Genomic DNA, 142,155 nt, shown 5'->3' on the forward strand with positions numbered 1-142,155 from the left:
TGTAACACGTTTTATATCATAACATGTAAACCGTTGCTTCGTCTTATTAGAGACATGTGCTGGAGCATTGTCAGCCTTAATTTGCATGGGTTTTCCCATAATGGCCATAACTTCTAACAAATGCATAGTTACAGAATCAGCCTTTTCAGAAGCAGTCGCCCACTGAAATCCTGAATGTCTATAGTATGATGTATGCCTTGTAGTTTACCAAACTCCATGAAATGAAACACATCCACTTGCCAAATTGCATGTCTTTGAGTACCCTTAGGGTTAATTCCTGTAGGTAATGGAGTTTGGTTGTATAAAGAACAAGTAGGAAATTTCCTCACAATTTCCTTGGCTTGTTGTCAAGTGATAGAGAATTCTTTCTTTAAACCTTCGCTGTTAACATGGTGTTTTTTTTATAAAATTCTGAACTCTGAACTCTAGTATGAATTCTGAATTCTGAACTCTAGTATGGTTCCTATCAATAGCTGGTCAATTTCACTATTACCTTGTGGCAGAGGGTCTGGCAGACCGGTATGGGATCCGATGTGTGTTATATACAATGGACGATTCTTAACTTCTGATCACTTGTTGTAGCTGAATAAACAGCTCCAACAATTCAGAATCATTCTAGGTTTGGCAGCCTCTATATGCAAAACAACCTCTTTGTTGTGTAGAACGGGCTGGTCTAGAATTCACAGAGATCTGCTCATCTCTGTCTCCTGTGTCTGATGTTATTTATGTTTAGCTCAGATGTTGTACATTGCCTGGCCACACCCGCACCCTTTGTTTACAGGGATCGGTGTTTTGGCCTTCTGTCCTATTCAGGCTGCAGCAGCCAACTTAAGGCTGCATTTCCACGTGTCAGGAGCACTGAGCATTAATTCCCGTAGGACAAGACTGGGCCGACCTACTGTGCCAAGCTTGGGAGAACCTGACGTGACTTATCCTGCAGTTGTGGCTTCCAGGAATTCTCCATGGGTTTTGCCATCTGTGGCTGTATCAGCTGCATTCAGCCTGTATGCTAGATGTTGCTCTTGGGAGAAGCCTCAACTTCTATATCTTGTTTTAAAATTTAGTAGGGGCCTCTTTAAAAAGCCTCTTTCCATACAACCTCTCTGCAGCTTCCTGCTTCTTGGCTAAGAAATCTCCTTCTCTGCCATTTGTCTTGTGCTGTTCTGGGGAGCTTTGGCTTTGGTCTGTTTCTGTTCTTTATTATTTTTTTTTTAAGAGATCAGACCTCTTGTCAAGCTAGTCTGACTACTCCTGCTTTTTACCAGGGCATTTTTAGGCTGTCAGTTTGGGTTCTAATTGCCCCGTGTTGGGTGCCATTTTGTTGAAGTTAGGACCCTTTCTACCTCCCATTCTTATGTTCTCAGAAATAAGACTCAGACTCAAAATACCTTGGCCATTTAGCTAGGCTCTTCTCTGACTATATATAACTTAAAATATCCCTTTATTCTAGCCTACATTCTGCCACATGGCTGGTTAACTGTGTTCAGGTATCGTATGTTCATCATGACACATCTTCTCAGAGAATCTTCTGCCTGGTTCTATCTTAGAATCCCTTCTCTCTTCCAGATGTCCCACCTCTACTTCCTGCCTAAGCCATAAGCCTTTTAATTGACAGGCAATGCATCCATACAATACCCAAGATAGTTTCTCTACAGGATAGCGAGATGGCTCGGGGATTAGGAGCACTGGCTGCTCATAGAGAGGAACTGTATTCAATCCCCAGCATCCACGTGGTGGCTCACAGCTGTAATTGGAGTAATTCCAGGGGATCTGACACTCTTCTGAGGCCTCCATGGGCACCAGACAAGCATGTGTTGCACAAAATTCCTGCAGGTGAAACACCCATGCAGGGACTAGAGAGATGGTTCAGTGCTTATGAGAACTTGGCAGTTTTCCAGAAGCCCCAGGTTTAATTCCTGAAGGTGCACAATTGTCTGTAGCTCCAGTTCCAGAGGATCTGGTGCCCTCTTTTGGTCTCCATAAGCACAAAGCACTCATGTGGTACATAATGCAGGCAAAATGCCTGTACACAAACAAATAAATAGATTTTTAAAATTTAGACGCATTTATTATTGTTGCCATTATTAATACCAATAAAATAATAAGTTAATTTTTTATTATTCACGACAGAATTTCTCTGTGTAGTCCTGGATGTCCCAGAACTCACTCTGTAGACCAGGCTGGCTTCAAACTCAGAGTTCTGCCTGCTTCTGCCTTCTGAGTGCTGGGATTAAAGCCACCACCACCATCTGAGTGCTGGGATTAAAGCCACATAGCACCATGCTCAGCTTAATAATTAGTTTGTTTTTTAAAGATTGATTTTATTTTTAATTATGTATGTGGGTGTGGTGGTTTGAATGAGAATGGCCCCCTGTAGGCTCATATGTTTGAATGATTGGTCTCCAGTTTGTGGAGCTGCCCTACACGGGTGCTGGGAATAGAACTTAGATGACTTGCAAGAGCAATTCACACACCTAACTGAGGACCCAGTCATCTTTGAAACTTTTTAAGGCTCGTTCCTTCTGCATCATTGTCTCTTCCTCCTCCTCCTCCTCCTTTTACCAACCTTCAGTAAACGTTTTAGGGGGAAAAAAAGAGACTTTGAGCCACACTGGGTGTAGCTAGAGCATAGGAGACCTCAAAGTCCACCCCCATAGTGGCACATTTCTTCCAACAAGATCACACCTACTAATAGTGCCATTTCCTATGGGCCAAGCATTGGCATGCATGAGTCCCCAAAACATTTTAGGGGAAAAAATTGTCAAGACCATGATTTTAATTGTAATTTCATGTAATTTATTTACCAGTTTGCACAATTGACATCTTTTTAAATGAAGATTTATTTCCTCTTAGCAACTTAAAAATGATGTTTTCATTATTACTCCCTGTGTGGGGTTAGAGGATAACTTTGTGGAGTCAGTTCTCTCCCCTTCCACCTTTGCCTCTTCCCATTTTAGATTCACTTAAGCTTCCAATGATTGAAACATAATAAAAATCTGCTATTGGGTAACTAGAGACATGGCTTAGTGGTTAAGAGCACTGTTTGCTCTTCCAGAGGACCCAGGTTCAACCCAGCACCCACGTGACAGCTCATAATTATCTGTAACCCTAACCCCCACCAACACCCTCTTCTGACCTCTGAGGGTACCAGGTCATATATCACACAGGGTACTCACGCATTTGCAGACAAAGCACCCATATACATAAATAAGTTAAAACATTTTTAATTAACTGGGAAACATTGTGTGCAAGTTATTGGCCTTACAAAGAGCCAATCTATGCAAAGTTTCTGCTGCTGGGGCAGAAGGAAGCCTCCCCACAGAAAAAGGCAGATGGCACTGAGAGCAGTCGTAGCCCAAGAACTGGGGATGGTGTGGTGGTTTGAATAGGTATGGCCCCCATAGACTCATGTGTCCATAGGAGGGGGCACTATTAGGAGGGGTGGCCTGGCAGGCATAGGTGTGATCTTGTTGGAAGAAATGCATCACAGTGGGATGGGCTTTGAGGTCTCCTATGCGCAAGCTACACCCAGTGTGGCACACAGTCTCCTGCTGTCCGTGGACCAACATGTAGAACTCTCAGTTCTTTCTCCAGCACCATGTCTGACTGCACACTGCCATGCTTCCTACCATGATGATAATGGACTGAACCTCCGAAACTGTAAGCCAGCCCCAACTAAATGTTGTCCTTTATAAGAGTTGCTGTGGTCATGGTGTCTCTTCACAGCAATAAAACCCTAACTAAGACACATGGCCTTTCAACATATGTGAAGATGCCCATCTTCGTTCAAAATAAAACAAACAGGTTGAAATTAGAGTTGTCTGCACTGTAGCACATTCTGCCTGTGACTTTGTGATGAGACACGTGTGTCCTTGCTGGAGAGATCGTCAATCCTCTCTGAGCTGCAATTTGACAATTTCTGTAAAAGTTTCAAATCATTTCATCGTTTAGTAAAACACCCTACTTCTAGAGTGATCCTAGATTCTTTTTTTGACAGGGTTTCACTGTGTGGTTCTGACTGGGTCTGGAACTCATTGCTGTGTAGACTAGGCTGGCCTTCGAACTCACAGAGATGTACTGGCCTCTGCCTTTTGTGCCTGGCTCTTGAGAGGCAGGAAATGACATAAGCAGAAGGCTAATTTCTTCTAGCCTTTTAGAAGGAAAAAACAGTAATGCTCACAAAGTGGGGTGGGTTAACTAGTCAAGCATATGAATGGTAAAAAGCCTAGAACAGTGGTCTTTATACTTCCATATACAGGAAAGGAGAGTCTCCAGCACATACTAAGAAAAGGGAACATAGAAATAAATGTTTGTGTTACCAATGTTTATAAAAGGGGCCTGGAAAGTTCCAGAAGGAAGCAAGAGAACTGTGTTTATTAGACTAGAGAAGCATGGATCAGAGCCATGGAGAAGGCTTGTGGAGACAAGTTGCCAGCTGTCCGTTTACTGCTGTGACCCAGTGGGTGGGAGTGGGTCCTTCGTGCATGTTTACGTTCCCAGAGGTGTTCTGTGGCACAAGGCCGGCCAGGACTCTAAAAGCTGAGACCTCTGAATGTTGCTCTGTAGGGATGTTGTGAGCTCCAGGGTCTCATGTCAATGTGGCCTTGACATCAGAAGGGAGCAAAGGAGACATAGCACCCCGCCAACTGGCCGCGCCCCAGTTCTATGATCTCTCACATCAGATCTCAGCCACCTTGCCTGCTCAGTGGAGATGTGCACCTGTCTTTTCAGGCCGCCCAGAGGTCCCAGCTCTGTGGTGACATGATGCACAGCACACACACGTTAGCATGGATTTTCAGGGTGGTTATCATATCAGCATCTCCATGCTTCTCCTTTGGTTTATTAAGCAGTCGATGCAAAAACTTCTAAGTCATGGATTTGTGGCTGATGCCCTTGTTTTGATTGGCATTCTGAGAAATTTTTGAAAACCTAACTTAGTTGCCAAGATTTAAAACTGTGGATCTTTCATAAAAACCTGGGGTTGCTGCTTTACTGGAAACGTCTGTATGACTGCAGTCACCTTTGATGCTACCTGCTGCCTTTTTGCCCAGTCTCCCGGACCCCTTCTAGTGCAGGTCTCTAGTTTGAAAGCTGCCTTTCCCAGTTCATCTCATCTCACCCTTTTCCCTGAGGTAGTTGCTGACATCCTTTGGGATGATCATGTGACTTAGTCTGGGTGGGGATAATAGCAACAGCAGTCACATGCACCAGGCATGTTCCAGGGACTTTGTAGGGTTTAATTAATTTAACCTCAACAATAATTTTACTAGAAAATGTCATTATTTCTATTTCACAGTTAAGAAAATTGAGGAACGGAGGAAGACAGTTTGTACAGCCAGAAACCTCAAGATAAGGAGCTGGAGTGTAACTTGGTGGGATGTGTGTTTAGCATGCACAAGATCATGGGTTCAGTCCTTAGCAAAAATAGAGAGGGTGTGGGGAATCAAATAGGTGCAAGCCCCATGACCCTAATCCACAGGTTCTGTGGTTCTATGGTTTTCAGTAGAGTGTTAGCTCTCTTGTTTCTTTTTCTTCAAATGTTGGGTTTGTTTTGTTTTGGTTTTGGTTGTTTGTTTTTTGTTTTTTGTTTTTTGTTTTTTGTTTTTGTTTTTGAGATAGGATTTCTCTGTGTAACCCTAGCTGTCCTAGAACTCAGTTTATAGACCAGGCTGGCCTTGAACTTATCAATCTGCTGTCTTTGCCACCTGCCAGAGTGTCTCGTTTTTAATGGAACAAGATAAACCAATTGAGAATGGGCAACTCAAGCCACTGTAGAGAAGAACCACTGTGGGTCACGTGTCAGATGTCCGGCATAGCAGATATTTACATCACAAATAATGTCAACATTACAATTATGAAGTAGCAGCAAAGTAATTTTATGGTTGAGGCTCACCTGTGTGGGATATGGCCTCTATTCTACTTCTTAATGGCTCTGTGCCTTGGTGGTGCTTCAAAATTGTGACACTTATGAAGGGATGGTGGCCACTCTGATATCTGTTAAGCTTCCACACAATGCCTGCTACTGCTGTTACCCATCAGGGACAAGTGCAAGGCTCTCTAGGATGATGAAGGTGACGCCTGCTCTGTGCTTCATGACATCCTGGCTTGAGAGATGCAGTAAATTCAAGAGAAGAACAAGGACCCATTTGAAATCCGCTTACTGATTGAAGGGAACTTAGCCTGTATCCTGTCCCTAGTGAGCTTCCAGGGTTGCAAAAGAAGGGATCATTCTCAGCAGGGAAGCGGGTTTTCAAAGAACCTAGTGATTATAGAGCAAGGATGAGGTTAAGGTGTGTGTGCGCGTGTGTGTGCGTGCGCGCCAAAGCTTCTTTCTGTTTTGGTCCCTGTGGCACTCCCTGCTCTGAGGGCAGTGCCTGGCAGGTAGCGTAAGTGTAAGGGATATTGAGATAATCTACACCAGAGGCTGCTGCAATCTGTCAGTAGCCGCAGTGTCTGTTAATATAAGTCATAAAGTGGGGACGTATGTATTATGGGGTCTAGGGTGGTCCTAGTTCAATTCGAGCAGGTAAGGAAAGCTGGAGGCTAGAGCGATGACTCAGCAGTTCATAGAACTTGCTATTGTAGATGACCCGGGTCGGGTTCCCAACACCCACATGGTGACTCACAACTGCCACTCACTCCAGTTCTAAAGGCTCCAGTGACCTCTTCTGGCCTCCGTGGACACTGCATGCGCATGGTGCACAGATACACAAATAGACAAGAATACCGATACACATAAAAATAAGTAAAAACCTTTTTAAGAATCCAAAGGCTGGGGTGTAGCTCAGTTAGTGGAGGGCTCACCTAGTCATGCATAAAGCCCTGCATTTGATCCCTGGCACCACGTAGACGGAGTTTAGCAGAACACTCCTGCACTCCCAGCACTTGAGCGGTACAAACAGGAAGTCAGGGTTCAAGGGCATCCTGGCTGTAGCTCAACTTGGAGGCCATCCTGGGCTACTTGTCGCTCTGTCTCAAAAATCAAAACAAACAAAAAAAAAAAAGCCAACAAACAAACAACAAGGACAGAGTCTTCTGATGCAGAACTTGTAAGTCTGACTCAATCACAAGGAAGCACTTTTTCCCTTGGAAATAACCAGTGGTCTTCTGTCATCTGTATGATACTCATAGAGAAGGACACTGAAAACCAAATGAAGCCAGCTCAGAATACTTACTATCTCATTGCCAGTTCCTGTTTCAGTCTTGAGACAGAGCCATCGTGCACACTGGAGACTCCGGAAGATTTTATAGTAAGAACCCGAGACCCGAGACAGATTGTAATTTGCAAGGATCCCCTGTATAAACAGCCCTGCTTTTCTGGAACAGGCTCCTTGGGATCCAGCAAAGAGATTGAAGTTTAATGTGCTTGAGCAAAATGATTTCCCCCAGCTGACACAGCACAGTGTGTGTGTCTGTGGTCCCAGTACTAGGGAGACAGAGCAGAGAGGCTCACTGTGGCCAGGATGTTTGAGGCCAGCCTGATTAACAAAGTTGGAGCTCAAAAAATAAAAGAAAATAAATTTAAGCAATAAAAGTTTTCACTCAGCATTTTCTTCTCCATGCTTCTGGAGGTTAGGCAAAAATTGCTATCTATCTTCCAGAGACAGCTGGAAATAACTAGCCACAAAATGTTCTTTTAATTCTCATTAATTTTTATTTTATGTATATGAGTGTTAGCCTGCGTGTATGTCTCTGTACCATGTGTGTGCTTGGTGCCCGTGGGGGCCAGAAGAGGGTGCCGAGTTATCCAGAACTGGAATGACAGATGTTTGTAAACTATCGTGTGGGTGCTGGGAGTTGAACCCAGGTCCTCTGCAAGAACAGCCAGGGCTCTTAAACGATGAGAAATCTCTCTAGTCCCAGCAATAAAGAATTGTAAAAAGTTAAACCTCTGACTTATCAGAAGACAGAAATGCTACAAAATATTGTTCTATTTTTCTTACATATAGTTCGTTAATTTCTTTTCAGGTTTTGGGTTTTGGGTTTGGTGCTGGGAACTGAACTGAGTAGCTTTTTCATGCTAAGCAACTGCTCTACCCCTTGTTGTTGTAAAAATATAAAAAATAAAAAGCTGTCTTTTATCCTGCTCTAGATCCGGCACCCCAGTGCCCCATGATATCTGATAGATATCTTAAAACTCAGTCAGCAAAGCTCTGCTCCATTCTATATCACACTGCCAAAGGCCTCTCTCTGAGCCTAGCAGCAATCTCTCTACCTATCTAGTTCCCAAGGCAGGTTCCCATGCCAGAAACACACATCCCAACTCTGTGGCGGCCCAGACCAGCCACTGCACACTTTCCTACACTTAAATCGCTACGTGAAAGAACATACAACACAATAACCTCTGATCCAATTGATAAGATATAATTGCCCATCTAAACACACAAAGCCCAATACACATCCATCCCTTAAAAACATTCGTAACAACCTGCAAAGGTACAGCGTGGAATCTTAACATCATCTGCCATATTGTCCTGCCACGGCTTTTCTCCCTGTCCCTCCTGTCTCTTCCTCCTTTCCATTCCAGTCTCCTCCTCTTCCTTCAAACTTTTCTCCCACCCATCCTTCCTCCTTGTCCAATGACAGGCCTCCTTCTATCTTGTACCTGCCTCACCTGTGACATCATCCCATAACCCCTGACCTATTTCCCCAGCTCATTGTTTTAAATTAGCAAATAAAAGCATATATATATTTATTCAAGGATGCTCGATCTTGTTCTCAATTACTACTCACTGACATTGTTGACCACCCCCACTGCTGTTTTCCATAACTGAGATGTAATATTTCGTTTCAGGGAGGACCTCGTGCTAGCTAGTCTTATGCCAACTTAACATAGGCTATAGGCATCTCAGAGGAGGGAACCTCAAGAAGCAAACACCTCCACAGGACCCAGCTATATGCAGGCAAGTCTGTAGGGCATCTAAAATTAGTGATTTCTTATAAGAAAGCAGGCTGAGCAAGCCATGGGTAGTAAGTCACTAAGCAGCACCCCTCCATGGCCTGTGCATCAGCTCCTGCCTTTAGGTCCTGCCTGATTTGGGTCCATGTCTTGGCTTCCCTCAATGGACTGTGATTCAGACATATAAGCCAAAGAAGTCCTTTTCTTCTCAAATTGATTATGTTTCATCATATCAAAAGAAACCCTAATTAAGACACAGCCTTTTCATATTTCCGAGTTAAAGTGGTTATACACATATATACACAGAGAGTATACGGTTCAACAAACAGCACAGGGTCACAGCGGACCACATATTTGACAGTAATTTGAAATTGTTGTCACTTTATGAAGGTATGTATAGCCATTAAGTCCCAGTGCAACCCGTGACTCTCGAGTTTGTGGTGGTGCTACCCTTTGCTGATTGTGTAAAACTGCACACAGCTCTGAGCACAGGGACTGATACCTGGTACAGGAAACGGGTAGCACTGCACTGTTGTTAGTTGACTTCTGCCCACAGTACTCTACCTTCTGCTATTATTTCAGAGTGAGCTCACTCTACATTTAAGACAACTGGTTGACCCAACAGCAGGTCTCCATGTGAGAGGAGTTCTTCCCAAGTCTTGGATGGCTGCTGCATAAATACCAATCTTTCCAGGCCAGAGAGCTCAGGGACATCCAGATGCTCTTGCCGCAGGAAGCTGAGAGCAATCGTTGGGCCCTAGCATTTCACCTGACTCCCAGGAAACCAGGCCGGTCACTAGCCACAGCCCTCCACAGATTTGTGGCCATCGGTCACGTAAGGGCAATGCCCCATGACCCTCTACAGGTAGAGGACGTGACCACAGGTCACATAGGCTGAAGACAGATTCCCATTATAATGAGGTACCCAAAGGCCTAGAGGCTTAACCAATGAACTTTCCTTCCCAGACATTCCTCCCTGCCTGGATGCCCAAGAGTCTGAGAACCTGATGGCCCAGCCTCCTTGCAGGCCTAGGACCCCACAGACTGCGCTTCCCCATCCCCAAGGGGGTCCCGCAGCTGCCCTATGGCCTGACACCTGACTGGCACCGTGGTGTAAGCTCAGTCAACTTCCCCTGTCCAGCCTCTCCAAAGCAGCCGGACCCCCGTGGCAGAGTAGACATGAGACCCTACAATAACCCTACAACGGACACCAGTTATAAACCTACAAGGCTGAAATTCTTTTCTGAGGCAAAGTCAAGGACTTGGCCTTACAGTTCTGAAAAAACTCTTCAGGATGTTTTAGATGTCAGAGACCCAGTTGGAGCTGTGTCTCTGGCTGGTGCCCTGCCATTGCTGACACAGGACAGTAGACTCTGGTTGCCGGTCTGCTGCCCTAAGCCTGGGAGCCACAGCTCTGCTGTAGTAACCTGCCAAGAACAGCCAGGACTTGGGCAGTGGCTGTCAGCATTCTACCAGCCCTGACCACCAACTGCCAAATACGTTCCCACGCAATCACATAAAGATAAAATTTCTAGTCTGTCTCTGTCTCTGTCTCTGTCTCTGTCTCTGTCTCTCTCTGTCTCTGTCTCTCTCCCTCTCTCTCTCTCTCTCACACACACACACACACACACACACACCTTCCTGATGAAGTCCAAGGCTACATACATCATGGAGTCTTTCTTTATACTATAAAGTTTTTCTGCTTCTGACTTACCTTTGAATTTTTTGCCAAATACAAGCGATGGTGGTTGACTTGCTCTAGCAAGTTCTGAGTTGCTGACCCACGTGCCCCACCCCCCAGTGGTCTTCATGTCCTCTGAGAGCCTCTCCTCACTGTCCCGAGTGCTCTGAGGCTCCTACCTCTCACCTGTACCTATTGTCTCTGAGGTTGAACCATAATAACCAGGGTGGCGCCCTCCACGTAATGGATGCTACACAGAAATTCCCTTCTAGTTTAAGGGGAAGTGTCCTGCTACGGATCTGAGTTCTCAGTGTGTGCTCACAGAGATAAGCCTAGGATTACCTTGTCAATCTTTGAGGTATCCAGTTAACTCCTAGTTATTCTGAATTCCTTAGAAAATGGAGTCTTCAGAACTGAGGAGATAGTTCAGTTGGTGACATGCTTGCTGTGAAGGCTTGACCATGTGAGCTCCTTATCCAACACCTATGTTTAAAAAAAAAGTCAGGCTGTTTGCACCTATAATCACAGTGCTGAAGAGGAGACAGAAGGGTCCTGGGGCTTGCTGGCCACAGGTCTAGCCAATCTGTATGCTCTAGTGAGAGACCCTGCTTCAAAAGGTAAGGTGGAGGAGCTAGACAGATGGCTTCACTATTAAGAACACTGGCTGTCCTTTCCGAGGACCCAGATTTGATTCCTAGCACCCACATCTGTAATTCCAGCCCCAGGGAACCCAACACTCTCCTCTGGCCTCCTCAGGCATTGCAGACACCTGATAGACAGACTACATGCTGTCAAAACAGCATACATATAAAACTTGTTCATGAAAAAATGGTGGGAAAAGGTTGAGATATACCCCCAACATCAATATCCATCCTCTACACTCTGTCCTACATGTGCACACATGCATGCACAGAATGGAGTTTTCTTGTGAAGTAGATTTTCTGACGACATGTGTTTAATTTCACAAACATTGTAGTAAAAAGGTCAGAAGCAATAGTCAAATGTAATGGTCTACCCTGTACTCACAGCACATAGAGTATCAGGAGCTGGAGGCCAGCATGGGCTACACGTGAACAAGATCTCACATGTAGAGTTGTGAGTGCTTGGAAACAGTGTGAGCCAAGCCAGGCGAGCTATGCTGAAGTTGGTGGCTGTGTCTAGGGTGGAGTGGCTACCCCTGGCCTCGGGCTACTATAGGGCTAAGCATCACAGAAGCTTGTTTTCTTACTATTTATTGCTCATAAAATCGATTGCCACCCACCTTCATCCTCCCCCATGACCCTGGATCTCCTCGTTGTTTAGATTATGGGTAAACAGCTGTGGGTGGATCCAGAGAGATGCAGAAGGCAGCAGAGACAGAGGAAGGGGCTCCCTTGGGGGTCCTTGAGAAGCTGTTCTGTCCCACTGTGCTGAGACCCCCCCCCATTTTTCATCTCTTCATCTCTTTGAAGCACATGTAATGCCTCCCAAAGCAGGGAGAATCCTGTTTCCTGAGCATTGTAGAAAGTTCTGTGTCTGCCTTTAAAAAAAAAAAAAAAAGAAAGGAAAAAGAAATTTCAAACATCCTTTTCAAGTTCTGTTTAGCTCTTTTTATAGCTGTGTTTGAACAAGCTGAACCAATGAAATGTAACATCCAACTTGGGGACTTCAGTTGATCACTTAGTGTTCTGAGTAAAATCTGAAAGTGCACATCATGGAAAATTCTAAAAGCCCTAGAGTGCCCTGCGCCCCCCACCCCGTCTTCTCACCATTGCCTCTTCTTGTTCCATCTACAGCCCCCTGTGCCCTTTCCAGAGCCTTCTCCATGCCTGTTGTTTGGTGTGGCCTCTCCTCTCAATCCAGCTGATAAAACCAGTAGTCCCCTAAGATTCATCATGCTTTTAAACCCAGTATCCAGAAAGTCTAGTCTGGGTTGCTGTGATGAAACACCATGACCGAAAGCAACTTGGGGAGGAAAGGGTTTCTTTCAGCTTTAAATTCTCAGGTCACACTCCACCACTGAGGGAAGTCAGGGCAGGAACATGGTGTGAAGACTGAAGCAGAGACCACAGAGGGGTGCTGCTTACTGGCTGGCTCCTTATGACTTACTCAGCCTGCTTCCTTACACAGCCCAGGACCACCAGCCCATAGTGAGTGGCTGCCCCCTACCCCATATCAATCATTAACCGTATCAATGAGGAATCAAGAAAATGTCCCACAAGCTTGTCTAAAGGTCAATATGGTGGGGACATTTTCTCAATAGAGGTTCTCTCTTCCGAAATGACTATAGGCTGTATCATGTTGACATAAAAAAAGTAGCCAGCATATGGAGGCAGGGGACCAGCTGTTCAAGGTCATCTTTGTCAGCATAGTGAGTTCAAGGCCAGTCTGGAATGCATGAGGTCCTGTCTCATCTCCCACTCCCTCGAAAAACAACACCAACATTGCCACTTTCATGGGGCCTTCACACACACCTTGGAGGAAGAACCGTTTATCATCTCTGTGGACCCACAATGCCTTTCATTCTGCACCCACGGATCACAGTGGACACCTGCTCTCCACAGCAGGGCTGCATCCCCTCAGGGAGGTGGCCATGTTTTGCTTTCACCTCTGGTAGGCCACCGTCTGCTGGGATGTTTACAAATTTGGAAGCAGAGACTTAATTTCTTCTTCTAGATATAAGAGAAAGGTTGGTGCCTTGGTCCAGTGGGTTAAGAGCTTGTTGAACAAGCTGGAGGACCTGAGTTTGGATCCCTAGAACCCATGTAAAATCCCAACACAGTAGTTTACGTCTCTAACCCAGCATGCCCTACAGAGAGGTTGGAGGAGGGGTGGGAGGTGGACACAGGAGACTCTGCGAACCTGGAAGGTCAACTATTGGGGCATACTCAGCCATGAGCAAGGGGCCTTTTCTCAAGGTGGAAGGCGGGGATCAACCCCAAGGTTGTTCTCTGGCCTTCGTAGGTGCACTCACACACATGAACACTCTCACACGCATGCATCATACACACATAAACATCCAAAATAAGTTAAATGTGCTGGAAATTCTGCAGTGGGGATATGGAGGGACTTGGGGAGCTGTGCAGTGCTGGATGCCAACAAGCTTTCAGTTGGCATGAACTCGTACAGAAAAGTTTAGCTACTTTAGAAATATATTACAATGGTGCAGTCTGCATTCCTAACGATTGAAGTGGGTGCAGTAAGGAAACCAAAATAGGGCAGCCTCGTCTGGATGCACCCAGCCCTACAGAGACTTCATGTGCCAAGGTGGGGGGATATCCAGGTGGGCCTTCACCCTCTCAGAGGAGAAGAGGAGGGGGTGGGAGAGAGGGACTGTGTGCGGAGGGTCAGGAGGAGCAGAGGCAGTGAATGAATAAATATATTAATGGGAAAAAAATTCATGCTTTTGGTAAAACTGCTTAATAAAATTCTACAGACTGCTTTAAAAAAAAAAAAAAAAAACCGGGGTTGGGGATTTGGCTCAGTGGTAGAGCGCTTGCCTACCAAGCGCAAGGCCCTGGGTTTGGTTCGGTCCTCAGCTCTGGGGGAAAAAAAAAGGCACACTCTGTAGGTAAAAGGGGAAAAGTTTATTCTAAACTGCCAAGGGTGTCTCTAGGGAAAACAGAAAGAACAACGGGGCGGTGCGAGAAGGAGATGGGGGGTTGTATTTCCACGGTTTAAAGGGGAATGGCTACCTGGGAGGAGGGGAACCTGTAAACTGGGGTGGAAGACAGGGGTATAACAGGCATCTGTTGAGATTGAAGGAGCCTTAGAAGCAACCACAGATCTTGCTATGCTAATAGGCACCTCAGGCATATGTTAATGGAAGAAAAGGAGAACCCTTCCTTTAAACGGGTAGAAACTGTTTTCCTAAGTCTCTGATGGGGTGCGGGCTTTGTCTAAATGCCAGACTTTGGAAAAAGGGATATCTTGGGACTAGACACCTAGCACACTCAGGAGATTGAGACAGGAGGATTACATTCAAGGCCAGCCAGAGTTACATGGTTAGACCTTGTGTAAAAACCAGAAGAGAAGGGGAAGGAAGAGAGTGAGAGAAAGGGGAAGGAGAGGGGACCAGGAAATGAAGGAAGAAGAGGAGCTGGAGAAGAGGAGGGAGCTCTCCTCTCCTGTGTGAAAACATCAAGGCCTAAGTACACACCGCAGATGCTTCAGAGATTTGAGGTCGAGAGCAGTGCCCACTCCTCCTCACACCCAGCTCTGAGGGAGAGAAGAGAAGGGCAGGTTTGGAGAGGGAGAGTTCTCTCCCTCTATCCCAGATGGCTCCAGGGTCCCCTTTCACATCCTCTCTTGTCCTTCTCCACCCTGTTCCTCCATCCCAGAAGCCAACCTCTGAAGACACGCTGGGGCTGCTGTCTTCAGCTTCAGTGGGACACATGCAGACCATGAGGGTAGGATTAGGATGAAGAAGACAGAGGAAAGTGGGGTCACCACATTTCCCACTGCTTCCTTCTTGTGGGCCACCTAAGGCTGGGTGTATTCTGAGCAAGGTCCCATGGTCTATCCGTGCAAATAATCACGCAGAGGTGGCAAGCATTGGTGATGGTGATGATGCCCATGTTACTAGACAACGCAGGGACTCCCTAGTTTTGAGTTCTTTACATCTTTGTAAGCCTGACCTTTGTTCAAATATCCCCAAATACCCAATTTGAACACACCAGCTGCTCCCTGCCACTCCACCCTCAACCGAGGAGACACACATTAATGTCCTCCTTAAACCTGGTGGGTGAGATTCGGGGAGGGAAGTCCAGAGAACTGATCCCACTTCTTTACACGTGTGACTGACTACAGGGCTGGGAGGAGAACACATTGGGTGGAAGACTTGCACTGGGCGATGGTCCCCTGAATTCCCCTGAGGTAACTGTGTGTGTGTGTTCATTCGTGTATGTGGAGAGACAGACAGACACAGCACATCTCCTGCAGATGGACTGTTTACGTCAGGGCACAGCAGAATGGATCTTTACATGCTCTGATGGCTAATTTTTATGTCAGCTTGGCTGGACCACAGTGCTTAAATACTTGATTAAATATTATTCTGAATGCTTCTTCCAAGGTATTTGGGGTCAGATTGACATTTAAATAGGTGACCGCTGGGAAAAGAAATTTGCCCTCTATAAATTGACTTGTCTGCCTGGCCGATTTTGGGGCTTTACTGCCACATATGTGTAAGCCAATTGCTTGAGAACCTCAGCCTCTCTCCACCATACTCTGCTGGTTCTGTTTCTCAGGGGAATCCTGACTTACATGATACTTTCCCCGTCAATGAGTCAATGGGGGATCCATCAATGGCAGCCTGCCTGGGGCTTCATTTGACTGGATGTTTGTCACCTCTTGAGAGCCGTGGAACCGTCCCAAAGCAGGGAATCTGCTCAGCATTGAGTAGACTGTCACCCTTGACTGCCCCCACCAACCCCTCCCTACCTAACCGCCTAATGACTGACCCTTTTCCCTGATTTTTCCCTTATTTTCCCCCACCTTTGTCTGAAGCATAAAGCCTGCAGTGGTAAACGTAAGCTAACTTTTAGCTTCCACCTTCCGGTTCCCAGATTTCGCCCTCCTTCTGGGTATGCGGAACACTTCTTACCAGTCACGCAGTACACGGCGCATGCTCTCTAGGCATAGTGCCCTGCGTTTGGACCAATCACATGGTCCCGGGCTTCAGGATACTCAGAGCCTAGGAAAACCCAGGTTGGGAACAGATGAATGTGTCCATGATTAGCAATGCCCCAAGACCACACTGGCTGGGGAGAGGAGAGGCCCTTGCAGAGAAAGGATCATTATAATGTTCCCTCCCCTACACATCCAGGAAAGCCCAAATGTTCTTCCTGTATTTCTATCAAGATTGGCCAAAAACCAAGATCACTGATTCTTTGGATCAAGCAGTCAGCACATGGGCCGACACAAGAAGACACTGGGGAACTCTGTGACAGGTGCACTCCAGCTGGGGATTGGCAAACTCTGGATAAGGATACTGAAGAAAAGATGGCTGACGTTAACAAGCATGCCCTCTGTCCCAAGCCTCTGTAGGAAGTGTCCAGGTAGCATTCACTCAGCCCAATTCCAATTGTATGCTGCAACCCCATTTTGCAGAAAATGAGATGCAGAGAGCTCATGACTTGACAAGACCACTGCTTAGCAGTGATGGGGGTCAGGATTTAAAACCAAAGTCTCACTCCACGGCCCTTGAGCCTCCTTGCTGGACAAGTAGCTAACCCAGAGCCCTGAGCAAGCAGACAATCTCTGACAAATAGGACAGGGTATTTCCGATGGATGTGTATTCTGGAGCGCATCCTTCTGCAAGCCCTTAGCATGCTCTCTGCTTTCTGCATTAGGAAGCTTGAAGCATTCAACTTCCCTGTAGTGGTGACTGATGGTGCAGCTGCACTTGTGAGAACACACAGTAGTCTCAGGGCTTCTGGAGAGTCTGGGTGACATCAGTATAAGATACTTAAAGAGAATTTAAATGCACAAGAACTAAATAAACTCCCACAATCACTCACGGAGATTCTGATGTGTATAAACAACAGCTTGAGGAAGTACGCCTGGCAGCCCATTGCCGGGGATTTCTGTTTACCAGCTAAAGTGGCGCCCCCGTGTGGCCCGACTGCAAAACACGGTTTGCAATGGACTTAAATAGCCCCTTTGAAATTGCATCGTAATTAGCTTTTATTTAAATTGGGAAGGGTTATATATTTTTACGCTAGACACAAGATCAAAATTCATTAGTATTTTATACAGCATGGTTTTATATATATTCCAACAACTTAAATTTGAGCCCGTTACCAGTGCCTGTGAGGACTATGGTTTTGGTGGGAACCTTGCATTTGAGCTTAATGACGACGCTTTAGGGAGGAGGAGCTAGAAGGCTACCAAGAATAAGTGTCATGCAATCTGGGTTTGGGATGAGTTTTCTAAAAGAACACACAGAAGTGGACAGCAGAAGCTGATGTGGTGACACATGCTTGCAGTTCCAGCACTCAGGAGCTGGAAGTTCAAGGTCATCCTCCAATACATAACACACTTGAGGCCAGCATGGGCTACACCAGACTCTGTCTTGAGAAAGGAAGGAAAGAAGGGAGGGAGAGAGAGAGAGAGAGAGAGAGAGAGAGAGAGAGAGAGAGAGAGAGAGAGAGAGAGAGAGAGAGAGAACAGGGCATTCCAGGCTATGACACACAGAGGAACCAGAAAGGACTTCAGGAAAATTGGCTGTGGGGGATGCCAGGCCCTGAGAGAGAAGGAGATAGAGCTGCAGCTGGGGAGAAGGATCAGGTAGGGCAGGACAAGGAGGGCCATGTGTGCTGTAGGAAGGTCTGCTTCTCTCGTGGAATGGAGGCTGCTGAGTGATAGAATAATTAGGAATCACAGAGCCAGACCCAAGGAGAGAAGAAAACACGAGGTACGGAGACACAAGTGGCCAAACTCTCGCTGAAGCGGCTCACTTGTTCTTCAGTTATTGACTGAGCCCCTGACTCCGTTCCAGCCACCACTCACTGGGCATTACAGCCGAGACAATAAAGGAAAAGACAGGCTCTGGGAGGCTCTGTTTGAGGGCCATGAGCAGCAATGAAGCAGAGGACAGAGATGTGGTCGTGAATGGTTCTCAACTTCCATAAGGTGATGGGGAGCGCTCTGGTGAGAGACTGAGTAAAAGACCACTCAATGGGAGCAAGGGAGTCCAGGATCCCAGGTCCTGGCAGGAGGCATGCTGTGCAGAAAGACCAGCAAGGGCAGAATCCAGCAGCAAGGCGGCCAGGAGGCTGGAGTGACGGGAGGCCTGAGTGACTGAAGCAGAATCAAGTCTGGTGAGGAGTGTGTGTATGTGTGTGTGTGTGTGTGTGTGTGTGTGTGTGTGAGAGAGAGAGAGAGAGAGAGAGAGAGAGAGAGAGAGAGAGAACAGATGCTTAACATTTAGATTTTTTGTTCTCTTAGAACTGACTATGCGACTTGGCCACAGTAGCATGGAAGCAGCTTCAGATTGTGTGAAAGAATGGGGTGGGTGACAGCTGCAGAGATGGCTCAGTGGTTTGCAGAGCTTGCTGCCCTTCTAGAGGACCTGGACCTCATTTCCAGTACCCACGTTGGATGGATTGTAATCACCAGTAACTCCAGTTCCAGAGGGGCCCATGCCTTATTCTGGCCTCCGTGAACACCCATGCATGCTCACACACACACACACACACACACTCACACTCACTCACACACACACACTCACATACACACCAATATTCACACTCACACACACACACTCACATACACACCAATATTCACACTCACACACACACTCACTCACATTCACACACACTCACACACACCCATACTCACACACACTCACATTCATACACACACCCATACGCACTCACACACACTCACATACACACCCATATTCACACTCACGCTCACACACACTCACACTCACACTCACACACACCCATACTCACACTCACACACATACTCACACACACTCACACACACACACTCACACACACACTCACACACATATATATACACATCATGAAAATTAAATAATTCTTTTCTTCTTTTTAAAGAGTGGGCAGGACTGCATCCCTATAAGACTTCCTAGACAAACATGGCAACCATGCAGAATGGTCTGACAGTCATGGTTAGTCTCCAGTGCGGACACTGGGCAATTATAAGGCTTTAGTTTCACTGTGAGTGAGCTGGGCCTGCTCTGGCATTTCATTCATGCCTTTGGGTACTGTGTATGAACAGATGGTCGTCAGAGGGCCAGAGGGGAAACTGGGAGTCTAACTCCTCTATTTCCTGTCTGCAGGGAAGTGGGAAAGTCGATCAGCTTCTCAGGGCTTCAGGCTCCTCCTTGTAAACTGGGGAAATAATAACACCCAGGCCACAGGGCTGAAGTGAAGAGGAACTGGATTACTGCACGTGAGGCACATGGAAAGTGCCTGGCATAGAATGAGATTACATAGTGTCCCTACCTTTACTGATGCACTAACTTAGAGGAGCCATTGTGCTGGTTTGAACTGGTTAAAGAGATGAAAGGTAACTGGAGTGGCTGGAGGCATGGTCCAGCACCGGTTGCTCCTCCAGAGTGCCGCAGACCACCCAGGGGAGTGTGTCAGCAGAGGGACCAAGGCTTGGATTTCAGGTAGAGAATGGATTCGGTGCGACAGACAGACACAAACTCGAGGTGTGTGCTGCTGCAGAAAGCTTTACTTCTTGGCATAGATTTAAGCAGTTAGAACAGGTGCCTCATAATTGGCAGCCATCCAGCTCTTATTCATCACCCCACCAAATGTCCCTTGCAAAGAGGAAAGCTGATCATACAGTCTAGGAAACAATTCTCGACTGCAAACAATAGTGTAGAAAACTGCAGTTATACTGCCAGACTTGTGGGCACCAGGTATGCATTCATCATTTATCTTTGTCATAATAAAGTTTAAACTCTATATTTATGGCCCCTCAGAATAGTAAGGAAACTTTTGTAACCATTCTATAATTTCTTTCATTTTTTGCTCAAAGTTAGCTTCTCTTTTCCTTCTAGTTAACTCTTGATAAGTTTGTTCAACTTGTTGGAACTTGTCTATGATCTTTCTAGAAGAATCATTACTATTTTGAATCATGCTAAACAAAACTTTCCCGAAAGCGGGGAAAGGCTTTTCTGGAACAGTCATGTTGTTAGTAACTGCAATTAATTTCTCTCCTATTTACTGGGAGCTAATGGGTACAGCAGTTGAATTCATCACAGCCATTCAGTTTATCAGGATCATGATGGTGTGAGATGTTTCCGTCTCTGAACTTTCAGTCCTGAGACATCTAAAGGTACATGGCCATCTTCCCACGCTGCTATATTCTTAAAATCAGATATTGTTGACAGGCTTAAAGTTGCCAAGATCACCAAGGCTAGAACACAGAAGGCACCTCCACTGCAAGCATAGACCCCAGTCATCATCCTTTTGTAGGGAGACGGCCAGGACCTCCAGGAAGCCAAGCCATTTCAGGCACAGGGCTCTGTTCTGGATAGAAACGAAGCACAGGAGCTTCCTGTCACACAGACTCCACTGGAGTGGGTGTGGCACCAGAGGACCTGAGCTTGATTTCCAGCACCCATGTGGCAGCTCACAACTGCCTGTAACTCCAGTCCTAAGGGATCCAATGCCCCCTCTGGCCTCTGTGAGTACTGCATGTACATGTGCATAGACACGTGTAGGCAAACCTGGAAGATATGTAAAAATACATAGAGTTGGTGAGAAGCCTTTTTTTTTTTTTTTTAAAGAGACTTGTCTCTGGAGATGCTCCCATGGAAATGCTAACAGGACTTCTTGAAGTGTCTGTCTTTGAGTGAAACAGAAATTCAAGACTTTTGTACTTTTCTGCAAGTCACTGGGAAAATGGAGTAACATTTGGTTCGTTTCGGTTTGGTTTTCTTAAGCTATGGGAAATCAAGGCAGTAGGGTCTGTCAGTCTGGCTCAATGGTGCTCACACTGGGGGTTCAACGAAGTGAGGCTGAACTGTTAGGGATGATTGGAGTGGCCAGGCCAGGGAGGGAAGGATAAAAGGTAACCTGAGGGACTGGAGAGAGGTGTCTGAGAGGGATGGTGGGGGGAGAGATGGTGGGGGAGAGGGAGAGGTGGTGGGAGAGGGATGGTGGGGGAGAGATGGTGGGGAGAGGAGAGGTGGTGGAAGAGGGATGGTGGGGAGAGAGATGGTGGGGAGAGGGAGAGGTGGTGGGAGAGGGATGGTGGGGAGAGAGATGGGGGGAGAGGGGAGAGGTGGGGGAGAGGGATGGTGGGGAGAGAGATGGTGGGGGAGGGAGAGGTGGTGGGAGAGGGATGGTGGGGAGAGAGATGGTGGGGAGAGGGAGAGGTGGTGGGGAGAGGGATGGTGGGGGAGAGATGATGGGAGAGAGGGAGAGGTGGTGGGAGAGGGATGGTGGGGGAGAGATGGTGGGGGAGAGGGAGAGGTGGTGGGAGAGGGATGGCCAGAGAGAGAGATGGCAGGGAGAGAGGCTGAAAACCAGGAGGAGTATCATATAAAATAAATCACTGAAAGGAGGCAGAGAGGGAGGTGTAGTCAGCGGAACTGAACTTTGATAGAAGTAAGTATTCATTGTTGGTATCTGGGCCTCACAGGCTTGTAACCCCAGCTACTTAGGAGGCTGAGGCAGGAGGATCACAGGTTCCAGGCCTGCCTGTGCTACAGACTGAATTCCAGGCTGGCTTAGAAAACTTAGTTACAACCTGTCACAGAACTGAAAATTAAGAAGCCATTTGCCTACCACTGTAGGCTGTAGTTCAATTCCCAGTACTGAAAGCAAAAGGAGGGTGGGGGAGTTCGGGTGTGAATGTTTACTGGGGTCAGGCATAGAGAACGGAAGGGCTGGGGATGTAGAGAATTCACCTAACATGTCGTGAGACCCTGGGTTTAATCCTCAGCCCTGGGTGGGGGATGGGGGCTGAAGGGTGTCTTGTTTAGGAATTCCATTGCTGCAAAGAGACACCATGACCAAGGCAGCACTTATAAAGGACACCATTTAATTGGGGCTGGCTCACAGGTCCTGAGGTTCAGTTCATTATCATCAGGGTGGGAAGCATGGCAGTGTCCAGGCAGGCTTGGCGCTGGAGGAGCTGAGATTTCTACATCTTGTTCCAAAGGTAAACAGGAGAAGACTGGCTTCCAGGCAACTAAGAGGAGGGTCTCAAAGCCCAATGCCAGAGTGGCACACTTCCTCTAACAAGGCCACACCCACTCCAATGAGGCCACACCTCCTAAGAGTGCCGTCCCTGTCACTATCTCCACGGGGTGGAGCGGAGGTGGTGGAAATAGTACAGTGCACTGGAGTACAGACAGTTATTTGGGGATGAATGCCTGGAAGGAAAAGATTAAAAACGAAGCCGTAACTGGGACAAGGTGTGAGATCCAGACAGAGCTGCGAGTGATAATGAAGCAAATGGGTGCCAAGGGTCTGGCTAAGGCCTGGGACCCAGGGAGATCAGGGGAGTCCAGACCTGCTGCTGGTTGCTAAGGTCTGAGGGCCAGCTGCCTCTGAGTTCCGAGAATCACTGAAGGATGTTGGGGAGCAGCGTCCCTTTTCCGTGGCACCCGAGGCACGCTGCTACTGCTGGGCAATTGCTTTTAAGCCCACCCTGGCATCTGCAGACCCTGCCACCTTCCACATATAATTGTGTACAATTGGCACCGAGTGAGGGCTTGGGACGACGCCTGAAGGACTGAATGAAGATGAGCTGTAGGAAGGCAGCAGTTCCAGTCAGCTTGACAGGACAGCGATCTTCTTTTTCTGGGCCCCATCACACACATCACAGAGCATGCTCCCCCACCCCGACCCCCGACCCCGCCCTCTCCCTTCTCCTCCCCAACTCCTTTCTTCTTAGACACGTGGGTGGATTTTTTTTTTAAAGATTTTTCATTTATTATATATAAGTACACTGTAGCTGTCTTCAGATACACCAGAAGAGGGCATCGGATCTCTTTACAGATGGTTGTGAGCCACCATGTGGTTGCTGGGAATTGAACTCAGGACCTCTGGAAGAGTAGTCGGGTGCTCTTAACTGCTGAGCCATCTCTCCAGCCCCCACGTGGGTGGATTCTTAACGAAGACCAACCATGTTCAACACAGAAGCACAGTTGGCAGTCCATACAGATCTGGATGTCACTCTAACAATTCACAAGGGCCACTGGTTGTTTCAGGGTTGCGATGCCTGCAGTCTTTTGGTGGAGGTTGCCCAGAGTGGTCATACAGCCATGTCTTCCTATGACTGGCCCTGGGATTTTTAAGGAGTCTATTCAGTAGGTGGCAAAGGATCAGTCCCACTGCCTCCCAGTCAGTCCACGCCGGGACCACTCCATTTCCTGCTTTTTAATACAAGACCAGCCGCTGAAGAGTTAGAAAAACAAAATTTACATGGATAAAAGGACTTGTCCCAGTTAGAGTTTAACTGCTGTGAGCAGACACCATGACCAAGGCAAGCCTTATAAAGGACAGCATTTAATTGGGGTGGCCCTCAGGTTCAGAGGTTCAGTCCATTATCATCATGGTGGGAGCATGGCAGCATCTAGACAGGCATGGTGCAGGAGGAGCTGAGAGTTCTACATCTTCATCTGAAGGCTGCTAGTGGAAGACTGGCTCCTAGGCATCGAGGACTAGGATAGTAAAGCCCACTCCCACAGTGACACACCTACTCCAACAGGGCCACACCTCCTAAGAGTGCCACTCCGCAGGCCAAGCATATGCAAACCATCACAAGACTTAATTCTGTTTGGCACTGAAGAAAGAGTATTTTTCCATTTGGAGAGTTTTACAAACAAATGGGACGATTAGGAGTCTCAGAAATCTGGGTCCATGTGAAGTATATCCCCAGCCATATACTCCACTTGAGGATCCTCCTGTCTCTGGTTAGGGAAGCATCCTGGGAGAGTTACTGCCATGAGTATTAAATTAAATACGCACAGCACTGGGCTTCTGAGTCCGCTGTTTGTGACTGGGTCTTACTCCGTAGCCTTGGCTAGCCCGGAATGCACTTTTAAACCAGACTGGCCTTGACCTTGCTTCTTCAGCCTCTGCCTCCCAAGTGCTAAGATTGCATGTGTGCAGCCCCCTGACCCCACCCTGAAGGTCTGGCGTCCACATGCGTGCGCATGTATGTGCACATACAAACAGAAAGGAAAGAGTAGGAAGTAACTGGAATTACAGCTTAGAGCACAGAATAAAGGCAGCCCAATGCTGTCCATTGGAATAATCTTGTGTTCCCTCAGAGAGGAGAAAGTGGGTGAAAATGATAATAGATCATGAAGGGTGCTAAGCTCAGAGCCTGAGCCTCATTCTCCACGCTCAGATTTTACAAAAACTAAATGTTGGTGGGGTGTGGTAGTACATGCTTTTAAATTCAGCATTTGAAGGCCAGCCTGGTCTACATAGCAAATACCAGGATATTCAGGACTATATAGAGACCCTGTCTCAAAAAAAAAATTAAATGCAGACCAGTAACAAGCACAGCAAATGCTAGCTAGCTCTCACCACAGCCATCACTTCATCACTAGTGTTACTCCTGGCAGGTTTTTGTTCTTGGACTATTATACAAACGGGATACAGAATGAGCTAGAAAAAACCTATCCCTCTCCTTCCCCCCTCCCTGTGTGTGTGTGTGTGTGTGTGTGTGTGTGTGTGTGTGTGTGTCCATACCATATGTGTTCAGGTACCCCAGGAGGCCAGAAGAAGATGTCATCCAATTTCCTGAAACTGGAGTTACTGGTGACTGTGGGCCTCCTGATGTAATTGCTGGGGACTGAACTCAGGTCCTCTGGAAGAGCATCAAGAAGTTCTCTTAGCCTTCAAGCCATCTCTCCACCTCCTAGGATATGATTTCAAAGGAAAGACAAGAGAGATACAAGGGGAAGGGGGATATAGTAAGAGTGTTATGGGACATGAGAAATATATACCTAAGTTATGGAAGGAAATGAGTTTGGAGTATTTCAGAGACAGCCCAACTGGAGGAAAAGAGTCTTGAAGGACAGGGATACGAGGTGTCTAGGAGGGACTCTAAGGCTTTTTTCTGAGGGCTGTCCTGAGATCATCATCCACCTCAGGTCAGGGGCTGTGTATACATCATTCCCTGTGCAGAACTGACCTGGTTTCATGGCATCCCCTAAGAAAAGCTGGTTGTGTGGTATCATCTTCAACTCAGCCTGTTTCCACATGCCTCTTACCGTCCTCACCAAGCTGAGCCTTGAAAGGGGCATTCTCCTACCACTGGCGTTGCAGGATCTAACAGGTTTGAACATGACAACATGGGGCTGAGAGGCTTTGCCTTTTAACCTTCTCCCCCTTGCTAAAAACTGTTTGCTTTCTCAATTAATCCCCAAGGTCTGTTCCTTTATTTGGCCTTTGACTCATTTTGAGACAAAACACCAAGGTCCAAAAATCAAAATTCATTGTTTGCCTAACGTGCAATCAAAATTAATTTACCAACTCACCCTAGCATAGACTCCACCCCCTTTTTCTCCTTAAAAACCCACTCCTGCTCCTGCACAAAACCAAACAAAAAAACAAACAAAAACCCACCTGCTTTTTGCTTGCTCCTTTTTGGTGTACACACACACACACACACACACACACACACACACACACACACACTACCCCTCCTGGGTAATAATCTCCTTTGTGCTGAGAATTTGATGTCTGGGTATGCCCTGTACAGGCTCCAAGGAGGCCACCCTCCTTCTAGGTGTCAGTGGCTTTAGAACCCCATATTTAGTAGAGGATGACATTTAACTTTAATGCTTCCTGCCTTTCCAGCAGAAATATCTAGAAATTGACCAAAGCATGTTGCAGAATGTTCCAGAAAGGTCCTTCCTATCTTAAACAGCAAGGCCACCATAACTAGGTCCTGTCTGACTTGGCCAGAGACATGAGAGAGGGTGTGGTTGACACAGGAAACAGTCGAGCTCAGAGCTGGCTGGAAGGAATCCTTCTATCCCAAGGACTCTTTCCCAGGAGGAAAGAACAAGAAAACTCACTCAGGCTGCAGGGGTACCTGGAGGGCAGATGTCTCCATCCCTTTCAATATGTACACAAACCCAAAACTATCCCTTGTTCGCTCTGCATTTACCTTACACTTACTGCCAATTACCTGCTACGTGTCGTCTCCGAGTGTTGATATCCTCTCTTTAAGAATTTGTTGGATCAGGTTCTCTTAATGTAGTGGGCCAGCAGTTCAAGAGCCTGGGAAATATTTTGTACTTGATAGAGTGTAAGACGGTGGCATGAAAACGATCACAGGCAAGTAGAGACACATCTCTAACAAATGCCACCTCTTCAGTCAGGGTGAGGAGGCTTCATCTCTGTCCTCCTCTTCCATGGCTTACCCATCCTGGCGTTGTGGAGTCCTGAGGAAAAACATGTCAGCAAGAGGGCAGGTGACTGCCATCGTGACGTTAGGAGATCTCTCCATTGTACCAATGTAGAGGGGTATTCCTGGGTAGGAAGGCCCAATGCTTATAGGCAGGGCTTAATCCTGATCATCAAAAGCAAGGAGGTTTAGGTGAGACAAGGCCTCTTGCCAGGGCTAAGTGAGGGTCACGTTTAGACTCCGGGGAGGTAAACTCCTTTAGAGTCCTAGTGGACCTTTCTATTATCACTTGGTCTCGAGGGTTAGGGAACCCCAAAAGTATGGTTAATCTCACTGAATTGTTGAGAGGCATAGGCAGGGTCATTACCCGTCTTCGAAGCCCATGGAACACCCATAACCAACATAACAGATTTCACAGCCTTGATGTGGAGGGAGGCTTTTTTCTCCCATCGAGGCCACAACATATACAAGGGAGGAGCAAGTACCTACAATAACATGTACATATCTAAAATTACCAAAAGACGGATAGTGAGTCCCATCCATCCACCAAATAACATTGGGGAGTAACCTTCTTGGGTTGACACCTCCCCTATTGAGAGGCACTCATGGTGCAAATGGGGTGCAAGTGAGGCAAGATCTTGCACGATGTTTGTTTGCATCATGTCATGGATAATTCTGAAAAGCGCTTTTCTAAGTTTCTCGAGGAAAGGAGAAATTGTTGATGCAATGGTCTAGCCTATTCCAAGAACCCCTGGTCAACAGTCATTAAGTCAGTCATCTCATTGCCCTTATCCAAGATTGCTGGCAGCCTGGAGTGGGATCTGATGTGAGAAATGAACCGTGGTATGCCCTATGCTCAAGTGCTCCTTGAAGGGAGTCATAAGGACATGTATGGGACTATTCTGAACTTTTATGTAGGACAATGGTAGGGTTCAAAGAGTCTATACTGCATATTGATTGTCTGAAAATATGACAGGCTCAGCCCGACAGAGTTCAGAGATCCTCGGGAGTTCCAACAACTCCCCTAATTGGACTGATCCAGGGTTCAGAAGGATGGAGTAACATCCTTCAAGCCTGGCCTCTAGTAAAATCCCATATCTTTGTTGGCAGTGGCCTTAGGGATCGGGCTAGAACTGGGTAGGCTGTAGGGCTTAATTTCAATAGGTAAGTGGGAAGGGGCCACCAGGTGGTTATCTGAGGAGTGTCTGCAAAGTCTGTCATCATTTCTTGAAAAGTAAGGGAATCTGACATTAAGGGTTGAGAGTGCTTAAGAGAAAACGGCAATATTACCTTATCAGGTTCCTTATTACAAATTCTCTTGCCAAACCTTAAGAGCAAGTTTAAAGGTGATTTCATATTTGGAAGTTACCTTATGTATTTCTGAGTGAGCTTGGTGCAGTCACATGAGGGGGCCATTTTGCCACAGGGCCCCTAGGACCCAAATACTTGTTGCCAGCAAAGGCCTCAAAGGGTCATGTCTATTAAGGCTCACGTCAGACAAGCAGGCCATTATCTTCTGCAGGAGTCTCTTACCGTCCTGCATAAGGGTGATTTTAGTCAGGGGCTATCGGGGCCTTCCGATGGGGAGAAGAGATTTCTCATCTCTTGATCAGGGATCAGAAGAAATTGGTTTTAACCAATTAACAGTCCCACACAGTTATTGAAGCCCCATGAGGGAGTAGATCTCTTTCCAAGAAATAGAGACGGCCAGGGGTCTAATCTGCTTAGAAAGAGAATCCCAGAGAGGCATACAGGGACACTGACTGAAGTTTTTCAGGGGGCAGCCCACAGATTAAGCTCTTCTAAGTCTTTTAGGAGCTGTGAGGTACTTGTAAAAGAGATGAATCAGGATGTGCCAGCATAGTGTTGTTCATATAGCAGATGATCAAAATATCTTCAGGGACTGCTTGAGGCACATCTCAGCCACTGAAAGCTGGCAGATGGTGGGTCTATTTTTCATTCCCTGTGGGAGGACTGTCCATTGGTGTCTCTTAGCTGGTTTTTTCCATATTAGGTTCCCACACTGTAAAGGCATATCTGCATCTGTCCTGTAGTGCCAGGAGGATTTGGAAAAAATCAGTCCTTTATATCCATCACCAGTCTGTGACAGGAGGCTGGGAGGGCACCGGGATGAGGTGGTCCCACCTGAGTAGTCCCCATTTCTCCCATTTGTTCATTTATAGCTCTCAGATCTTGTAAGGGTCTATATTTTCTTGACTTCCTTTTTATAACAAAGATGGGGGTGTTATGTCTATTGGTCGAGGGCTCTAAGTGGCCCAATTTAAGTTGTTCCTCAACCAGTTCTTTGAGTGTGGACAATTTTGGTTCAGTGATTGGCCACTGGTTCACCCAGATATCGGTATCTGACGTCCAGGCCAGCAGTATAGATACCGAGAGTCAGATACCAAGATGGAAGGAGGCCCTGGGTGGGTGGTGTCCCTTAGAATTGGGGGCGATCCCCTTTTAGCAGGCCTTGAGTTGTTCACGTTCCATGATGTCATCAAAGAAGACCTGATTATCCATTGTAAGGATGGCACCCATGTCCTCTGATGTGTCCCTGCCCCAAAGAGTGTGAGGGATGTCAGCAACAACAAATCCCATCTAGATGTCCAGTCATGGGTGAATGTGAAAACTTAAGGAGAGCCTGTCAGCCATTGCTCCTGCTGTGACTGCAGAAAGACAGGACGTCTCCGTAGAGACTGCCTGAACAATAGGCCAAGGACAAAGTGTCCTTGCAATAATAAAGGATTTCACTGGGTACGAGACTGCAGGTCTTAGAACTCTGATAAACTCGAGAATGATTTAACGCTCCGAAAGGCGTGTCCCTCAGCCCTGTCAATAAGAGGAGACTGCTCCAAGACGACTAAATGGTGGGCTCTCCTTAAGTTTTCACATTCACCCATGACTGGACGCCTAGTGGGATTTGTTGTTGCTGACATCCCTTGCACTCTTTGGGGCAGGGACACATTAGAGGACATGGGCACCATCCTTACGATGGATGATCAGGTCTTCTTTGATGATATCAGGCAGGCCTCTCTGCAAGTCTGTCGTCGGATCTTTGCCTGATGCCAACAGGGCACCGGGAAAGGTAGTCAGAGTTGCTATAGGGTCTGGCCTGGGTCAAGGTCTCTGGTGGACACTACCCATGTATGAAGGCTATCATTACTGCGGACTGCCACCTCCACGTCTCGGGTGGAAACATTAAGACCCTCCCAAGCCAATTGTTTAAAAAGCATGTCTTGAGTGGGTCCTGAATCGACCCTTCCCTCCACTGCCTCAGTAGTCCTTGTGAGAAAGTCCATAAAGGACTTGCCAGATTGTTGTAGGGAAGTAGGCCGAGGGATCTCTGGGAGTGCAGGCCTTCAGGGCCTTGAAAGGCAGATTGGCCACCTGGCTGAAGTAGGCCTGTTGGCTGATAGTAGCTTTTGTAACTGGGTTATTGTTTGCCCCGTGGGCCGGTCAGCAGGTCTAGGGTGATGTTAAGGTTATATTTAAGATTTAAGTGTGCCTGACTCTCAGCCAGGTCCTGATGTGCTGACTACCAGTTTAAAAACGTGGTGGGCTCCAGTACTGCTTTAAGAAGATTGATCAGGGGCTGGAGAGATGGCTCAGCGGTTAAGAGCACCCGACTACTCTTCCAGAGGTCCTGAGTTCAATTCCCAGCAACCACATGGTGGCTCACAACCATCTGTAAAGAGATCCGATGCCCTCTTCTGGTGTATCTGAAGACAGCTACAGTGTACTCACATATAATAAATGAATAAATCTTTAAAAAAAAAAAAAGAAGATTGTATCAGTCATAATACGTTTGTGAGTTCATGACCTTTGTGTTCATTGCCGCCTTTCTAATTAGAGCAAAGTAAGCCAGGTTTGTATGTACCTCCCTGTTCCCTGCGCTCTGGACAGCTCGCTGCCTGACCTTACCTGCCCTTGGGGCTTGGGGTTGAGTTGGCACAGAGTCATGCAAGACACAGACTCGGGAGCAGGTGAGAATGCTGTAGCAAGCTCATCTGAGCTCAGCTGCAAGCTCCTTTGATACGCTCCGCTCACGCCCCATTGGTCCTGAGAAAGTACTTCCCGACTTGCTAGCATTGTTTACACCAGAAATCTTTGTTCTCTCAGGCAGTCCTCAATTAGGTCCTCCTACAGGAGATGCTTTTGTAGCTGCACGGCCCCCAGCATTTACATAAAGACGGCTCTGCTGTTCCTGCTACACCTACCTCCCTTTCTGGACAAAGGACACAATGGAATAAGACAAAAGCCTCACGATTACCTCACATGGGGGCAAAGCACATAGACCATGAAGGGGTCAGTTTACCAGTGCATGTCGAGGGGGCGGGGGGAGCCAGAGAAGGGCACTTGACCATAAGGCAAAAAGGATGATAACTGCAATAAAAAAACAAAACAAACAAACAAACAAACCTGCACTCAAGCAAGCTCGATGCCCATACCACAGGGGTAGAGAGCACGGTACTAGGCCCCAGATGTTGCTTGTGACCCCGACCAAGATCCTTGGGGGAGGGGGTAAGTAAGCACAGAGTCAATAACCCAGACTCCCAGAGGCAGGCAAATGGCAGAAGAGGACTCATTTATTACGGGAACTGGGCAAACCTCTATACCCCCTTCTAGCATCTCATTGTTTCTCAAGTAGCCAGATATAATGCTGTCTTTTTCTCAGTGGCTCACCCCAATGCCTGATCCAGCATTAGCAGTCTCTAGCCGTGCTGGAAGATCTAGGTTGGCTCAGGGAGGAAGTATCAGCGACTCATATGCCAGCATTGCCGCTGGGCCTGCCTGGCTAAGTTCCTCCTGTAGTCAGGGACTCCTGTATCAACCACACCATCACTGCAGTGTTCACTCTAGGTAAAGCCTGCTGGAACCTGGGGACTTAGGCCTCAAGCCCAGACGATTCTAGGTTCCACTTCCTCTCATTTCTTTGACTGCTTGACAGTTCGATTATGCTGTGTTTGGTCTCCCTTTCCCAGCTGGATCTTTTTGTTGAAATGTGAACTCTTTCTTCCCTTATCTAGTTAAAGTCTCTTGTGTCTAAGAACATTTATTTGGAAATTGAATATTACTTTTAACCTGGCTACTGTGTTGTATCCCTTCATAGTTAATTCAAACTCTGGGGATTACTTCAATACAGTTGCTTCAGTCTCCGGGATTTTTCTCTAAGTAGATGAACTTCCTTGATCCTTACACAGTCTTCCTAGACTCCCAGCTCATGATATCTTAATGTGGTACAGGTTCATACCTAAATATAAGATGCACAGTACTTGCCCACAGAAGGGCCAAGGCTAGACCAGGGTACATAAATGCAAACAAGGACTCTGCCCTTGAGGACCTCAAAATTTACTGTGAGAGGTAGATAATTAAATAACTCACAATTACAGCTAAGCTTTTTGTAGGATTGTGGGAAAAGCACTGTGGAATCACAGAGGGGAGGATTCACTCTTGCAAGATGAAGGATGAGGATGGAGAGGAACTCCTGAGACACTGGAGCTCAGGAACCTTACAGCTCTGAGGTGGGGCAGTGTCCCAATGGAACAGCATCCTGAGACATGGGAGCTCAGGAACCATAAGCTCTGAGTGAAAGCCTCCTCAGCAGAGGTGATGCAGCTCTCAGGGGAGCTAAGGAGCTCAGGAGCGCTCCTTCATGCCCCCCCCCCTTCTCTTTACCTCTTCTCTTCATTGCTTCTTTTCTTCTTGGCTTCTTCCGAAGACTTCAGGCTTACGGAACGCTACATGGACCTAGTATAAGCAAAGTATTCTGCCTAACAAATTGTATTGGTAAAATAAGTATGTCTATTGTTCAGTAAATCTAGAACTGTGGGGGAGTTTGATCTTGTTCTCTACAAAGGTTTGAAATGTTCTTGGTCTCTAGGGACCAAACTTTGACAAGTTTAGGTCTGCCCAAATGCCAAGTTTCAGCGTTTCTTTTTTCTCTATCTCTGATTCCTATTCAGTCTGTGAAAGGAAAAGAGGGCAGCTTCCGAGATATATGCCTGCCGCCTTGGGACAAGAAGTTGGACTTACTGTTCAGAGACCGAGCCCTGCCCGGGTGGGCGTGGCCCGTTCATGGGCGTGGCCCGTTCGTGGGCGTGGCCGCGGTGTGGGCGGGTTCTGCGAGAGGATGAGTGCGGGCGGGGCCGCCGCCGGTCCGCGCCCGGAAGTGCCCTGTGGGCGGAGTTGAACTGGACGTTAAGTCCCTGCGCGGAGTCCGGCGTCCGAGGGCAGCGGCCTGCTTGCTCAGGAACTCCCTCAGCCGCCGCGTTCTCAAGCCGCCGTTGCTGCCCCGGACGATGATGCCGCGCCTGCTGTTTCGTGCCTGGCCCCGCTGCCCCTCGCTTGTCCTGGGAGCCCCTAGTAGGCCCTTAAGTGCTGTCTCGGGGCCGGACGATTATCTGCAGCACAGCATCGTGCCCACCATGCACTACCAGGACAGCCTGCCCAGGTGAGCCCAGCCTCCTGGCCCCGGCCACAGACCCGACTCCTGGCACTCAGGATTTGCCCTGAACCTCCGGCCCTGGAGGCAGCCAAATTGCCCAGCTTGGAAAACCTGAGACTGTGAGAATTCCCTGGCTCAGAAGATTCAGAAACTTTAAAAGACCCCTCCGAAACCCTCCCGTCTACAAGTTGTGATTCCCACAAACTCCCTCTCCATTAATCTTTCAGACAGCTACCCTGAGCCCTTCACACGTAATACCTGAAAACCACCCGAATCCTTACTACTAGGGTAGTCTATTTGTTTTGTTTTGAGACAGGGTTTCTTCGTGTGCCCAAGAACTAGCTCTGTAGATCGCTGGCCTACAGTGAACCTCTTGTTTCTGCCCACAGAGTGCTGGGATTAATAGCATTGGCACCTCTGTTCAGGGAGGAGAGCCAATTGCTAACATGGGTCTCCCTCGGGTCAATTTCCACTATCCACCTTCTTTACTTGTTGCTGAGAACAACCCACTCCTCTTCCAGTACCTGCTCTGTTAGTGTCCCATCAGATGCTGCAAGCACACCTTCATCCTCAGTTTACCACTCTCCATCTTCTAAGGTCAGGCTTAACCTAGAAATTCTCATCCCCACCAAACCTTCCTCATTACTCTTTCCGGTGGTCCCCAACACTTCACCCACACTACCTGACCTATCCAAACAACCCTAATGAGTGTTTCCCCATGTCAGTCACCCCCTCTCCCCAATACCCAGTACTTCTTTAAATCTGGAGTCTAGTTTTCTCTCTGACCTCTCAGCTTTGATCTAGCTTGCCAGATCTACTCCAAGGATAGAAAACACCCTCTTCTCTAAGCCACACCTAAATCGTCTTCTCTGCATTCACTGTTTATTTCCCAAACCAAGCTCCCTTCTCGGTGTCCTTCTGACCCAGCCATCCTCCTGTCCAGGAGCTTCCTGCTCCATCCAGGAAAAAACAAACATTGTACCAAGGTATTGTCCCTGCTGTGGGGTTTGCTTTCCTCCATGTCCAGCAGTTATTTAACTCAGTGTCATCTGCCCACCCTGCCTTATCAGCAAGAATACCCTGTGTGCAAACGTGTAAAACCAGGCTACAGTGAGGTTCTCTGAATTCAGCGGGAGGGAGGGGGAAAGAGAAAGGGTCTTTACTATGGTAGGATGAGGGTATACCGTGGCCTCTCCTGACAGCCTGTGTGAGCTGCACTAATATGTAGGGGAAAGGTGAGGGCTTGGGAAAGAGTGTTTTGATTTGCTGAGTCAGAAGGGCACTGACCTTCAGTGCCTCACCCAGGTTTAAGATCAGATGGACTGTTGGCAGTTGAGAATTGGGAAACTGTAAGAACATTCAACATGATTTAGTCTGTACAAACGTCTGTAAGATCCTGGAAGTAGAAATAGTATTGCTTGTGTCAGGTAGTGGCAGGATCCTGAGGTATAAATAGTATCATTAGTCAAGTATAATGGTACATATCTTTAGTCCTGGCACTCCTGGACAATGGCTGTGAGTTCAAGGCCTGCCTGATCTATTTCGTGAGTTCCAGGATAGCCAGAGCTATATTTTAGAGCCTGTCTTGGGGAAAACAAACAAACAACTAGCCCTCTCCTCTAAAAACCCAACCAACCCACCAAACAAACAAACAAACAAACCCATACTAGTACTGTGTGCTCTTCATGGTGACTTTCCTGGTGCTTCATCTAGAAGTGGGAGTCAGGTGAGATACTTTCTGTGTCAGCAATTCTGGGCTCGTAAAATATATTCTCTCTGACACTCATCGATGTCACACTTAGCCGGGAGCTCTGACCTTGAGGTCGACTTGGTTTCAGATTCTGCTTATGTCGTGAGTGCTGCAGCTTAGCACAGTTAGAGCCACAGTCCTCGTGGGGCGAATGGCAACACACAGTTCTTTGGACTACTAGGAGACCCTCAGGATAAGATACCAGGGATGAGGAGACCATTGTCACACCCATTGTTCCTCTTTATCACTGCTTCGTTTTAGCCACAGTGGCCTTGGACTCCATCTAGTAGGAGCCCTGGGATTATCATTTGCTTGATTTTTTAAAGTGTTGTGGCTTTTGTTCTTGTATATGCTAAGATGTACATAATGGGGATAGAGAAATGGCTCAGTGGTTAAGAGAGATGCTGCTCTTGCAGAGGACTTGAGTTCTGCTCCCAGGACCACATCCAGCAGCTCCCAGCTGCCTGTAACTCCAGCTCCAGAGGGAGTAATTAGAATTAAAAATGCACCGTACAAAAGCCCCTGTGCAGGTTTGGCATAGCGCGCTCAGTAGGCATTCACAAGCATGGTACCTGGTACGTACAAGATGACACTGACAGCAGTGACTTAATGTCTGGGTAGGTGAAGGAAGCCCGGTGGAAGGGTGACACTGACCTGGAATTTGATATTTACCAAGTGAGAGGAAGAACAGAGCTGCACATGAGGAAAAGGTGCCTGAAACAGTGTTGTACATAGAGAGGTCGAGAGGTAGGCACAGAGCTGCACCATTTAGGCCTTGCTGGTTTGGGGCTGGAGTGTTTCATGGGGAGGGACCCTCTGGGGAGTCGTGTTAGATCTACAGTGATAGCTGGTATTCAGAACATAATGGGCAGATTCTGCAGAAAACCCGTGTGGGAGACAAAAGTGGCAGGGTTCACCTGGCACTAGGGTAACTGGTAGAGACTGATTTGTGAGCTCCAAAGCCAGACTTCTTGTTTTCCAGAATAACTTTATTCTAAATGACTCTTGGGAACACTACCCTAATTATAACTAGATCCTGTAGACAGAGAAGGTTTATCTGTGTTCCTGCAGGCAGAATGCTGAAGTCCCTGCTTTGGGGAAGCAGACTGGGTAGGAGAGCACGGGACTCAGTAGCTTACACAGGAGATAAACTGCTTAGCATTTCCCCTCCATCTTTATTCGGGCAAATGTCTGTTAGATAGGGATGGGTGGCATAGGAAAACATGAGTGGTGAAGACGAAGTTGCTGTGAGCATCTCTCCGTACCTGGCTCTAACCTCTTTTGAGGCCTGATGAGTCACCCAGAGCCAAAGGAACTAAACATCCTCTCCTGTCTTGAGCTTGCTACTGGGAGAATGGTTGGGGAACACTCTATAAAAAGATCGTTATAATAAGAGTCTTTGTGCATGTTGCAGAAAGTCCGGTTAAACTGGCTTCATTAGCTGGAGATCTATGAGCTCACACCGGCTGCTTAGCCTCCTGCTGAGCTCTTCGTTTATGTGATTTCCTTCTCAAGCCGGCCTTCTCTTCAGTTGCAGAGAGGCAGCCCACACACCAACCTAGCTTACGCCCATCTCTTGGTGACCAAAGCTAATGAACATTGCTGTTTTCTAGAAATTCTAAGTCCCATCTCATTGGTTTTTCACTGGGTTGCCAAGGATCTGACCAGGAGGCTAGAAGGCCACACTCAGGGTACGTCGTCCACCTTACTTAGCCTAAGAAAATTCCTCATAGGCATCGCTACAGGCTGGCCCCACTCAGGCAGTTCCTCACTGAAATTGTTCCCAGGTGATTCTAGACTGTGTGGAGTTGACAGTTAAGGACAGTTCTTACACAGATGGTAGCCTGGGTGGGCTGGTCTGCCAGCCCCAAGCATCCCTATCTCCAACTATATCTAGTGCCAGCATTACACCAATGTACTGCCATACCTGCTTTTTAAAAGTGGATTCTAGGGTCTCAAACTCAGGCCCTCCTGCTTTTTAAGCAAGCACTTTACTGATTCAGCCATCTTGCCAACCTAGAATTCACTGTTTTCCAATATATCAGTTTTAGCATATTCACAGAACTGTGCAGCCATCACTACTGTCAAATCCATCTTATCATCCTGTCCCCTCAAAGCCCATCCTCGTTAGTCAGACACACCCACTCTGTCGGCCTCCCCTTTGTAGCCCTTGATCTTCCTTCTGGAAGGTGACCTGATGTCTGAACTCAGGATTGTTGGATGCCAACAGTCAGACATTTTCAAATCAGTGTGCCATCTATTAAAAGAATAAACTTGCAGTTGGCAAAATCCCACTGCTTCTGGTTTCACTCTTACTCCCTGCTTCGAAGAACCCATAAAGGTTGAAATGGCCAAATTAGAGCAATAAACTGTCGCAATATATGGTCCTGAAAAGACTGTATGTTCAGGGTGAGGAGGATAAGGGAAGAAACACAGATGATAATGTCAAAACCCATAGGATAATTCGAGAGTTTCTAGCTTATCTTGTATATGCTAACAATTTCAAACGTCCATTAATGATCTCACAGTTTGGTGAGCAGAGAAATAAGAATTGCTACAAAATTGAAAAACAAAAACCCCACTTATTTGTGTGTATGTGTATGTGTGCGTGTGTATGCAAGTGCATGTGTGTACTGTGTGGGCATTCATCTGCTGTGTGGAAGAGGAGGTCAGAGGACAGATTGCAGGTTCTTTTGCCTCATGTGGTCTCTGAGGATCAAACTGAGGTCATTAGGCTTGGAGGTAAAGGCCTTTATTCACTAGACCCTCTTCCTGGCCCTGCCACTAAATTTGGTATGGAAAAACCTGGAGAGTGGGTTCTTCTTGGGAGTGGGGTATTATTGAAAGAGTAAGTGTGTTATAATAGCAAATTTGAACTGGCATAGTGGCTCACCTCTGTAATCTCAGCACTTTGGAGGCTGAGGCAGGAGGATTGCCATGAGTTTCAGGCTAGCCTGGGTTTATAGCATGACCTTGTCCCCAAAATAACAACGTTGGCCTTTTGTGGCCCATGTGCTGCTGTCTTCTGTCATGTTATGATGTAGCAAGATGGCTTTCAAGAGTCTAGTCTTCTGCCAGGTGAGGTGGTCCATACCTTTAATCTCAGTACTGGGGAGGCAGAAGCAGGTGGATCTCTGTAAGTTCTTGGCCACCCAGAGCTTCATAGTTAGACCAGAGAGAGAGGTGGGGGGAGAAGAGGAAGAGGAGGAGGAGGAGGAGGAAAGGAAAGGAAGAACGAAAGAATGAATTTGGACTGGAGAGATGGCTCAGCAGTTAAGAGTACCAGCTGTTGCTCTGCCAGTGGACCTGGGTTCAACTCCCAGCATCCACATGGCAGCTCACAGCTGTCCATAACTCAAGTTCCAGAGGATCTGACATCCTCATGCAGACATGTATGTGTATAAAATAAATTAAGAAAGAAAGAGAAGAGGGGAGGTACATCCCAAGCCATGCTCAAAAATAAAAAGAGAGAAAGACAAAGAAAAAAGAAAGATCAATCAAGCCTTCTCAGACTCCCCAGTCTCCAGAGCATATGTTTTTCTTTGTAAATGATGTTGTCTTGTATTGTGACCACTTAAAACAGCCTAACGCTGGGTGGAAGAAGAAGTAATTAGTTAATTCATCAGATATAAGTTTATTAAAACCCTTCCCTATGTTGGCCCATATACCAATGGTCACCAGAGAAGAAGCTCTATGGGAAGAATTAGTAGTGGAAGGGCCTTCTCTATAAGACACCATAAGCGCAAGAGGCAGTTCTGTGCCCCTCCTCCTGGCTTCATACACACACCAGTGGCTGGAAACTTCCAGAAGCCTGCAGATGTTACAATTCAGGGTCCATCCCAGGGGCTTTCCTGGGATGAGTGAGCTCAAACAACTCTCTCCTCCTCTAAGTTATTTTGCTCAGGACTTTACAGCAACAAAAAAACTCTTTCATTGTGTAATTAGTAATTGAATGGTTGGTTACCTGAGGGTATCTAAGTTCACAGTGGCTAGAAATAATTTTCATTTATTCTCATTATCAAATTATAGATAAGTAGGCATTTAAAATAAATAGATGTAGTACAGCATATCATAAGCCGAGCTATGTGGCCAGGCGGAAGTGGCCCACACCTTTATTCCAGCACTTCGGAGGGAGAGGCAGGCAGATCTCTGAGATCAGGGCTAACCTGGTCTACAAAGAAAGTTCCAAGACAGCCAGAGCTCTGTTACACAAGAAACCCTGTCTCTAAAATCCAATAAATCAATAAACAAATTAACTGAGCTGTGCTTTGTGGATAGTTGTTTGGTTTTCATGAGGGACAGTTAAAGTTCAGTATTTTGCACATAACTTAATTTCATCTTGGTAGAAGTAAGGTAAGCAGCTACTATTGTGTTAATACTAGGTTGTGTATCTTTAAATGAAATTATTGATAGGCAGAGAAGATGCCATGCCGTCTGTATTTCATTTCACCATTGGACCAGTATCCTCACTATCATAGCCAGTAAGTCGGCCTTGGGCGCTCTTGCTGTTGTTGGAGCACATGGGGTGCCTAGCGATTACTGATAGGATGCTGGTGCTAGGCAGTGTAGTAGTTAGTTTCTACCTTTCAATGGATGCAGCCTCCATTTGAGCTGTTTTGGGAAGATCTTTGCTTCCCTTCTTTTTTTCTTTCTGTTTTTTCTGAGGCGGTTTCTCTGTGTAGTCCTGGCTGTCCTGGAACTTTCTATGCATGCTGGCCTCAAACTCATCAGAATCTGTCTGCCTCTGCCTCCCAGGTGGGAGTGGTTCTGATGCCTTGATTGGGAATCTGCGTGTGAACACTGAAGGTCCTGTTTCCCAAATGGTTCTTGATTGATTAATAAAGACGCTAGCAGCTGTGAGCTGGGGGAAATAGGTGGGACTTCCAGTCCCTCCACCCCACCTCCCATTGGCCATTGGCTACTTCCCCACTGCACCTGGGGTAGTAGGCGGGATGTTAGAAACATAACTAAGCTGAGGGCAGATTTAGTGTTGAGCTGAGACTAAAGGCAACTGAGTAGTTGAAGCTGAGGGCAGATTTAGGGTGCGGAGTTGGGAGTGAAAAAAAGGGCGTGATGGCCAAGGAAGGCTTGGAAGAGCCAGGCCACTGAACTAAAGCACGTCAAAAATAAGCTAATGTGTGTGTGTCTTTCATCAGTGAATCCGAGGGAACCTAGGTGGGGCTGGCAGTGCGCTCCACCTGGAGCTTAAAGTGGGGCAGCAAAAACTACACGCAACACTGGAGTTAAAGCTACACGCAACACTGGAGTTACAGCATGAGCCTCCACTCTGGCTTTGTTTCACTCTTATGTGATTCTCTTTTGTAAAGTGCTCAACAGTATTTTACAAACAAAGCTTTTTTCCTTTCATCATGGGTTGTTGGGAATGTATGTTCAGTCAAAAGGTAGAATTTAGTACTGAACAGTGTTAGTTAGCAGTTAGTATAGCTGGCCAGGAAACAGGAATGCTTGGGAGAGCCTCTACTTTCTCATTTCAAATCTATTATTATTTATTAATTAATTAAAATGCTTTTATAGGACTTTTACTATAATAGAATGGGATCGACCTAACTGTTAGTGCAGTAGTAAAGTCATTAGCTCTGATTGTTGCTACTCACTTATTTACTGTAGTGCTAGAATCAAACCAGGGCCTCAGGCATGCTATGCTAGGGAAGTGTTCTAGCTGACCTACATCCCAGCCCCGTCACTTCTGACTTCTTACTGGCTTTTCCTTTTTTTTAAAAAGGGGAATTAATTGTCCAGTGCTTGGTTTACTAGTTTCACTTGCAAAGCTTCTTGGCGTCTTCCAATGCTGTCAGCCTCACACTGACTTTGTGTTCTCCCTAGGCTGCCTATCCCTAAACTTGAAGACACCATGAAGAGATACCTCAGTGCACAGAAGCCTCTCTTGGATGACAGCCAGTTCAGGTAAACACTGAATCCAGTGAACCATTGCTAGCAGGTAGAATTGGAGGGAGGCTAGCAAAAGTGGTCACAGACCAAACTCCAAGCGATAGCAGTTGTCTGACAAAGCCTCCCGAACCTAGCACCTGCTTTATATTTGCACATTCAGGAGGTAGGCTTGCATTCCAAAGGACTAATCCAAAGTTCCTCTAACTCAACAGGAGATGGGTTATAAGCCAGAATGGCGTGTTTGTGCTTTATCTTGGGAGGTTGGCTAGTATTGGTCATATTCAAGAGACCAGTGTTCTGGGGGGGGGGGGGAGGGGGGCCCATAAAAGATTATAGGCAGACCAGAGCGTGCTTGCTGAAGACATTTACCAGATTGGATACTGTGCCCCAAGCACATGCTCTTTTCAAACATCAGAATGAGACCGTATATGGAAACCAGGTTGTTGCAGATGTAATTAATTTAGATGAAGTTCTGCTGGGATCAGACGAATCCCCAATCCAGCACGGCTGATGCTCTTCAGAGTCGTTGACAGCCAAAAAGAACTCAGGTAGAGATCGGACTGTTGTGTCTACAAGCTCAGAACACCAAAGACTGTTGCCAATACCAGAAGCCAAGAGAAAGGCATGGAACAGATTCTGTCTTGCATGGTCTGCACAAAGAACGCCAGCTTGTTGACACCTTGGTTTTGTGCTTGTAGCTTCTAGGCCTCCCAGAGAGTAAAACCCTAGGGTTTTGTGTTTGTTTGTTTGTTTGTTGTTGTTGTTTTGAGTTGGGTACATAGTACTGGTTGTCCTGGAACTTACTATGTAGATTAGGCTGGACTTGAACTCACAGAGTTCTGCCTCTCTCTGCTCCAGAGTGCTTGTATCAAAGGTGTGCACCACCACACTAGGTTTTCATCTATATTGGTTTTGTGGCACCAGTAAGAGCAACCTTAGGAAACCAACACAGCACAGACTGAAGAGAACATCGCATCTGGTATTGTTAGGACAGGTGTATCAGGGCCTTGTAGTGTAGTCTAGCTGGTGCTGTTGCCCACACTGCGAGTCTTCTGTACAGGTTACTAGTATTGTCATTAGTCCACAGTAAAAGGAACGGGTGAACTGTTCATAGGTGTCTGCTTTGAAATAGTCTACAGTTCCTTTAAGCAATGCAATGGCTTCCAGTTACTGTGCCATGTTTTCCTCGCTCCCAGACTTTATGTGTTTTAATTCCTTGAGATGGCATTATTATCTCTCCTTTATGCAAATAGAAACTGAGACCTGGAGAGATGAGCAACTTGTCTGCAGTCAGCTGGTTTGAATGTGGCAGAGCTAGGATTCAAACTTGGCCCCTTTTGATCCCAAAGCTTTCCTCCGTGCCAAACGGCCTCCTCGTGGACAAGTGATTTTGTGAGGTGCCTTTGGCCTTCCCAGTTCCCTAGGTGCATCCATTGTAGGCTCATGTGTGCTCTTCTGATCTCATTCCAGGGTCTGGGAGATGCTGCTGGGCACCCAGAGTGTGAATTCCTGCCCAGGAACCTGTAAATCATGTATTCCCCACTGTGGCTTGATCTGTCTTTTCTTGAAAATTACAGGAGAACAGAAGCATTGTGTAAGAATTTTGAGACTGGCGTTGGGAAGGAGCTGCATGCCCACTTGCTTGCTCAGGATAAGCAGAATAAGCACACCAGCTACATCTCAGGTAGGTGGGCAGGGCGGGGCGGGGTGGGGCAGAATGGGCGGGGTTCATTGGTCCCCTGAGACACCTCAGCTCCTTCCCTTCCTGAAGTGTGTGGAAGGAGGCTCTGTGAATCCCAGCGCTTAAGCAGGTGTGGGCTGGCATCCACACACTAGACCAGTGGCTTGCCTTCGCAGTACATGGGGTTGAGACAGAATTTAATCGATTCTGTCTGAAAAAGGTGCAAGAGTCCCGTGCCATGAGTGTTGTTCAGTCCTGCACCTTCTGGCCTAATGTCCTCTGCAGTCTTATCTCATGTGCCTCTCTGATGTGAGTCATGCTTCAGCCACCTGCTGCATCTGGCTTCCGGAACTGTCCCCATGTCCTCATTTATCATTTACATTTTGTTCCTGGTAGAGCGATCCTTCCTCTGTGATCCAGGTAGAGGCAGTTGGTCTGAGAAAACCCAGTTTTCTTTGTCTTCGGTCTAGAGTCAGTGGTGTTCACCCCTGTTCTTACACTTAAAAAAAAAAAAAGGTTTTTTTTTTTTAAGAAATATTATTTTTGATATTGGGGGGTGTCTCCCTTTGTAACCCAGGCTGGTTTCAATTTCATGAAGCTTCAAGTAGCTGGGATTATAGATGTACCATTACACTTAGCATAGTATATATTTTAACTGTACATTTATCTATTTTTGGCCGGGGTTCATGAAGTCAGAGGACAGACTGCAGAACTGAGTTCTTTCCTCCCACCATTTGGGCTACTGGTGCCAAATTTCAATGGTCTGACTTGACAACAGCACTTTTACCCACCCAGCCATTTTCCCATTTTCTTGGCCCATTGTTTATAGTTTTATCCATTATACATACATACATACATACATACATACATACAGTTTAAAGAACCATGTAGGCTGAAGAGATGGCTTAGCAGTTAAGAGCACTTACTGCTCTTATAGACCTGGGTCTGGCCACTAGCAGCCATGTGAGGTAGCTCACAACTGCTTTTAACTCCAGTTCAGGGGGTTCAACCCCTCCTTCTGGCCTCTGTAGTTCCTGCACCCAGACTGCTCACATACACCAATGCAGACTCATATACGCATACATTGTTTATTGGATATTTCTTTATTTACATTTCAAATGTTATTCCCTTTCCCAGTTTCTTGTCCATAAGTCCCTTATCCCCCTCCCCTTCTTCTATAAGGGTGTTCCCCTCCCCATCCACCCCCGCTTATCACCCACCCCCTGCATGCTTTTTTAAAAATCAAATTATCTTGTAAGACTTGTTGGGATAAGCAGAAGTTGGCCTACTCCCCCTAATTTCTTACTTTTCACTTGACTATTTCTCTGTTTTACTGACCAGGATGGTTCTATGTAGCCCAAGCTGGCCCTGGATTTGTGATCCCCCTGCCTCTGCTTTTTTTTTTTTTTTTTTTTTTGAGACAAGGTTTCATTGTGTGACCCTAGCTGCCCTGGAACTTGCCCTGTAGTCCAGGCTGGCCTTAAACTCAGGGATCCACCTACCTCTGCCTCTGCTGGGATTAAAGGTGTGAGCCACCTTCACCTGGCTATCTTTAATCTTTTTGGCGGTGTCTGTTCCAGGACTTCTAGATTGTTCAGTCAGGGCTGTGACCTCTTGGCCTGTGGAGAAACTGCTCTCTTGGCATCTTTTCCCTCATCGCTTGCCTTATTTTCACTCTTGGCACCTTTACCGCCGGCCATGGCCTCTCTTCAGCCTTTCCTCACGTTGGGTTGGTTTCTTAGACTTCATATTTCCCTCTCTCTTGGCTCCTCCTTCATTGTTTTCAGAGATCTTTGCCTTTTGGGAGCAGAACGCAGGAAGCAGTCTCGAGCTCTGTGCATCCTTGAGTGGTAGACACTGGGTTTGGCTGGGTTGCAGATGACGGAGCCACGGGATTTTGAAAGCCATTCCCATTGTCTGTCAGCTCCCGTTGTTGCTGTTGTCAAGTCTGCCATTATTCCGAGCGTCACCTTTGTCTGTTTTCTCCCTGACTCTGGACGTTCCTGGCTTTATTTACTTTTTGTCCCCAGTGATCTGAAACTTCACATAATGTATTGATATGTATCTGTCCCTACTTATTTTTGCTGTGTCACTGATTGAACCCTCTTGCTCATGTCGTCCATCTGTCCTGAGATGTGTGCTGTTTTACTTATTTCATTTCTTCTCGTCTGGTGAAGATGTTTTCTCTTTCTGGGCTGATGGCTGTGCATGCCCTAGTCCTCCCGTGTCTTAGCTCCGTCATATTTTCTGGAACTTTATTTTCTCTCTCAGCTCTTCTGTGGAATTTCTAATTCCTGGTCTTTGCTCTCCACTTCTCCCCTCTGCTCCACCAGCTCATTTTTGGTCAGGATTACTTTTTTTTTCAATGTTTACACACACATGCAGTTGTCATAGGACAACTTGTAAGACTTGGGTCTCTGTTATTATGTGAGTCTTGAGGATCTAACTCAGGTCATCATGCTTAGTGGCCTTACCAAGCTTGGGAAGATTTTTTTTTAAGTTTATTTTTAGAATGTTTTTAAGTTTCTTACTCTTACTCACCGTGACCTCTGCCCTCCCAGTTCCTTTCCCTTTCATCTTGCCTCCCCGCCTCCCCCGGGAGCTGAGGACGGAACCCAGGGCCTTGTGCTGGCTAGGTAAGCTAGGCAAGCGCTCTACCACTGAGCTAAATCCCCAACCCCTCATCTTGCCTTTTGTCTGATGCTGCGTCATCCCTGGCCACTGTCTACTGATGAGTGGCATGTTTTCTGTGGGTAGGCATACCTTTTGTGGTTGGGTTCATTGTTGCCTTGGGTGTCTCTGACGGTGGTGTCTCATTAGAGTCTTTAGGAAGGTACTTCTCGTCACCCCCCACTGAGTGTGGTGTAGAGAAGTGGGGTCAGGGCTTCTGTGAGCTCAGTTGGGATGTCTTCCAGCTTCTCTCGATGGAGAGAACAAGAGTGGGGAAGGAGTTATAGAGTTGCAGGCAAGCATGCCATGGTACCATTTTGCCCTGGTTCTCTGGGAGGTCTGCCGTGTGAAGCAGGTTGTGTATTGCCTCCTTGCTAGGTTGAGATTGGCCTTCTTCCATCTGTCTTGGACATCACCGGTTGCCTACATACTTTCAGACTTTCAGTCTTTCCTTTCTCATTCTCTTGACCTTAACAATGACTGGCTTGGCATTTTTGTAATCCTGGATATTCTGACTACCCAAAAGACTGAAACAGAAGAATTACAAATTTCAGACTAGCCGTAGCAACAGTGAGACCATGTCTAGGGTCATAAAAAAGATACACACATAGTAACAGTTGCTTTAGAGGGTGTGGGAACTGGAGCTCTCATATAGGGCTTATGGGTATTCCTCAAGAGGCTTAACAGAAGCCAAGTGTGGTGGGCAAACCTTTAATACCAGCACTCAGAAAGCAGAGGCATTCAGATCTCTAAATTCAAGGCCAACCTGTCTACAGAGTGAATTTCAGGACTGCTAGGGCTATGTAGAGAAACCCTGTCTCAAACAAACTAAAAAAAAAATAAAAATTAGAAAGGCTTAGGAGAGACTTACCTAGTTTATGTATGTTCTTAAAAGAAGTGAGAACATGTGTCCACATAGAAACTTGAATATAAAGGTTCATAGGATTATCATAATTGGCTAAGGGGGAAAAACCCCAGATATCCATTAATTGGTGAATGGATAAACAGAGTCTAGATCCATGTTACATGCATGGTACAACCTGGGTAAGCCTCAGAACCATTATTAAAAGTAACAGAGTCCAGATGCCACAGACCATGCATTGTGTGGCACTGATAATGCGGCATAAATCATTGTGCAGCCAAATACGGTTGGTCACCTTCTTGAAGCTGGTATCATTTCTTTTACCTGAGCTGGAATTCTTTCCTTTCTTAAATTTTGTTTTTAGATATTGCATTAGCTTTTTTATGTTTTCTCTTTCTTAGGCCCCTGGTTCGATATGTATTTAACTGCTCGAGACTCTGTCGTTTTAAACTTTAATCCATTTATGGCATTCAATCCGGACCCGAAGTCTGAGTATAATGACCAGCTTACCAGGGCGACCAACTTGACTGTTTCTGCAGTCCGGTTTCTGAAGACACTTCGGGCTGGCCTTTTAGAACCAGAAGTGTTCCACTTGAACCCTTCCAAAAGTGACACGGACGCCTTCAAAAGACTCATTCGCTTTGTTCCTCCCTCTCTGTCCTGGTATGGAGCCTACCTGGTCAACGCATATCCCCTGGATATGTCCCAGTATTTCCGGCTTTTCAATTCAACTCGTATACCCAGACCCAATCGTGATGAACTCTTTACTGACAGCAAGGCTAGACACCTCCTGGTCCTAAGAAAAGGACATTTCTATGTCTTTGATGTCCTCGATCAAGATGGGAACATTGTGAATCCCTCAGAGATTCAGGCACATCTAAAGTACATTCTCTCAGACAGCAGCCCTGTGCCTGAGTTTCCCGTGGCATATCTGACCAGTGAGAACCGAGATGTCTGGGCAGAGCTCAGACAGAAGTTGATCTTTGATGGCAATAAGGAAACCCTGAAGAAAGTGGACTCTGCTGTCTTCTGCCTCTGCCTAGATGACTTCCCGATGAAGGATCTTATTCACTTGTCACACACCATGCTGCACGGCGATGGCACAAACCGCTGGTTCGATAAGTCCTTTAACCTCATTGTAGCCGAGGACGGCACTGCTGCAGTCCACTTCGAGCATGCGTGGGGGGATGGGGTGGCGGTGCTTAGGTTTTTCAATGAAGTGTTCCGAGACAGCACTCAGACCCCTGCCATCACGCCCCAGAGCCAGCCTGCCGCCACCAACTCCTCTGCATCTGTGGAGACGCTCAGCTTCCACCTCAGCGGTACTGTCAAGGCTGGCATCATTGCTGCCAAGGAGAAGTTCGACACCACAGTGAAAACCCTCAGCATTGACTCCATTCAGTTCCAGAGAGGTGGCAAGGAGTTCCTGAAGAAGAAACAGCTGAGCCCCGATGCGGTGGCCCAGCTGGCCTTCCAGATGGCCTTCCTGAGACAGTATGGCCAGACGGTGGCTACCTATGAGTCCTGCAGCACTGCAGCCTTCAAGCACGGCCGCACAGAGACTATCCGCCCAGCCTCCATCTTTACTAAGAGATGCTCCGAGGCGTTTGTCAGGGACCCCTCCAAGCACAGTGTGGGCGAGCTTCAGCACATGATGGCTGAGTGTTCCAAATACCATGGCCAGCTGACCAAAGAAGCAGCGATGGGTAAGGCACGGGTGAGGACACTGTGGGTCTTGCCCTCCCTGAGTATCAGTCCTATGTCACTCACATCAGATCCCTACCCATCACTAGGGTTAATCTACTTGCCAACTCCCAAATGATCTTTTCCTATGCCAGCCGTGTCTGAACAGCCAGAGCAGCCACTAGGGATCAGAAGCTAAGGTGACATGGGGACTTTCCCTCATTTAAAGTCCATCTCAGCTGCAGTAAATGGTTTGTTGTGTTGTTGCTGTTTCCCCTGCCCCTTAGTGGTTCAGACACGTTTTTGGATTTAGTGTTTCTGAGCCTGCCCCATTATCTCACCTCAGCTACAGTGTAAATAGTTCATCTCAGAAGCCCATGGCAGTTATTGGTTGGTTTTTGAGACAGGGTTTTCCTGTGTAGTTCTGGCTGTCCTGGGACTCTCTATGTAAACCAGGTGAACTCAGAGATGCGCCTGCTTCTGCTTCTGCCAGGGAACATATGTTTGTGATAAAATTCAAGACCTGGAAAGGACATTGAGGATCTCATAGTCTAGTCCTGTTGTGTAGCATTTAATAGCGCCCTGGAATGAAGTGGTGCTCAAAACAGCTAATTAATTCTTTATCCATTCTTTTACCTTAGGAAGCTAAGCCACTGGCCCCGGGTTACACATGGCTGAGATAAGAACCCTGGGTAGATGATGTCCTTACAGCTTTTTCCACCCAGTCAGTCTGTTATGCAGAGTTTTACCCATTTTACCCAGCAGTGCTGGGTGAGGCAGGTGGTGCATGCGTGTGTTGCTGAGGGATGAACCCAGGGCCCTACTCATCGAGCCTCGATTCAGTTGTGAAGTGTGTGGTTCCTTTCATGCCATCTGGCTCTGAAATGATTCAGTCTTTTTGTTTGTTTAATTGTTTTAGATGTATTATTTTATTGTGTGAGTGTTTTGCCTGCCTGTATGTATGTGCACCATGTGTGTTCCTAATGCCTGTGGAGGTCAGAAAAGGGCATCATATTTCCTGACACTGGAGTAGCAGGCAGTTGTGAGCCGCTATGTGGGTTCTGAGAACTGAACTGGGTCATCTGCAACAAAAGCTCCCCTGGGCCAACTCTCCAGCCCTTTGTTTGTTTGTTTGTTTGTTTGTTTGTTTGTTTCTCTCTATGGTAGTAGCTGACCTGAAACTCAATGTATATACCAGACTGGCCTTGAACTCAGGAGATCCTCCTGCCTCAGCCTCCCTAGTGCTGGTAGTAGTTATGCACCACGTTCAGTGTCTTTAGCATCATGCTTTCATGTTAGGTTCATGTTCTGTCCATCCGTTAGCAGCTGAGAATAGAGTTTTTACGTGTTCTGGAGTGGCCTGCTGTATGGTAAGCTGAGGTGCCTGTGCTGGGGTAGAGAAGACCGTTCTCCCACTTTTTGTGTGGTGGTTCCTATTGTGGCTGGGGGTCACCTACAGTCTTCACTGTGATGTCCTGAGACTCTGGATTTTCGTTTTGTCTGACAGGCCAGGGCTTTGACCGACACTTGTATGCTCTGCGCTATCTGGCAACGGCCAGAGGACTCAACCTACCTGAGCTCTATCTGGACCCTGCATACCAGCAGATGAACCACAACATCCTGTCCACCAGCACTCTGAGCAGCCCAGCAGTGAGCCTTGGGGGCTTTGCCCCCGTGGTCCCTGATGGCTTTGGCATTGCATATGCTGTTCACGATGACTGGATAGGCTGCAATGTCTCCTCCTACTCAGGACGCAATGCCCGAGAGTTTCTCCACTGTGTCCAGAAGTGCTTGGAAGACATTTTCGATGCTCTAGAAGGCAAAGCCATCAAAACTTAGCTTCCTAGTCGCTGAAAAGCCTCCATTCTTCCTCATGAACATGGATGTTCATGCTGGAAGGTGCCATCTGTGCCCAACAAAACTAATCCCAAGGTGCTTCCACAGCCAGTGCTGCAGGCTGAGCCGGAAGAGCCCAACTGAAGGTAGTGAGAGGTCGCAGCTGTAAAGCCCTTTGTTCAGGAGATAGGGTTTGGAAAACTAACTCAGCTGTATTTATTGTTTAAATAGAAATAAAACCTGGTGTTGCTTAGAAATATGGTTCCTTTTTCTTTTAAATCTTCCACCTTGTTTTCTAATCCTCCAAAGAACTTCCCACCAGCATGAACAGGTTACGCAGTGACCTTGGGGTCCCAGTGTTGGAGTGGCACAAGTCCTGTGTGCCTGTAAGCTCGCCCGGGTCTCTGGGATACAGTCTATTTAAAAGCGTCCCTTCCTGAGAAGCCCTCGGTTCTGTCAAGGTTGGACCCCCAGTGTAGGGGATTGTGTGTGGCAGGGGTGGGGGAGCATAGGTGGGGAGGGGAACACCCTTATAGAAGGGAAGGGAGAGGGGTTAGGGGGCTGATGGACAGGAAACTGGGAAAGGGAATAACATTTGAAATGTAAATAAGAAATATCCAATTTTTAAAATAAATAATTTTTTAAAAAAGCATTCCTTCCTAAGGTGTGAACTTATAGACCAGCTGGAGCAGAAGCTCTTCCCAGGGATTGGAAGACTACTTCATTTCCTTCTTTCCTAGCCGGATAAGAAATCCTCATTTGTTCTTTTGTTCTTGCTTGCTTGCTTGCCTGCTTGCTTCCTAGAATTTGTTTTTATTTTTAATTTTTTAAATTATTACTATTTCTTTCTTTTTAAGACATGGTTTCTCTGTGTCCTGGAACTTGTACTATAGTCCAAGCTGGTCTCGAACTCAGAAATCTACCTGTTTCTGCCTCCCCAGTGCTGGGATTAAAGGTATGCGCCACCACCACCTGGTGATTTTTTTTTTAATTGTGTGTGTGTGTGTGTGTGTGTGTGTGTGTGTGTGTGTGTGTGTGTGTATTTCTGTCTGTCTATCTGTGTCTGTCTGTCTATTCGCCTGTATCTGTATGGAGATATGTACAAGTGAGTGCAGGTGCCTGCAGAGGCATCAGATCCCTTGGAACTGGGGTCACAGGAGGTCGTGAGGTGCCTAATATAGTGCTATGAACTGACTGAACTTGGGGTTCTTCTTGGGGAAGAACAGCATATGTCCTTAACCTCAGAACCATCTCTCCAGCCCAGGAATTACAATTCTAATGGCCATGTGTTTACTGACTGAAGCCTGTGTGCTAATTGTGACTTCAGGTAAAACACATGTCTGTATTGTGTAGTAGCGAACATCTCTTCTGAGGGAAATGAACTATTTGTTAGGGTGCCACTGTGGTATGAAAGGGGAAATTTGTCGAGTGTGTGTGCGTGTGTCTAACGATGGCTTTTGTATATAATCTTACCATCTGTAGTGGCTTCCTACTGAGCTCTTGAACAGCAAAATTCTGGTTTAGGTTCCTCACAAATCACTTCAATTCATTTTCTTGTTTAATCCTCTTGCTAGTTTCTATAATAAGGGATTCCTGTAGCATGGGTAAGATGTTGCTGGCCCATGGGTACTCTTATTGTCTGTCTGTTCTCTAGGGAGCTTCCATTTGAATACCAAGTTCCTGGTAGCATTGGTGATAATGCCCCACTGAATTGTGTAAGGTTGAAAAGTTATACTGTGTGTGTGTGTGTGTGTGTGTGTGTGTGTAGCTTTGGCTGTCCTGGAACTCACTCTGTAGACCAGGCTGGCCTTGAACTTACAGAGATCAAACTCCCTCTGCCTCCTGAGTACTAGGCCATCACCAGCTGCTTATTTTTAAATTAATTTAATTTTATGGGCATTGGTGTGAGGGTGTCAGATCCCCCGGAACTGGAGTTACAAATGGTTGTTAGCTGCTATGTGGGTGCTGGGAATTGAACCCTGATCCTCTGGAAGAACAGTGTGCTCTTAACCACTGAGCCACCTCCCAAGCATTAAGGCAGTATACCTTAGGTGCATACTGATTATCATAGTCCCCAGTGTTCTTGTCACTCTCCCTAACTTTTCTTCCTGTCTTAGGCTCATGATAAAATGGAGGCTTGGATGGTGTGTTAGTGGTTTTTCTTGTCACTGTGATAAAAGGCAAAGATTTATTCTGGCTCCCAGTTGGAGAGGTTATTTATGGTCCATCGCAGCGACTGGGGTGCCATCGGTGGCAACGGGACAGCTGCTGGTTGTGTGGCAGATGGACCAGCAGCCGAGGCAGGGAAGCTTGGGGGTAGGGAGGGCGGTGCTCCGTCTGTGCGGCTCCAGGGTCACTTTCTAGGCGTGGCCAGCTGGAAGGGCCCACACCACTGTACGTGACCCTCCCTCACCCATGTGCTGTGAGGAAGCCTCATGAGTTCCTCACAGTGAAGTCAGTGGGACTGTGCTTCAGTTTGTTGTTGGGACCTTAGGAGAAGGGGTAGGTAGGCGTGGCTTACAGTTCCCCCGGGAATACATGTTAACAACATTTGGCATAGTTGGTAGGATATGGCAAACAGGATGAGTCTATGAAGAGCAGTGGTATCCCCGACACCAGGAACGAGACAAGCAGATGAAGCCAAGTTGTGTGAGTTAGGGTGGGGGTAGTGGTGTCTGGAGGAAACTTTGGCATGGTGAGATTCCCTGTAGGGCTTTGTAGGATCATGGCCCAGACATGGACAGTGCAGGAAGTAGTGAGATGTGTACCTAAGGTGTGGCCAGCAGGGTCGGAGCTGGCGGGAGGGGGAGCCCATGATAGCAGGCTTCTTCCAGGCGGTGGAGTGGCATTACTGCTTGATGGCTAGGACTTCTTGATAGAAGTTAGGAGATGCTTTGAGAACTGCCAGTGGTCTAGAGCAGGCGTTGCAAGTCCTGGGAGTAGCACACTGCTGTGGGTAATAAAAGATCCATCTGAGGCCAGGGGTGGGGACAGTCCAGAGGCAGACTGGGGATATTGGGTAGAGGGTGAGACAGAATGATAGAAAGAAAGGGACACAAAGTGGTGGCTTTGGCATTGGAATTCCTGACTAAGCAGGTAAATTGGGTGAGACAGATGGAAAAATGGAAGTGTTTTCTATGGCTAAGGGGCCAAAAGGAAAGGCCAGTTATATACAGCCCCTACTTGAATCCCTAATTCTGGTACCCCTGGGAGGAACTTGGTCACAAAAAAATCTGGTTTGTGAGACCATGGGACACAGGAACAGAGATCAGTCCCCATGTTGCAGAAGCAGAAAAACTGAGCAGTGTGACCACACATCAGTCCTTGAGATGAGCTGCATAGCCTGAGGCAGTACAAGGGGATACTGAATCATTAGAGCCATTAGAGATGTTTGGCCATCACAGGAGAAGTCCCCATGGCTATCAGGGGCCAGAGGACAGCAAAGGAGAGACCAGCTCTATTGAGGGAACTAGGTGTGAGGAAAGCAGTGTGTGATGTCCAGTTTGACTGGTGCTGATAGGAGAGACCTTAGGAAGAACTGGCCTTACCAAGGACCTGAGACTGACAGAGCTCCAGAGCTTTGCAGAGCCTGTGGTAGGCAGGCAGGGTCTTTATGAGGTAGGCGAGCAGTAGGCTAGAAGTAAGAGGTAAAGCAGAGAAAGGGAGAGGGGGAGGGAGAGGGAAGTGTCCGTCTACCCAGACTGTTACTCAAAGGCAAATATAGCAACATTTTGTGTCAGGCTTTCCTCCAAAACAGTCAAAGCGTGTGTTAGTGAACTTCTGTGATAAATGCCGCAAGTGCAGAAGGCCACGTCCATCCAGAGAGCTACAGCCACAGTGCCAGCCTAGAGCCTTTCTGACTCAGGGAACCAGCCTGATCAAGTTCAGCACGGGAGAGCAGTACCTCACCACTAACTCTGAATAGGCCTAAGAATTGTGAGACAGCCTTACAAAGCTGTTGTGGATGGGGAAATGAAGGGAAGTTTCATGGACAAGCACCAGGACATGTGTCCTAGCTAGGGTTTCTACTGCTTTGATGAAACACCATGATCAAAGAGTGAGCTAGGGGGAGGAAAGGGTTTATTTGACTTCTGCTTCCACATCACTGTTCTTCATTGAAGGAAGTCAGGATAGAAGTTCAAACAGGGTAGGAACCTGGAGGCAGGAGCTGATGCAGAGGCCATAGGGGAATGTTGCTTACTGGCTAGCTCTCTGTGGTTTGCTCAGCCTGCTTTCTTGTAGAACCCAGGCCAACCAGCCCAGGGATGGCCCCATACACAATGGGCAGGACCCTCCCCCTCAGTCACTAAGAAAATACCTACAGGCTTACCTGTAGCCCCATCTATGAAAACATTTTTTAATTGAGGTTCCCTCCTCTTAGATGGCTTCAGTTTGTATCAAGTTGACATAAAACTATCCAGCACAGTATGGAAGTGGAATGGTTCAGAGATGACTGAGGGTTGTGAAAAGCTAAGTTGGTGTCTCCTGTCTATGCTACTGTACCCAACACGGGTGTGCTGATTCTGATGGAGCTCGGCTGTCTCCTTTCTCTAAAAGCTAACATGCCTGCCCCTTCCCCTCACCTCCCTAGTGTTTCTCCCTTGGTTAAATCCCTCCTTTTTACACAACTGTATTTCACAGACTGATGTCCAGTCCCCAGTGAGTGTTTTGTGACACATCATTAGACCACTCGGCCCTCGTCTTCCGCACCGCTCCTGTTGCCCATTCTGGAGGGGAAGAGCACCTGGTGCTGCTCTGTGGTTTGAATGAGAAATGTCTAGTTAGTCTCTGGTATTTGAATATTTGTTTCTAATTGGGAGCACTCTTGGAGACATTTAGGAGGTATGGTCATGCCGGGAACTGCCTTTGAGAGGGCAGAGGAGGTCTTACCTACTCTAGTTGGGTGGCTTTGCTTCCGGCTCACAGTTCTCCGTATCCAACCCTGCATCCCTGCCCTGATGGAACCGGAAGCAACATAAATTATTCTGTAAGTTCTGGTGTTTGGTCAAAGGAACAGAAAAGTTGACTAGCGAGCTCCCTGATCTTGCCATTGTTATCTTTGATGGTGGCCTGAGATCACTTCTGATTCCCAGGCACTTTGTTGCTGGTTGAGGTGATGGTTATTACATTCACCAGAGGCCACAAATCTTTCCTAAGTGAACTATTGTGAGGCGGTTCTAACTGGCTGTAAGTGTAACCTACACCTATGGCTTTCTCCTTGTGTTAGATTTTCTTTCTGTTCAGAACCATTTATCTCTGACTGGAAGGTGTGGGCACAGAATCTGCTCACAGCCCCTCTCTAAGAAACACAGGCAGCTACTTTTCTGCTTTTTCCCACCCTGGGGAGCAGCAAGAGGCAGCTGTTAGGCAAAGGTTTTATCTTTGCATCTGACAAGAAGACAGTCATGTTCTTCTAGCTTGTCAGAAGCAGCAGGGTGGCACGGAGGGCTGGCAGTCTGAGTCAGGCTGGCCCCATCTGAGGCTGTAGGGCACTGACGACTGAGCTCTGGGCTGGTTCCAAGTGGGTACTGGGTCCCTAGAGAGCAGTACCGCCTGGCCGCCCTTCTGATCAGACCATTGTGTCTGGTTGCTTCAGTGCAGGACCCCTGGCATGCTAAGCGTGCAGTCTGCATCACCTCTCTCCCTGCTGCAGCCCCGCAGCACCTCCTACTGTGAAGTGCAGCCCATTCTGCTGGGAACGCTCCTGCCAGATAGTCGCAGGCTTCCCCCGGGAGAGGCACATCTGACAGGCATTCAGTGGCGCCAGGAAATTTGTTTTCAACTGTTTTCCCAGTGAGAAGAATGGCTGGGGAGGTATTGCAGCTAATGGCTTATGCCCCACTTCCTGCTGGCTCCTAAACACACGAGCTCCAGTGTAGCCCTTTTAAAGCATTTGGTTTAGAGAAGCCCTTGGGAAACAATGCTAGAGAATGTGCAGATGCACAGAACAATGCTACCCAGTGCTGAGACCACTGCAGCTTTCTAGAGGCCTGGCTTGAAAGCTCCCCTCCCCCATCCCCACTGGCACATGGCTTAGGACAGTGTTGTGTAGTGATTGCCACAGTCAGCTAAGCAGAGACCCTGGACGTTTCTGCTCTGAGAAACAGCAGAAAAGGCTGTCGTATACCACAAAAGCCCAGTGTACCACAACCACAACATCGTTATTAACAAAAGCCAAGCTTACACAGTCTAGCTAAGAAAACACCCATTTTGGATGAAGATGGTACTTTTGAAAATAAGCTGCTTAGGGACAATTCAAGGGCGGACTGAGCACCTTTGTTTAAATTCCAGACAGAAGCCAGTGTTTGGGAGCAGTGAGATGGCTCTGTGGGTAAAAGTGCTTGTCACCAGCCTGATTCACTTCCCAGCAGGAGAACAGACTGACAGGTTATCCTTTGACCTGTGTGTATGCAGCACAGCACACGTCTCTCCCTTACACATATTTTATAACGTGGACTAGTGAGATGGTGGCTTGCTCGGTGGGTGATGGCACTTGTTGGGAGACCCTAACTAGATCCTTGGAATCCATAGTAGAAGGGAGAACCAGCTCCTGTAGTCTCCTCTGACCTCCAGATATTCTGCCCATCTTGTCATCTCCCCAGACTCCAGAAACTACCTTTATTTACAGCTTGTGCAGTGTATAAGCCTGGTAAGAAGGGGCAGGTTCTTAGGCTTGCCAACAAGTGCCATTACTCACTGAGCTAGCCACCATCTTACTAGTCCACTTTTTAACATTTGTGTACGGAGGCGCATGTGTGCAATGATGTCCTCAGTCACACCATCGGGGCTGATCTTACTGAGTGACACACTACAGAGCTGAAACCGTCCTCACATTTACATGAACCAAATAAGGCCCAAGATGGGAGACGCGTGCCCAGGGTTTGCAGTGAGGCAGTAGTCCACTCCTCCTGTAACGTCAGCACCGAACACCCAAGCTGACAAGCCTTGGCTGGAACACGTGTTCAGTGCACAGGCAGTGCTCCAACCTTGCCTTGTTGCAATTTAACACTTGTCTCTACACAGGAAGAGTTAATAATTAACATGTTCACTTGTAACACCATCTGTCACAAGGCTAATACCATACTAGCTGAACTGCCACTTCTCTGTACATACACTGTGGCATCTGTGAGTCACAGGGACTTCAGAACTGACTCAAGTTCTATTTGAACAGAAGTTGCAATTTCAATTAAATTTATAAAGTTTTTGAAAATGGGTGTCTGGTTGAACATTGTCTATCTGTAATAACATAGGTCTTTCATGACTTTTAGTGAAACTTACTAGTATTCTCCAGTTATAGATTTCTTTGAGATTAAACCCTTGTTAGTTTGGGGAAGCGGGTACGTTTTCTCGCTGTTATATTTCTTTGTGATCCTGGAGTCTCCCATGCTCTGTAAGTGCTCTGTCCCTGAGAGACACCCCACCCTAGGCTGCTACTATAAAAGGCATCTTTTCTTGAGTTTCTGCTTGTCAATTAATTGAAATGCCCTTGATTCCTCACAGATCTTAAATCTAACAGCACCTCTGAACTCTGCTGAACTTTCTTCGTTCTTTCCTCTTTTCATCCTTTTTTCTCTTATCACACTGGTGGGACCCAGCAAAACAACAGAAGCAGTGATGGGGAGTCCTCACCACCCCCTTTCCTCACTCATAAACACAGCACTGCTCTTGGCTTTCTCCTAAGTCTTGGTCTGTCAAGGGCTTCTTTGTTGCTGTTTTGGTTAAATAGGTATTGAGTGTTTCCTGTCTGGATAATCTATTTGATTTCTTGATGACTACTTCTTCAACCAAGAGTGATTTCATGAACTTAATACACACTGGCTGAAGAGTCTAGAAACAAGAAAAGCTACTTCCCAAGTCCAGAGCACCGGCTTGCTTCTGGGGTGGACTGGCTGGGCCTAGTGGGTGAGAGACAGCCTTGAGGAAGGCTCAGTTACAGAAGCACCCAGGAAGCAAGAAACAGGGCTGTTGCAGTAAATATTAGGGGTTTCTACTTCACCTTGGATCATTTAGTTCCCAAATAAAAGACACAAGGCCTTTACACTCTAATAAGCTTTAAATCATTAGAGCTGGGCAGATGCCAACCCCTCTATGCTGGTCAGCCACCCCGAGGTCTCACTTGCATGTTCTGCCTGGGTCACTCCTACTCCAACAGGTGGGCCTCCTGGCTGTGCACTCACGAACCACCTTCCCGTGGCACATCCCTCCTCCTTCCTCTCCCTCTCCCCAGGTCTCTCTTTAGACACCCCCATGGGACTGGAAGACCCAGACCAAACTTCTCCAGGGGGCTTAGTATACACAACATGGTTGACAGACTAGAAGGGAGGAAAAGCAGGCAGGTACCTTCCTACCTTTCTTAGATGTGGCCAGTTTGCCAACTCCCTGTTAGACCCTCTCAACCAGCCTGGGGACGGCAGGCCCTTTTCTACTATCAGAAGTGGGAAACCATGGGCTACAGAGGAGATGGCTCAGCAGTTAAGAGCACACAATGCTCTTGCAGAAGACCCGAGTTGGTTCCTAGGATCCACAATGGGTGGGTCACAATAGCCTGTAACTCCAGCTCTAAGGGACATGACATCCTCTTTTGGTCCCCAAGGGTACCAGTATTCACGCCCACATACCTACACATAAATACACACAAGTATGCACAATTAAAAATACAATCTTTCTTTTCTCCAGTAGAGTACTGGAGAAATGTGGAAACAGTTTTTCCAAATGGTGGTTCCCCAAGTATGAAGGCACAGCATACTCATTGCCTAGCACTGCACTCACAGCTCTGTCTGCTGTGTGGGGATCTTCAGTTCCACGAGACTCAATGGGCCATGATTGCAGTCTTCTCTCCGAGAGCTGGCTGGAAGCAGAACAGGAGATAAGTTGGGACCAGGAAGAGGTGCTTCAGGGGACGCAGAGGCTGATCACACACGAAAGACTTTGATGTTGACTCTGACAGGAAGTACTCTATCACAGCAAGTGAACAGAGCCATCAGCCAGGGATTTTGTGACGTGGACAGAATGGGCCAGCGGTGGGCTGCTGGTCTCTGGAGTGGACTCTGGGTGTGAAATGAGCAGCTAATAGATACCTGGGTTCACTGGAGAACCATGGTGCTCGAGCTACTGGGTTCACAGCAGCACTCCATAGGCTTCTCTGCCTTTGTGCCACTGCTCTCACGCCTTTGATCATGTAGGCTGGCCTGCCTATTTCTTAAGCGCTGGAGAGACTTTATTTAAGCTGTGCGCAAACTGGATCCGGTACAGAGTAGGATTAGAAAGTAAAGGCCTCCGGAATTCATTCTTATCTGTGGAGAAGTACTGCTCAGACCACCTTCACATACCACTGCGGCACCAACTGGGGCTTTATTGGTGGGACTCAGAACTGTGGCTAGCCTTGGCATGCAGACTGTGAGGGCTTGGTACAGGTGCTGGGAAAGCAGAGCTAGAAGCCTCCATGGGAACTGCTGCTCAGGGAGCTCTGTCTCTGTTCTTACAGGCAGGTGTGCAGGCAGACAGTTCAGCACTTCACAAACTGATGGGTGACCTCAAAGATCCCCACAGACTCCTGAGTCTTCTCATCATAGTCTGTCCAGTCCTGTGAAATAAGAAGGCAGCGTGTTAGCCTTTCAAGGCAGAACAGGACAATGTGGACAGTGGAGAACCAGTTCCAAAGCCCAATCCAGGCTCTGACTCAGCTAGTCATGAACACAGGAGACCCTTAACAGAGCAGACAACCCAGGCCCAAACTCCATCTCTTGGTCTCATAACCAGGCAAGTCATGTCTTTCCCCAAACCTGAGCTCTGTCCTTTATTACAAAAGAAAAATAGGGGACTCGAGAGTGACTATTGAAAGAATGAAATGAAACATTCATTTTCCATTCACATGGAAACACACTTTGCACCACAGCTGGCACAAGGTGGGCACAGAATGCCACCTGCTGCTGTTCAAAGGAGCCAGAAAAACAGAAAGCTGGCGTTCTTCCCTCAGAGCTAGAGTGACAGGCCTGTCTATCTGCAGGGTTGAGTCAATACTACAGTGATCACGCAAACACTCCAGCTACTGCTCCTGAGAACAGGGTTAGCTTCTCATGAGCATCTGGTCACACCATTTCCATCAACCAGTAACTACCTCCATTCTACGTGTTTAAGAGCAGCGTATTTACTGTGCAGCTCAGCCACCAGCACTGTAACTTGGGCCTGAATGAAGCTTATCTACTGTACACTTTCTGTGTCAGGCACATCTAGCCTTCCTGCATGCATAACCATGGGGCCGCCTGGCGGGGGCCATGCTGGAGGAGCTGTAGTCAGCAATGAAGCTATGGTCACCGGTTGGCAGAGCAGCCATGGCTGTACCTTGGAGAGGCAAAGCCACAGGGGGATTTTGCTCAGAGTGCCCTTTGCTGCTGCTGGGCCTTGCTGTGCTTGATGCTATGGTGCTCTTCTTGTGTTTATCAGGGTGTGATTACTGTGTGGGAGATTCCACCCCTCTCTGGGCAGTTTACCTGTAGTGCGAAAGAGTGACGATCTTCCCAGGACAGTGCTGTGAACACGGATTAATGATTCAGTTGAACTTTCTGAGAATAGTTTAAAGATACGAGTGGCCAGGGCTTCTTATGAGATATATAGAAAGATAGCAATAAAACTAGCAAATACCTTTCTTCAGCTGCATGTGAGATTTACTGGAGATAGGAAATAAGAACAGGGAAACTTCAGGTACTGCTAGCCCACAAGGCTTGCCTGTGAGAGACAGGCCAATGATTGAAGAAAGCAATTGCAAATGTTCCTGTAACTATGGTTAGTCGGAGTCTCCTGGTCATATAGCTTACAGAGGAGATTATCAGTTTTTGGAATGCACCTGAGAACACAGTTGTAAGAGGAAGATAAATGACCCTAGGAAGTGAGAGAAGGCGAGTAGATGGTTAGCTAGGCTAGCTCTGCAAGGCTTTGTAAACTAGAACAACAGGCGGCGGCCACACTGTAGCGGCCCATGTCTGCCCACCAGTGCAAGAAAACTGGCTGAAATAAACTTTGGTTTGAATTAAACTTTGTCAATCAATAATAAAAAAAATACTGCTTTGGGGTAAAGATGTAATTCTGGGAGGAAAAGTAGTAGGAAGAATGTTTAACTGCGTGGGCTTCTGAGGAGATTTGTTTTTGAAATATGTGATTTAGGATTATTTCTGCGTAAAGACTTTTGTTCTGAGTAGTAAATAAGGGATAAGAGAAAAAAATAACATTAGAGAGAACAAGAGGAAATATGAGCTTGCTTCAACTATAACTTATCTGTGTGTCTTCTTATTGCCAACTTCACAGTTCCTCCTCAGAGCCCTGACCTGCTGGAGCCGGACCCTGGCAGCTGCCCTTAAACGTTATACCTATGGCCATTTCACCAGCAGAATCACCAGCCAAAAGCACACAAATCTGGAGCTAGCTCGAAAGCCCTGTTTGCCAAAAAGAGAATTCCCACCAGGTACCACATAATGTTAGCCTTGCAGGATCCCGTCTCACCTTTTCTTGCAGATTGATGTCACTGAAGACTGTCCCTGACTCCACTCCTTCAGCAGCAAACCCAGCCTGCAGGGACAGGACAGCAGGAGGGGGAAGGAAGGTGCTGTGAGTACTTGCCCAGGGGCTGCTCTTCCTAGCAAAGCCTTCAAGATGAAAGGCAACTTTAGGATACACAACTGCTCCTGGAAAACTCGAGTCTCCAAGTTACTTGGCCCCGCCATGGTGTCTCTAAATTACAGCTCTGGCCCAGAAGACTGCCTTGGTTTCCTTTCTGTTGCTGTGATAAGCATCAGACCCAAAAGCAATGTGGGAGAGTAAGGGTTTACTTTCGTACAGCCGTCATCCAGGGACCCCAGGCAGGAGCCTACAGACAGGCAGAGACCATCTGGGAGGAGCTTCCTGCCCTCTCATCTACTTTTTTTTCCCATCCTTTTCTCTATTTTGAGACAGTCTCACTATGCAGCTCTGGTTGACCTGGAACTTACTATGGAAACCAGGCTGGTTTTGAGCTCAGAGATCCACCTGCCTCTGTCCCTCGAGTACTGGGATTAAAAGCATGTAACCATGTCCAGCCTCAGCTATTTTCTTATATATCCCAGGCCCGCCTCAATCAGCAATTAGCAGTTCTTCATTTGAGGCCACCTACTCAGGTGATTCTAGTTTGTGTTAACAAAAACTAACCAAGTATAAAAGAGGAGTGGTAAACTCTCTCATCACGCCGTGTGGAAGGATCTGGGTGTGCCCCAACTTTCCTCTCTGAACCTTAGTTTGTGGGGTGTTTGGTGAGACAGGGTCTCTCTACATATCCCTGGCTATCCTGGAACTTGCTATGTAGACTGGGCTGTCTTTGAACTCACAGAAATCCACCTGCCTCAGCCTCCAGTGCTGGGATTATAGGAGGGACACACTACGCCTGGCTCTGAACCTAGGATTTGTTTGTTTGAAACAGGGTCCCAGGTTGGCCTTGAACTTTCTGTGTGGCTGAAGATTTTTATTTGTGTTTTTGTTCATGGCATGGGGATGCCAATACCATATTTTCTAACTTACCCCACAGATTTACTTTAAGGTAAAAATGTACAAACAAGGGACGAGCACTGACTGTGAGACTCAGACACAGACCTGGGTTCAAATTACAGTCCTCTAGTAGGACTCTGGTATGCTACAGCCTCTGAATTCCCTTCTCTAAAAACTAGGATGAATCACTCCACAGGGTTATAGTAAGGATAACAGAAAGGTGATGGGCATGGAACACAGCACACAGTAGGCATTTAATAAGTGACAGTTACTATCCACAGACTTCCTGCTTTGTGTTGTAGCTCAGTGCTAGAACATGGAAGGGAAAAGCAAGATGGAGTATTCCTATTTTAGTCTCTGTGAGAAGCAAAGTTCACTCACTTCATTCCCACCCCAGAGAGTCTTAAAAATACATACCTGGGGCTGGAAGTCAACTGGTTCAAGGCCCCGGCACTCAAACTCTACTATTGTCTTGAACTTCTCGTTGTCTTCTGCCTAGAGAGGAAGTGTACTGAGGAGGCAGGCCTAATGGGCCCTCAGGAGACCCCATATCCTCTGTCTTTTTTACCGTGTGGGCCCTTACTACACCTGTGAGCCTAGAATAACAGAACAAGTTAGCCCTTTAAAAAGACAAAAAGCCTATGTAGAGTACTGCTCCCAGTAGGACCTTCTGTAGACACAGATTCTGCAGAAGAGTAAGGATCCTTGGGCCAGCCTTCCTGCATGTCAATAGAGCAGAGGAAACGCTACATATTTATTGTACTGAGAGCCAAGCATTGACCCTAACATTATGTTCAATGAATGGTAAATGACCAAGACAAGAATGTTAAGCTACAAGGGCTCTAGACAATTCATATGGTCCCAGTAAGTACACCATGGCCTTTTGCTAACCATCCACCATGTCAGGCTGGAGAGATGGTTCAGGGATTGAGAGCATTGTCTGCTCTTCCAGAGGTCCTGAGTTCAATCTCTAGCAGTTGCTATAGATGGTGGCTCATCTGGTTCCCCCTTCTGGATTGCAAGCATACATGCAGGCAGAATGCTGTATACATAACAAATACATCTTTAAAAAGTGAGGGGAAAAATCCACCATCTACCATACTATGAGAAAGGCTGGGTGCATGGAGAGGGTATCTCTGGGAGGTGGGTAGTCAGGAAATCTACGCCTACTTCATCCATGGCTCAGACTACCATGCCCCAATTTTCATCCCGTGTACAGTGTTTCAGGAAAACACTGCAGTGTCACTCAGTGGATGATGTATATATGGGGGACAAAAGGTACTGAGCAAATAACAACTGTGTTAAGTGCATGAGAGAGTAATAAAGAGGGGAGCATGGTGTCAAGTACCTGGACTCTCAGCATTCAGGGTGCTGAAACAGAAGCGTGACGGGTTTAAGACAAGCCTGGGCTACCACTGAGGCCTAGTCTCAGGCAAAACAAAGAGTTAAGTACATGGGGCCATATCCAGTGGCAGGCCACTCTGATGCAGCTACCCTTGAACCCACACCTCCCAGCCATCGGGTCAGATTTAATCCCACCACTTCTGACACTACAGCAGGAAACTTACATTGTAAGACTTGATGGTGCTGCTCAGAATTTCTGAAATACAAAAGGAAAAGCTGACTTGAATCTATACCCAGGATCCACTCGGGTGCCCAGACGTGGCCTGGGAAAAAGGGAGAGCTGCACAGGTTTTAGTACTTCACGCCTAAGACCACCCCCAGACAACACAAGCCTGCTTCCAGTCAGCCTGCTAGGCACTGCCTGACCTACCAATAGAGTTCTCCCGTGCACACAGCTTGCACTTCTGGACCATGGAAGCACTGCCTCGGCCTCCTTTCAGCGCCACACTGTCCTGACGAGAAGCAAACAGAATCTCTAGTCATCTAACAGTTAGACGAAAGGGTCCCAGAGAGATCTCATCTCACCACCTCATCCAGTAGAACAGACTAAGACCACAGAAGTGAGTTTACTTGCTGACAAGCGACAAGAGGGTGAAGGAGAGCTTGGCAGTAGAGCATGCTCAGGATGTGCAAAGCGTGGATTCAATCCCTGGTTGGGGCAGAACCCTAAGGAGTCTTCTCATGGTTGAGAAAAAAGGTCCTTCTTGATTTTGAACTCTGCCTCATATCCCAAAGATGCCTGTTGTTCCCCATTCGGGTCACATTGGTGCTCTTTCAATATCCTCCCCCCCACCCCCATATGGTCAAAGGAAAGAGAGATGAAGCCCAGTTTCACCAAATTTCTGCCCAGGAGCGTATGTGTGTATGTGGTAGGGACCATTACCATCAGCCGGATATATTGCCACTTCTCTGAAATCTCACCACAGTTGCCACATTTCATCTTGGGGAAGAAAAAGAGTATTAGGTAAGCAGGTGACTTGGAAGGATAAGCGTTTTGTAAAACAAGCTCATACCCTAATACCTCCTCTTAGTTTATACTGATTTTGAACCTCAGATCTTCCTGCCTCTGCTTTCCAAGTACTGGGATTACAAATAAATGCCACTGTGCCTAATAGATCCTATCTTCTAGGTAATTCTTACATCATCATAAGGTCAGTGCCAAAGAGGACATGAGCAGATTTATCTCCAGGTAAGAACAAGTTGTTTCTGATGCTGTCACCCCCGCCTTCCTCTAGAATCTGTGCCATTTGGCTGGGGACACCAGGTTGTCACAGGCCCCCAGCAACTCTGCTGGTTAGGAGCTCTGTGCTTAGGGTCCTGAGTGCTGGGGTTCACAGTTCCTCATTTTGTACTGTTTCTTTCTCCCTCATCATTCTGTGCTTCTTCAAGTGAAAGAAGTCCATTCTTCCAATGAGCACTGAGGAAGCTGTGGGTGCAGTGGTAGAGCACTTGTCTAGTGTGGGCTGGTGTGTGTGTGTGTGTGTGTGTGTGTGTGTGTGTGTGTGTGTGTGTGTGTGTGTGTGTGTGTGTGAATAAAAGCCATCGGTTACGGCTTCCTGAAAGACAAGGCTTTGGTTGGGTGTGAGTCACTGAAACAGACTGGAATAAAGTAGAATCTGCGACAATAAAGAGCCCCACACTGTTTGGACCTCTACAGACCATACGCACAAAGAACCTACCCAGTTTACTAGAACTGTGTGAAAACGAAGGGCGGCTAACTTTCACAAGAAGTAAAACGAGCAAATAAAACAAGGTGAGTTTATTCACCGTATTAAGTAATCACAAGGTCCTTTCAAATAACATTTTGTTCAGTGTATGATTACAAACCAAGAGCTGGAAGGATTTCACATCAGGAGAGTGCTAGCGTGCGGCCCCAAATTCAGATATACCTCCAGAACCAAAGAGGGATAAAAACAGAAAACTCCACCATTCGAGGAGGCCAAACATCTGTAATCCTAGCAAGATCAGGAGTTCAAAGTCATCCTTAGATACATAAAGAGCTCAAGGCCAGCCTAGATTAAATAAGGCTAATGTTTAATTAATAAAAAATAATTTGAATTCCATTCTGAAAAGCTCACTTAGATGCCTGGTTAAGTACCTCAGACCCTAAAGAACAGAAAAGCTCCCAGTTCAACACCGAGATCATGGATTGGCCCTGAGATCTAAAATGCCCACCGCCTCCCGATGCTCCTCCCCTTCCCAGGAGAAATCCGTCTTCCGTCGTACCTTCAGGTACCACCGGAAGTCTTCGCCCACTGGCCGAAGGTTCGTGACGTTCTCCAGTGTGGCTTTGAGCTGAAGTGCGATTTTCTGAGAAGAGGGCGGGACAAGCTGAAGGCATGGTCTCGCTGCGTGCCACGCCCCACTCCGCCCCTCCCGGCTCAAGCCCGGCCTCCCAGGCCTCACTCCTTCCACTCCCTCCTGGTGTGAGCTCGCGACTCTGAGCTCCTCGCCACCTCCGCCCCATATCTCATTCAGCTACCGGGGCGGGGATGCCCCCATGGCAAATCGCCTCCTCTTACCCCCATAGCTGCTCGTCCACGTTATACTACTGCGACAGCTGCTTTCCGGCCCGTCGTAAAAGCTGGTGCCGCCGCGCAGCCTCAGTACGGGTGGGCGGGGAGCGGGGCGTTGGTGAGCGGTGTAGGCTGGCTTTTTCTAGCTGGTCCCTCCTTAACTTGCCAATCAGGGCTGCTCCTCTGTAGGTTCGCTGGAACCGGTGTAGTCGTTTATGCTAGAGATGGTTACTGATTCTCAATCTGTGCCATCATTAAGCAGGCAAGATAGTCGGGCTCGAAACGTCTGCCAAACCTCTCTAGGCCCTCGGTTCTCTATCAGACTTCTCACTACCCTATGGTCCTGAGGCTTCTCAGATTACATTGCAGCCTCCCAGGTTTGGGGTAGTCGCCCTCTAAACTGCCCACTGAATCGACACGATCTGATAACTCGACCTTTTCCACAGGGCTGCCCTGTGTCTAAGTCCTTCTCGTGGTACCTATGTCTGAACAGTTTTCCCCCACCTTAGAGTCATATACTTACCGACACTGCAGGAGCTGGGGGCACCAACATTCGAAAACATGTCCCATTTTTCTCAAGACGGTTTCTCTGTGTAATAGCCCTGTGAGCGTCCTGGACTCGCTTTGTAGATCTGGCTGGCTTCGAACTCAGAGATCCATCTGCCTCTGCCTCTCAAGTGCTTGGCCCCCACTTTTATGGCCTAGTCTTTTTAAATTGTAGGTTTATTTTGACAGGTAGTATTTCTATGTTCCAGAAGCATGCATGAAGCTCCCACTGAGGCTAGAAGAGGGCATCATAACTCTTTAACAGAGTGCTGTGAGCTACTCCATGAATGTTACGAACGAAATGGGGTCCTTTACTAGAGCAGCAAGTTCTCTTAATCCCTGACAGCCCCCCTCCCCGCCCCTCGGCCCCTTGCTCGATACCACCCGACTGGCCTTTATGTATCTCAGAAGTCTGGCATCCTGACATGCCAGATACAAATGATAGCCCTAACTTGAGTATGAAACGTCTGAGGACGCTTGGGACCTTGTCTCAGACTAGAATGTCTCAAAAGCTATGTATTTAGGCTCCTTATGTCCCTTCAGTCAAATGAAACCTACCAAATCCCATTCCTTCTAGTGCAATCTAATCAGCTATTTTCGGAAAGCCATGAAATTTAATGGCAAGAGACAGTTCCTGCCAGTCTACCTGAAGAGTTCTCCACACTAGATAAAGGATATATGTAAAGAAGCCCAACCACAATACAATTTTCTGCCCAAAAGCTAACACTAATGCTAGCCTGGTGTTTTACTACTGAACTATAATTCCAACAATGAATTATCTTGTGAATCTTCAGGGTTCCCATTGCCCTTGAACTGGGTGTGGTGGCACCTGCCTATAATCCCAACACTTGGGAGACTGATCCCAAGTTCAAAGTCATCCTGGGCAGTAAAGGGAGGGGAGACTTTGTTGAAACAAAATCCAGGTACCTTGTCCTGAGATACTGCTAATGAGATTCTTAATTCTCACTGTGTTGAAAAAATTATTTATGTGTGTACTGGCACAGCACAGGTGTGGAAGTGCTGAGCTCTTGCCTTCCACCTTGTTAAGGCAGGGTGGTCCAGGATAGCTAGGTGGTCCAGGCTGGCCCACATAGGTCCCAGGGATGTGGATGGTGGTCAGGTTTATGCAGATAAAGCTTTTACTACCAGAACCATCTCCTTGGCCCTTGCTGTATTTTTAAACCCTTCCCCATTATTTCCTGTAAAATGGTAGTTTTTAGACAGTTGCTTAGGGTTTTTTCTTTCCTTTGTCAAGTCTCCCTCAGAATGTTTGTATTTATATATTGAGAATTCACACATTCAGGTGTTTAGAAAAATAACAAAAAAGATGTTACCACATTTATTAAAGACCTTCATTTATTGTTTATAAAAATTGCCCCAATATACAGAAAATTCCTAATTCCGGTAACTAAAAACTCCCACCCGCCTTGTGTCCACAATATCCAATCTAGATTGGCTTGATCTTGAAGTGTAATCCAATAAGACTGAAGACTAAACACTTCAGGTCCTGGACAAGATAATAAAACACTCGCAAGCCTTCTGGATCCCTGGGATACAAAGAAAAGGAAACTGTTTAAGAGCAGAGAAAAATTGGCAAATGCAAAAAATGAATAACCCTATTACTATAAAAACGCTCCTTATGAGATATTCACAGTAATAACAGCCGAGGCAGCACATGTCCACTAAGACGATCACTTATTAAAATGGAGTATTATGAAGCCATTTAAGCAATGCTGCTTTTATTGTGAAAATACATAAGGGGGAAACCTGTGATTTCTAAAACAGAGTTTGTCTCTTGTGCTTTCAAAACAAAACTGTATATAGAAGTGGAAATTCAGGTCAGTCAGTGATGGAGAAATGCAAGGCTCTAACCATGTTCAATTCCCAGCAACACAAACCAAAACAAAAAGTCACACCTCCACCCCAGCACAGCGTGACGGGCTTAAAATCTGTCCTTTTTGAGGTTGGGTCTTCTTAAGACTCCAGAGCCAGATGCTGGGGTGAAAGCCTCCTAGCTCAGAGGGGCAGAGAAAGCACCCAGCTGACCTTCCTCATCAGCCAATGTCCCAGAAGCCATTTCCTAAAACATTCTTTCAAACTGAATGCCTCTTCCTTCCACTTCCTGTGTCTATCTGCCCTCCTGACTCCATTACTCTCTATGGCTTTTTCCTATGTTCATTCTCTGTCAATATTCACTCCCCCTTTTGGCCTATGGTTGACTTAATTTAATCCTGTTTACAATATCCAAGCAGAAAGCTCTTGGATTAAAGGTGTGTGCTAAAATTGAGCCACACTGCAATTAAAGGCAGGGTTTTTCAAAGTAAATAACACAATCTCGGGGTTCACAGGGTGACCAGATATTCCTGTGCCATACTTCCCAAGTACTTGAGATTTCAAGCATGCATCACTATGCCTCAGCTTTTGATGTTTTCTTTTTTTTTTTTTTAAACATTTTTATTTATTTATTATGTATACATCATACAGCTTTCTGCCTGCATGTATGCAACTACAGGCCAGAAGAGGGCACCAGACCTGATTATAGGTGGTTGTGAGCCACCATGTGGTTGCTGGGAATTGAACTCAGGACCTCTGGAAGAGCAGACAGTGCTCTTAACCTCTGAGCCATCTCTCCAGCCCTTGATGTTTTCTAAAACTAAGAAATTACATGTGAAGATGTTAGGTGGAGCTGGGCAGGGACGGCACACATGCTGTTCAAAGTTCAAGGCCAGCCTGACCCATATGGCTGAGTTCCTGGGTAGTCATGCTAGATAATAAGATCCTTTCTGAAACAAAACCATGTTATCACTGGTTGTCTATTAAGGGCATGAAAGATCGTTCCCTTTCTCTTTTCTGTATTTCCTGTATTTCTGACAATGACCATCTACTGCTCTCAGAATAGAAGAAAAAAATTTAAAGTAGTAAGCAGGGCTGACAAGTATGTCCAGGAAGCAGAGAACTGCTAAATTCTAAGGGTTCTTTCTAGCAAACAGAGTCACATCCTGGTGTTAGAATTCAAATTTCACCAAGACTAGGATAGGCTAGTCTGAACAGTCAACCCTGAGAAAGCTGTTCCCACAGTGAGCAGCAGTGCATGGCCTCATTTCATGTCCTCTTTTGGTTGTCACTGCCCATTCCTCCACGTCACCGAGAAGCAGTAACTGCAAGAACCTCCACAGTAAAAGAAGGAACTCCTGAGAACACAATGGCCTGAATCTGTAAGCGCTGCATTTGTGGCTCAGCCATGAGTGGATGCAGGTAAGCTCATGAGGTTGCCACTGTCACATGCATGTTCAGATGTCTTGTCCTGTCATCATTTCCTAAGCCATACACTGTAACAGCTATTTACACAGAATTTGGCCTTACAACGATGACTTAAAGCACGTGGGAAGTACACAGACTCTGTGCAAACAGGACACTATTTTATATAAGGAAATTAAAGATTCTAGTACCAAGATTCCTGAAACCAACCCCTCCACGACACTGAGCCATTGTAACCCGGAGCCCCCTATGAATGAAGATCGAACCGCCCACCTCAGTGTTGTCTGCACCACATCTTTGTATGATGACCCCGTGTGGTTGATACTTTTCAATCTCCAACAACAGACACAACTGATTATAAACATCATATATGCTTACTTGGACTGGTTGACATCAATAAGGGAACCAATTTTTGATGTTGTAAAAGAAATGTGCTCATCTCCAATGACAATTTCGAGTTCCTAAAAATAAAAACAAAGACCAGAGTTTAGATGAGCCCTTGCCCTGTGTGCTTGTGCTTGATAAATGAATACTGTCTGACTTTGATATATATGTGTGTGTGTGTGTGTGTGTGTGTGTGTGTGTGTGTGTATGAATGAATATATATATTTATATATTCATTCAAGTATCCTCATCCAGTCTGTGGCTTGCTTCAACTTTATTTTGATGCCTTTTATCAAACAACCTTTAAGGTTTTTTATTTGTTGAGACATGATTTCTCTGTATAGCCCTGGGTATCCTGGAACTTGCTCTACAGACCTGGCTGGCCTTAAACTGATAAGATCTGCCTGCCCCTTCCTCCTGAGTGCTGGGATTAAAGACATGCGCCACCACAGCCTAGCTAAGTTTTAACTTTAATAAAACCAGATTTATAAATCTTTTCCTTTGGGAAAAAAAAAAAGTTGTTTTAGTTTGTTTTTCTTTTTTTTTTTTTTTTGGATGGGTCTTACTATATAACTTTGGTTGACTTAGAACTTGCTATGTAGATCCAGGCTGGCCTAGAATCCAGAGATCCCCCTGCCTCTGGTTCCCAAGTGCTGAGATTAGATGCATATGCCACCATGCCCAGAACAATTTTACATTTTAAAAGTGACCCATGTCCCTGGGCTTTAGGATAGAAACATGGGCTATACAAGACAGGAGAAACACAGAAAACAGAAGTCTGAAGCAGAAGGGTTAAGTAGCACTCAAGGCAGAATTACATTTTATTTTTTAGTTACCAAAATGGTAATATTGGACTGGAAAGCTGGCTCAGTGGTTAAGAACATCGATTACCCTTCCAGAGGACCTAGGTTCCATCCCCAGCACCAACATGGAATTAATGATTCCCCTAGAACAGGGTATTCCTAGTCAGGTAGGGCTCCCTCTTCCCCATATCCCATAGAGCAGTAGTCCTCCTCTTCTTTGGAAGAAGTACAAAGTGCAGTCAATAAAGCACTCACCTGCCGGCCCACTCGATCAGGAGGGGGCCATAGAGCGTCATCTTCTTTGGTGATTTCACTGTCGTCAATAATTCTCTTTAATTCTTCCATCACACTCTTATGTACATAAGCCTGCAATCGAGTTAAAATGTATGAGCCTATGTCCTCACCGCACACCAGACCTGACACTGTAGTGTCACCAGTGTCTGTGTCTATCTCTCTCCTGGTTTGAGAGGTCACCTCATGGCCACACACATTCCCACTACTGCTGTGATGTTTGGATCTTGAACCTCCAGAATGATGGCCTAAAAAATCTCTTCTTTGTTTGAGAGTCTCATTTAATCCGGCTGGCTTCAAATTTGCTATGAACTCTAATTAATTAACTGATTAATTAATTTTTAAAAAAGCTTTTTCCAGACAGTTTCTCTGTGTAGACCTGAAACTTGCTCTGTAGATCAGGCTGGCCTTGAACTCAGATTCGCCTCTTTCTGCCTCCAAGTGCTGGGATTAAAGTGGTGTACCACCACCACCACCACCACCACCACCACCACCACCACCACCACCTCCACCTCCACCACCACCTCCACCTCCACCACCACCACTACCACCTCCACCACCTCCACCACCTCCACCTCCTCCTCCACCACCACCACCACCACCACCACCACCACCACCACCACCACCACCACCACGTCTAATTGAATTACTACAAAGTCCTGGGATTGTAGGCCTGTATAATTCTTGTCAATAATTCTGCAATAGCCTCTGTCAGATATATTGTTACAGTGGTAACAGACAACTAAATCACCCTTTAAAGGTATGGTTTTATGCAGCTGAGGCTGGCCTTGAACTCTTGATGACCATCTTGCTTTCACCTCCACAGTGCTGATATTACAGACATGACAACCACAACCCGTTTCTGTGAAGCTAAGGATGAAACCCAGGGCCTCATGAAGACAAGCACTCTATCAGCTCAGCCCCATCCTAGTCATTCTTAGATAGTACGCTTTGGAGGAGCACTAGGTCATGCAAAACACGGAAAAAGATATGATGCTGACATGGCACAAAATTAACTGCTAAATAGTATGAAGACATACTGACTGTCATTTTCAAGTGTAAGAGTGGCTAAAAGAAAATGGTTCTGATGAAGCCCTAGTGATATGGTAGAAATCCCAGCAGAATGGAACACACGAACTTTACTGAGATATGGATATGCCCAAATTCCTATCATTATCTCTTACAAGACAGATAAGAGTAACTATGAACAAGCCTCAGATTTAATATCTAGGCTATCATTTTCCTATATGAGAATACAGCACAATACTTTGTCACATGGGCTTTTATACTCAGGATTAAAGAATATACATATATGTAAAATTCCTAGTGTCACACAAGGCATCAGCCTGCACTTAAAAGACTTTCCCGATCTCTTTCCTCTTCAGAAGCAAATCCGATGCTCTCGTCATAGTCTATGTACTAGGAACTATATCAAACAATGTAAATATATTTAATTCTATGACAGCCCTTGGGAGAGGAAGGTTTTCTTATCCTTTGTTTTACAGAGACCAAGTTCAGCCAGAGAACTTGTCTGAGGTCACATGGTCAGGAAGGGGCATAACAAGGGTACAAATCAAGATACACAGATTTCAAACAGCTATTGATTCAGTGGGGAGGGAAAAGAGCGAATTAGAGACCTGAGAAATAATCTAGCTGTTTAGAAATAGGTGCTCACTTCCCACACTTCATCTTCCATTACCATCACTAGAGAGAGCACAAACCATGTGAAACAGAAGGCTAACTCGAAGGGAAGGGAAGGTCTGTACCTCTTTCCTGATCATGACATCATTTTTGTAATTGCTGTTGTTGGCATAACGCAATTTACCTTTGGGAGAAAAAAAAATGAATGCAATGTATTAGAAAACATGAACATAGCAGCATTACCCTCCTAAGAATATCAGCTTTGCCTAAATTATATACAACCCATTTCCCAGCTCTGATATTAGTTTTTCTGGTATTTCACGTTCAACCACTGAGCACCAGAAGACCGACCTGTGCATGAACTAGAGTCCTGGCAAAGGTACGGTGATGTAGCAAACGAACACATTCTCAACTCTGGCAAACAGCTTCTGCAGGTTAGCGTACCCAGCTGTAAATGGGAATTTTGATTGCTATCTTACCTATAGAGAATCATGCTGATGTTCAACTGGGTTGTGAAAGTACTTTGAAAACTACAGAAACTGCATATGCATGCAAGCAAGCAAACAGGCAGACATACACAGTCACTGATCTATCTCTGCATTTTTTTTAAGATTTATTTATTTTGTAAATGTTTATGTGTACACTGTAGCTGTCTTCAGACACACCAGAAGAGGATCCCATTACAGATGGTTGTGAGCCACCATGTGGTTGCTGGGATTTGAACTCAGGACCTCTGGAAGAGCAGTCGTTGCTCTTAACCACTGAGCCATCTCTCCAGCCCCTATCTCTGCATTTTAAAATTGAGCACATTCAGTTCATAAGGCCCTTTGCCTATGTGCACAGCCAAAAGACTACCTTGGGCATACCTTGAAGATGAAGATTTAAAAGAAAGAAAGAAAGAAAGAGAGAGAGAGAGAGAGAGAGAGAGAGAGAGAGAGAGAAGAAAGGGAAAAGAAAAGGAGGGAGGGGCATGGTGACACACACCTTTAATTCCAGCAGGCAGAGGTAAGTGAATCTCTTTGAGTTTGAGGCTAGTCTGGTCTGAACTGCAATTTTGGAACAGACAGGGCTACCCAGTAAGAATCTTTCTCAAAATCAAAATAAAACAGCCCAGTGTATTAGTAGAAAGAAACAAGAGTTCTTTTGGAAAGAACCACCTAATAATGTAGGCTGAAGTTCATACATAAAGTTACTTTGAGTGAGTGGGCAGGCTATGGGATGTACAGTAAAATGTAGGGACAGGTTAAGGGACCAAGAAAAGACAAGACAGTGTTTTGGACAGAAGTCACAGCAAAGAGACTACAAACTAAAAAGTGCTTGGGATGCTGCAGGCATAAACAAAGATTGGATTCTGAGCGTGGAAAGATTATTGTAGGGCTGGGGCTGGAAGGGCAGGCAGGAACTCAATCTTGGCTGTTTTCCATGGTAGGGGTTTGAATTTTGACAGGAAGACAGAGGACAGCTATTGAAAGAATCAGAGAACTAGAGTAATGAAATTACTTAGGCCTGCTGCTACATTTTCTTGTCCAGGATACTTTTTAAAGAACGAACCAGTCTTTTAAAGTTTTCAACTGTTTCCTGTTGCCCCTATTCATGCCTTACAAACACCTGTACAGTGAGGCTCCTGCCTAACATCGACTACTGTCCTCCAGTCACCCCAATGACCACCTGAAATATGTCTGGTTCTTTGCGGTCCTATAACCTTGACACTTGCTACTCCTATAGAGCTTTTTTCTTCCTGAACTTCAAAAATTGATCCGTTTTCAATTACGGCTTAATTCAAATACCGGCTCTTCAGAGTTCTCTCTAAAAGCGACCTTATTTTCTGATCACTCCTCACTACAAGAGATCACTGTTTGTGGTTTCTTCACGAGAGGGGAACATTTATTTTCGTTGCTCTGTCCCCAGACTGAAAAACAGCCCAATCTAAGATGGGCACTCGATCTTTGTTGAAATGTAAGCAATCTGGCTTTTTAAAAAGCTACTAAGAAGCTCCAGCGGATGAACAGAAAGAATCAATGAAGCCGACAGAGGAATGCGCCTTTCACAACCCAACAGCACCACGGGTCTGAGTCCCTTGCTTCGCTACATTCCGGAGCCCGCCTTCTCCTCCGCCCTCCCCGGGTCCGGTCCCATTCCCCGCAGGCAGGAGGCCGCTCTTACCGTCAGGTCGGAATTCAAACTCCAGGAACTCATGACCGAACTTGCCTTTGTGACCCACGTAGTAACGTAGGTAAAAGTCACTCTCCATGCTTCGCAAGGGACAAGCAAGACCGAACTTTAGGAACAGATGACACTAACACTGTCTGCGGTCTGAGCCCCACACCGGCGTAATGGTGGCGCGCGGAAATGACGTCCGCCACCGCGACACTAGGAGTTTTATTTCACTCTCCGGAGGCGGGAACGAAATTGCCACGCCCCCTAGCCTTGAAGCAAGATCAAGACCACGCCCCCTTCGCGGGAAGTCAAGAATTCTGGAAGGTCTTGGCACCGGAGAACTGCATCCAGAGAGAGCTTCACCTAGGTTTCAGCTCCAACACAGAGCTCTGGAGTCCAGTAAGGCTCAACCTCAATTTAACGAGACGAGTGAGTCGAACAAGGCTATTCACACTCTGAACCTAGATGAGTTTCCACAGTAAAATGGGGCAGGATGATTCACCCATCTATGAGCACGCTGCGCCCCCTTCTTCCACTTCCCAGTGTGCTGATCAGGAGTTGGCTTTGAGGCAGGAGAGCAGTGAATGTCTATGGTTTAGCGCTAAAGAGCGTAATGCAGAGGGGTCACGAGTTTGAGACCAGTAAAACTGTCACACCTACTCTAGTAGAGTCTGATATGAAGCTCTTGTGCTTCGTTTCTATCCAGAACAGAGGCCTGTGCCTGGAATGGCTTGGCCTCCTGGAGGTCCCTGACAGTCTCCCGACAGATAGATGATGACTGGGGTCTATGCTTGCAGTGGAGGTGCCTTCTGTGTTCTAGCCTTGGTGATCTTAGCAACTTTAAGCCTGTCAACAATATCTGATTTTAAGAATATAGCAGTGTGGGAAGATGGTCATGTACCTTTAGATGTCTCAAGAACTGAAAGTTCAGAGATGAAAACGTCTCACACCATCATGATCCTGATGAACTCAATGGCTGCGGTGAGTTCAACTGCTGTACCCATTAGCTCCCAGTAAATAGGAGAGAAATTAATTGCAGTTACTAACAACATGACTGTTCCAGAAAAGCCTTTCCCCCCTTTTGGATAAGTTTTGTTTAGCATGATTTAAAACAGTAACGATTCTTTTAGAAAGATCATAGACAAGTTCCAACAAGTTGAACAAACTTATCAAGAATTAACTATGGTTACAAAAGTTTCCTTACTATTCTGAGGGGCCATAAATAATAGAGTTTAAACTTTATTATGATAAAGATAAATGATGAATGCATACCTGGTGCCCACAAATCTGGCAGTATAACTGCAGTTTTTTTTTAAACTATTGTTTATAGTTGAGAACTGTTTCTGAGACTGTATGTTTAGCTTTCCTCTCTACAAGGGACATTTGGTGGGGTGATAAATAAGAGCTAGATGATTGCCAACTATGATGTCCTATTCTAACTGCTTAAATATACGCCAAGAAGTAAAGCTTCTTACAACAGCACACACCTTGAGTTTGTGTCTGTCTGTCATGCCAAATCTGTTCTCTACCTAAAATCCAAGCCTTGGTCCCTCTGCTGACACACTCCCCTGGGTGGTCTGTGGCATAAAACAAAGTTGGGTTTACTTAACTGTTTTTTAAGACTGTTTTCAAAGACTCCGTCCCCATTCCATAATGTTGCCTGAAACTTGCCTGCACTTAGCCAACATCCCCTCCCTGCTATTTCTTTATTTTACATGATCCAGACTGACCTGTAACTAGTAATCCCCTCCAGAGGGTCACCATTCATGAACAAGTGGCCTTTCATTCTTCCCTGTCTTCCAAGCTAACTGATGTCCAGGACAGGGATTGTAGGTCAGCCAAATTGATGCTGGATGCCTAATCCTAGTCATCTTATTTAGGAATCCAGTTTCATGGAAGCCTCTTAAAAAATACCCAGTCAGGACTGGGCATGGTGGCCAATGCCTTTAATTCCAGCACTTCAGAGGCCTAGTGGAGTAGACCTCTGTGAGTTTACGTTAAGATATTTCATTTCAGATCCCCTCATTTTCCAATTTGCATAGACATCACATGCACATGGGTCACATCACAGTGCTAACATGGATTACTTTAACAACTACCTACCTCCGAGGTATTATGCCTCTGGTCTTTCCATTTTCCAGTCTAGCTTACAAGGGAACCAAAGTGATCCTTCTAAAATGCAGTAGCAGCCAGGCATGGTGGTGGCACTCCAGAGCCAAAGGCAGGTGGATTTCTGCACTCAAGCCCAGTCTGGCCGATATAGTGTTTCAGGCCATCCAGGAGTGGGGTATTGCTGTGATAGAACTGCCCATGCTTTTGTTTGAAAGAATGTGGACTTTGGGACTTTGGATTTGGAAAGCCATGGAATGCTTTAAATGGGGCTTAATGGGCTATCCTAGTAGGAATATGGAAGACTTTGTTACTGAGAGTGATTTGAATTGTGCAGACCTGGCCCAAGAGGTTTCAGTAGAGAATTTCAATATGTAGCCTAGAGACTATTTTTGTGGTATTTTGGTGAAGAATGCGGCTACTTTTTGCCCTTGTCTGAAGAATCTGCCTGACACTAAGGTGAAGAAGAGACTCAGAGTAATTGCATTGACAAAGGAAGTCTCAAAGAAAGCCCAGCAGAAATGTTATTCTCTGGTAAAGTCTTATGAAGAGCATTTTGAACAAGCATAGAAAGCTTAGAAAGGAAAAATATTTTTTATGGTTTAAGTATTAAAGGGGCACCAGAAAGTGGAATGGAGCTGAATCCTGTGTTCACAGATATTAAATTGTATTAAGGGAGTGGTGACCTTGGGGCAAGATCCTACCTGGCTAATTTTAGGACCAGGCATGGTAGTACATGCCTGTAATTCCTGGAGACTGAGGCAAACAGACCTCTGAGTTCAAGGTCAGCCTGGGACACAGGACATTTTAGATCCAGATGTGGTGGTACACACCTTTAATCCCACCATTTAGGGGACAAGCACGAGTTCAAAGTCAGTCTACAGAGCAAGTTCCAGGACAGCCAACTTTAGGCAGTGAAAGAGTTGGAAAACAGAAAGCTGGTGATAATGTAATAGAACAATGTCCCAGCACCAGCAAGCAGCAGAACTCAGCAGTTTTGGCCATGTGGCTCTGGCTTTAGAGTGCAGAATAGAAGGGACTACTGGGACAATTGGTGCTGGTCAGCTGGAGCTAAAAAATCAGCTGTGATTAAGAAGAGACCAACATCACTGAGGTGAAATCTTCTGGGAAGTGTTTTCTGAGAGCACAAAGAAGCTGTGTTCCAGAGATAGCCAAGGTTGTATCTTGTGCTGCAGCTGGACTTAGTAATGTTGTAAGAGCCACCTAGGTGATACTGGTTTTGAAGGCATGAAGGGGTCAGGAAGAGCAGCTGAGGCTTAGCACTGTGAGAAGCCATAGAAGGCTACTGGTGAAGGTAGACTTGCACTGAACCAATGCCAACCAACCAGAGCTTCCAGGGACTAAACCACTACACTACCCAAAGACTATACATGGACTGACCCGTGGCTCCAACTGCAAAGGATGGCCTTGCTGGGCACCAATGGAAGGAGAAGCCCTTGGTCCTGCCAAGGTTGGACCCCCAGTGTAGGGGATTGTGGAGGGGAGCGGTAAGGGGGAGTGGATAGGGAAGGGAACACCCTTTTAGAAGGGGTGGGGGCTTATGGACAGGAAACTGAAAAAGGGAATAACATTTGAAATGTAAATAAGAAATACCCAATTTAAAAAAAAAAAAAAAAAAATTAACACAAAAAACCCAAAAAACAAAAAAAACTTGCGTTGGCCATGGTGTCTGTTCACAGCAGTAAATCCCTAAGACAGAGTGCTACACATTATAAACTATAAAGAACAATGTGGCTTTGGGCTGTTACTTTACATTTCTTTATAAAACGGGAGTGGATAATACTGAATACTTATTGCTAAGATTCAGATGTTTGTGCAAAACCTTTGATATACATTCCAGGGTTAGCTGGTGAGAGCTCACCCCCACCCCCCCCCCGCCAATCACCACAAGGAAACAAAACAGATTTTAAAAAATGAATTTAATGTCTCTAGAAATAGTGTGCTGATTTTACAAATGTCCACATTTGGATGATGTCAGTACAGCGAGTGAAATGGAGCACACTTGCTTCGGTCCCTCTGCCTCTGGAAGAAGCTAGATTCCCGAGTACAGGAGCTAACGGAACCCAGGATGACATGACACGAGCAGAAATGGTTTATGTGACCCAATAACTTTACATGCCCTACTATTACACCAATTATGGTAATTTGGAGAGCGGGGTGACAAACAAGAAAATCCATTGGATTGTGTGAGTTTGCAAACCAGTACCTTACCCCTCATATTAACAGCTTATAGAGAACAAAATGCTATTTTAAAAGCCTGTGGGTTGTACAGTCTTCTCTTGTAGTTTTTGTAAAAAAAAGTATCAAAACCTTGTTTTTAAATATATATATTTATACAGGTAGCTTTTTTAAAATTAATTTTTTACAGCATGTGTTTTGCAAATGCATTTCCTGCTGATTCTTAAGACTGTGCACATGGTGCCCAGCCTGACTGAAGCTTTATCTAGTTAGCTGAAAATCTGAGGCCCTAAATCCTCCGCCTTCTAAATTCTTCACATCCTGGAAACTCCCAAACACCCTAAAAATATAGTGTACGGAGACCGACTCCCTATCTGCATGCATTTATGGGGAAGGAAATCACATAATTTGAAACTGCTGACTTACTGCCGTTTCGTGAAATGGTGAGTGCGTGGTGGGACAGGAGTCTTGTAGTGCTGTGGGGTTAGAATGGTTTCTCCTCCACCCAGTAGCACCCGACTGTAGTGTGACTGGGGTGCCCTCTCCAGATTCTGTCTCTTTATCATCTTCTCTTCCTCACAGGTGAGAACATCTCAAAGGTGCTGCTCGGCAACATGGCATGCTTCAGTTCAAAATCCCACTGCCTGTCTGTTCTCACTAACCACATCAAAATCTCTGACTCGAATAAGTAAATAACGTCATCTCCCCGTGGCCACCGGACAGCTTGAGGTGGATGCCTGCAAAGTGCTGGCAGTGAGTTTCCCATGATGCCTTGCACACAGGAACTGACCAAAGAAATGCCCACTTACTTAGATCAGACATTATTTTATAAAGTGCCTATGTTGAAATTTTCTTCCATCCAGTTTCACATCTTGCCAAACCTCTTAAAGTTCTTTATTCCAGGTGTAATGAATTCATGTTTTTCTTAAAAGTCCTGTTGCCGATTCACTCCTCAGTCTTAGCCCAATCTCTCTTCTCACAGAAGCAGCCTGAACACCACTTTTTAATGTTTAAGACTTGGCTTTGGGGCACTTCAATGTAGACCGAATTTTTTCACCTCTTCAGGTAAAATGGTCTCTCTCTCTCTCTCTCTCTCTCTCTCTCTCTCTCTCTCTCTCTCTCTCTCTCTCCTCTCTCCTCTCTCTCTCTCTCTCTCTCTCTCTCTCTCTCTCTCTGCCCTGGGAGTAGTCTAAGTGAAATCTATGGGAAATTTACTCATTTACTCTTTTTCTTGTATCCACATGTACTGCTGTGAGCTCTGAAAGGGTGAAAAATGTTGAATGCACCTGTGATGTTTGCAATGCAGGCACACAGCAGCTAGTGAATCGTTTTAGAGAGTATGTTGCAAAGACATGAGAATAACTGAAGGGCTCAACAGGATTCACTGCCATCCATTTAAATCCCCTCTCATTCTTCTTACTCCTTGAGTCAGAAGCCATCTCAGTCTGTCCCTCTCCGTGTACACACATGCTGAAGAGTAAACGAAGTTATAGTCTGTGTTTCGGGAAGGTCATCTCTGTTAGTGCCTTCATCAACCCACTGGGCAGAGAGCTGTGGGAGAGGAAGCAGGCTTGAGACCTTGCTCAGGCCGCCCAAAGTTCTCTTCCAGAGAAGAGAGGGTTCGCTTCGTTTTCATAAGTAGTTAGCTGAACTTTCTGCCCTCTTGGTTTACCACTAAGCTTTCTTCTGGATGTTACCAGCTGTGGATACACATGCAGAGGAGAAGGGCAACAGAAGATCTGAATTAAACCCAGACTGTGGCTTGAAAACTCTCCGAGGATAGGAGGAAGTGGGTCTGCCTCCTCGGAGAGCGGAAGCTGTCGCACATTCAGGAAACATGGTATTTTGATAATAATTTAATCACCTTTTGGAAACCCTAGACGGTATGTTTCAACCCTGTTGTGAAGGCTAGGATCTGACTAAAAGTTCAGAAACTATGCACTAACTATCACGGTCTCGGTTTCCTTGAAGGCAGATTAAAGAAAAAAAGAAAAAAAGAAAAAAAACAATGCCTGCCTTGTATAAATTTTGATGCTTTCACTTCCACCTTATTTTCAGTAAGAACTGACTTTCCTTTTCATCCCTGGATGAACAGAGATGGGTGAGCTCCAGAGGAGTTGGGCTACCTGTTCTTGAGACTGGAATGGGGTCAGGGGCCAGCCGCATTTATTCAATGAATATCTCAAGACCATCAACACATGCATCCAAAAAGAAGTTGCCAGACATAATGGCCAAGCTTGGAACACAGCCATTTTTTAAAGGTTAGGAAAACATGAGTGACACAGAGCAAGCTCCTGGGAAGAGGAGGACAGGCCTCCAGATGGTCTGCCTGGAAGTCGAAAGGCGTCAAGGTGAGCCATTCGAGCTTCACCGGTTTGGGGGAAGCGGTCGTGTGGGAACACGGAGACATATGTCTCAAATGTCAAATTCCAGTTGTGTCAAATTTAGACATTAGTCTTCCACCACTTAAGCCAAACGCAGAAGTGTCGTAGTTGTCCTGGTCATTCAGCGGGAGTGGATTGTAGAACAGAGAGAGCTAGTGGGAACTGAATTCCTTCTGGGACTATGGGATTACGTCTCCAATAGAGGATTCCACAGACAGAAAAATGGCATTTCTCCCACCCCATCCCCAAGGCTCAGAAAATGTAAAGGTGTTCCATATGAAGAAAATTCTATACAAACACCTAGAGTTTCTCCTTTTATTTATAAAGCAATGAAACATGCCCGATATGCTATAATATCTCATGGTATTTCCTCAAAATATAAATTTGGATGTATTCACACTTTTGGACTTAGTCTTATCCATGTGAACATACGGTCATAAGAAATGTGTATTTTCTTAAAATGTTTCCCCTATGTAAGAAAAATGGTAGAAAGTAAGGGGATGAGAAATAGGTGTAACCAAACCTATTCCAAAATCGTCGTCCTCATTCACGCGACTCAGAGCTTCAGTGCCTGAGCCTGTCCTTACAGTAAACTTGGAAATCCTAGAAATGCCTTCACTTAGCTCTAGAGTAGGGGTTCTCAGCCTTCCTAATGCCTCGAAAGCTTTAATACAGTCCGTGTTGTACTGACCCAACCATAACATTACTTCATTTCTACTTCATAACTGTAATTTTGCTACTGTTATGGACCATAATGTAAGTATCTGTGTTTCCCGATGCCTTAGGTGACCCTTGTGAAAGGGTCTTTTTGACCCACAAAGGTTGAGAACAGCTGCTCTAAAGGCCCGACCTTCAGGTGCTTCAGAGGAAGCTTACTGAAGCTGACCCGAGCCCTCACTAAGCTGAACTTTGAAGGAAGGACTCTGCGGTCTTGAGCTCATGAGGGCTTGTAACCCCATGCAGTGTCTGCACACTGACCAGAAAGCCTAGGTGGGCATCATGGCAGCCACAGAGGAACTGAGAAGCTTTGTGCTGGCTCATCAGGACCCCAGGGGTAGCCAGAGGTGAAAAGATCTACCTTTCCCACCACATCTCTGCACAAACCATGGCATCTGTGTTCTCAGAGCAAAGTTTCTGAAGGTGTCTCTGAAAACTAGACACCCCTCTGTGGACCATTTTAAAATAACTGTTTGTATGTATCTGAGCAATAGTCATAGCGTGCCTCTTCTCTACAGGTTTTTTTTCTCTCACACAAACACACACACATGAACACAGAGTCTGTGCAGTGGGCCAATCATACCAAAAATAAATACTCTCGCTTCTCTAAATTATTTATAGAGCTAACCTTACTTTTGAAATATGTTAATAAATAATCTAGATGGGGAAGGGAGTTGAAGTGTTCTTTCTTTTTATACTTATGTTGATGGATAGCCACAAAGCATAATTTTATTTACAAAAAAAACCCAAGCTCCTCAAACCTAAAAAAGCTCTCAAATCAAACATCCTCTGTAAATACTGTATTCAAATGATGAGTAAAGTTTGTACCATTGGCCCCGTTTGGTTATGTGCATCATGTTAGTCACTCAGCAGTGGCTGTCCCATGAATTCTTCACGGGTAGTGCAACCAGTTAAAAAGTGTATAAAACATTATACATATAAAAACGTTCACATCCTTTGGATGTCTGCAGTTCATCATAACTTTGTGGTTACCTTTCCGCAACATAAATTTAAAAAAAGTTACACGCACTCACACACGCTCACACAGACCCATATATAGAAATGGCATTCATCCAATCACACACCATCCAGAGAGAGTAGTGCATAGGACTGAACTCCATGAGGCACGAAGTGGGCGGGCCCATCCTCAGGGCAGTCCGTCATCTTCAAGACTTAATGCCACTCGCTGGGGAAACAGACCAAAGAAATTGTCGTTAGAGCTATAAGAGGCAATCCTTACCGAATGGCAACAAAAAAAATCAGACGCACTATTCCTGTACAGACACTAGTTCATATAATCTTCACTGCCAATGATGAGATTTACCTGACTTATTTTAGAGGTGAGAAAACCGAGGCTCAGTCAACTCTGGATCACACAGCAAACGGCTGAACTCAAGTTTGAGCCCATGTCTGTGCAGATCTACAAGTGTAGCTTTTCCCCACCATTCTGTTCTGTCCTTTCAGAAAGAAAGGTAGCAGAGACCTAACCTTGGCTCCTTATAGTAGTTCAAGTTGGGTGAACTTAAAGAGGGTTAACTGTTGAATGTTAAACCTTGGGCTATTAGCCACCTGTCCCCAGAATACAAATCACAATTAGGCAGGTACCATGCTGGTGCCCCTCTTAAATGATGAAAGAGTACTGGAAAACGATACAAGTAATTCAGTCCCTCCCTCTCCTGTCTCTCACTTCCAGTTACTGGATGCTCAACTCTCTTCTGCCTCAAATGGCTAACCAATGGCTCTGCTCCCTGAAGGGTTAAATTCTTTGCTACACTTGTGTGATTTGTATCTTCCCACGCTCCCTGGTCTGCATTAGTCTCAGAGTTCTGGACCGGAAAGCTCCAAAACTTATTTTTGAACAAGTGATACGAAGCCAACGTTCCTTGGCTCATCATGAGTGAACCCTAACTGCCACTCTCCTCATTTCCGGCCACCGTCTTTGGATGGACCCGAGCTGCATTGCCTCTCTCAGAGCTACATGATTTGCACCAGCCTCACTGCACTGTTCTAAGCCTTGGTTTCATCAGCTGTCAGTGAGGCTTGCACCTACTTCATGGGATGCGTGAGAAACCCGATGGAAAACTGAGTCTGGAGTTCTTACATGCTATCTAGCAAGTATGATGTCCGAAGTAGTCTAGTCTAACCTACTAGAATAAGCATTAGAATAAGCATTAATAAGCCAGCATAGAATAAGCATTTTCCAACTCTGGACATGCTACACGTGACCAAAAGGAAAAAAAGAGAGAAAAAAAAGAAACCCATTGCCTTTCAAGGTAATTTTGAGTTATCTTTAATTTTCCATGCATGCTTTACTCTCAGTGATATTGTCAAGCCCCCCTTATTCTTGCCACGCCCATCTAGGCCAAAGACAGACCCCAGTAGTGATGGGAAAGGAGAAGAGGACAGAAACAGACAGGAGGGTGAGAATTCTGATTTCCAGAGCTTGGAGGACATGCACCCCATGACAGAGTGGAAGGAACTCGGGCCTCTGCGCACTACCTGGAGTTAATCTTGGTTCTGCCACTTTCTGGCTATGATCCTGGGGAAGTTATTAAAATCCTGTGGGTCTCAGTTTTCTCAACTGTAAATGAAACTGATACTACCACCCCACACACGAAAAGCAGTGTCTGACACAGTTGGTGCTTGCCAAGTACCCCTCTGCTTCCTCCATGTCTCTAGCATGTGACTAGCAGGAGCTTATCACACAGGACAGGGTTTCTCTGTGTATCCTGGATGTCCTGCAACTCCCTCTGTAGTGCAGCCGGCCTCGAACTCAGAGATCCCACCTTATCAAATGACGATTCTTTAGTGTAGACTGACCTGTAATTTATATACTGCCCTTACACTCTATAACCTCAGGAAGCAGAGACTGGGGTTTTCACTCTCATCTCACTAGCAGACAAGACGGCAGGGCCGTGGAACCGTGGGACAGAGTCATTTTCTCTCTCCAAGCTCTAGGCTTCCTGCACCATGCCTTCTCGGAGCTCTAAACATCTGTTTGGCGGCACTGGCCACAGTTATAGACTTACGGAGCCTCGAGAGCATCTGCTGACCCTCACAACGCCGTCCGACTGTTTCACACATCTCTCCTTTAGTTTGCTTCAACAGCAGTTTGTCTGCCACACCGTGAGTGACATTATTTCTCATGCTGTTTCCTCTGTCTAGGACAAGCCCTTTCTTCCTCTGTCCCGACATCAAGCTTACAGTGTCGCTTTCTAAAATCAGAAAGCCCGCTAGGATTGGCTGTGGCTGCCTAGGTTTAAGCCCTCACTCACCAGCCCCTCCAGCTCAGAGTGGCACTGCCCTACCTTGCACTTGACGACAGGCAGCTCGGAAAGAGGGTTCTTCGGGAGTTGGTGCAGCTGTGACCTTGGTTCCCCCGGCAAGACAAAAAGCTCCTTGTGGGCAGGGGCTGGGTCTTCCAGGTCTCTGGTCTCCCCAAGACAGGGCTCTGCCCACAGTGGGCGATCATAGCTGCTGATTGCCTGACAGGGGGATGGACTGGATGACCTCTGAGGTCATACTCAGCCCCCTGACTCTGCTGTGCATCAATGACACCTGCTCTAACCACTTCCTAATCCTCATTCCCCAACAGGCCACGCTCTTCCATGCCTCTAAACCTTTCCACACGATTCTCTTTGGAATGCCATTTCTATCCTTCCCTACCTGAAAATTACTATTATTTTTTAAAGACACAGCTCATGGGTTACTGGGAGTCATTCTATGCACTGGATCCCCAGATGAACCAGCAGCCCCTTGCTGTGCTCCTACACCATCCATCCATTCAGCACTCGTTAAAGCCAGTTGTGCTATGCCAAGCCCAGGGAAACAGACTAACCACATCGGATCTGCCCTCAGGGACCTCACAGTCTAGTGGCTTAACTGCTAAGCAAAAGGTAAGAGGATTGTGGATGGAGAGGCCCAGGGAACTGTGGGAGAAGAAGCAAGCCTAGGAAGGCTTCCTAGAAAGATAGGTTCTTCAGCCTCCACCCCACGACACCGAGCATCTCTAACACTCCAGCAGTGCGCTCTATTATTAACTCTGAATACTTGACGTCTCGTGTGGTGTCTGGCATTTGACTGGCATTCAGAGCGTGTCGGAATTCAGCCAGTTACCCTTCTGCAGAAAGTCATTGGCTTCTTAACTGCCAGGAAGACCCTGCAGGTAAAAGGTATCCTGATTCTCTGCTCCCCCCATCGCCTGCTTCAGTATGGCTGTGCTCTCCCAGAGCCAAAACTGTGCCTGATATGTGGGAGGTTCTTGATAAGGTGGAAGGGAGGAAGGAAGGAAGGAAGGAAGGAAGGAAGGAAGGAAGGAAGGAAGGGGGAGGGTGAATGGAAAGGAGGAAGGGAAGGAGCTCTCCTAGCGAGGAGTACTTACTGCGGGGTAGACATGGCCAATCTGAGCCGTCCTCCCTATGTGAAGTTCATCTTCCTCTTCCTCTTCTGTTGTCTTCCTGTACACTGGGTTGTCGAAATTCATGCTCTTGGTATTCTTCCGCTTCCAGTTTCTCCAGATGAGGTACCCACTCATACACAGCAGGGCTATTACCACTGGGGAAAAGGCCACATCACACTGAGCAACCAGGAGCTCTGGCCCAGCATCAGCACCCATCTGCCACCCCCCAACCTTATTACCCCTCGCTTCCCAGCTCCGTTTCTGAGCACTCATTTTCTCCTGCTTGAGTCCTCTCACCATTTTGTTCCTTCATTAATCCTTCATCTGTTATAACATCTTTCTCAACCGCTCTGGGAAGACCCCGCTGCTCCCTAAGGTGTGTTCCCAGGCCACACTTACTTTCAAATATCTGTTCTCTCAACCAAACTGAGCTTTTGAGGGCTGTGCTAACTTTAAAAGTGATTTTTATCATTTTTAGTTATGTGTATGGTATGTGTGTCTGTGAGTGTATACATATGTACAAGCATACACAGGTATGGGTGGGGACCAGGAAAAGGCATCTGCTATCTTGGAACTGGTGAGACAGTTGGTTGTGAGCCACTTGACATGGATGATGAGAAGTAAACTCTGGTCTTTTAGAAGAACAGCCCGAGTCCCTAACCACTGAGCCATCTCTCCAGTCCTGGGCGTGTTTCTTTCTTTCTTTGTGCTCATGCCTAGTATGTGCTCAGTGACACTTGCTAAATAACTGAGAAGTGTTTTCCCACACCTGAACCCTAATACTGCTGCTAATCTGGAACTCTTCAGAAGGTCACCCTCCTTCCAAATTGTATGTCTTTCCAACTCTAAGGCTCCATCAGACAAAGAGAGTCTCTAGAAGAGGATATAGAAGGGCAACACAGTCAAAGACTTCAGAGCTGGTTCAAAATACTAAGCAGTTTGGTTCTTGTTGGACAGACGGGAAAGTCAAGAACGAGCACACTCTCTGTCTCTTTGTCAGAACAGAGGAAGGGGTGTCTTATAGGTCCAGGGCCAAGGCCTAGGAAGGAATCTATGCTTGATTCCAACCTGATGGACAGATCTTTTAGAACGGGCGCAAGTGCAAACAAAGAGTTAGATTAGGAGGATGGGAATGGACAAGAACTCAGCTGGCCATGGAGAACCGCAGAGGTAACCCAGGCTCTGCAGGAACCGAGTTTCCCAGACTGCGCCCACCAGAGCGCATAGTGGTTCTGTGCACATTGGTGGAGACGATTTAGGGTGCTGTAGAGGGGTTTCTGTTTGAGTGAGAGTACCATAATTAAAGATGGCAACAAGAAAAGGAACGTTACAGGAGCAGGTAAAAGAATATTAGAAGTAATCTACTTACTCAAGAATCAATATAAAAAATCAATAGCCTTCCTTTTAGTAGGCAGTAACACATCAGAATGCCAGATGTGGGGCTCGTGCCCGTAATTCTAGAGCTCAGGAGACAGAGACGGGAAAATTATCAAAAGGTTAAGGACAGCCTGCACTACATGATTACTCCAGGCCAGTCTGACTTACAGAATTTCTGCAACCTTGTCCAAAAAACCACCATCCAAACAAACATAATTCCCCCAAATAGATAACGAACTGGAAAATGTCACGGAACACGCACATTCATGATGGCCTAGTAAAAGTTACAAAATGACTAGACTAACCTAATAAGAAGCAGGCAAATGCCACATGATCTATCACGGTCTGCTAAAGGACATAAGTGAAGGCGGAAATAAAGATGCCATGTCTTAAGTGGGCAAGTTTGATCCTGTAAAAATGTAAATTCCTCTCACATGAGTGTGTATATCCAAAGCAAGTTCAATGAGAATCCTAGCATAAATTCTACAAAATGGCACAATTACCCTCAAGTTCATTTAGAAGAGAAGCCATTAACAACATTTAAGAAAATGTTTACAAGAAGAACATTTCATAAAATACTGCTAGTGCCTGGGAACAGACAGGTAGTAGGTGAGGGGACTGCATAGGCTGACATGTATCGGCTACAGTACAGATGATTACTCAAGTCCGAGAGACATGATGGTTCCCTAAATATGGTCTTGGAAAATCTATACACACATATAAAGAATTATATTCACAGATCAGAACAGGCACAACAACCACAAAATTAAACAGTTAAATCTCTGGCTCAGGCCGTCCTCTAAAATAATATTATGAAGCACTGAAGAAAGTTTAAGTTAGGAGAAGAAAATACTAGGAGACATTTTAATAAATCAGAATGAAGCGGGCCTTTCTAAGCGAGACAGTAAACACAGAACTAACAGAAGAAAAGATGAACAGATCTAAGACTTTAGTATAAATGTATGAATGATAAAAGATACCATGTGCAAGTTTAAAATCAAGTGGCAGACTGGGAGAAAGTATTTATTTTATGTATTATTAAGGTTTTTATATTTATTATGGATTTCTACAAATAAGATAACCACAAGAAAAAAAAAATGAGACTGCAAGCAGGCAATTCGTAGAGAATAAAATGTAAATAACTGTCCAGGAATCTTTGAAAGCCTAACTCTACTTCTTGTGGGAATAATACTCATCTTCTCCCCTTCAGATCAGAAGACATTTAGATTTAATGCTTTAATTCAATTTAAGTACTGATTCTTTCAGTGAGGGTCCCAGCAACCCGAGAGGACACACAGATGGCAGGAACAGAATCACTCATGACTAGACTAGGACCACCAGTCCATGGTTGACATTATCTCTCAACCATCTTCTGTGGTGAGCCCTTTCAAGACCAATTCAAATGCTACCTTCTCTAGAACCCTTCACCTCCACTCTGGGACAACCTTTCTGTTTCCTCCCCAGGAATATCAAGATGCTGTTATATCACACCAATGTGTCTGCCATGCCTGTACTACAGGCATCACATAAATTATGCGTTAGCACTACTGTGTGTGACTTCTAAAAGAACAAAGTCCCTAAGGGAGATGTGCTGGCTAGTCTTACGTCGACTTGACACAGGCTAGAGTCATGTGAGAGGAGCCTTAGTTAGGAAAATGCCTCCATAAGATCGGGCTATAGACAAGCCTACAGGGGATTTTCTTAACCAATGATTGATGGGGGAAGAGCCCACAGCCCATCATGGGTGGTTCCAACCATGGACTGGTGGTCCTCAGTTTGTTAAGAAAGCAGGCTAAGCAAGCCACGGGGAGCAAGCCAGTAAGCAGCACTCCTCCATGGCTTCTGCATCAGCTCCTGCCTCCAGCTTCCTGCCCTGTCTGTGTTCCTGTCCTGACTTCCTTCCATGATGAACAGTGATGGGGAAGTGTAAGCCAAATGAGTCCTGTCTTCCCAAAGTTGCTTTGGTTATGGTGTTCATCACAGCAATAGTAATACCGACTAGCCCAGGAGTTAAAAATGGGGAATCCAACTCAAAAATACGGCTAAGACACGAGTCAGGCATGAGAAAATGGACATGTTACAGGACACAAGTGAATGTCACAGTGGGTGGGAATGCGTCAGCCCCGGGTTCTGAATCTTATCCAGGATTGCTGCCATACTGAACCGCTAGTTCAACCTCCCTAACTCTCTCCACGTCTCTCCCACTCCTGGCTTTGCACATGCTGTCTGCACTGCTTGGGTTGTTCTTGATTCTTCTTGACTTGGCCAACTCAAGCTCAAGGATTATTTCCATTGGGAAACCTCGCCTGTTCTCTTCCCTTTTCGACCAAAGCGACTCCTCGGCAGTAACATAGCAGCTCACTCTTAGGATTTGTCATGCCATAATCAACTTACCCATATTATATGTATCCTTTGTCCTGCTGGGGTTTCTTAAATTACATTTACTTATTTATTTTGCGGGGTGGGGCATGCCTGCTACAAGGTGGAGTATGTGGAACCCAGAGGACACACTGCAGGAACCAACCCCGCTTCTACCATGTGCTGCAGGGACAGAACTCAAGCAGTCAGTCTTGGTGGAAGGCTGAATTATCTTGTCAGACCAAGACTAGACATCTATAGGATAGGACCCTGCCTTACTCATCCTTTAACTTCCTTCCCTTTCCTTATTAGAGTTTGGCACGTGGTAGCTGCTCAATAAACCAAAGAGGAAGTAACAAGACAGGATGATTTACTCGGTAAATGACAAGCAGCCCGGCTCATCCGTTAACAAATACATAATCTCCTATAATGTGGCACGTGAGAGAGTGGTGAGCAAGAGACGCTAGCTGGGTCCCCAAGGAGCAGTCATTTGTCTTCACATGGTGCGAGTGTGGGCTGTGGAGGTGGCTGGGCGTGGAGATGCGCCTGGATGTTCATACAGGGGCAGAAGTTGGAGAACAATGTGTGCCGGGCAAGAACCCACACTGAACCAGGTAGCATGCACAGTTCTTTGTCCCTCTAGTGCCTTTCCCAAGCCCCGGGCACTCACCTATGGGCACGATGATCCCAATGACAGCAGCGGTGACTGTTGAGCCCATCTGGCTGCCTTCATTCCCATCTGTAAAACACCATGTACAGAATGATGCCCCATCACTGTGAATCCAAGCCCGGCCTGCCCTCGAGCTGTAAGGACCACCCGCCCAACCTCTTCTTGTCCTGGCTCTAAGGTGATGCTCCCAGTTACTGTGTAATAATTCAGTCTCGCTAAACGTCCCCAAAACTCCAGGGGCAAATAGGACTGAGGTTATGTCACATCCGGGAAACTAAACTTTGATAAACGCAGACTTGGGATTTGAACACAGGACTCATGACCCAAGTCCAATAGGAAGCTGGGGGCTTGGGGCTGGCTGTCTTTTTCCACTAAAATCCAATGCACTGTCTCCACTGTTTTGGTGGTCTGCCTGTTCTATGCACTACCAGCTTGTTTTCCTAAGAGATTAAAACCTGATATACTGGAATGTAGTAGGGTATAATTGGGAGTGTAGGCTTCTGGGTCAGGCTTCCTCGGTTCATATTCTATCTCTATTACACATTACCTGTGTGACACTGTGGAAGTTAATGTAATATTAAATGTGTAATGTATATTATATGTATATTATATGTATATTATATTTATTTTAAAATATTTTCTACCTCTTAGGGGTCCATTTAAGGATTAAATGGGATAATTCATATCAGATACTTAGCACAATGTCTAGCTGGCATTGCCTAATTCAAGATGGTAGTGAGGTGGTAGTAGTAATGATAAGGGCTAAATTTAAAAAGGTTTGTTAGCCAGGCATGATGGTGCATGCATATCACACCCCACTCTGAATGGTAAGGATAGAAGACCTCGAGTTTAGACTAGCCTGGGCTACATAGCGAGACCCCCATCTCTAAAGGATCCTTGTTGCTGTTAAAGGCACATGGAAGCCCATTCTTAAATGAAGAGTGATTATAAATGTATTGTTTTAAATAAATATCCTTCCCTAGCTCTAAGACACCCGAGACACCTGTACAGCTCTATGCCCTGGGATCCCATGAGAGCCCTCTGAGGTGTGAGAGGAATGGCTAGCCACTGGCAATGCCCCCCAATCTATTTCTCCGTGTTACTTCAAGAGACTCTGGCTAATCAGGGAGCTGCCCTGTTTACCAAGTTAGCTAATTGGAGGGCACTGGAGAGATGGCTCACTTGTTAAGTGCTTGCCATTTAAGGGTGGGGATCTGAGTTCTGCTCCCAATTCATGTAAAGCCAAGCGTGGCAGCATGTGCCCATAGCCCTGGCTGAGGAAGGAGACAGGGGGAGACCTGACGCTTGCTGGCCAGCCACTTTAGCTGAACCAGTGAGCTCCAGGTTCTGTGAGAGGCTGTCTCAAGAATTATATTGAAGAACTATTGAGAACACTCCCAAGGTCGATCTCCAGCCTCAACAAGCACACATACATATTATACACCTTCAGTACACACATGTGCACAAAGATGAACGTGTACACACACACGCACACACACGCATGCGCGCGCACACACACATGCACAGGCACGCACGCATACAAAGAAGGAAGAAAACAAGCTAACTGGAAGCACTGCTGTCCCCTTGCTCTGATGTGCTAGGAAATGTCCCTAGGCCTGTGAGAACACTCAGACCTCTGCCCCCATGAGAGGAAATGGAATTCCACCTCTGCAAACACCAAGCTGCCTCAAACGTCTATTCTTAGAACCTAGCCTCTGCTGGCTAAACAGCCCTGATCTGAACAATGTCACCATTGCTTGGTTTCTGGGCCAGCCATGTACGGGGTAAAAAAATGAGAGATGGTTTATCATTTAAAATGAAGCCCCCTGGCAATTATAAAGGTATTTTCTGGTTAATGAGATACAGCTGTTCCAACAGGACCACTACTGCTCCCAAGGATTAAAGGAGTGCTAAGCTTAGTTATTCTATCCAGGATTTGGAAACAGGCACAAGCAGATCATACTTTACAGACATTACTGCCTGGGCAGCTTACCAAGGCTGCTGGGAGCTCGGATAGAGCTTTCCAAACTCGACGACACCCACTCAGGAACACATGAAACACTGACACATATCCAGGCAGCTGGGCACTTCCATTCACAATGCCTCTTTTGCCTAGTTCCCTCTTTGAGGCAGGGTCTTACCATGTTGCCTTGGCTAGCCTGGAACTCTCTATGTAGATCAGGCTGGCCTAAAACTTAGAGATCTGCCTGCCCTGTCTCCTGTTTGCTGACCACCACTGCCAGGCGCCTTTGCCTCTCCTGACCATCTTGAGAAGCAAGTCAAGTGTAGCTTATTATTGGTTCCTTTTAGGGGGAGAATGACGTCAATCCCAGGACAGGACCTTCTCTCCTTGCTTCCTCCTAAGAGGTGGACATTACAAGATCTTCCTTCCTAGCCACTCCCGACCCTCATCTTGGCTTCCCCCAAGTTATACGAAATGCAGAGCTGACTTCCTTACAGTGCTGGGAGTGGTTGCTGGTTGCAGGGCTCAGGGTGGACGGGCTGGTGCTGGGAGCCTTAGGGATGTTCACTGAGTGAGGGACGGCAGCTGTCTGGCTTGGCATCTCTGTGCTGCGGTTCTGGTAGGTAGGGTCGTGGATGGTTGTCCCAGGGGCTCCCGTGGTAGCAGGTACTGTCCTTGTCATAGCAGAGGCTAAGGTTGTAGTTGAGGTAGACGGAGGTGCTAAAGGGGAAAGACAGCAGTTTGTTGCTTTGGTGCCCAGTTATGGTTGCTGAGTTCCAGTAGGGGCTCAGCCTCTGGGCTTAGCTCAGATGCCACTATCGTGAAACTTTCCCCCATCCCTGAATGGGCCGTGATCTTCTCTGAAGCTGAGTCCTAGCACTTCACTTTGATCTCTTAAAGACGGGTCCGTGGGACAGGGCTGTGGAGACAAGTGTGGAGGAGGCCTCTGTAAAAGACCAGAGGGAGCAGAAATACAAATCGAGAAGCATTTCATCCTCGTCTGCAGTTACGTCATCAGGTTTAAATTCTTCACGTTAAACAGCTGAATCTGGACATTGTAAATGATGGAACAGACCTGATGCTCAAACCCAAGGTTTGGCTGCACATAGGGACTGGGAAACAAAGCCCAGTTGTGAGGATGAAGTGCTGTCCACCATTAGTCACAACTGCACTCAAGGGCATCTACGCACTGTGCCAGGTCTAGCTAAGAGCAGGCATCTGTTACAAATGGTCAGCAAGGACCAAGGGCTCTTTACTCGAAGTTTTCTTCATTTTATTTTTTACTCTTTGAAAAGATCTGTTTATTTTGTATCTACGGGTGCTTTGCCTGGGCACCACGAGCTTGCCTGGTGTCCTCGGAGGTCAGTAGAAGGAATCAGGGTTGGAACTTCTAGAATTGGAGTTAGGAATGGCTGTACGCCATCATATAGGTGCTGGGAACTGAGCCAGGGTCCTCTGCAAGAGCAGCAAGTGCTCTCAGCCACGGAGCCTACTCCAGGCCCCATTAACTTGGCTTTCAAGGGATTCCAGAAATTTCCTGAAAGTCGAATTTAAAGCATTTTACACGCATTGCACTTTTCTTGGAGATGGGAAAGCCTTGGAGGGTGCCATGAACTCACGCGGTCAAGGACGTTTAGATAAGACGAAGGTGCAAACGTGAGAAGCAACCAGGGAAGATGGAGGAAAACCTGGAGCATACTGAGTCCCTACGAGTCCAGGGCAATGTTTGTCACTAACCTCGGTAGCATCTCTTCATGTCTGGGCCCAGCCACATTGTGTCAGGACAGGCACAGGTGTACTTGGGAGAGTGGCTGGAGATCTGAGGAGCAGGAAGGCACAGGTATTCACAGCCGCCATTGGGCTGGGCACTCAGCTCACAGGCATCTGCAGCTAATGGCAGGGGGAGGAGCAGACAGAGAGCATGTTGGGAGATTGACAGGCCATGCCAGGTCCTCTTGTCTACCAATAGTGAGTTCCCACCAACTGGACTTGCACAGAAATCTTTCCCTACCAGCATAGTAGTTGGGACTTTATTGTTACCCTCATTCATTCTTACAGTTCTGAGAGGTGGGTTATGGTCCCAGCTGACAGAGAAGCCTACCCTCAGAGAACACATGGACACGTTACAACTCTAGGAATTTTGGAGGCAGACTTTAAGTCTACCTCTCCCCGACTGTGTCTGTCTCATTTGCTCCTCCTCTGGGTACCTGCCGTCTCTTTCTGCTTTAAGTCTCTAGAACTAGAATCAGGTGCAGACCTCATCGTCTTGCCCCTCTCTTTGCTGTCTCCCTTACCCTGGCAGCCGATACCGGTTACAGCTGGTCATGGCAGCAGATGACACAGCCCTGCGGTACGATTATTAGACCATTCCCAGTAAGCCACCTGGCTAACTGTAAGGCCTGGAGACACAGGAGTTTACAGTACTGCAAAATGGGTGCTAGAAGTAAGTGCGCACTGATGTGTCGCGACAGAAGGAACTTGGCAATCAGGTGGACCCTGGTTTAGATTTTTGTTCTACCTGCTAACATTGTTTTCTCTCTCCAACTTCAGTTTCCTCAATTGTTGAATGAGACATACAAAAAGCACCTGTTATCGGCAAAACTAGGACGCCTATGTGTTTGTTCCTAGCCGTGCATCACACAGAGGCTGAAGCAGAGTGAAACCAGATATGGCAACACACTTGACAACAAGAGGGACTATTGTATTCTTGGGGATACTGGGTCAAGACACAAATGGGAAGACGTAGCCTGTCAGGTGTCAGGAGAGGGCACAGGCAGGCGGGGACCAGGGAAGGCTTACTTACCCTTTGGCTGCTTCAGCTCATGGAAGATTACAATGTCATGTGGGTTATTAAGGTTCTCAGCCAGGATGGAGATCTCCAGGCCATTGAGCCGATTTGCGCTGAAAATGGCCTCATTCTCCAGATCCGTCCAGAATACCTTGTCCTGCGGAGTACAGATGTGAAGGATAGGAAGCCCAGCATCCAAACTCCATCCCAGTCTGAGGGCCTCGCCCCAAGTCAGGGACAGGACGAACCGGAGTCGGCGCTGTCTACCCTGCCCACAGGGGTTCAGAGGACGCTGCCTCTGCCGGTGAAGCAAAGCCTCCTAGCTTCCTTCTGTCTTAGATGGCTACTTGTGATTCTGTGCTGCCGAGCTAGGCTCACTTCCTGGAGCCAAAAGAAAACCAAGGTTGCATGACTACACCTGGGACTAAGATAGAAGGAATGGTGAGTTCCCGAGGGCTAGTTGCTGTTGGGCCTTCTAGGAGGAACACACAAGTCTACATGGTTAGTGTTCTACATGGTTAGTCCGTAGAAGAGTAGACACACATCTGTAGGCAAATTTACAATTACAGGGGCAACCATGCACCTTGTCCACAGACCCAGACACACCCTCACAGGTCAAAAAGACATACTCACTCATGCTGAGTAATACCTTTTAGTTCACATAAAAGTACACACACACACACACACACACACACAGAGAAACAGACATGTTTACTCTGGTGCACTTCTGCAAACTCATGCACATACCCACACTTTACACATGCCAGGAGATGCCTCAACATATATATACATACATATATACATACACACACACACACACACACACACACACACACACACACACACACACACACACACACACACACACACACAAACTCATGTTTTAAGCCAGGGGATAAAGTTAGAGGAGACAATCTGCACACAAGTTCAAGCAGTACTGAATGAAGCTGCTCTAAGAAAATATTGCCATTGTCCACCACAGAACACTACCCCCTTCCTCTGCCTTCCCTGGATGGCAGGGTTGGTTTGGGGGAGGAGCTGTGTGTAAGAAACTTTGGTTCCGACTTCCTTATTTCCCCAAAAGAAAGGCTGTTAAGGTCAGAGCAAGGGCTTCTTGATTCTTTTCCTTCTTGGGAGCTTCCTGAGGGCTTGGGTAGTGTCTAATTTACTTCTGTGACCCCGGGATTTGGCACAGGTCTGCATAGCACCTCTCAGGATCGCCCTACTCTAAATGATTCTAAGGACACACATTTCTCCCTGCCTCCTTCTGTATGTGAGATACAGCGGTAGATGCCGAGGATGTGGAGAGGCAGCGTCTGTGCCGAGAGATTTACCTAGGTGACATTCTCTGAACGAGACTCTTGGGGAGAGCACAAGAAAGACTGCCAGGCAGACTGGGCTGTGAGCCTCCCTGGATGCCGCTCTTGGAGTGTATCAACCTGTCAGCTGGCGTCCCTGTTCTTTTGTTTCCCTCTGGACAAGTCTAGAAGTATCCTATTTGAACAAGCCTCTTCTGGGTTTAAGCTTCCCGACTGAGTTATGCCTACCCCTATGGGGCTCACCTCAAATACAGCTACCCCAAAAGGGTGACTCAGGAAGTCAGTGGAGAAAATCAGCATCTTTCTGTTGCCTCCATTGAAGTCGATGCTGGATAGCTGGTGCAGCTTGGAGTCCACCCAGTACAAACGCTGGCTCAGCAAGTCTTGGGGAGGAGGGGTCAGGTCAGACACCAGTTACTGCAGCTACATCTCTACTCCACGGCACTCCTCCCTGCCCACACTGCCAGGCCTCAGACTGAACTTAGCTCAAGGGAACAAAGACACTGGCCACCATGAGGGGACTCTCACACAAGACCCATGGGACTCCTAACAGTTGTCAGGATCAGTTCTAGTGCAGGCTCCCAACTCTCGTAGACAGGCAGGGCTCACCCAGGGTGATTCCGTTGGGCCACTCGATGTTGTCTGAAACCAGTGTTTGCCGGTCTGCACCATTGAGCCCAGCCTTCTCAATCTTTGCCTGGAAACCCCAGTCAGACCAGTACATGAACCTGAAAGGCAGAAGAGCCCACATTAGTTTTCTCTGGGTGGGACAGCTGGAATGGCCCAAGCCACCAAGGCTCAGCGATCCACTGAATAGTTGGGGATTATGTTTAATGGGGAAACCTCTGACATCCTTCGGAACTATCAAATCTTAGAACAGGCACTTTAACCTTCATCTCATGAGAGCCTCGGGAAGCTCAACTTGCCAATAATCTACTTAGTCTCAGCTGAATGGCCCGTGAGCTCTGCTCTCACTGTGGCAGCTCTAACCAGAACCCTAGAGCATCTGTGTGGGCAGGGCCCTTACACATCTCTCCCGATCTACTCAGAAGAGAGTAGATGACCATCTTAGCTCAGGTTCCTGCTCCTAGACCCTCATTTCTAGAGATCACAGCAGTTCACTGTTACTAATTCACCCTTTCATGAGGAAAAAGGAACATTTCCACTAAGGGAGCCCCCACCTAGGTGTGGCCAGAGCAAAGTAGCCTCTGTTAAAGGGACCCACATACTGGGCAACAATGGTCAGGGGCAGAGCAGCCCCAGGGACCCTGAGTCCTCGAATCTTACTGGTTGTACTGAGTGCATGACTCATGTAATGCCCACTGGGGAAAGCTACAGGGAGACAGATTTGGGATTAAGGGGAAACTCCACTGTATAATGGATCTGTATTCCACAATGAAATAGGTTCTCTGTCCCCAAAACTGGTTAAGCGGCTGTCAAATATCTATGGACAGAAGCCTGAAGAAAGGCCTCTACTTCTGAAGCTACCCGGGATCTCTAGTCCTGTAGTACTCCAAGACATGCTATTTTAACAATACAATGAAGGAGCCAAGAGTCCAGAGTGATCTCTGGTGACTAATGCCCAGTACTTTGGCTGAGGACAAATAGGATGTGGGCCGTTTGGACTTCCTTCCCTGTATCTCACTGGCCCACGGGTTTCTAGAACCTTTGACAGCTCTTGTAACAGACACGCCTTTGCTGGTGGAATGGAAAGTTTATGTGGGGATTCTCACCCTCGCAGGGGGTCGACAGCAATGGCTCGGGGCTCGCTGAGATCACGGTTGAAGAGAGTACAGCGGCGGCGTCCATCGGTTGTGGCGACTGAGACGGTCTTATTGCCTGAGTCTGTCCAGTAGATGTGCTTATGGACCCAGTCCACCGCCAGGCCCTCTGGAGAGTGCAGCTGCTCACCAATGAGGACCACCTGCTCGTCCGGGATACTGGCCTTGTCCATGTGGGCGCTTAGGAGAAAGCAGGGCTGGCCATGGGCAGAAGCTCCACCCACGGGCCCATGTGGGGCTGCCTCTGTAACCCTCCCCACTTTGTCTTCTCTCTGAGCCATGGCAGTGGGTTTTAGAGGAACTTGACTAATCTCCACTCAACACATTCCTTGAGCCACCAGGGTTAGGGACCCGGGCTGAATCAGCTAGTTTCTGGCCTGGAGGAGCTCAATTAGTGGGGGAAGAAGCTTGCAGGCAGGTACAATGCAGTGTGGAAGCCTACGGCAGCAGGGAGATGGAGACTGCACCATCCTGCAGAGTGGGAGAAGCCTCTGTGGTTGAGTCTTGAAGGACTAGATCACCAGGGGCACAAACAATGAAACCAAACACACAGAGAGACCAGTATACACAAGTGTAGACACACAGAGGTTCGGAAAGGATGCGGGGTTTGGTGTGGCAGAACTGGTTTACGGGATGCAAAACTGGGGATGAGTTCAGGCGAGAGCTGCATCCTGACAGCACTGAGAGCACTGCTAAGGAACTGGATCATCTTGGGGCAAGGGTGGGAACCCAGTGGTTCCGAGATCAGAGCTGGGAATGTTAGATCACCGTGGCAGCTGCAGAAAGGATGGTCACAAAAAGAAGGGAAGGAAGGGAAAGTGCTGAGGGGGAGGTTATAGCACGCAGAGGTGAGAGGAATGCAGTCTGCAGGAGGCTGCACAGCAGAGAGAGGGACCACACAAACACACAGGAGGCATCAGGTTGCTGTCCCCGCGCCTACTGCACTCTCTCTCTGTTATTACTTCCATACTGCCTGCCGCCATCCGTAATTCTCACTCTTCGGATCCCGGGAATTCTCTTAAGGTCCAGACTGCAAAGCACTCTGAGATACCACACGGGCAGCTTTACTCATTGCATTGCAAACCGTGAGTTCCCGTTCCTGTCGCTCAACCACAGGCTGCCCAGCCCCCACACCCCCATACCCGATCTCACTTGGCAGTTGCTCGTCTTCTCGTCTAACCACCCATCCCATCCCATCTTTCTTTCTACAGTGACTCAATGTCTACCCAATGCCCGGTTATCAGCAGTCCTGCCAAGAGGATCTCAAGGGCAAAAAAGAGCATTAACTCTCCAAGGAGGCCCAGATACGCAGGGAGGCCAGATATTATGGCATCTGAGACAGACAGGAGAGAGACTTTCTCACATGTTTGAGGAGGTTCCCAAGTGCTAAAGTCACAGCCAATGACTGGGGCACCCAGTGATGACCAAGGTACTACCATCCAGGAAGTCTTCCCAACCACCAAATTAGGTCAGAAGTCTCCTTAGAACTTTCTCTCATGACTATAAAAAGGTGACCAGTAGTGATATGTGGGCTCCTCCAGACAGAGGCCAGATCTTAGTCATCTTGAGTTCCCAGGGTCCAGAACGCAGGTTCTCCATGGAGAACCCAAGGAGGTTTCTCCTTTCCCTCATTTCCTCTGTCCTGCACTTCACGGCTCGGCCACCAGGGGTCAGACACAGTCTAGGATGTGGACTCAAGGCTGTTTTCCCACAGGTTGGTGAGTCCTGGTCCTTCCACTCCTGCTGTGATTCTACATCCCTTGTCAAGCCCAACTCTGCCCTGAGAGGCAGAGGCCAGCCTTCCTCCTGCCAGCTGCCCCTCCCTCAAGCCTCCCAGGCTTGGCTGCAGCGTGCACAACACTCACCTGTAGATCTTGCGGTAGGAAAGGTCACACCAGTATATTCGATTGGTATCCACTTCCACGTCCAGCGCCACGACATTCTTGAGCATGGGGATGAGGCGCGAGTAGTCCCGCTTCACCAGGTCTATTCGCCGTACCTCGTGTCGGTTCGTGAAGATTAGGGATGGGCTCCTGCCAGCTGCCATGCAGGGAAGCAGTGTCAACGGAGGAGGCAGGGAGGCCAGGGACCAAGTCTCTGCCCCTCGTTTGCTGGGTGAGAGGTTCATTTGTAGGAAGTGGGGATGACGGCCCCTACTTCACAGGCTGGAAGGGCAGACGAATGAGTACCAGCACAACTGTACTCTCTATCAGGTACAAATCCCAAGTGCGTCCTCATGCCTGCACTGAGGCCATCGGCAGCATCCTGGATTCCACTGGAGCACCCAGTGATGACTAGGGTACTGCCATCCAGGAAGTCTTCCCAACTGCCCAGTGGGGTCAGAGGTCTCCTTAGAACTCATGAGTGCAAAAAGGTGACCAGTAGTGATGTGTGGGATCAGGCAGAGGCCAGATCTTAGTCATCTTGAGTCCTCAGGGATTCCAGCTAAGCTACCTGCCCTTCCCGGCCCAGCTTCACTGACCCTGGTGCTTTTTAAGTCTTTCCCTTGCCCCAGAGTGTGTTTCTTTCCAGAGATCACTATCCTTTCTGCTCGGGGCTCCGCTTGCCATCCTGCAAGAACGGCCTACCTAAGGCGCATAAAGGTCCTAGAAAGATAGCCCAGTGGGTTAGGACATGTGGCACCTGACAAATCCCATACATGCCCTGGACAGAACATACAACTGACCATGTATATTCAAAACCCATTTTAGACTCCAGAGTTAGATTCAGAAGATCACATGGGGGCCTAGATATTCTTGACTTCCATCTGGAAGATCAGTGTCCCAGATAGAGGTCTTTAAGGACACTGCACTGCCCCGCCCACAGGTGGTTTTGAGACATATCAGGCAATTCTTAGGCACAGTTCCCATGTTTTCTAGAACACACTTCAGCCAGCTACCTGGTCCCATTTCTGTGCATCTGTGCCAGGCTAATAGGGACAGGATGGGCGCAGTCCAGAGCCATGTACCGACCAGGGTGTGTGTAGTGATGGAAACTTTTGGAGTAAGGGGTAAGAGGGAGCGGTGATACAAACAGCCAGAAAATGGGGCTCAAAGTACAGGGAGCGCCAGATGGAAAGCTGGGTTCTAGGCCTGCTAGGTCACCTACAAACCAGAACTTTGCTTACCCCAAATTACAGCCACGACTTCACCTCTCCGAGGTGGTAAGCTGCGATGGGGGCATCTTGTAAATTTTATTGAGGGCTGGGTCAACAACAGGGACCTATGTGTTTATGATTTGAGTTTTTGTATGACTGTCCCTTAGATAGTCACATGACTTTTTTCAGAATGTTGTCACCTACATATGGGTCATGTCACTCCTGTCCCAGGTGGAAGTAAAGACAGGTTAATGGGTGAGGGTGTTAGAGTACAGTGTAGACGGGATATTTTAGGATTTCTGGGTTTCATATCAAGTATTGTACCTACTGTGTTACCGTATCTATGTGTTCTCTCAAGTGTTTGTGTGAAAATCCACACTTTGACTAAACTGTTTGTTCAGTACCTCCATGTGGAGAGCTACGGTTTCCATACACTCGACCTGTGGTACACACAGCCTACGCTCCTCTTACACTGGCCTCTTTCACCACCACCCCACCCCCCCAGTTATTTGTCCTTGGAATACTCTGATTCATTTTTCTCTAGAACCCCACATTAAATGTACAAGCAAACCTGTTGCTTGGCCTTCAACACACACACACACACACACACACACACACACACACACACACACACACACACACACATCTGTTCGCTTCTCAACACTCCCACAGCAACCATCCTTCTCCAAACCTTTCTCCTGGGGTACCATGGCAACACATGGTTCTCTCTGGCCCTCTGCAGTCTGTTCTCAGCAGTGAAGCCGGGCAGAGCCTAAACCTGACAGTGCATTTCCCTTCCACTCGGAACCCTCTGAGGGCTTCTCTCAGACACAAGAGAAAACAAGTCCGTCTGTACAGCGGTCTAGAAGGCTCTAGGGGAGTGCCCCAGACACCTCTGACTTCACATCTCCATAGTGTCCTCGTTCCAACCACACCAGCTTCCTCGTAACTCCTTCAAAGTCCGAGCATGCTCCCTGCCTGGGGCTTTTCCGCTTTCTGTTCCTTCTGCCTGGAATGCTGTCCCTGCTCGCCCCTTCACTTCCGCCAGTTTCTCATTCAAATGTCACCTTATGGAGGGCGTCCCTAACTATTCTGTTTAAAGCCATAACCCACCATTCTCTCAGACTCCATTCCCTACTTTATTTTGCCTGACTTGCCACCTGCCATGAGCTATATTTTGTCTAGCTATCTTATTTCTTTTGTCTGCCTCGGTCACCAGCAAGCACAGCGTGCCATTTGCTGACTGAATCTCGGCACCTACAGCAGTGCTATTGCATTTAATATGAAGAACTAAATAATTACGTCAGCTGGATGAGTGGATCAATACGGAGAACTGCCCACATCTTGCTCTTTATGGCTCTACTGGCTCTGTGGTCTAAGCAAGCTTGTGCCTATACACTGTGCTGTGCTAATGTGGGCTGCAGGTATCACGGATGGCCTAACCATGCCCGATGTCAGCATGCAGCACATTGTGCATGGATGTTCACTTGTACTTTGGGCACTGCGTGTGACCCATTTGCTTTCTGTGTGTACGTGTGTGTTTAGCCACTCCTCGAATATGTGGTTCTAGACAATCCCCCCACCCCCCGCCCCAGAGCTGTTCCCTATCCTTTAGGAAGTCCGTACCTACAGCTTTACAGTTCTTGGTCAGCGTATCCATCTCATAGCCGGGGTGGCATTCACACTTAAAGTAGCCCTTGTAATTCACACAGATTTGGCTGCAGGCATCTGGGTCCTGGCATTCGTCAATGTCTGTCGAAAAGACCAGAAGTCAGAACTAGCAGGAGGCTCTGCATGTGCTTGGGTAGACGGGGGAGGGCTCACCACCACAGGTCTTCTGGTCCAAGAGCTGGAAGCCTGCTGGGCATGTACACTCAAAGCCGATCTTGAGGTCAGTGCAGATGTGGGAGCAGCCACCATTGTTGTGCAGACACTCGTTCAGCCCTGGGGAGGGATAAAGGCTGCTGACCTCCCTGTGAGAGGCAGGGAAGTGGCCCAGAGCAAAGCCAAGCCTCAGGGCAGCAGACACCCACCACCAGGAAACCAGGAAGCTGCATAGAACCAATAGCCAGGTGACTGGGAAGGAGGCTCCTCCAAGGGCAGGCTCCCCAATTAGACCCCACCAGTGGAACAAAGAAAACACAGGTCCTGGTCCTCCTAGGCCAGGGCTCCATTTGCTACTAGACTGGAAGCAGCTAGGTCTTACCTGGACCTCTGAGGTCTTTCACAAACACGGTTTTTACAGTTCCTTCTACCTTCTAACCTTTATGCCTAAGCTTGCAAGTATAATGTTAACCCCTGGGACACCCCCCCAGATGCCTTCTGAATGCCTCTGTGTATCCATCTCCAGGTCCGAGGGGCTCCGGAGGCAGGTGACACCACTTTGGAATGCTGCTGCCCTTACAAATCTCTTCCTCCACGTACTGCCTCCTGTAGCTTTGCTCCTCTTCCCAGCTCTGCTCTGTGGGGCCAGCCAAGGAGCAGGGGCTCCCTCGGATCTCTGTAAACTGCTGACTTCTGGTTCCCAACTATTTGTGTGTGTTCTTAAGGCAGGGCCCAGAGTTGGTTTGCCAGTTATCAGACGTCAGACAGTGCAGAATGCCCTTACTTGCTACAGCTGAGTCTCTAGGCTACACTTTTTAAATATGCCCGTGGCCAAGTCAAAATTCTCTCCTACCGGGATTTACACGATGGAGCCTTTTCAACTCCTCTCTGACCTGTCTCACTGAACCACCATGCCACAAGCCGAGACCAGGATTACCAAGTGCTGCAAAGAGTGAAGGGATGCCAAGAGCTCATCTGGGTCTGGTCCCTCATTCTCTGCTCCCTCACCACCTTCTGGAGGGTCCTAGGGGAGGCCAGGACCAAGGCTTACCAAGTTCTCACAGCACCTTCTGAGCTTAGAATCACAGACAGTTAATCCCACAAGCCAGCGGAAGTACCACAGCGACCAGCCCTTTCCCACCAGGCTCATGCACTGTTACTCCAGCCAAGCGAAGCAAAGCTGAGCGGGGCCAGCCGTGGCCATGCACCCAGCTGGTCGGAGCTGCCCATCCCAGGCCATGCAGAGCTGTGGGCATCCCACCTCCAGCCGGAGCCATGCTTAGGGAATGTCCCCTTTACCCCTGGGCCTCCTCCTGTTTCCCTGGAATATTGGTGCAACTGAAAGAACAAGAGCACATCGAGCCCGTGACTTTGGGGGACTGGGAGTAGCTCAGTCAGGTCCATCCCTGGGAAGCCCCAGACTTCTGGAGATGGTGTGAGTCATGGTAGCTTCGGACGAGTTTCTGGGAGAGCTCCCACAAGGAACCATTTGGTCGCTCACACCCTCTGCCACCTGTCTTGGGTTTTCTTATCCCACGAGCACCATCCATCCATTTGTTTTCCCGTCCACTCGCTGCCTCAGTCCCGCACCCACCCACTTCCTTCCTCTCTTTGCAGGTCGCAGCAACCCGCAGTTCTATTTGCTGGACACAGCCACGGGGTATGTGTAGGGTGGCGCTGCCCAGGAAGAGCTCAGAATGACTGCGGCTTCTGATGAAAGAAGGCGTGGGGTGTCTCAAGGCCAACATGGATTGAGAGAGAAAAGCTAGGAGACCCCCGGTTAGTTTATCCCTGATCGTCTTCTTTGGAAGGCCTGAAGGGAATCTGTGTGCTTCTCTAATTCTGTGTCGCCGGGAGAGGAAGGAAGAGGCTGGAGGCCTGAGTAGCATCTGGTGTCACCGTCCCCAGCATGGTACGTCCCTGCATGCACACACCTTCATGCACACACACACGTACACACACACGCTTATGCGCAGAGGCATAGGTCTGCAGGCTTCACAGACATGGAATTGCAGGCAGAGATGCATGGATGCAGTAATTCAGAGAGGTGGGTACGGATACTTGTCTCCTGCCAGCACAGACAAAAAGAACACAGGTGGACACAGACAAGCACATGTTTCTCTTTGACATGTCATGCAGAAGATGAGGACAGCGAGCTTGGTAGGTTAGTAGTCCCTAGGTAACTGCAGATCTGAGTGTTGTGGGGAAGCAGGTTCAGCTGCTCTTGCTTCCCTGTCCCTCTCCACGGGTCCCTTCTGTGGGCAGCGGGGTATCCGGGTATCCGTCTCCTGCAAGCCCAGGCAGAGGCTCAGTGGGCTTTGCTTAACTACTTTCCTTTCAGTCAGTCTGACTTCATTTACATCTTCAGTAGGGGAGCAAAGCTGGTTCTGAGGTGTTCCTCTGAGTACCCAGGAGGGGAGATGCGGGTGGTCTTCCAGGAGAGAGGACAAGGAGGGGCCAATCTGTCTGTTCTCTGGGGATTCCTTTGTCCAATTCTCTAAATCCTGGCCTGAGACGAGCAGAGTTGACTCACGAACTCTTCTGCACACACAAGGGCTCCTGCTTCGCCTCCAGCTCAGAGCCTCTGCTCTCCTCACTAGTCCTCGGAGAGCTGGCTCACCCTACTTCTCTCTAGTTAGACTGCAACTCTCAGATCTTAGAAAGGGGATACTGCCTGCTCCCATCCAGGCCTGGCCTGTGCTGTGCTGCTGGGATAGGCTCCTAGCAGGCTCCCTGGCTGCTGCTTCCAGCCTTTGACTTTGTACGGTGTCCTGCCATGGACTGGAAGAGCTCAGGGGCCAAGGCCATGGCTAGATCAGCAGAGCAGGAACACAGAGGAAGGGAGAAACTTGCAGAGGGCGCACACTCAGTTTGCATGTGGCTGAAATGAGGAGGCCGATTTTGTGAGAAGCAGCCTAATCTGAGCATGTCGACTGCAAAAGAGGGCCCCGGGGCTTTGCAGCCATATAGACCGAGCGATTCCATTGACAAATGGCCCGTTATGAGGCTATGGGAGAGCACATGGTCTAGAGGGTAAGAGGGCTCCAGCCTGGATGCCAGGAGGGAGCAAGGTGAGAGCATTAGTTCGGCCGTCAGGTGTAGACAGATAGCATACCACACACTTTCTGAGGCTCATCCGACCAGTCCCGGCAGTCCCTCTGATCATCACACACTTTCCCGCCGTCCACGCACTCGCCACTCTTACACTGAAATCTGCGGGGACCCTCACAAGTTGACTCTGTCGGGCCAGACAAGAGAGGGGACAGTGCCGGTGAGACAGTTGGGTGGGAAGCACAAGGCTGGGCAGGGCCAACTAAGGCCCACAGAAAATGCACAGAGTTCAAAGGTCAACCCCAACAGGTCTCAGTCTCTTAAGGGACCTTAGGACAGACCCTCATATGTCCACACGGGGGCCTTTGTCGGTCCTGGAGGCACTTAGGAGTCCTGGGAGTCCCACGGGGGAATGTCTGCCCCACAAACCTGGGATAAGGCTCACTGCCTCGTTGCCTTCACTACTCTGAAATACTCTCCCAGAAGAAGGGTGGTAGGGTCTTTATCCCTGCCAGGCAGATGGTGACCAACAGAGCCACCAGAGACTGAGAGGGACTGTCACTGGGGGCAGGCTTTGGTCTGGGAACAAGTAAGGAAGGCCTCAAGGAAGCTTGAGTGTAGACAGACACGACACGGGGAAGTTAGATGGCAGTGCCCAGCCTTGCCCCCTTACCCCTCTTCAGCTTTTACAAAATCCTTAATCAAAAGTCCAGTTCTTGGCCCCCAGATCCCCAGGGATGAGGGGCAGGGGACATTGAAAGGGTCAGAGATCAAGGGAAGGGCTCCCCCAGCTCTGTTCTCTCTGAGCTTGGGAGGGTCACGAGCCTTTCCTCACAGAGGACCCTTGCCACAACCACACGCACCCTGCAGGCAGCCGGCTTCATCACCCCCGTCCGGGCAGTCCCGCTCCTGGTTGCACCGTTTGATTGCGAGAACGCAAGTCCCATCCCCACACTGGAAGTCATTCTCACGGCAGGGTCCTGGGGCTGCTGAGACAGGGGCAAGAGGAGGTCAGGACCCACGTGGTGCCAGGACATCTTTCCCCGCCACCTCATGTCCTATCCACCCCTGGAAAGAGTGAACCAGTGTCTGAGCTTAGGAGGCCTCAAAGGACACCTACCCAAAACATCTCTAGTGTACACATGGGAGACTGAAGCTCAGAGAGGGGGAAGGCCTTGCCAAAGGTCACACAGCACTCCAGTTTCCTGTTTCCCTGTCCACCACCTCAGCACAGACATGAGGTTTCCCACTGAGTCCCGGTGCTCATGACTTAGTGATTTAGTCCACTCAGCCAACCTTTTCTGAACCTGGCACTGTGCTGGGTGTTGGTGGGGAGCCCGGAGACTAAGAGCCCATTTCCAGAAGCTCAGGTGCAGAGAGATGGGAAACGCACAAATGAAGAAAGCACAGTGTGAGTCGTGCCTGTAAGAGAGCAGCGGGGATCTGGAAGGCCTGGAAGGGACCCAACATAGCTGGGACGGTGAACAGAATCTGACAGGGTCGGTATGAAGGCACTCCTAGGGCAGAGGTGGGGGGAGGTTGGGGGGGAGGGTAGGAACCAGTGCCAGACTCCTTGGAACAGAAAAGGGGTAGCAACGGGTGTGATGGAATGGCCACACAGCAGAGACAAAGGTACCCGTGAAGAAGCCTGGCTTCTGGGGTCAGACCTGACTGAGCTCCACTCCTTAGCAGCCATGTGACCTCCCGCAAGTCACTTCATTCTCCCAGTCTCTGTTAAAGCAGGGTTTGTACTCCCAGTAGGAAGATCATATCAGCAGGCTCTGGGTGGGACTGAGTGACACGGAGGGGGCTTACAGCAGTCGGCCTCGTCAGACTTGTCCTTGCAGTCGCGGTCGCCATCGCAGCGCCAGCCCAGGTGTATGCACTCGCCGCTGCGGCAGGTGAACTGGGTGGTAGGGGCGCAGGCTGCTGGCGTGGCCGTGGTCCCCTGGCCCGCTCGCCCGCAGAGCTCAGCGGCCTCATCCGAGCGGTCCTCGCAGTCGAACTGGCCGTCGCAGACCCAGCGCTCAGGGATGCAGGTGCCGCCTCCTCCACAGCGGAACTCGCGGGGCGGGCAGGCCGGGTCCGAGCAGCCTCGCTCGTCGCTGCCGTCGCCGCAGTCATCGTCACCATCGCACACGAACACAGAGGCCAGGCAGGAGCGGTTGCTGCACTGGAACTCGTGCGGGGCGCACACTGCGCAGGACAGAGAGCCGGTCGGCCGGCCAGATCCCATCCCTCGTGACCCAGCCCGCTGTTTCTGCTACAAGAGTACAGGGAGTTCTGACCCTCACCTACAGGCTGGAATAGGTCCTGCTGGAGACTCGAAAGGGGAGCTGACCTTGGGCCACATTTGCCCATTCTGAGTCTCTGCCCTGCAGCTAGCAAACATGGTGGGGCTCTAAGGTTGCACAGCACTATTGTCTTGAAGGATAGGAAATCATCTGTAACGTGACTGACACCAGATGACAGGGCAGGGGTTTGTCCGTTTGTGGCATAGTTGTGTGTACAGCTTGAAGAACTATTTTATTTCTCCAGCCTGGCCCTGGTCCCACACCTCACTCACTCCTGAACATTCCCCAGCTACGACCACCTTGATGATTTGCTAGACCCGGGGCACACAGTTCCCCTCTAAGGTTTTATTCAAGTTGCTCCATCTTCCGGGAACCCACTACAGCCTACCATTGCTTCTAAATTAGAGTTCTTCCACTGCATGGGGCCAAATTCCACCTGCATCCCTCACGTGCTTCTGTTTCCCAGCTTAGGAAATCTCCCTCTGCCCCAGCCTGCTTTCTGTGTGCCTTTCACAGACACCCACATGTCTGGGTTCCCTGTCCTCCACACTCCCTTATTCTAAGGACAGGTACGGAGGCCCTTTGCAGGGTGTAAATGAAGGAATTAAAGAACAGGTTCTGGTCCTGTCTGCAGCCTGGGCTTCCTCTCTCTGATAGGCTAGTCTGGAGTCCACAGGAAAGACCTTAGAGGCCTGCCAGCCGGAAACCTGAGGCTCAGAGGGGAGCGCCTTGCTCACGGTCACGTGTGATAAGAGAACCGGAACTCAGGTTCCAGCGCATTACTGTCTACTCTGTTTACTTGTTTTTGTTTTTGGTTTTTTTGTTTGTTTGTTTGTTTGTTTGTTTGTTTGGTTGGTTGGTTTTGGGTGTTTTCAAGGCATCCCTTGCCTCCTCCCCCACTTTAGAGCTCCCTCGCTGAGGGCTCCAGGGGGTCAGGAATGCTGTAGCTATGGTCACCACCAACGCGGCGGTAGCAGTTCCTCAACTCTCCACATGGGGGCGCCCGGAGCCCACGTTTCTATTTTCTGGTGACAAGATGTCAATTTTCAGTTACTGAACATAAAATAAAATGATGTCTTCGGTGTTACAGTGTCAGCAGATCATGTCATGTTCTTCTGACAGTTCTACAGAGCCCCTGATGGCTGCATTTCTCCCCCTCTGGGCTTTTGGGATGTGGTGGCACCAGAGGGGAAAGCACCTGCTCTCTGGTAACCCAGCCCCCAAGATGCTGCTGCTGCTGCTGACACCCTGCCTGTCTAGACAGTTTAAACAAGCCCAGGAAGAGAAGATTCCGTCTTCTGAGAGTTCTGAGAGGAGTGCTTCATAGCAATGGATTCCCAGCAAGGTTCTGAAGCTGACAGTGACTGGCAGATCCCACTCCCACATTCACAGGCAGAACAGAGCTGGAGAACTCTCAGAGAACTAGAGCAGGACAGTGTCCTTCCCTGCCCAGGCCACAGTGAGCCTGAGAGGACCTTCTCTCAGCTTTGGTTTCTTTAATTAACAGGAAATGCTCCGGTCCCAAAAATGCCCTGTCCACCTGCAATGTAGCTAGCAGCCTTATACTGGATCATATGACTACGAGGCTGGGCTGGGGTGGGGGCTGTCATGGGTGGATGAGTTCTCACAGAACTATCCCAACTGGAGCTTTAGAGTGTAGATCCTAGCCAGGACCCATGCCCCCACCTCTGCCTCAGAGCCATCAACCCTCTGCACCTGGAATCTCAGAAGCCTCAAGAGGAGGTGGCCTGGCTCCTGGACCAGGATTGGTGGCTAGGGAGAGAGTGGGGAGTGGGGAGATGCTTGGAGAGGCGGTGACGTGACGGGCAAGCGCCTGGGAGAGCCTGGGAGAGCCAGGGACCGGCAAGCGCCTGGCATATACCCTACTAAATGACCACGTACATCTCAGCCCAGGCTAGCAGCACAGCCAGTCTGTAGTCCCCAGGGGAAGACTGTGGGATTACCTCATTGTCCTTTCAGAACCTCACTCCAGACCTGGCACATCGTAGGTACCCAGAAAAGTGAAATGAGTCGGGCCACACAGAGTCCCTCCACCCCCACCCCACCCCTCAGCCCAAACCCTGCTGGACTGCTCTCTGAGAAGGAGATAATCCTGTGTTTGAAGTTCAGCCATGTGGAACCTTCCCAGTGACCACTTCCATCTGTCCCTGCTGAGGCTGCTTCGCCGCATGCAACATGCGCCCCAGTCTGAGATTTCAGCCATAGTCGTCCTTCACACCCCGAGAGTCTGTCAGCACGAGCCCTATCCCCAGTGCTGCCAGTGCCCTGGCACAAGACACCACATTTCAGACAGCCCAGTTTTGGGTCCCCCTGTTCTTGCTTTGGGGATCAGGAGAAACGGCAGAATTGTAGAATGGATGAGCAGATGTCAGACATGGTAAAAAGCTGTGTGTAGACCTGAATTTGAATCTCAGTTCCACCCCCTCAGCCTTGGGCATGTTTCCTCCCTTGTCTGAGCCTCAGTTTCCTCATCCATTAAATGGGGATGGTAATGGCTAGTCATGAGGTGGTCATGAGGATGAAGGAAGAACATGTCTCCTAAGTGCCCAGCCGTGTGTTTCTAGTGTTCTTATCACTACTCTTCCCTCCCTGAAACCCTCCCAAGAAGGGGTCAGCGCTCCTGAGGCTGCCTGACCACTGGCGCTGGACTCACAGGTAGGACAGCCGGCCTCATCTGCTCCACCCTCACAGTCCTTCTCCCCGTCACAGCGCCATGAGGCAGGCACACACTTGTGGCTGGTGGGTCCGCAGCTTAACTTCTCGGCAGGACATTCTTCACTGGCTGTGGAGACAGACATCCGCGCATGGCTTAGCTAAGGGTGACACGGGCCGGGCCATAGCACCAATCAGTCCTGCTACTTGGCCTAAGGCCCCGGCAGTCCGCTAGGGCCCTCCAGCTCCATGTCTTCATCGGAAGCCAGTCTGTACTAAATGCTCTGTGTTCCAAATCCGACCTCGCCCCACACAGCCCTGCCTAACACCTTCTCAGGGTCTCCCAGTCCAAGGCACGCAAGTTGTTCTTGACCCGAGGGTCCCCCACATGTCTTCTAGCAATCCCACCCTTGATACGTTCCAACCGTGTGCCTCCGGGTAAGATATGGCTAACTGGACCTCAGTTTACCTTCCAGATCAGCAACTGTGATCTGAACCCGTGGGCTTAGAGGGCTCATCAAAACCTTAGCCGTAACAATCCGAGTCTCTGCAAAGATGGTGCCGAGCCTACCGCGGCGAGCAGCCTCTACCGTGGCGAGCAGCCTCCACGTGCAGGGCCCAGCGGGACTGCGCAGCTATAATTACTGCAGCTGCAATCAGAGGCTGACTCAATCAGGGGCCTAGAGCCCCTGGGCTGATTCTCAATTTGGAAGAATGAGTACCCCGTTCAGGACTGGGGGAAGCTCCACGTGACAGCCGAGGCAGATGCAGCTATGACCTCTGGTTGGCTCCCTGCTGCCCTCCACCGTGTGCAGGAGTCCGGGCCTCAGGTCTAGATGACGCCAGGCACAGTGCTAGACGCCTCCATTTAATCTTTATAATAACCCAGCAGGGTGAGGATTATGTCTCGGCCTCCAGCATGGAAAGTAAGGGTGTGGGCTCTGAAGGCTGCCTGGGCTTGAATCACAGCTCAGTCATTCGCTGGCCACGTGACCTTGGCCTAACATACTTCTCTTTGTGTCAACCAAGTGTAGATGACACAATGACCTGCTGCATAGGATCGCTTTGATGACCAGATTAAAGTCTGTAAAACGTTTAGAGGAACATTCAGCCTAGGCTTAATACGTGTACCCGGGTATTATTATCCACACATAACCAATGAGACTCCGAGTCTTGTTTATCCATTAAATGAGTAACACTGAACACTGCTGGATACCAGACATGACGCGAAGTCCTGAGTTCTAGACGCACATGCACACGCACACGCACACATAAGAATGGCATGAGCATTTGGCAGCTTTGTCTGACAGCAGAGACTGGCCACAGTTTCATACCCCCAGAAGAAGGGTGATTTATGTCTCACTCTGATCTATGATCTGTTTCCTCTCATCTTATGTCTATGGCTGGAATGAAAGGCGCAAGAGATGAATAAAAGTGGGCAGATGCAAGAAAAGGCACAGAGAAGTGGGCAGTGGGCAGGGGGAGGGGCAGTGGGCAGGGGGAGGGGCAGTGGGCAGGGGGCAGGGGGAGGGAGAGGGGCAGTGGGCAGGGGGAGGGGCAGAGGGAGCGGCAGTGGGCAGGGGCAGTGGCGGTGGCAGTGGCAGTGGCAGTGGCAGTGGCAGGTGTCTAAGTCAAGGTCCCCAGTGATCACATACTATGGCGGTGTGAGGAGAGCGGATCCCAAAGCTATCCCGTGGAATACCTGGAGTACAGAGCAGGCTGGGAACGTAGTGTTCACAGAGTTCACTCTACAGAAGTAACTGTCAGGCAGAGCCCTGGAAAGCACTGATACTCGGTGAGCTTCTAAAATGGCCACTTTTGCTGGAAGATGGTGGCACATACCTTTAGTCCCAGCACTCAGGAGGCGGAGACAGGCGAATCTCTGAGTTCAGTGCCAAACGGAATGAGTTCCAGGACAGCCAGGGCTACACAGAGAAACCCAAAAGCCACTTTGAGCTGTCTTGTGGGGTGATGAAGGGGGATGGGCATTTGGGGAGAGCACGTCTGTCGTCAGTGTTGGAGAGCCACGAGCACTTCTTGATGCTTCAGAACATGAAGCAGCTGGAACTGACCAGCTGACCAAGAGGTACTAACCAAGGGGCAGGAGCTGAGGGGCTGTTAGAGGTTCAAGTTCCTGGGGTTCCTGGGCTCCAGGTCATGGTGACTGAATGGAGATGTTGAGGGTCAAGGAATTTGCATTTTAAAAAAGCTTTATATTTTTCTTCCAGTGAACTTGTGTCTGCTATGAGTGTGCGGGTGCTGGTAGGGGGAGGGAAAGAGGACATCAGATCCCTGGGTGCTGGAACCCGAACTCAGGCCCTCTGGAAAAGCAGAACACACTTTTAACCACCGAGGCACTGCTCCAGGCCCTGGAACCTGCATTTTGGTATCAGCCATAGCAGCTCCTGGGTATCTCTATGGGGGAACCCCTGAGTTAGCACCCTAGGGAAACAGGGGTTCAAATATTTGCAGCCCCCCAAGAAAGCAACAGGTAGGCGGAGAAGGTGAGCACGAGGCACTACCCACTCGTAAAGCGAAGCCTCACGGGAGTAGAAAGGGCCATGGCCATAGTAACACGCATGTAAGTGGGTCAGCCTTTCAGGTTCAATGCTTGCTTTCCCACTTCCACCTCACCTTTCGGAGGCAATTAAGCCATTGAGAGCAACACCCTCCCCGATGGGGCTAACGCCCTTTTTTTTTTTTTTTTTTTTTTTTTTTTTTTTTATAAAGAACAAAGTTATGTCATTTGCAGGAAAATGAATTCAATCAGAGATAATCATATTAAGCAGTTAAGCTAGACTCCGAAGGACAAATATTGCATGTCTTCTCTCATTTGTGGTTCTAATTTTATATAGATATATAAAATTAAGTGTGTATATATGACATTAAAATAGAAGCAAAATTATCTAGAGGAACAAAGGGGCTAACAGGAGAGGGGAGGGTGGAAGAAAAGGAACATGATTAACACAATGTATATTTGTGTGAAAATGTACTTGTGGACCACAGTACGATGTGAAATTATAATATGATACAGTCATACAATATACAGATGTTCCAGGTAGACTCTGTGGCCCTCTGCTATGAAGATCTGGGTGGGAAAGCAACCTCTGTGAGGAATGAACCATCACCAGACACCAATCTGTGATGCCCTGTGTGTGTACCAGAACTGTATGCAATAGATTTCTGTTATCTACAACATACCCAGTCCACTTCAGAGACATCTAGTAACTCCCCCAAATATGCACAGCACATGAAAGACAGAGTCTGGGTTCCTCTGAACCAAAAGTTTGTAGTCTGACCAAAGCCCTGTCCTTCCATCAAACCATACATGACTGAGAGTCAGTCCCAAACTCTCCTACCCAAAGCTGAGGTGACTGAAATAGCCTTTGGCCAGATGCACCACCTTGGAGGCCCGGCTCTGCAGCCCCCAGTGCAGCAGGCAGCCGACTGAACTTTTAATGAATATTTATACAGTTAACGGCGTAACCTTTCAACAAGGACAATGATTAAACAATCTGTCTGCTTCCTTTCTTTATAATTAATAAGGCATTTGCTGTGTCCCTAAATAGACAGTTCTAATTACAGGCTCTCAAGGACCCAGCAGTGCTTGCTACGGGTCCCTTCACCCCTACAGAGCCTTGGAAAGCCAGGACGAAAGAGGCCAAAAAGAAAAAGTTGACAAGCATCTCTAGGAGTGGTATTCTAGGGTCCTGAGAAGGGCAGGTACGTCAAATGCCTGCCTCTCTTGTGATAGAGCTCTTCCCCAAAGCTGGTTCTAGGTGTGGCTCTCCAGGCTCCAGGTCAGGCCTCGCCACTGCCCACTGCCGAGCTGTGAGAAGTGCTGGTGGGTACCTCCCAGACCACAGAGCAAAACCCGGAGGGTGGTAAGATGCTTGCTGAGTTACGGAGGGAGCAGAGCTGGACTTTGTTCCGGATCTATCCTGCTTAGCCAGTGCACATGAGGAGACTGCTGCTTTCCCTGGCATGGCTAGAAAGGTCAATGAGGCGCCCACCCAGTCTTTGCTCAGGTAGGTCGAGCAATGTGACCGTCTGATGTCTACTTCCAGGATCCTTGAAGTCAAGACTTATAGGCAAGTCGGTATAGGCCAAGGAGCCCGGATTTTAGAGTCGATAGACCTAGGATCAAATCTCATTTACTAAGGTCCTTAGACAAGACACTTGACTTCTGGCTCTCTGGGTCTCCTCTGCTGAAGAGGGGGTTGAATGATTACCTAGGGTTGGAAAGTGGTTTACATGAGGCAATATGGAAATCCCTCTCCTCAAAAGCCTGGGACACACTTGCAGCCCAGGAAACAGTTACTCTTGTCCTGCCCAAGCACTGAAAATGTAATGACTGTGGCTGGGGGAGCTGAGTCCACCCCTGGGAGATGCACAGGCACTCACATGTCTCATCGGGATATGGTCCCTATCCCAGCACAGCCTTTCCCTCAGGAAAAGATGCTCCCAAGGGACACCCTTGGCTTGCTGTCCAAGTGTTTCAATGTCAAGTGTTTCTAAGAGGCTGAAGCAAAAGTCCCTATTGCTGGATAACGCTGTGAACCCTGAAGTGACTGAGGGCATGTATGACTTTCCCAAGAACCCTACTCCAGAAACTCTTTGCCAACTCATAAGTCAATACATTAAGAAAAAAGAAAAATGTTTGTTGCCAGTACAACAACTGATGGCTACTCCCCGGCCTACAGTCTTAGAGACTTGAGTTTCATGGACAGACAACTTCCAAATGGGGATTTCCTGCTCTAAGGAGACTGGAGACTTGGGCCATAGGGAACCACTAGTGTCACGTGGCTGGGAAACCTAAGGAAGGGCCTTAGGAGGGCCACCTTCGCAGCCTGTCTCCCTGAAGGAGCAGAGTTACACCGGGGTCCTCCACACAGCATCAGGCAAAATGGGTGATGTCAGCTCTCCAGGCCTGAACTTCCTGATCTATAGGACAGTGAGCACGGTGAGCAGAGGTAAGGAGGGAGGGCCCCGTCTAGCTGCGGAGGAAGAAAAAAAAATCCACACTTGCTGTAAGGAGCACCCAGATCTGTAACTCATTTCCCTTGAACCAGTCTCTCGGCTCCCTGCCTGCGCCCCTCCCAGCAGATGCCTGAAGATGGGTCAGAGGCGTCCCCAATCAAGAGAGCTATAATTAGAGCCCAAATGACACTTTCATTAGGCAAATGTTCTGGGCTTTCCCATCGTGACTCTGGCTGTATTTGAGGAGTATCCGTCCCCTCTGCTTCTCACAACCCCCTTACAATATTTCAATAGTATGGATCTCGTATCCTGATAGTGTGGGGCAGAGAGTTTGAGGCCCAAATACAAAAACAGACAACGCCGGCACTCACTCCGATACTTGTAATTTCTCACTGCAAATGGAGAAACTGAGGCCCAGAACAAGGCAACTTATATGAGGTTTCAAGGCAAACGACCTGATCCAACTGAACCAGACCCCAAGCCTGCTGTCCTCTTCCATCTGTAATCTTTCGGTTAGGGGTGAGGAGTAAGGCTATCCGGGGAGCTGGCACAGTCCCAGAAACCTGGTAGGCTATGGAAGTTGCTATGGCAACACCAATTAAATGGACAGCGGGTTGGCGGCTGGGTTTTCATTCAGTTGGGAAGCTGTGATCAAGCTTGCGACTCAGTCCAGCTGCCCCAAATTCTGCCTGGCCTTCAAGGCCCTCTCTGGATGCTTCTTCCAGGTAGCCCTCCCTCGTCAAAGACACCATGACCGTTGCCATGGTTCACAAAGTAGGATGCCAGACTTTGCACCCCATTGGACAAGGGCAAAAAGAGGGTCTTGAACCGCTAAGAATTTAGGAATCTTAAAATGGGGAAACCTTTAGGATTCTAGTGGGCGGGGGAGCAGTGGACACAGGGCCTCACTGGAATTGTCTGGGATAATCCATGGGGAGTTGGGCCTCTTCACTCCTGGGTGCTGCCCTGGTTGCTGCTCCCATGAATCTCAGAGAGCTTGCGAAGCCTGTCTTTTGTCACGGGGAGAGACACTTGCCACAAACAGGCTGCGCGTCTGTGAGGCAAGTCTACCAAGTTCTTAAGGCCTCGAGCTGCTAACGCTAAGGGACCTGGGAGTCCAGAGTGGGGTATGTGGGCCCATCATAGGTCAGAAGCCAGTGAGCATTCTGAGGGAGAAACACAAGGAAACGGGCAGGATAGGAGAGAGGGGCGGTAAGAGGGTCAGGGAGCACGAGGTGGAAGGGAGAGAGCCCAGGAGAGGAGGATAAGTGAGGGGGCCAACAGGGCTGGGAGGAAACAATACCCCTAAACAGAGTAGGGAGAAGGGAGCACAGCCCTCAGGCAGCAAGACTGCCCCTCCCCCAGTGGTCTACCCAAAGCCTCTACCTACACCAGTGCAGAACTGGCTATTAGGGCGGGAAGCCCCAACCCAACCCCAGAAACTCTCTAGGACGCACAGGACTCTGTCCCTTCTGGGCTCAGCAGCCACAGCCAAGAGGCCACACTGGGTCCAGTCTGTTTCTTTCTCTGGAGGAGATGCAGCACCCTCGAGTGCCCCAGGCTGGCATGAAGATGGGGGTGACAGGCAAGTGTGGCGGGGCTCCCTTGTTTTGGAAGGGCAGGAAAGAGTGCAGGGCATCCTTCCTTCTGCCTCCAGGCCTCCCAGGACGGCATGGAGTGGCATTTGGTGTGGTAAGCAAAGGATGGGCCTGCAGTAAAACCGGGCACGGCTTGGCAGCTGCCTAGGAAATCAGACCCTTTGTCTGGGGCGGGGGTCTCTCTTGCTCTCCCTTTCTCTCTCTCTCTTGGAAACTGGTAGCTCTGTTGCTAGGAGACAAGAAAACCCAGTTATCATCAGTGGCAGCCTTAAATGGGACTCTGGCCTCCATTGTCCCTGCCTCTACCTCTGGGGCAAATGTTAGCCCCAGAGAGGGGCTTCTGGATCTCCCGTTCAGTCCCACGTCCTCCACGTGCTCCTCACAGCCTTTTGTCTCAGGCCTGCGCTGCTAGAGCTCTGCCTCTGGACCACTGGGCCCTCCCCCGCCCCCTTCTCATCTCCTTTTTAATTTATCAAATGTCACGGAATGACCTGCCAGGTCTAAGTTTGCTTTGAGGATTAGAGCCTAGAAAAGAAATCATGGAGAGACAAAGCCCTGAGTGTGGAAGGCAGTCCCGGAGCACCAGCTACACCACCTCACCCCGGCTCCTTATGTCGCTATGTAGCCGCAAAGAACAGGCCTCCTGCACTCACTGCGCCCGAGCCCGAGAAAAGAAGGGGGCCTTGAAGTCTCGGCTGGGTGGCCATGGACAAATCACTCCAACTCTCTGAGTTTCTGTACGGCCCCCTTTGAAAATTCAGAAAGTGGCGGTACCTGCCTCTAGAGGCTGCTAGGAAGATAAAAGGAATACAAAGAGCTGAGCGAGGTGTGGCCCACGGTAAATGATTAACGCGCACCAGCTGCCGTTAGTGCTGCTGGAATTACAATTCAGATCCTCAAGAATGAAAGCAGGGAGCCCGAGAGATGAGGCAGGGCTGCTTCTGAGCAATAGTCTAACTGCTGAAGCTGCAGGGACAGAGTCCACCCTACGAGGGGGCTGAGAAGGAAGCCGGGAACAGGCAGGCAGTGCAGCTCAGTAGACACTGCCCATTTACCAGGAACCAGCCACTCCCTAGAGGGTCTGGCACAGAGCATCCTCTGACCCCGTCCTGTGAGCCTAACAACCTGCCAGCCTGAACGTGCGGAGGAGGAAAAAGGCCGGGGCGAGACTCACAACACGTGGCCTTCGATTCATCAGATCCATCAGGACACTCCTCCTCGCCGTCACACTTCCACCGCTCCGGGATGCAGTGGCCATTATCACAGGTAAAGTCGCTGTCTGTGCAGGTCCTCTTGGCTGTGGGACAAAGATAAGACAGAGCATAAGGGTGAGCACTGAATGCTTTTCTACGACAGGCAGGAGGCAAATGGGTATGCTCAGCCTAAGAAGTGTACCAGCAAAGCTCCCCAAGGGTCTGTAAGCAGCTCGAGCCCAGCAAGGCTGGCACGTGGCTCTGCACCATAGCATCCACCTGCTTATATCCCACCGCACAACCAGGGCCCGTGGGGAAGCCTCAGGGAGCTCATGACCATGAACCCTAAAAGGAGACAGTAACAATTCTGTGGCGAGATGAATAAGGAATTTTGAACTCAGGACCTCTGGAAGAACAGTCGGTGCTCTTAACCACTGAGCCATCTCTCCAGCCCTGAGGCCATCCCTAACCTGTGAATTCCCTCTTGTTGACTATACACTGGGAGAGCAGGAAGGCTGAGGGATGGCAGGAAGTTACTGTGTGAGGACGTGCCATTGACCCCGGCGCATGGCAGGTGCTTGCCGTCAGTACAGCTATGGCTGTTTGTCTGGATAGTAGTTAGAAGGGAACAAGATGGGGTGCCGTGTGCCCATGCAAGCTGAGACCTCATGGCCCACAGCAAAGCAGAGGTAAGGACATGAACACCATGTCCAGACCCTAACTATTTGCTGCCTTGTGTGTCCAGTTCTGAAAGAGTGGAGAAGATGGTCCTGTCCCAAGGTTGCCCCCTTATTATTTCTCTGTATTGTTCTGGTGCCTGGCACTGATCATATATCTTCTCTTCAGGCAAGGGTGCAGCAAGGCAGCTGTCCCAACAGGAAACCTGCGGGTGAGCATGGCGGCCTGCCCACCCTGGAAAGTGTGGAGTAGAGGTTGGAGGATTCCTTGTGCCCTTCATGTTCTCCAGGGCCTCCAAAAGTCAGGGACTTCTCAACTGCATTCAGCTCCCCTGAGCCTTACCTAGACTGAGGGTTCAGGGGTGGTGGCAGGAAGGGAGGAGCCCTGCACAGGGAGAGGGCAGGCCTGGATTTGCATTTTTGGCTGTTTTGCTTTGCTTCATATTCTCAAGTGAGACATTTTCCCTTCCAAGCCTTTGGCCTTCGTAGGGAAAGGGAAGGGGATTTGATGACACAATTTTTTGGGCATAGTAGATAGTCACAGGCCAAGAGGCCCCAGAACTGGCAGAGGCCCTGGAGTCCTAGCCCTGAATGACAGTAGAACTCAATGTGATATTGGGGCCACCTGGACACTGCCCCTTTCTATCAGATTGAAGGTTTTCCTCCTTTCCCTCCCCTTTCCAACTTCCCAAATGGGAACCCGACTGCTGCTGGTCCCTACATAGTATTAATGCGCCCCTCTCAGCCAAGGCTACCATCAGAAAATCCTTACACTGCTTTCCCACTATAAGCTTGGATGTACGTCCCCATCGCCTCCTGTCTCTGTTGAGGGCCTCCCCTGAGTTGCCATGATCCTCTCTACAGCTTGGCAAACGTGGTACAGATGGTAGATGTGTGGGGCTTTCAGCTGCATAGGCTCTGTCCAGCTCCTCAGTTTTGCTCAGAGCCCTGACAGGAAAGTGGTGGGAGCACAGGGCTGTGTTTCAGAAACTTGTCTGCAAAGACCAATGATAGGCTAGTTTTGACCTGTGCCCTTAAATCTGATGTCCTTTGCTTCCCGTCATCACTGATCCTGTGGTCTGGTGTGGCTTGCTTTTCTCCCGTCTTTCCACAAGGAACCACGTCAGATTCCTCACAGAACCCAACTCAGGGCAGACTGCAGGAGGACACCAATCCCTGACTGGCATCTCTGCTCTTACACATCCAGGGTAAGGCTCCCCCTCCTTGGTAAACACAGCCCACGGCCTGAGGGTTTGTTGGTTTTTGTCTGTACTTTTCCCTTCTTGCGGTCCTCCAGCTTCCTAGTGGGGTTTTGGGAACACTGACTGTCTTCTCTGACTCAGGTCCATGTCTGCTTTGATTTTCCATGGTGTCCTTTGGGCATCGCTATTCTGAGTTTTCCTCATGTTTTCCTAAGACAGATGCCTTCATTTCTTATTTTTCTAGCTCTCTTGATGCTGCTGGGTGTTTTACTCAGGACGCCCCCAGAAAAGCAGCCTGATACGTCATCATTTGACAAAGGCAAAGTCCTAGGCAGAGCTCTTAAGTTATAAGCCTAAGGTCCCATGTAAGTGACAGCAGGACCTGGAGGAGCCTGAGAGAGCTCCAGTATCCAACAGGCCTCTGCCCCCTGGGAATGCAGAGACTAGGGCAGCTAGCCCAAGGATCTCCAACAAGGAGCAAGACGAATCGTTTAAGGTGATGCAGGACTGCTATCACCGAGCACAAGACAGCCAGATCCCATCCCAGGATCCTTCTTAGTTCCTGGGCATTCTGGGAATGCAGGAGAGAGCTTGCTCTCTCATATGCCAAGCCACGGCAGATACTGGGCGTGGAAGCCTTAGCAGCCAAATGCCAGAAATGGCAGCTCAGACTTAGCAGACTTAGCTGACCCACAGCAGACTGCCGGACTGACTGCTCCAGTGTCTGAATGGGTTTGGTCATATTCACCCAGATCTAGACTCGGTCCTCTCACCCCAAATCCTGCAATACCCTCACAGCCATCCTGGTCGCTGCTCTCAAGCTGTTTTACAGAGGAAACTGAGGCTCAAAGAGGTGAGTAGATAGGTGGTAGGAGGACTTCAGGGGTCTGTGTGACAGCGGCAAGAGGTCTACAGACCTGCAGCCCTGATGGTATTGATTAGCAGGGGAAGAGCACAGGCAAAATCAAGCACAGAGGTTCCTGCACAAAGGTATACCCTTGCCATGTGCCCAGGAGTGTTGTAGAAACCTGTCCTGTGACAACCCATGCTTGGACGTTGTACCACCCTGGGGAAATGAGGGGGTATGACCACTGAAGTCCCTCTGTGGGACCTCTGGGATCACATGGAAGGATCTGGCCCTGGAGCTCGAGGTGAGTTCTGGCATGGCCACCTCTTCACTAGGTGACTGAGGGCAAGCACCCTCTGTCTCTGAGCCAGTAGGGATGTGGCTTCCCTGTGTAGCACTGCCACAGGACAAAAGGCAGAAAAGCTCAGTGACTAAGCTCAGTGTCGCCGGGTCCCTCCAGGGTAGCCAGGCTAGCTCAGCCCTGCCACGGGAAGAGGCCAAGCAGTCGGTCAAGCTGTCATTGCAGGCCAAGCCAGACCCTACTCTCCTGGCCTTGGCCTTGGTTCCCAGGGTAATTCCCCAGATGGACTCCAGGCTGTAGTTCCCTGTTTCCAGGGATTTATGTCCCTCTGTGCCAGTCTGCCCTTGGACAATGCCCACCTCTGTGAGTCCCTGTACTCCACGCCGCAGGAGTGATACATAGTCATCCAGGGTCTGCGACATCATAATCTGGTGCCATGGCAACAGATGGACTGCCACAAAGGCCCTGGGATTCCACAGGGTGGTGAGGAGGGGCCTACCCCAGGGACGAGCAGAGGACAGTGGGAAATCCAGGACAAAGGGAATGGGAGCCACTGCTATGTATAATAAGAACTCAAGCCAAGGAGAGCGTCAGTCAGATAGTTCGTGGTCAAAGGGGCTCTTCTGCCACCTGTGGCTGTGTGACCTTATTCAAGATGCACTACTTCTCTGAGCCTCACAAAACACACAGGGCTGCTATGAGGAGCCAATGGGCTAAGGACGGTGCTAGGGATTCGTGAGCTGAGAGACAAAAGGGGACGTGGCTGAGTATAAAGTCACAGCCCTGGCCCCAGCTAAAGGGTTGTGTGTGGTGCACAGTTGTCAGTCCTCACATCTGGGTGGTGGTGTCCTCCTCAGGCTACGGAGGTGTGGTGCTGACTGGCTGGGTTCTTCAGTAGCTCTCAGCCCCTGTGCCCCTGCAAATTACGGTGCTCACTCATCACTCCCACCCCCACCCGCAGAGGCGTCCTTCCCAAATCAATACACACCCTCCAGCCAAGGATCCCACCCACACTCCTGGGAAGAGATGTGGCTTCAAATAAGTCAGCTGCCAGCTGCTCCTCGGGGCCAAGTGGGTGTCCCACCAAGACACATTTCCCAGAGGACTGGCAGTTCAAGGCCACAGTGTTTGCCTGGGGGAGACTGCGCTTGAGCTCAAGTATCTGGGTCTGCTGTGTGGCTTGGAAGCCTGATAAAGACCACTGGAGGAACACTGTGCCCAATGGAGGTGCCTAGGCGAGGATGTGGCCCTGGGATGAAGGGTGTTCTGGGAAAGGCACAGCCCTGCACTGGAGGAACCAGCAGTCTGTAAGGGACTGGAGAGTATCATGGGGCCTGAGAGCTCTACTGGGCTAGCAGTCACCTTGCTCTGCCTGGCATCAAACTGCCCTTGCAGGCTGGTTTGACCTTGCTGTCCTTGAGCTCACCCAGAGACCCACCGAGTTTGTGGCTAACCCAGGACAGCTTCTTCAGCAGGCAGTGAGACCCACGGCTCTGTCTGTTTTGGGATTGGCTAAGGCTATGCAATAAGGACCAATGGCTCCTAGCAGAGGAACAGTCAGCATACAGGCAGAGAGCCTGGGCGGCCACCTGCTTAGATCTTTGGGATATACTTTTGTCCTCGGAGAATCGTGATGCCACCAACTTAACCAAAGGCACTCTCCCCCCAAGCCCCCTCAAAAAGCCTGCAGCAGATACCTGACTGGCTGTTTCTCCCAGCACATCCAATCTTGTTTAATGGAGATTCCCACTTTTGGATGCCATGTCTATTAATTTTCCAAGGAAAGGAAGTCCAGTGGGCCACATCTGGGAAGCGCTATGTGGTGCAAGCTCTTGATGCTATGGGAAGACGAGGTCCTTGGAAGGAAAGCCTGGCCACAGGCGCCTTGCAGAGAATGGTACCCAGCCATCTCACTGTGGGCCTCTCCTGCTAGATCATGAGTAACAGGGCTTCAAAGAGCACTCAGCAATGAGGAAGCACAAGTCCTCACATCCATCAGGGACTGTTTGAGGGAGGGTTCAGGACAGGGAAAGGGGACTGAGGCCAGTCACCTGGGCCAGGGAGGTAGGAGAAGTCAGGGATGCGAACTGTCTACCCTCTGGTCTCCTGAGCTCCAGAGAGAAGCGGAGCAAGAGACCAATAAGAAAGGTGGAGTCCAACTGAATATCGCACCCGAGTGACCCGGGGTGAGTCCCTGCCCGTGGAGGGAAACCAAAGACATAAAACTTCACCCCAGAACCTACCCAGAGGGGCTCACTCAACTGCTTCCACTTCCTCTCTCAGGCCCAGGCCAGCACCGGGAGGCCTGGCTCTGCCTGCAGCCAGCCCTAAGGCAGCTGGGCACTTGTACCCTGTTCGGGGAGATGAAAGGGCTGCTCCCCACACAGCTACCCTTCTGCAGAGCTCGCCAGGCCCTGAGGTTGCCAAGACAACTGCTGCCAGCAGAATGAAGATCCGGGGTGGGGGCAGGGGGCGTGCCAGCCCGCCCCTGGCCTACTAACCTGGCAGGCAGATTTAAATGACAGCCCAGGAAGCTACTATTAAACTGTCACCCCAGTCAACAGGACGACAGACTAAGAGTGTTCTCCGACTGCAGCAACAACACAGCAGGAGTGAGAGAGGGAGGAGACGGTGGCCTGGAGCAGCCTGCACCCCCTTCCAGGAGGCCCTGGCCTGCAAGCCTGTCCACCCACTGCCAGCGGCACCCCCACCTCCCAGGCTGTGGCGGGTCCTGGCATGGAGCTGCAGCTTGGTGCAAGGCCTGACAAAGGTTATTTTTCACACTTAAGAGGAACCTTTTCCCAAGTGAAACTCCACAATGCAGAAAACAGATAAAAATGGGTCTGTGCTGTGGAAACAGGGCAAGAAGTAGGGAATCCCATCAGCTGTTTCCCTTCAACAGCCCTGCAGGAAACTTCATGACACTCTAGGAACTGGAACCACCCCACCCACCCCCGGGAGCTACTTTGTGGTCCAGCAGCTCTGGGTTCAAATCCTTACCCGTCTCCAGGCACGTGATGTTCCTATATAAGCCCTGAGTTTAAAGATTCTGTGGGTCTGACATTTAAAGCAGCTTCCCCGTCTCAGGCACTAAGTCTGTAAGGACTCCTAGTTGCAGTGCCTCACACCCTATATTGTCCAGGTCTCTCTGACAGACACTGCCAGTCAGAGATGTGAGAAGTAGACGGCATAGTTGCAGCCCCACAAGGGGATGTTTCCATAGGTTCAGGCAGCCACACTCTGACACTCCACAACGCCAGGCTCTTGGTGGTTGCTAAGGGAGCCCTCTCATGGTCAGATCACTTAAGCAAAGTCCTCTTTGTTATTAAGTTGGTAAAAATTTCCCTTGAGTTTTCCCTGTTGTTCCCTGCCCTGTGCACCACAGGTTATACATATTCTATCTCGGGCACATCGGGAGTCAAAGAAAAGGTTCCCAAACACTGATAGGGAGGGGCCAGGAGGCCAGCCAGAGGCCATGTGGGAGGCACCTGCAGGAACACGAGTCGGGATGGTGGAGCTGGGCCTGGGGCATCGGATCACCTGGTGACCTCTGGCTGTGGCAGATGTCATCAGCATGACTCCATGAGCGTCCAGTACTACTATCTCCCCAGGAAGAGATGGGATTTCCTGCCATCCTCAGCTGGGGACCTTAGAGAAAGGTACCATTACCAGATGACAGGAGCGAGTCCCAGAGAGATGTGAGCAGACCATCACAGCCAACAGTGTCTAAGCTAAGTCATGAGCCCATACCTCCCTGGCCCAGGTCCTTCCCCAGTGTCCTCAACCTAGGATCTCCCTCAGAGAACATCTCTAGCCCCACATCCCTAAGGATCAAAGCGGCCTCTTCCACTCTGGACTTAGTTTCCTCATCTGAACCAACCTCTAAGGACTCCCTCTAGCTGATGTCCTAGACCAGTGGCTCTAAACACACATAGGCTGTGACCTTTGGTGTGCTCCAAGGCCCACCAAAAGGGTCACTCAGGGCTTCCCACCACAAGCCCCTCCTTTCAGACCCAGCACGTCCCAGTTGGTGTTGGACACTCTTCTGACCCTGGTCTGGCTGTCACCAAGGGAAGTGCAAGCTCTCACTGGGGTATGTGGGACTCCCAGTCGCCACAGGAAAGATGAGCAGCTCTGAGGGAGACAACAAAGGCATCCTCCTGTCCAAGTGATTTGTGGAAGCAGGCAGTATTGAGCCAGTGACAGCTGGGGGTGGGGGAGGGTACATGGGAGACATGGTTAGGATGGGATCCGAAAGGGTCCTGGGCTGGTGCCTGCCAAACCCAGCGTTGCTTGGAGGCACAGGTGCACACCCCACGAGCACCATCTTTTACAGATCAGATCGGCCCCATCCTGGAATGTGGGCTGCCCACCTGGCACTAGAATTGCAGGTCCCAGGGAAACAGCTAGAAGAAAACTCAGGGCATCCCCAAAGTCAAAGCTTTCAGACAGCAGGAGGCAAGACTGCGAAATCCTTTTAGATCAGGGGCTCTAGCCCAGGGTTCTACCTGGCTCCAGCTTCACAAATGCCACTGGGGCAGAGGATACCTGAGTTGTCTCAGTGTCTACTGAGACCTTCCTACCTAAGTCCAGACAAGCTTGGGTACCACTGTGCCCCCTCTGACAAAGCAAAAGCCAGTGGATCCCTGGCCTAGAGTGCCACCCCTCAGGAGGTGATTTTCCCACCCCCACCCCCAGCCCCAGCAGTGTGCATAGGGCAGCTCCAAGGAGAGCAGTGGAGGCCGGGTCATGCAGTACCACACAGCTATCCATCTATCAGCACCCGGAGGAGATAAGCTGTGAGGAGGCCTCTACCAGACAGGACCATGCTGAGTAAATCATCCTAGAGGCTCAGCACACGGTGATCTAGGCATGGCTCACCCACCTTCCCCAGCTGGGACCCGGGAGATGCATCAGTCCAGTGCAATGGAAAACCTCTCCAGTCCACACAGCCAGGCCTGGGCTGAGGCAATCTTGGGCACTACTCTAGGTTGCCTCTGGCTTCTGGGAGGTTCACTGGACACGTCCTTTACCTCCTGTAGTTCAGTCTCCTCCTCCTCCAGTCATCAGAAGAGAAAAGGCGCGGTTTGTCCATGAGCCCAATTGAAGGGCTTGCTGCAGGTGCCAATAGGTGAACGTGAAGGGGACAGATGGGGAGCTCTCCAGCTGTAGGCCAGCATGTCAGCGCCAACTTCCAGAAGGAAGGGCAGGTGTTTGTTGGGGTGGCAAGGTCAGCTGAGCCCAGGGTCCAGGTAGACGCCCAAGGGACGGAGCAATGGGCCCTGAAGGCAGGAACAACCAAGCTTAGCTCAGAGGTGGGGGGCCAAAGGGGAGGTTTTGGGGGGACACAGAAATGGCGGGGGGAGTCAGCTGAGCTCAAAGGACTACATCAAGGCAGATGTTCCTACATAGTCCAGGCCAACCTGAGGTTACAAGGGCCCCAAAGCAATGGCCAAAATCCAGAAGGGTCTTGATTAGAGGCAAGGGTGGTCAACTGGGCCTGATGGCATACATCTTTAATCACAGTGCTTAGGAGTCAGAGGTGGGTGGGTCTCAAGGCCAGCCAGGGACACAGAGTAAAACTCTGCCCCGTCCCCTCAAAGGTAGCAGAGATCACTCACTTCCCCTCTCTGGACCAGCTTTAGGACATGGATACCAAGCCAGGGGAGGGAAGGCTGCCTGAAGTCTGAAGTCAGTCAGTCTCTCTCTCTCTCTCTCTCTCTCTCTCTCTCTCTCTCTCTCCCCTCCTCTCTCTCTCTCTCTCTCTCTTTCTCTCTCTCTCTCTCTCTCTCTCTGTGTGTGTGTGTGTGTGTGTGTGTGTGTCTGTGTCTGTGTGTGTCTGTGTCTGTGTCTCTGTGTGTCTCTCTCTCTCTCTCACTGAGGTCCTATGCATTGGCTAACCCAGACCTCTTGTGTTTAGTGAGACTCTGGCCACAGCTGTGCAGCCCATGGTGACACAGACAAGGTCCCGGGAGGAAGCTGTACAATGATAGACGAGTTCATGTCTCAGGCCATTGGTTTCCTTGCCTAGGACACAGGGCTAACATTTTGGGGCAATGCAACTTCGAGAAGATATAAATACTGAAATCGTGTAGTGAACTGGATCACTCCACCAAGGCTCTTCAACATCAAAGCTTCCCGTCTGGGACTTCGGGAGAGCTGGGCTGCCTTCCTTCTGGAATGGTTGAGGGCTCAGATGCACAGGTGCTAGATGGGGACCAGGCCGTGTAGGGCATGAAAGGCAGGCAGGACAAACCTGGAGCTTGGGCCTTGGAGGTCACATGGCCCGATCCTCAACTTCATGATGCCAGAGAAGCTGTGGCTAACCTGAGGCGACATTTCTCAGGTAAACTTAGTAAAGCAGCTCCCCTCTCAGGAGACCCAGCAGGACAGAGCTGAAGAGATGGGGGAGAGGCAGCTCAGCTGGTAAAGCGCCTGCTGTGTAAGCAAGGGGACCTGATTCTGCGCCCCTGGCACACATATTTCAAAAAGAAAAAGCCACGCATAACTCTAGGAGAGGAATGGAGGACAAGGAGAACCCTAGAGCTTACAGGCCAGTCAGTCTAGCCAAACAGTGAGCTCTGTATTTAGTGACATTCAGTGAGAGGCCCTGTGTGAACACAGTACGTATGTATGTATGTATGTATCTATCTATCTATCTATCTATCTACCTATCAGTCAGCTATCTACCATCTATCCATCCGTCCGTCCATCTGTCCATCTATCTATATCTATCCCTCCCCATCTCTCTCTATCGCTCTCAGAATCACAAAGGAGCCATAGAACCACAGATCCAGCTCTTCATATTCCAAGATAAAAATTGTAGAGTCTCGAAACACAAAGTTAGACCACTCAGGCCCACTGGGCCAGAACGTGGGCACTAGTCACAGAAGCTTTCCAACTCGGCCATCAGGAACTCCCAACAGGCAAGCTGCAGAGCCCCAGAAACTCTTGTCATGGGATCTGACACAGGTGCCAGAAGCAGCAGGCATGGCCGCCCCTCCCCCCACCGCAGGCATAGGAATCCCGTTCCCACCACTGACATATGGCCAGTCTGTGAGGCAAGAGGCTGAAAGCTGTCCCTCCTGAACAAGGAGGGAAATAAGTTCTCAACGGGAGACCCCCGCTTTGTACAAATGGATTCTTCACCCTCCTTGTTCTTTGGCTCTGGTAAGAAAGATTCTCAGGGAAGTGGCAAGGAGCCAAGAGCTGCCACGAAATGACTTTAACCGGCAGACAGGCTGGTAATAGGTTTCGGTGGGAAAAAGGCAGGAGCAGGCGATTCATTCCAACTTGCTATGCGATAAAGAAAATTAAGGCATAATACTGAGGAGGCAGTGCCGCGGTTAACCTGTGTGGAATACCAATTACTTCAAGCTTCTCAAAATTACTAGAAATAAAAAGAAAACCCCAGAAGAGCGTGATTGTGGCCCAAGGCTCATCTGGATTAGGCCGTTTGTTTGCCCTGGCACCCTAATGATGGGAGTGAGGGAGAATTCCCTGTTACCTGGGAGACGGCCGTGCCAAAATGGGGGTGGGGGGAGGCAAGCCCACGTGCAGCCACTGGTCTGCTTGGCAAGGGCTTAGGGTAGGGGATCCCCAGGTTCGCTCAGGGAGGGCTGGGTGCAGAGGCTGCTAGGCCTCCCCTCGTCCTTCCTTCTCGGGTACCTTCAGTGCTAGGTGTAGCATCTGGGTGGACCTGCAGGGAGAATACCTTGTGTACTGCATGGACGCATCACCTGTCAATTAAAAACCCATGGCCTATAAGAAAGAGTAGACTAGAAGGTGGGACATCCGGGAGGCAGAAAGAATTCTGGGACAGAGCCAGGCGCGGGAGATTCACATGGGAAGAATGTAGGTTACAATAAACGGCTTATTTCAGGTTATGATCTAGTCGGAGAAGAGCCTAGCTGTATGGCCAGTTTACATTGAGTCTGAATCTTATTTCTGACAGCATGGGGCTGGGAGGAAGAACTAGGCTTAACTTATACGAGGATCAGCTTCATCCCTCCTACTTAACAGGACAGTCTCAGGTCCCTACTGCTGTAAGCCGTAGAATCAGGAGCCGGGGAGGTGCTCACTGTGTGCCTGGCACCGGCCAGGTACTGGTGAACTCTGAAGTTAGGGAAGACTTCAGAGGGACCTTATCTCGGAGCACTGGTCCTGGGAGACGACCCACTCATTCATCTGAAGCCAGCCAGAGGGCAAGCAGCACCCGCAGAGTTGGCGACCATGGTCTACAGATAGAGCTGAGCAAGACATGGGCTGAGGAAGGGAGCAGAGGCAATGAGGAGGGCCAGAAGCCCGGCAGCTTCCCTGCTCACAGGCCCCTGGCCCACACCTCACTACTCCACTTTTCCTTGGCGCTCCTTATGCAAGGGAAAGATACCAACTGCCTTGAGCCAGCCTGTTCCTCAGTAACCCTCTGTGGCTTGCACAGAGGTGAAGCTGCCTAACACACAAGCATTACCTGCACTACAGAACAAACTCATCCCCCTGGGTCTTCCCTTCAAGTAGCCAGTTCCTGTGGGCATAGTTGTTTGGGAGAGTCTAGCTGCCTGCTGTGGTCTTCCTCCTGCCAGGAACAGGTTACACAGGTCCCAGAACTTAAATCCTGGCTCTGCCCCTTGAGGGCTATGTGACCTCATGCAGGTTACTTGGCCTGGTATATATAATTTACTCTTAGATGAGGAATGAGAGGCTTGGCCCTGACCATGGAGCGATGGCCACCTCATTACTCCTTAAGGTATACAGAGCCTATTACATATAGTTCCTTGCTTAATCTGGTGCTGAGAAATGAACCTAGAGCCTCACGCATGCTCTACCACTGAACTACATTATCTATCAACTATCTATCTATCTATCTATCTATCTATCTATCTATCTATCTATCAACTATCTATCTATCTGCCATCTATCATCCATCAATCTATCTGCCATCTATCAACCATCTATCATCCATCCATCTATCTATCTATCATCCATCTATCTATCTATCTGCCATCTATCAACCATCTATCTACCTATCTGTCATCTATCAACCATCTATCTATCATCTATCTATCAACTGTCATCTATCAACCATCTATCTACCTATCTGTCATCTATCAACCATCTATCTATCATCTATCTATCAACTGTCATCTATCAACCATCTATCTACCTATCTGTCATCTATCAACCATCTATCAATCATCTATCTATTTATCTATCATCCATCTATCTATCATCTATCTATCTATCTATCATCATCATCATCGTCGTCTATCTATTTATTTTGGAGACAGGGTAGCAGATAACTTTGTTGCTCAGGCTGACCTTAAACTCACTGTTTAGTCAAGGATAATCATGAACTTCTGATCCTCCTGCCTCCACTGCCATGCCTGATATGCAGTGCTACGAACTGAACCGTGGGCCTCGTGCATGCTAGGCAAGCACTCTTCTAACAAGCAACCTGTCCAGTCATTACTTAGTTCTTAAACTCTCCTGGGGTTCAGAGAGGGACAGAATGGGCCTGCATCACACACGAGCCAGTAGACCTACTGGGTCCAGTGCTCTGCAGCGGCTCCGGGTACCCCCTCTAAGGAATGAGAACATAGGAACTGCAGAGGGAATTCAGAGCCTGATCCCGGTTAGTCCTGTGAAATAAGAGAAGGTTACTCTTTCAGGAACCTCTCCGAGCCACCATGCATAAAAGATGCGCAAGGCACAAATTGCTGGACAGGGCAATAGCCTAGTGGAACAGAAAAAACCACCACAGGGAGTCCAGAGACCGGGCTCCAGTCCTGTCCCTCCATCCTGGCTCTGTGCTTAGATGGGCCTAGGTTTCCCCATCTGTCAAACACAGCACAAGGACTCCTGCCTCCGTCCCGATGCCAGTGTATACCTGCCAAACCTAGCTCCATCTTGCCTTCTGACAGACAGTCTGTGATCACCACCTCTGCCAGGAAGGCTCAAGAGGCCGCTGGGCACCTAGCCCAGCCTGTCTCACGTTGCCCTGGAGCCAGGCCTGGGCCTAGACCACACACAGGGGAGTGTGTTGAAATGGACATGCAGGCCCTCAGGCACAGCACACATGGAGGCGAGCACGCATGCACAGAGAAACACTCAGACACTTATACACTCATATGTGCCCCACCCCCACCGAACCACACCAACCACACTGTGTACACACTGCAGCACACGGGCTGCATACCCACACACATGCACAGGTGGCTTCCTATGATGCTCACACACTGCAGGAAAATATGCAGAGATTTGCCTGCCTCTCCTGTGACAGCCAGATGGTGGGATTCTCCCACTGGGCTACCATTTAATGCTCTAATTAATTAAAAAAAAATCCTAGGCACCCAAGGCCTGGATTTGTTCCAAATGTCTCAGGCATGGCCTAGCCATAGGCCAAGAAAGACAACAGGATTAGGAGGAGGGGGTACACTGCACCTAACAGAGGTCCTACCCCTCACCTTGCTAAGAAGTGGGCAAGGGCCATCTGCCCCTACAACTCAAGCTGGGAAAAGATTACACTGTAGCATTCTTGGATTTTCACCTGGGGAGCTCTATTTCTGCTTGAGGCGGGAAATGGAAGATAGGTCCCTTAGACTGCAGGGCAAGGTGAATGTGTTTGCCAACACTGAGGTGGACTGCAGACTTACAGGAAGATCCAAAGCTGTCTTTGCTAAGTCCTACTGTGCACAGAGCCTGCATGCTTCCACAGGAGGAGTCTGCTGTAAGACAGGAGTGAGGCAGAGCTGAGGGACCAGGCAGAGGGTCTGCCAAGCTCCCTGCCCCGAGCTTCTGTACTTTAGTGCGGCAGTCAGCTGGAAGCAGTCAGCTGACCTAAGTCTTCCGGGGAGCCAACCCCTTGCCCCCATCCACCCACACACACACACTCGCACGTGCGCACACACGCATGCGAACACACACACACACACACACACACACACACACACACACACACACACAGAGAGAGAGAGAGAGAGAGAGATGGAGGAGGGTACAGGAGAGGGAGAACTGAACATCATTCGCCCTCCAAGACTTTCCCAATGTGGCCTGTGCTTCTGAGCATTTGGGAAACACGTAGTAAATTTACCGCCTCACTTATGAGTAATCTGCTGTCAGGAGCTCTGCCTAAGAGCAGGGCTGAATAACAAGGCTTAATTAATGTTAATGTTGTGACAGATCTCAACCTGAGTGGGGAAACTCCCCATATCCTATACCCAAGCCCCTGCCTGTTCTCTCCTGCTCATGTGGGAGGTGAGAGGCTCGGCAGGGGTCTCAGACTCAGAGATACTGATAGACAAAATGAAGACTGTCTCTAACACAGGATTAGGGCGGGGAATGGGGTCTTGAAGCCAAAGAGAGAGGGAGAGAGGGAGGGAAAAATGGAGGGAGAGGGAGAGGGGAAGAGGGAGGGGGAGGGAAAGAAGGAGGAGGAGGGGGAGGGAGAGATCAGTCCAGGTTGCCAGAAGCCTCCAATACCTATTTCCAATAGGGCTGTCACACTGCCCTTGAGAGCCAGACCCTAGCCCCAAATCCTCTATCCCTTCCTATGCCATGTGATCGTAGGTGAGGTTCCCTGCCTTTTGGTGTCTCGCAGAGTAAGGCCATTAAGTAGCCACTGTCCACTGTGACCATCAGTTCTCAGTCCTCTGAGGTGGGACCACTATGGCCCTGTGCAGACAGGACACCCTGACCCTAAGAGGAAAGCTGACCTACCGGACTCTCATGCTGTGTGACTGTGGTAGAGTGGGTCACTACGGCGGAGTGAAGCGCCGGTGCCATCCATTGCACTCACTGAAAAGAGCACCTTGAAGAATCCACAGAGCCAAAGTTTGTGGGGGAAAGGTTAGGCCCTGGGGCTGTCTCGGGTTGGGCCTAGCTGGACCTGGCAACGGTGTGGAATGACTTGTAAATGACATGGAAGGAAGAAGAGTTAGTGGGCACTCCACCAGAATGGCCCCAGAGCCTGTTTTTTCAGCCACTGAGGCTTAACTAAGCTGCCTCCGCATTCAGGGAACTCAGCCAGTGTCAGTCAGGCTCTGGGGAAGAGAGAGCAGTGGCCGTAGCCCAGGAACAAGCACAGCCCCTGCTCCGAAGCCTCATCCATTCCCCTCAGCTGCCCAGCAGAGGCCTGGTGCGAGGCAGACGCAACATAATCTATCATTAATGACTGTCGTTATTATTAATAATGAGGGGGCTGGAGAGATGGCTCTGCGGTTAAGAGCACTGACTGCTCTTCCAGAGGTCCCAAGTTCAAATCCCAGCAACCACATGGTGGCTCACAACCATCTGTAGTAGGATCTGATGCCCTCTTCTGGTGTGTCTGAAGATAACAACAGTGTACTCACATACATAAAATAAATAAATCTTTAAAAATATATTAATGAGGAGATGCCTGTCTCAAGGAAGAGGCCAGGGCCTTAGCCCTATATACATCTTGGGTTACTCTAGGCAAATCGCCTGTCAGTTTAAGGGCGTTGGTATCACACATTGGCTTCAGAGATAGGAGGAACCCTAGGCCCTAAGTCCTCAGTCCCTCATGTGAAACTACACAGCTGGAACTTGGTTCTAGAGACCTGGCTGGCAGTGAGCTAGAACACAGAGTCCACCTCCAGAAAAGCATTGGGACGTGGCACCTAACCACCCCCCAAGTACACCCGACCCCTGCTCCAGGAGGTCCAGCCTCTCACCCTCTTGATGCATCACTCTCTACCTCACTTACCTCCTCTGTGAAGGGGTAAAGGCAGGGTGTGCTGACAAGGCACATGGGAGAACTGAACGGCGCGACCCAACACAAGCCGAGGGCTTAGTGGAGACCACAGCCAACACCCTGGGGACCCAACCCTGCGAGGGGTCACTAAGAAACTAGGCAGACTCAAGGGAGTCTCAGTGTTCACAGAGATGCTCTGAGTCAGAAAGACCAGCCAGAGGCCCTGGTAGGCCCTGTGGAAGGCTGAGATGCCTGAGGCCTCAGGGCAGACAGAGAGATAGACAGAACATTCTGAGAGCTGAGGACTGCGTTATGGAAGAGCAAGGCTCTACCTCAGAAGCTATGCATGCAAAGAATCCACCCACCTACCCACCCACCCATCCACCCGTCCAGCAAGCGTCCACTGGACCCTCTGTGCCCACTGGAGGGGGAGCCATCCCTGCTTGTTGAAACCACCCTAAAGAAACAAGACACACCAAAGGAACCAGATCAACCCCAGGCCAGGACTGTCCACTCTTGGAGTGCGCAAGGGGCATGAAGGCAGCTTGGTAAAGTCCAGAGAGCACGCCTAGGTATGAGTGCTCATCCTGCTTGAGCCCTACCCTGTGCGCTCTGTGATCCAGAGGCCTCCTGTCCCAGGCCCTTCTTTGGCCACAGCTCAGTGCCAGTCCCCAGAGCCCCTGCCCACCCCCAACATCCAGTGAAGAGAGCACATCTGTCCTTAGTGGGTAGGGCAAGAGCACAGCCAGTCGAGGCAGGTGTCAGGCTCACCCCTTGCTCACTCTCCTGCCCCACAACATCTACACATAACCCACCCCCAAGTTCCTGGGGAACAGGCTCTAAGGAGGCCAGGCAGCCAGACCACCAGCTGCTTCCCCTCCCTACACAAACCATGGACACAAAGCACCCTCCCCCAGCTCTGCAAGCCTGTGGTGACAGCCTCTTGGCACCAGCTCTCCCCTCCCTCCATCTGTCAGGAATCGGTGCAGACAAACTGTGAGAACCAAAGAGGAAGTAGCAGTGCTGCGTGGACCCCTCCCCTCTCCCTGCCTTCCCAGAGCTCCCTTCCCCTCTCCATCCCTCCTCTTCCATCTGTCTCCATGGTCCCTACAGATGAGGACATTGACAGAGTGGGCACTTAGAAAGGACAAGGACAGGCTACCCAGCAACACCCTGACAGCCGCCATGACCATAGCCACCCTCAAGTCTTCCCTTCTCCCTAGCCATCAAGAGATGCTGAGATTGAGAGCTCAGTGTTCCCATCTGTATAATGGGTATAGTAATCTCTTACCCATGCCACCCATGAGTTTCAAGACCACACATGGAAAGGGTTTTGTCCACTGTGAAGCTTCACAGGAAACAGATGGCCAGTGTCTCTGTTTGACATTGTCTAGGGTTTCAGTGCTGCCTTCCCCTGGGAGTCACGAGGCCACAGCAGGACTCAATGGATAAATGTCCTTCACAGTAGGGAAGATCACAAGAGGACCCTTCAGGGCTACAATCTCCCCATAATTCTGAGAGGTGAGCAGGGTGAGGATGAGGAAACCAAATAGCCATCCCATGCTGTGCCAGAGGCAGACGGTGGATCAGTGCCCAGGAGTCCCGGTCCTCTACACAGCACCCAGGACGCCCAGCCATGTCTAACTTTCCACCAGGCTCTAAGTCTCTCTGCACTCTCCAAAACATGGAGTAGAGAGCAGCATTTTTGTTTTCAAGTGAACCATGCCCAGCTGGCTCTTCAAGTACCTGGGGAACCCCTGCTGTAGGGCTCCGGGAGTAGGGAGAAGCCATCAGGACTTGTGGGGGGTGCAGGAAGGCTGGCCCAGTGTTCAGGGGACTGAGGGCTTTCTGAGCTGTGACTTTTATTTTTAACCCTGAGACGGTTCTAAGCAGACCAAAATGAATGAGTCACGCTTGTGTGGGGTAGCACTTGGCAAGTGACAAGAAATAGGCAAACATAATTTTCACTGGAAAAGCAAGCTGCCTGCTGGCCCCACCTGTGAGAGTCCAGGAGGAGGGGAAGCTCTGGTCTGACCCCAGCCATAAAATATAGGGGAAGGTCATGGGTCCTCCACCACAACATATAGGGAGGTCATGGGTCCTCCACAACATATACATGAAAGGTCGTGGGTCTGCCACCCCTTTATAGTGGCAGAGGCTGAGGCTCCGAGGAGATAACACATAGAAACTGGAGCCGGCAACCCTGGGGTAGGGCCCATGGCACATAACCAAACTCAGGGAACATTGGAGGGAGAAACACGGGGCTCGAGTTTCCTTCACGCTTCCCCACAAGTGCCAAGGGGACAGACATACTGCAAGAGGGAGAGTGCACTGGGCATATGCAAGGGACACCCTCTACTTATCCTGATTCCCCCCTCCTCCACAATCATTCCCCAGCCCCTGCTCCCACGTGTCACATATACATTGTGAACCACAGATTATTATTAGATCATCACAGAGGGACCAGGACAGAAATGGAGAGAAACCTGCAAGACGAGAAGTGTGTCAGAGAAGCATCCTGGAAATGGTGGGTCTACAGTGAAGAGGGGTTGGCCTGCATGGGGGAGAGGGAAGAGCTTTCCACTTGGAAATGGCTGGAGGTGCCAAGCAACCAGAGCTTCCAGGGACTAAGCCACTACCTAAAGACTATACATGGACTGACCCTGGACTCTGACCTCATAGGTAGCAATGAATATCCTAGTAAGGGCACCAGGGGAAGGGGAAGCCCTGGGTCCTGCAAAGACTGAACCCCCAGGGAACTAGACTGTTGGGGGGAGGGGGGGGGAATGGGGGGGGGGGGGGGAGGGGAACACCCATAAGGAAGGGGAGGGGGAAAAAAAGAAAAGAAAAGAAATGGCTGGAGGACAGTCCAGGGGTTTGGGGCACGATGGAGACCTGAGGCCGGCCTCAGAGGAGGCAGGTGCAAGGTAAGCTGCGACTGGCTCTGAACATCATCTGAGGAGACTGCTATCTCTGAGGCAGACAAGGAAGACACCCTTGCCCCTTTCAGAGTGCCCCTGAAAAGCAGAGGTTAGACAGGAGGCAGAAGACCCAACTCAAGGGTGTACTGCCATGGAGACTGGGAGGGTGAGTGTGTTGTGGGTAGGGGGTGGGGCACGGACTGACAGGTGGGTGGCAGGCAGGGGAAGGATTTTGGGTAAGGATGCAGGGAGTGGAGATTTCCAGCAGAGCCCCACACTCATGCACTGTGCTGTCACAGCTGCTGCCAAGGAAGCTAAACTTTCTGTAGGATGTCACCTTTGTCCCGGGACAGCATACATGTCCTCGGGAAGTCAGTGACGTTACAGGAGGCAGGCTTGCCAATGGCGTCTGAGGATGTGCAGTCTGTGAGCCCCACAGAGGTCAGAGAGCTGGAGACCTTCAAGCGGGATGAGCTTCCTTGCACTGGGGCAATGGCAGGGTAGAGAGGAGGGGGTCCAGAGTGGGCTTGAGAGGGGTAGGAGCAGCCTCTGTAAGCAGCTGGACCCAGAAGGCAGGCAGGCAGGCAGGACTGACTGAAAACACTGCCTTGGCAGAGAGTAGTGGGCAGTCAGCAAGTTTCTTGTCTCGAGCTGCTAGACCCTACCCCTGGCTGCTGAGAGATTCCTGTGTGTGCTGGCCAGAGCCTGCTTCACTCCAAGGGCCAAAGCTTGCTCAAGCGGTGCCTTAAGACTTTCATAAGGACATCTCTCTGAGGCCAGGCATACGGCCTTTAGCAGTGCACAGAACAGAACAATTTGGGCCGCTGTCTTGAAGTCCTCCCCATTCCCAAAGATGGAATGCTGGAGTCCGGCAGGGGACAGAAGATGGAGCTGAGGCAGCCCTTCAGCCCTGCCTGTCACAGTCTGCATCACAGGCAGTGTCCTCTCTGAAGGGCCTAGTGTCCTTCCCTTCCTGGGCACATCCAGAGGCAGAGCCAGACACATAACCTCCTCTGCACATCACCCTCTGCGGGTCCCCAAGGCTCTGCGCTCATTCTTTAACAAGGTTCCCGGAAGGACTCACTCTAAACTGGGCCAGTAAGTTCCAGCCTGGGCCATGGGAATGTGGGGTACTAAGGAATCTTTCTGGGGGCTCCCTGGCTCCTCCCAGCCCATTCAACAGTGGTACAGGAGGCAGTCTCTCATGACAGGTTGAAAACAGGTTTAAAGGCTGTGAAAGCTTGCTCCTGCTGCTTCTGCTTCTGTAATGGATCCCACTGTCACCCAGAGGTAGTTCGCAACAGGCTCCACTCGCGATGGCTGGACGCCCCAGAGGTCAGGCAACTTGCCCAGAGTTGCTCAGCTGCAGTATTGAAGGTGAGTTGAAGCCCTGAGAAGGATTTTCACATCTGTGCTCCCAACTGGCCATGAGCTAAGTTGAGATTGCTAGTCAGGCCTAGAAAGGAGCTGGGGTTGCAGTTCAATTACTGCTCCCAGTGGCTCAAATACTGGTCTATGAAGCCCTCCCCAGGGAGGGCCATAGCTTTACCAAGGTCCTGCAGTTAAGTCACAACAAGGGGCAGCTTGCTGGGTCTGAGGGTAGGGCTGAGAACCCTGGGGTTGAGGAGCTTGCAACACAGTTCAGTTCTCTAGCAGCAACAAGGGTTCAAGCCTGGGTTTCTGGAGAGAGAACTCAGCACGGAACTGTAGGGGCAGGAAAGACCCAGGCCAGCGAGAGAGAAGGAAAGGCAGAAAGTGCTGAGCATAAACTCATGACTGTAGACCACACTGTGTGACCTCCAACCCATGGTGTATACTCATGGGACCACAGTGTTTCTGGTACTTTCTGGTGCTTTCCATGAGATAGGCATTACTTAGTCCCTACACGGGACAGACTGGGGTTTGTGTTCAAGGGACTTACCCAGGGCCAAGGCTGGAGCTCCCTAACAGTGCAAACCACGATGGCACTAATACCAGTTGGTTCAGCCCCAACCAGGGATGTACATAGGTGAGGCTGGCAGCAAGAGGAGACAAACAGCCTTTCACAGACAGCCAATACCAAGTCTGCTCTGGCTAGCTCACAAGTCGCCCCAGGCAGCTAAGCAAAAGTAAACAGGCATAAAAAGATCCAAGGAGAGATGGAGGAGAGGCTCAGGAGGCAAGAGCACTTGACCGGATGAAACCCAAAACCCATGGAAAGCTGGTCATGGAAGCACAGCGAGCAGCCTGTAAGCCCAGCACTGGGGGCGCAGACAGACAGACAGACCGGCAGCTTGCTAGTCGGCCAGCCTACCTGCAAAGTGAGTTTCAGTCTCACGGGACGAAGAGCAACAGAGGAAGACAACCAATATTAATGTCTGGCCTCTGCATGAACGAACACACACACACACACACACACACACACACACACACACACACACACACACCACCATATCACACATGTAAACACACACCATATCCACACCACACACATATACACTTACCACCCCCCCAAACCCCACATATATATACACACACTATATCCACACCACACACCTGTACACTTAGCATGCACACACACACACACACACACACACACACACACACACACACACACACACCCTCTTTACATGGTTTCCTCCTTTTGTATACAGTTTAGACCATGTCCCCTCAGGTTAGGGCAGAGCCCCTGGGGTTCATAGGGTTGGCTCTCCCAGCTCCCCAGTCTGTCTCTGGATGTGAGCCTTCTGAAGCTCCTTGATGCTTCCATACTCAGCCCCTGACTGTGGTAAACTCCAGCTTCTATGAACACCCTGAATTTCAGGGGAAAACAACAGAATACTAGAGAATTTGTGCTGAGTATGGCCTAAAGGTACCCAACTTCCAAAGAGTAGACCCCCCTCAGGGGTTCATGGACATGCCAAATGGCCACCTGGTGAGATGGACCTGCAGCCCGGCCCCCAGCTGTGGGTAACTACCTCAGTCCTCAGGGAGGGGCCGGACAGCACATGCAGGCTGTGGCCCAGGCTGCGGCCCAGGCTGCAGAGGCACGGGACAGGCTGGAAACAGATTGCTGGCGACTCTCTAGTTACAAATAAATACTGGCCACAACAGCCTGGAAGGCAGAGGTGTGTGGGGGGGGTTTGCTTGATTTGGGCCACCTTGGCATAGGTAGGAGGAAGAGTGTCACCTTGGTTTGTCCAGAATGGTCACTTCCCTCCTGGTTATACCTGCTTCCCAGCATACACTGAATGCCACAGCCAAAAGAAGGGAATTTTTTAATTGAAATTTTTATACACTATATTTTGATCATATTCTCCCCCGTCCTCCAACCCCAGGTCCTCCCTATCTCCCTACTTACCCAACGTCATGTTCCTTCTCTCTCTAAAACAGATAATACAAGACCTGGACTTTAGGGCTGATGGGCAGCAGATGGTAGATCGAGGTCTAGGAAGTGGGCATGGAGGAGGGCTGGCTTGAATGTCCTTGAATTCGGGCCATCAGGAAAGCCCACGCTGCCTCCAACTATTCAGCTCGGCAGCTTAACCTGGGCCTGGTGGGACCTCCCTGCTTCTCATCAGCCTCCCTGATGTCCTCCTGGGCCCACTGTGAACCGAGGGGGAGCCAGCTCTGGGGCCATCTAGAAGCTGCCCTGGGTCCCACAGCAGTCGGGATGGGAGTGACTGCTGAGGCACTATTGCAGCCTGGTCACCTCCTTCCCTCCAGGCGGGCGCTGACCTACATCTACCGCTCCCGAGGTTCTCTCAGCAGCTGCCCTCTTGCTGCGCCCTTGGCGGAGGACAGCGGCTGACATATGCAGGAATCATGCGCTCAGGGAGGGGCTGGGAATGTATCGTCCACTGGTCTTCACACCTCCGTGCCGTGGCCGCTTCAGGATGGCTTGAGGGGCAGCCCAGCCTTGCTTGTTTGTTCCCTTCCCTCCATGACGGTCCTGGTCCAACCCAAGGAGGA

At 48.6% G+C, this 142,155-nt stretch overlaps 4 protein-coding genes across 6 annotated transcripts; 1 reads left to right on the top strand and 3 right to left on the bottom strand.

Moving 5' to 3' along the window:
• Positions 1–32,598: 32,598 nt before the first annotated feature.
• Positions 32,599–49,520, top strand: Cpt2 (carnitine palmitoyltransferase 2). Its single transcript, XM_032900786.1, has 5 exons — positions 32,599–32,877; positions 40,466–40,546; positions 42,109–42,215; positions 46,146–47,450; positions 48,935–49,520. Exons 1-5 carry the CDS (start codon positions 32,726–32,728, stop codon positions 49,264–49,266), a joined length of 1,977 nt encoding a protein of 658 aa, XP_032756677.1. The 5' UTR covers positions 32,599–32,725; the 3' UTR covers positions 49,267–49,520.
• Positions 49,521–56,437: 6,917 nt separating this feature from the next.
• Positions 56,438–65,792, bottom strand: Czib (CXXC motif containing zinc binding protein). 3 transcript variants are annotated; one of them, XM_032900798.1, is made up of 8 exons: positions 65,700–65,792; positions 65,404–65,487; positions 64,061–64,117; positions 63,548–63,629; positions 63,342–63,373; positions 62,191–62,268; positions 60,760–60,825; positions 56,438–58,846 (listed from the first exon to the last, which is right to left on the bottom strand). In XM_032900798.1, the coding sequence occupies exons 1-8, from the start codon at positions 65,703–65,705 to the stop codon at positions 58,769–58,771; spliced, it is 483 nt and encodes a 160-aa protein (XP_032756689.1). In that variant the 5' UTR covers positions 65,706–65,792; the 3' UTR covers positions 56,438–58,768. The 3 variants fall into 3 exon arrangements, with proteins under 3 accessions (XP_032756689.1, XP_032756698.1, XP_032756706.1); XM_032900807.1 differs by lacking the exons at positions 65,404–65,487; positions 65,700–65,792 and adding an exon at positions 65,276–65,360; XM_032900815.1 differs by lacking the exons at positions 65,404–65,487; positions 65,700–65,792 and adding an exon at positions 64,857–65,151.
• Positions 65,793–67,545: 1,753 nt separating this feature from the next.
• On the bottom strand, positions 67,546–74,975 carry Magoh (mago homolog, exon junction complex subunit). The gene is made up of 5 exons (XM_032900826.1): positions 74,780–74,975; positions 72,742–72,800; positions 70,940–71,050; positions 69,876–69,958; positions 67,546–67,786 (listed from the first exon to the last, which is right to left on the bottom strand). The coding sequence occupies exons 1-5, from the start codon at positions 74,865–74,867 to the stop codon at positions 67,687–67,689; spliced, it is 441 nt and encodes a 146-aa protein (XP_032756717.1). The 5' UTR covers positions 74,868–74,975; the 3' UTR covers positions 67,546–67,686.
• Positions 74,976–81,766: 6,791 nt separating this feature from the next.
• Lrp8 (LDL receptor related protein 8) lies at positions 81,767–105,040 on the bottom strand. Its single transcript, XM_032900835.1, has 14 exons — positions 105,020–105,040; positions 103,759–103,878; positions 103,561–103,686; positions 100,703–100,877; positions 98,790–99,017; positions 97,666–97,784; positions 97,300–97,439; positions 95,753–95,894; positions 94,687–94,839; positions 93,445–93,669; positions 90,987–91,055; positions 86,564–86,736; positions 85,491–85,667; positions 81,767–83,368 (listed from the first exon to the last, which is right to left on the bottom strand). The coding sequence occupies exons 1-14, from the start codon at positions 105,033–105,035 to the stop codon at positions 83,330–83,332; spliced, it is 1,902 nt and encodes a 633-aa protein (XP_032756726.1). The 5' UTR covers positions 105,036–105,040; the 3' UTR covers positions 81,767–83,329.
• Between the last annotated feature and the right edge of the window lie 37,115 nt (positions 105,041–142,155).

Source organism: Rattus rattus, chromosome 1 (genome assembly GCF_011064425.1).
Source record: "Rattus rattus isolate New Zealand chromosome 1, Rrattus_CSIRO_v1, whole genome shotgun sequence".
In the NCBI taxonomy this organism is placed as follows: Eukaryota; Metazoa; Chordata; class Mammalia; order Rodentia; family Muridae; genus Rattus; species Rattus rattus.

What these genes read in the sequence shown, in the direction of transcription:
- Cpt2 (XM_032900786.1), top strand. Translation starts at nt 32,726, where the DNA reads ATGATGCCGCGCCTGCTGTTTCGTGCCTGGCCCCGCTGCCCCTCGCTT. An exon ending in TACCAGGACAGCCTGCCCAG is followed by an intron (nt 32,878 to 40,465) that starts GTGAGCCCAGCC and finishes TGTTCTCCCTAG; the next exon opens with GCTGCCTATCCCTAAACTTG. An exon ending in TTGGATGACAGCCAGTTCAG is followed by an intron (nt 40,547 to 42,108) that starts GTAAACACTGAA and finishes TGAAAATTACAG; the next exon opens with GAGAACAGAAGCATTGTGTA.
- Czib (XM_032900798.1), bottom strand. An exon ending in ACTTCCGGTGGTACCTGAAG is followed by an intron (nt 64,118 to 65,403) that starts GTACGACGGAAG and finishes TTCTTCCCCAAG; the next exon opens with ATGAAATGTGGCAACTGTGG. An exon ending in GGCAATATATCCGGCTGATG is followed by an intron (nt 63,630 to 64,060) that starts GTAATGGTCCCT and finishes GCTTCTCGTCAG; the next exon opens with GACAGTGTGGCGCTGAAAGG.
- Magoh (XM_032900826.1), bottom strand. Translation starts at nt 74,867, where the DNA reads ATGGAGAGTGACTTTTACCTACGTTACTACGTGGGTCACAAAGGCAAG. An exon ending in GTTTGAATTCCGACCTGACG is followed by an intron (nt 72,801 to 74,779) that starts GTAAGAGCGGCC and finishes TTTCTCCCAAAG; the next exon opens with GTAAATTGCGTTATGCCAAC. An exon ending in CTGATCGAGTGGGCCGGCAG is followed by an intron (nt 69,959 to 70,939) that starts GTGAGTGCTTTA and finishes TTTTATTTTTAG; the next exon opens with GAACTCGAAATTGTCATTGG.
- Lrp8 (XM_032900835.1), bottom strand. An exon ending in TGAGCTGAAGCAGCCAAAGG is followed by an intron (nt 94,840 to 95,752) that starts GTAAGTAAGCCT and finishes CCCTGCCATTAG; the next exon opens with CTGCAGATGCCTGTGAGCTG. An exon ending in CATGAAGAGATGCTACCGAG is followed by an intron (nt 93,670 to 94,686) that starts GTTAGTGACAAA and finishes TTTCCCCTTTAG; the next exon opens with CACCTCCGTCTACCTCAACT.